At 37.4% G+C, this 144,179-nt stretch overlaps 1 long non-coding RNA gene and 1 pseudogene across 2 annotated transcripts; both read right to left on the bottom strand.

Moving 5' to 3' along the window:
• Positions 1-53,581: 53,581 nt before the first annotated feature.
• On the bottom strand, positions 53,582-54,340 carry LOC119544580 (annotated as a pseudogene).
• Positions 54,341-59,247: 4,907 nt separating this feature from the next.
• LOC119544821 lies at positions 59,248-104,728 on the bottom strand. 2 transcript variants are annotated; one of them, XR_005218927.1, is made up of 4 exons: positions 103,898-104,728; positions 80,134-80,252; positions 76,452-76,495; positions 59,285-59,371 (listed from the first exon to the last, which is right to left on the bottom strand). It is a non-coding gene; the product is annotated as an uncharacterized LOC119544821 (long non-coding RNA). The 2 variants fall into 2 exon arrangements; XR_005218926.1 differs by lacking the exon at positions 76,452-76,495 and having other exon boundaries at positions 59,248-59,371.
• Positions 104,729-144,179: the final 39,451 nt, after the last annotated feature.

Below are 144,179 nucleotides of genomic sequence, written 5' to 3'. Positions count from 1 at the left end.
AACACAGTGTAAAGTCCTAGACGTTTCAATTCCGTCATTTCCCCATTATTTCTTGGTTGATCAACCATTTTTCCCCAAGCAAACCCTCCCTTACCTGTTTTTCTCTTGCCTCTGCCTGTGTAAATTGCAACCTGCTTTTAATTATACCAGGGCTACTCTTTCCACCTGATGATATTGGAGTGAAATATAAAGTGCATTAAGGAGCTTCAGTGGGATTTTATATGCACTGTAATGACCTTTCCATATGAATTCTTAGTAAGGAAAGAAGGATTTATATTTTTCATATTCTATAGGAAGTTGTTCTTTGCCATAAGATGTCACTTGCATTCCTCAGTGACATTTGACTAGAGGTGTAAAAATGTCATATTTTACCGTTGACAGATCCAGTCTGTTCTTTCTTGTTTTCTCATGTCATGGGATAAGAGGTTCTTTCATGCATATAGATGACAGCTTGAAACGTTCTTTCAGTTGGGTTTTCTTTCCTTCAGTTATTAAATATTCAGAATGTTCATTATGCACCAGAGCCTGAATAATATAAGATTAGTGGGAAACCTTTGCGGGAGCTTTTATTATCATTATTAATATTAATCATGTATGCTGCACTCATTTTTCTACTTTGCAAACTCAAATGTCAATAGAATAAGTAAACCACACCTTTTCCCCCTCCCATTAGGTAAGGGCAAAAAGCTTCCGAGTGAAAAACAAGAACTTTTTTTTTTCTTAGTTTTTCAAAACTTTAGTAAAAGAGAGGGTTTTAGAACCCATCTTCCCAGTCTGTGATGCTAAAGAGAACAGTTTGACAGATGGGAAAGTTAAAGCACAGAGACGTGAAGCAATTTCCCTGAAGAAACACAGGACAGACAAGGAAGAGACTGGAAACCTCCCACTACTTTGGACGGCCTTGAGAGAGTTGAACAAATGGCCTAGATGTCTCCACTGCTGCATTACAGTTTAGTTCTGCAGTGCCAGTAACCACATTCAGACTTTATTTTACTCAGGGTCCACATCATGAGAATGCCGTATAATTGAAAATAATAGTCCTCCCCCTTGTATAGATGGAATCACGATCGTATCTCACCTAAGCAGTGCACTCGTTAGCTTGTCAGTGCTCTCAAATATATTTTTGCTACAGTATCTGCTGATTGCATACCTGAATAAATGAATGAAAACAATAATTTCATTTGCAAACTATTTTGTGAGAAACCTGTTAAAAGTGTAGTAGCACAGCTTGCAGGGATGGGGGCTCCTTGGCACAGCATGGGAGGCTGTTCTCGAGATGGACGCCCCTTCTTTCTCTGCTCTCGTTGCTCAATAGCCCCTTTCCACACCTCTTCCACCGAGTACACAGACGCATGGCACTATGTTCTCACCTATAGCACCACGTGTTTGCTGATCCTGCTTTATTTTTTAAAAGCATTTTTCTCAGAAGTGTTCATGAAGAATTTGCTTTCTTTGTTCCCTTCATAATTTAGTTTGCAGCATAGATTTCAGTTCCTTCAAGGAGGCGACTTTGATATTCCTCAAATATGTTTTGCGACCCACCAGAGAGCTCCTACCACCTTGTTTTGTAGCCATCTGTATACCACCTTCTGTAAGCTACCTGAAGACAGGAACTTTATTTAATTATTATTTAATCCAGAGCACCTAGCAGATTCTCCAGTCTGTATGGGTGTAAATAAAGATTTTTTTTTAAATAAATGGAAGCTAAATGACTTGCTCAAATATAATAAATGAAAAAGGTCATAAAACTAATCAAATGTGTTGACTGTTAAGTCTCCACCCTTTGGAGTAGTGCTGTGTAGTGAAACAGGCATGTTTGGGGTAGCATACTGTCGTTGGTATTCGTTAGCATTATGCCATAATCATGCTACCTAATCAACAGAGTCTTTATAATCCAGATTATAAAACAACCTGATGAAGTGAATGGAAAGATAGAATAGAATAATGTATGCAAGTTTCCTGGCACAGAAAATGCTACATACATGTTAGCTATGATGATTCTATTTCTTTTGCCAATTCTTTATTACATGTTAGCCCCCTCTGTGTGCCTATATTGACCCTCCTTGGGGTCACAGTTCTCTTACCCATTTCTGAAGTTCATAGCTGCATATTTCACCCCTTATTTGATGTTTCTCCTTGGATGTCCCAAATGGCATTCGAACCTTTTATGTTCGTATAACCTGGAGGCTAAGAGTCTCTGTAAATCACTAAGTGCAAATTTTTATACATGTTCCTGCAAAAATATATTGAATTTATCAATGGGGCAAGGTATCAGGCCCTGAGGGGTTGTGTTTTTGTACACAATACATGCACTGTGTGAACCATTGTGCTCCAGGGATTTGGGGGAAGGTATTATGGACATCACACCTTTTTATTAAGTTGTTATGCAGATTAAATTGAGTTAATACATATGAAGTAATTAGAACCATGCCTGGCACATCACATGGAATGAGTAAATTTTAGCTTTTATTAGGAAATTGAAAATTGAACTAATTCTCTGCTTTCCCAAACTGACTCTTTCTTATGTGTTTGCTGACTCACATTTTGTCACTGCCATCTTCTCTGTTCCCTTGTCCATATATCTGTAAGTCATAATAAATTCTTCACTTCCCCTACACCCTGCCACCACTGTCCAGTCCATCGTAGAACCAGGCGAGCTCTACCTTATAAATGTATTTTGACTCATTACTTACAAATGTTTAACTTCCATGTCTATTCTTTCTCCATTGCCACACCCAGCTCTAAATTCAGGCCACATCATAGTTGTGTGTGTGTACACACACACACACACACACACACACACATACACACATAAATCTCAATTAAAATGAAATACGGGGATCTGTTAAGAAATTCAAAGACAGAAGAGTGAAAAACCATGCTCCTTCCATACCACGTTTCCACCATATTCTTTGAAAATTATTCTATAGGTTGTCACACACTCACACACACATCCCTTCACCCTCACACACGCTCCTTTTCACACATGCACCCCTTCACACTTCACACACATTGACACACAGCCCCTTCACACACACACACAAGCGCACCCCTTCTCAAACACACATGCACATACTCACACATGGTATAATCCTTTTGTTTTATTTCACACAGAGGATGCACATTCCTTTTTGCATTTAAAATAGAGATTTTTTTCATATCAGTACCTTTGAATCCCCCACTCTTTATGTCTATGGAATAGTCCCATATAGTGAATTCCAAATTTCTTTAGCCCACCCCTATTTCTGGGTGATTAGGTTGATTCACTCTTTTGCTTTTACAACCAAATATTTCATTGAACATCCTTGCATAGAATCTTTGTGTACAAATCTTTATGCTGCAAATATAAATGTAAGATAATTTTCTAGAGATAGAGGTTTAGTATCAAAGGATATAGACAGCAAAATTTTTGATAAACATTGCCAAATTATCCTCTAAGAATAATGCAACATTTTATTATGCTGAAGTAGATCAAGTGCTTTTTGTCCAACACATCAAAATTTTGTATTTTAAAATATTTATTTTTTGCCAATCTAGTGGGCTAAAATGATGTCCTTGCATTGTAAGATTATTTTATTTTTATTTTCGTTTTTATGCAGATAGCTGTGCATCTGGTCATAGGTTTGTAGGACATTTTAATGAATTGCTTTTATAAAATGAGTTGACTTCCATCAATGATTATAATTTTTTTAATATTTTAAATGAATTTGCCCTTTTCTCTTTTTGTCATGTGTAATGCTATTTTCCACTAGTTTCAAAATTGTCTTTCAACTTGTTTTTGTAATTTTTTCAAGTGGAAATTTTACATTTTTATATAGTCAAATTTATCCAAATTTCTCTTTTATTTTGTGGCTTCTGTATTTTGTGTCTTGGAAAGGCCTCCCTAGTCTAATAAATATTAATATAAAATTTTCCCATTAAATTTTATTGATTTAATAGTTACTATTTTAAAATTTCAAACCATTGATCTACCTATAACTCCTTTTGACATAAGAACAGTATATATATTTCAAAATATTGTCTGATATGTTGAGTTTCCCTTGAATTATTATTCTTTTTCCAAAAAATCCTGGCTGTTGCCACATATTTATGTCTCATATGAACTTTCGAATGAGCTTATCCATATTCCCCTTCTTCTCCCTGTAAATCTTGTTAATGTATTTAATCAAATCTCATGGAATTCCTAAAATGCTTTTGGGATAATTGGGATCTTTCTAATATTTAGTCTTTCTATTAAAGAAAGTAAATGTCTTTCACAACCAAGACTTATGTAACATGCGCAATTGTTTTTGTATTTTACAACTATAGAAAATGGAAGGTTTTATTATAATTTCTGGTTGCTCTTATTTGTATCTAATGACACAGTCAGAATGTCAGATAAAATATTTTGTAACTAGATGAATTACAAATTATCTTATAACTAAAAATAATCATTTGATTGTCTCAGTTCTATTACCTCATCGTCTTTTGTCAGTCTCAATTCTAATAGCCTGCAGTAAGAGCAGGGGATAAATCTAAACTTCAGACTGCTACAATAGCTAAAATTGTTTCACAGGTGGGGGAGTGTTACTGTTTTCAGTCAAAAGTGTCTAATGGGTAGAAAGCGTAAGAGAATATGGATCTACAACTATACATTTATTTTCATTCGTGGCCGAATAACATACATCCATTGTACCCGAGACACAATCAATCCTTTTGCACAATTCAGTTTCTTCCTTGCCTGTGACACAAATCCTTTCCAAACTCCTCCCCAAATTTTCCTCCAATACAGCCTTTGCTATAGGGCATCTTGCTCTGCTTCAAATCAATATCTAATTAATTGACATGTTTCTTTTTCTTACTGTAAAATCATTATCATAAAGGGAGTTGCAATATGGAGGAGAGCCTGAACCATTTGCCTTAATTTCAATATAAAATATACTTTGTGAAGATGTTCCTGGATTATTTTAATCCTGAAGCTGAAGGAGTGTAAATTTTCTATACCTCCCCTGGCATCTTCTCCTTATATTGTCTTTCTGGCTGCATTTTTGATATTGCACTTGTCCTTAATTTATTAGCATTTCTCCGTTTATTATTTTAATTGCCATGGCAAGCAACCTCACCACCAATGCATGCTTCCTTTAATCATGTTTGTTCAATCAACAGTTTCAGTTGATAGACTTCTGAATTCTTAGAATCTAATTATATTGACTTCACTATAATTTTTTGAATAAGGGAATCTTTTTCTTTCATTTTATTTTTAGACACACAAAATTCAAACTTGTTGCCTGTTATCATTCCTTTTCTTTTTATTAGCATCTGCTTAATGTATATTTTCTCATCTTTTTTACTTCATTCCAGCAAATTCCTCAGGATAGATCAAAGTTTTTGTTGAAATTTAATTTAGTATTCCCCCCGAGACCTAGTACTCTCTTTCCACCTCTTGATTTATATTTTCCTTTATTTAGAAAAAAGCATCCTCATTACATATCTGAATGCCTTTTCTTCTGGACTCTATATTATTTTTTTCTTCTGGAATACCTCATTTAAGGATGTTATATGTCTCCCACCTCCTTCCCTGCCACCATTTAAGCCATGCTTCACCCTGAATCAAGAAAAGTCTTTCTGAGATATAAATATAATTCAGTCAGACTGGGCCCAGGGCCAGCTCAGTTTGAACGAAGGAAACTGAGTTTCTCGGAGGTTGAGAAAGAAGAGGTAATCAAATGACTCTAACAACCCTCAGATTCTGGACCAAGGTGTTCAGAACTCATGTGTTGTCCATGGAATCAATGGGGAGGTTTTGATTAGGGAGTGTGGTTCAAGCAGGATGGTAGGAAGAAGGACCTGGGGCATAGAGGAGGACAGGGCTGGGCAGAGACCCAAAGAGAGAGAGAAGGGGTCAGATTATGCAAAGACTCGGGGACATCAGTGGTGCTGGGGAGAGCCAAATCAGTAACTAAAGCCTGTCTTCGTGGATTTTTGTTGGAAAATGTAGAACAAGACTTCCAATGTAACAACCAACGTAATGCTAACCCAACTTTAATAAATGCCTCATTGTTTATTTACCTAATTTACGTAACACCAAACCTTCATTTTATGTGGAAAGGTAAACCAACAACAACAAAACATAATTTTACACTTTGATTAATTCCTTAGAAACTGGTACCTAAGAAGGATTTCCCTAATGAATTATATACTACTTGCAACCTTGACTGTTGGGACTCAAAGCTGCTTGGGATGAACAGCTGAAAAGAGAATGTGGTTTAATTGAAGAGAATGTTCCTTTTCATTATTATGGGAGTCCTAGAAATACACTCTAAACTATCAAACTTCGTTTTCTAAAGTGTATATTCCTCCTCTTCCTTTTAGTTGTATTATGGTATTTAAACGTCTTTCTGATATTCAGTAAGACATTTAAATGAGGACAAAACAGTGATTTTGGAATTGAAAACCCTGTGTTTGAGTCCTGGCTCTCTTACCTCTAGCTCTGTGACTTTGCTCAATTCCTTTAGAAATTTTCTTAAACAAAACTTCTAAAATAAAGGTTAATACTGTGTGCCGTAATTATAATTGTATGAGCCAATATGCATAAATTAAATTAGCATATTTAATGCAATGCAGTGTAATGCAATAAACAAACATCTATTGACAGTCTAAGATTTGTAAGGGGTGTGAATACAAATAAAAATATCCCCCGTTATCATAAATACCACCAAGTCTCCCACCTTCTTATCCAGGTGAACAAGGCAAGTCTAGTTGACTGGTTTCCAGGGTCAGCTTACCACTTTTTCTGATCCTGGATCTCTTAGCAGAATTCAACTAACAGTACCCACAAGGAAATGAAATATGGATGTACATATAAATTAATTAATTTACCCTTAGTAATACACCTCTCAAGAGAGCCAGAGTCTTCTGTCAACTTTATCAGAGATTTTTCTTCCTATAGGCAAACTACTTGGGAAACCAAATCATGTGAAGTTACCATGTAAAAATGAAATCAGAGGAGATTGCTAATATGTCATAGATTTAAAAGCATTAAAATGTAAAATGTCAAGAAAACCAGGATGCCTATAGAATTTCAACTGTTTACATTCATTCCGAAGATTTCCAGTATGCACTGACTGAACTTTTTTTCTGAGCCTTGAGATTGCATCTCTTGCACTCTCAAATAGATAACTCTTGGATAATGACTTAATAGCATCGTATAGTCACATAGTGGATAAATGTATATGCTTTGATGTCAGCTAGACTTTAATTTGAATCCTAGATCTAGAATTTGCTAACTGAAAAAGTTTAGATGTTTCATAACCTCTGAGTTTTCTCATTTATCACAATGGGAAAAATAACAAAGCTCTACTTTAGTTTATTGTGAAATTTCAATAATGTACATTTTCGCATAGTGTTGGGCACATAGTCCATGTTTAACATAGTGGCTGACTCCATGGTTCTCTGTGATGTCAGAACTAATAGTGAACATAATGTCAGGTAGGATGAATGAGCTGAGAGAATATGGAGAGTTCATCTCTATTCTGGTTTGCTAAAGCTGCCAGAATGCAAAATAACAGAAATGGATTGGCTTATGTAAAGGGTATTTATTAGGTTACAAATTTACAGTTCTAAGGCCATAGAAGTGTCCAAACTAAGACGTCAACAAGAGGATACTTCACTGAGGAAAGGCCGATGGCATCGGGGTTCCTCTGTCACATGGCAAGGCACATGGCTGTCTCTGATAAACCCTCTTTCCTGGGTTTTGCCTCTGGTTTCAGTGGCTTTCTCGAAAATGTCTCTGGGCTTCTGTCTCAGCTTCTCTCTTAGCTTCTTCAGGGGCAAAATCTGGATCACATATTTTAGCTTCTCTCCAAAACATCTCTCTCAGCTTCTCCAAGCAACTGGATCTGTGTCAGCTCTGAGCTCTCTCTCTCTTCCTGAGCTCTCTTAAGGACTCCCGTAAACTAATTAAGACCCAGCCTGAATGGGTGGGATCACTTCTCCATTGAAATAATCTAATCAAAAGGTCCCACCCACAATAGGTCTTCCCCAACAAGATTGGATTTAAAGAACATGGCTTTTCCTGGGGTACATAATAGATTTAAACTAGTACAATCTCATATTAATAAGGTGCAGCCCTCTGTTTGAGGGACTCACACTCATGGGCTCATAGGTTCTGGAAATTGGAAATGACTTGTGTCCTTATCTAAGGCATCTAAGAAATGAGCTGTGGGTTGTGGGATTTTGTGGGGTTTTTTTGTTTTGTTTTGTTTTGTTTTTGTAATTACACCTATATAGTATGTATTGAATTTGTAAATCTAACCTTTCACATGTCCCTTAAAAGAAATATGAAGTGAATCAGTGCAACTCAGTAAGCATCAGGCATCCTGCTATCTCCCATGACTGTTACAAATGTGAGCAAGGCAACATCCCTGCCTTAAATGAAGACCTTAAATCAGAAATGATAATAATAAACTGATATTGCAATAATGAATAAGCAGTTGGATTTGTGCAAACACAAAGGGAAGATGGAAAAACCTTTGGAGAGGAAGTATTACAAATTTATTATCCAATGAGTTGAACTGAGCTGAAAGAATAATCAGGCAGCAAAAGCTAGGAGACAGCTATATGTGAGAAGGTGAGGATTCATGCTTGATACTCAATTTGATATGCAGAACGTATTGTAAAGAGGCCATGTCCTGCAAGGCATTTGGTATCAAATTAGAGTGTTTAGTAATTATAATAAAGGCAATGAAGCTCTGAAAAAATATTAGCAGGAGGATGATACAGTTAGAGTACCAGTGTACAAAAAAAAATACTAGTTTATTTTGAAAAACATCACGGGGAACATCATGCTGAAGGCTGGGAGGACAGTTGGGACAGTCGAGAGATGATAAGTAGAGTCTGGGTTTTATAATAGATGGAACATACCAACAGAGCAGGTTCTAAAATCACGAAATGTGTCATTTTATGAAGAAATTTTTCATCAGGACCATGGAGACATTTTTCCTCCAGTGATCCCTGTAGTATAATGTTTATATTTAACCGAATGAAATAGGAATTAGGAAATATGCACTCCTGATACCCTCAGATAAGTCACTATGACAGTCAAATGGAAAAGATAATCATATTCCACCTACATGCATGAAAGATCATACCCCTGTCTGAAAGAGATGGAAGAAATACATTTTTTTCTATCCATTGCACATGGCAGCAAATGAATGCAAGGGGTAATTAAGACATCAAAAACTTTTATGAATCACCTAAAGGTTTTACCTTCTTGGAGCCCAACATCAAGGCACTTGGAATTATATTGGTAAATAAAGATCAACAGCTCTAAAAGCACAGGTTAGTCCAAGTGAGTATCATGAACAAATAGTTCTATTTCCAAAATGAGAAGCGGAAAGGCAAAGAACATTTCCAAATAGGCTATTTCTAACCCTCCTGAAGTAGCAATAATTTGCATATGCAAAATCATTTCCATGCATCTTTATATATGTATGCAGTTTGATTGACATCACAAACTCTGGAATCAGACAAATACCACTGAAGACTGACCTGATCCTTTGAGACCACCTAAAAGAGCTAAGATCCTAAGTAAGTTCTATGACTTCTCTGAACCAATGGAAACCGAATTTTCTCATCTGCAAAAGAATATATTGAAACTTATTAACTTGCAGATTTGGGAGGATTAAGTGAGATAGTGCATATGTAATGTTTAACCCAGGGTCTGGCATATGGCTGGTAAGCAACAGCATAGATGAAATTGTTACCATAATTAGTTTCATTTAAATTAATTATCAGATATCAAGTTGGGAATGCTTTGTTTTCTCATGTTTTGGAAAAGGGGATATTTCATTGCCACATGTATTTATAAGAGAACTGAGGCTCAGAAAGGCCAAATGTTTGTTCAAGGTTGCACAGCAGAGCTAGGGCTCAGAAACCATTGCTCTGCTTCCACCTAGAGCTGTCCCTGCTCTCAGGTAGAATAAGGCAGGCCGTCTGCCTCCTAATATATCAAAAGCACTGCTCTGGGGCACACACAGCCTTTCATGAAATATGCCAAGCCCTAGCATCCCATGGGTCAGAATTGCACTGCATATTTTACTAATACCAAAACACCTTGGTCTTTCTTATTTAACTGACTTTAAAACCCAAACCTATATTTCAAAATTAATTTTCTTTAGCCCTACATAGAGAATGTACCCTGTGAATTAAAATACACACACACGCACATGCAAATATGAAAAACAAATTACCGTGCCCCGAATTATAGAAATAGGTTTTGGATTATTTGTGGCAACAATTACTCTAAATTCCAAGATTAATAGGAAAAAAAATGAAACCATTTTTCCCTCCCTCCCTCCTCTCTCTCTCTCTCTCCATACATATATATATAAATCTTTTCGCATATTCCTTGAGCAGAAATAAAATGTGCAGGGCAATTCTCCGTTTTGCTTTCCCTATGTAATCTGGGCACTGTTTGGGAATCTGCGCTGGAAATGATACAGAAAGTAAGATAACAACAAACCCTATTCATCATTCTGACGGCTGTTCACTTTATCTGTGTGTAAATTTCCAGTGATAGAGTAGGCAGTCTCTCTCTCTTTACAGCCATATATCTAGTGCTTCAACTGAACTAAAGTTCCTGTTTCTTATAATCAAGTTTCAGGGAGTTGCATTGTTATTCATGTATTCTAGAAAAGGACAGGTAGCCAAGAGAAAGTGGGCGAAAGTAACAGAGTGGACTAGTTACTTATGCATTTTGTTGTCAGCCATCTAGCACCTACTCATTAACATATGAAGTATGTTAAAACATAGGATGTATGTGAATACATATATATATGTATCTATATATATGAATATTTTAACAGCATTGAATATTTGATACTCTAGAACAGAATTATCCAATAGAACTTTCAGCTATAATGAAAATGTTTTATATCTGCTAACATATGAAGTATGTTAATACATAGGATGTATGTGAATACATATATATATGTATCTGTATATATGAATATTTTAACAGCATTGAATATTTGATACTCTAGAACAGAATTGTCCAATAGAACTTTCAGCTATAATGAAAATGTTTTATATCTGCACTGTCCAACATAGTAGCCACAAGTGGCTATAGAACATTAAAATATGGCTAATGCAACTGTAATTAAATTAATTAATTTTAAGCACATGTAATTAAATTAATTATAATGTAGATATGCAAATATGACTAGTAGCTACAATATTGCTTATTGTGTTTCTAAAGAAACCACCAAGTCACTCAATCTCAAATTACACATCTTCATCATATAGTGCTGGACACGCCCTCCGATATTCTTACAAATACTTCACTTGAATGCTAAAACCAATAGACACATTGCATACTTAGCAGTGAGGATGCTTATGTATAGGGAGGTCCTTTAAAATTGAGAACAATGTTTGCGGTGTTAATTGCTGTTCTTTTTCTTTGCTGATCCCCAACTTTTCATAAAGAAATAGCCCAAGGGAAAGAGAACTAAAAAACTGCTTGACCACTGTTTTAGTTTTCCTGGACTGCTCAGGCAAATACCATGCAGTGGGTTGGTTTAAACATGGGAATTTATTAGCTCACAGTTTTGAGGCTAAAAGAAAGTCCAAATCAAGGTGTCATCAAGGCGATGCTTTCTGGGGCTAGCCACAGGAATCCTTGGTTCTTGTCTCCTCTGTCACATGGCAAGTCACATGCTCTCTTGGCTTCTCCTTTCTCTTCCAGGTTCCATTGAATTTCAGCTTCTAGCTCTCCCTGTGGCTTTCGATCTCTCTGTCTGAATTTCATTCTGTTTATAAAGGCCTCCAGTAACAGGATTAAGACCTAACCTGAATGAGGTGGACCACATCTTCACTGAAGTAACCTCATAAAAAAGTCCTACTTACAGTTGTTTCACACCCACAGGAATAGACTAAGTTTAAGAACATGTTTTCTGGACTACATTCAGCCCCACCCCACCACCCTGCATTTCCTGGACCACAAAAAAATATGTTCTTTCCACATGCAAAATATGTCCATTCCATCAAAACATCCCCAAAACCTTAAGTCATGTCGGAAACAATGGTAAGTACAAAGACTCGTCTAAATTTGCTATGAGTATGTTATGTCCTGGGGCACAGTTCCCCTCTGCCTGTGAACCTGTGAAAACTAGAGAACAAGTTATCTGCTTCCAATATACAAAAGGGGGACAGACATAGGATAGACATTCCTATTCCAATATGGAGAAATTGGAAGGGAAACAGGGGTCATGGGTCCCAACCAATTCTGAAATACAGAAAGGCAAACTTCATTAGATTTCAAGGCCTGAGAGTTATCTATGGACTGATGATTTGTCTTCCAGGCCTGATGGAGTGGCAGCTCTACCCATTCCAAGTGCTTGTGCAGAAACCATGCTCTCCTTAAAAAGTGGTATGAATGCTACACCCTCTCCAAGCATTGGGATGGTGGCCAGACTCTCCTGGAGCCCTGGGGCACAGGCTCCACCCTTTCTAAGCATGAGGGTGGTGACCAGGCCTTCTGTGAACCCTGGGCCACAGGCCCTACCTCCGCAAGCACTGGGGTGGCGGCACACTTCTTGAACAATGGGGCAGAATTTCCACCTCCTCTGAGCGCAGGGGCAGACCAGGGCTTTCCACACACATATATGGGTGGGTTCTCTCTCTTGGTCAGAGGAGAGCTCCTTGGTCCACACCTCAGCTTCCATGGTTCTGCCCTTGAAGTTCTTCTACCTCAATTTGTCCCTTCTCTGCTCCTTTTAGTCTAGGCTGGAAGTGGTTCCACACGTACAAATTTTGCAAAAGAAAAAAACTTGTCTGTTTTACATGTAATCCACAGGGGTCCAAACCATGAGACAGGAGGACTTTCCACAAATACTTCCTAGAAACCTGCTTCTCCATTCCTGACTGAAATGGCTGGCTGGATCCATGTTCACCTAAACCCTCAAATGGACCTTATTCTCTGACAACTTGCTATCTGGAAGCTCAGGGACTTCCCCAGTGGAACTACTTCTGGCCCTAGTCTCAGAGCACAATATTTGAATAGTATCAGAAGTTTCCAAACCATCAGTATCTATTTTCTTTGTTCCCAGATTTCAGTTCTCAGCATATCCCTTTCATCTCACATTTTACTGCAAGGAGAGCTATGAGTTGCACCTTCCACACTTAGCTTGGAAATCTCCTGAGCTAAATATCCCAGTTCATTGCTTTCAAGTTCTGCCTTCCATCCCACTTCAGAGCTCAATTTCACCAAGTTCTCTGCTAGTCTACAACGAGGATTGCATTTTCTCCAATTTCCAATAACACATCCATCATTTCCTTGTAAGGCCTGATTGGAAGGAACTTTAGCATCCATATTTTTACCAACAGACTCTTCAGAGCAGTCTAGGCCATTTACATCAAGCACCGCACAGTTCCTCCAGCCTCTACCTATTACCCAATTCCAAAGCCGTTTCCATATGTTTGGTGTTTGCAATAGCAGCACCGCACTCTCCTTTGTACCAAGATCTGTTTTAGTTCACCTAGGTGCTCAAACAAAAGCCATGCAATGGGTCAGCTTCAACACGGGAATTTATTACCATTTTGAGACTAAAACAAAGTCCAAATCAAGGCATCATCAAGGCAGTGTTGTTTTCCTGAAGACCAGCGTTCTGGGGCTGGTTTCCAGCAATCCTTGGTCCTCGGCTCTCCTGTCTCATGGCACGGCACATGGCAGGCTCTCCTGACCTCCCTGTTCTCTTCCAGATTCCACTGAATTTCAGCTTCTGGCTGCTGCCTGTGGCTTTCTCTCTGTCTGAATTTCATTCTGCTTATAAAGGACTCCAGTAATAGGATTTAGACCCACCCTGATTGAGGCAGGCTATACCTTCACTGAAGTAACCTCATCAAAAAGGTCCTCCTTAGATGGGTTCACATCCACCAGAATAGATTGAATTTAAGAACATGTTATTCTGGGTTCATACAGCTCCAAACTAACACAACTGCCATGGAGAACTCATAATTTTTTTAAAAAAATTGGACTCCTTATGAAATGAGGGTCTTAATTAGTGATATTTTATAATGCATATAGTTAAGCCTATTAACTGATATGCAGTAATTATAACTGGTCTGGGATCTTCAGGTAATTTCTAATTCAAACCCATATCATGACTCTGAGGTGTTTTAGGCTAAAATTTGCCATATTGTTTTTTTCTTTGGCTTTAAATCTAGGGAAGACTGCCTTATACCTGCTTACTGCTGATATTCTTTCTATAATTATGTAGGTTACCATTATATTTAATCAGTGAAACAATATCAATGACCATATATATATATACATATATGTAATTATTGCAAAAGTGAAATCTGCTGCAATAAAAGCTGCTAATTTCAAACAAAGAAATTTATTAATACATTTCTTAAAGTTTAGCGGTTGAATAATGCCCCCCCAAGTTCATGTACAGCTGGCACGTTAGAATGTGACTGGATTTGGAAAGACTGTCTTTGCAGAAGAAATTAAAGAAAGGATTGGGATGAGATCCTCTTGGATTATGGTGGTCCTCAAATGTGATAAGACTGTCCTTATAGGAGACAGAAAAGGATACATGGTGACACAGAGAAGGACCTGAAAACCAAGGAGGATGGATCCCAGAGTGCAGCTCTGTGCCGGTTTGAATGTTTTATGACCCCCAAAATGCCATGTTCTTTGATGCAATCTTGTGGGGTCAATTGTATTAGTGTTGATTAGATTTTGGAACCTATTGATTGAGTGATTCCATGGAGATGTGACTCAATCAACTGTGGACAAAACCTTGATTGGATAATTTCCATGGAGGTGTTACCCTATACATTCAGCATGGACCAGAATTAAATCACTGGAATCATACAAAAAGCTCAGACAGAAGGAAGTCACTGCTTGCTACAGCCACAAGGGACACTTTGAAGAATGCACAGAGCTGAGAGCAGCTGTAGGTAACATTTTGGAGAGCAACTATGAGTGACATTTTGAAGAGGAGCTGCAGCTAAAAGAGGACAAAACACCCCAAGAGCAACATTTTGGAGAACAAGTGAATGCCAGCCACATGCCTTCTGAGCTAACAGAGGTTTCCTGGACACCATCGGCCATCCTCCAGTGAAGGTATCCTGTTGTTGATGGCTTACTTTGGACACTTTATGACCTTAAGACTGTAACTGTGTAACCAAATAAACCCCCTTTATAAAATCCAATCCATTTCTGGTGTTTTGCAAAACAGCAGCATTAGCAAACTAGAACAAGCTCTGAGGCTACCAGCCAAGGAGCGCCAAGGCTGGCCAGAACCACGAGATGCCTGAAAAGACAGGGATGTGCCCTGCCCTGGAGCTTTGCAGGGAGCCTGGTCCTGAAGGTACCTTGACTTTGGACTTCTAGACTCCAGAACTATGAGATAATAAATCTACCTTGCTTTAAGCCATGACGTTTGTGGGAATTTGTTGCTGTAGCCATGAGAAACAAATACATACAGCAAATAAGAAAACAGATTGATAATTAAATTATATATTACAGATGTATGCATTATTGAACTCACATTAGGACAAACTTCATACAATACTGAGAAAAAGAACACTTAAAATCTTAAATACTAATCCAAGACAGAGAAATGGAAATTTGGATATATTATACTTGCAATTAGCATAGAATTGATCTGTGTATTAGACTGCAGTCTTAAGATTAAAGAAAATAAAAATGCAAACTGTGTATAACTGTTAGGGATTTAATTCTACGTAGTAGATGAGTCTTTCCAGTACATAGTCCTACTTGAAATTCTTTGCATCTTATAATGAAGAATGAAAAGCCAACTGTATCTTTTATGCATCAAAGGTTCATGCAAATGAAAGATTTAGGTCAAAAATATCCTTGATTAATTATGTTAATATAATAAAAACATAAAGATTACAAGGAAAGGAAAAACTATTAGACAATAGTGTAGTTTCCCAAAATTATCTCCTCCATGCACTTCAGGTGAAACTGCATAGCGGAAGCTACCTGGCCGTGGAGAGCACTGAGAAAGTGGTATTCCTAGACATTAATGATAACTTTAGAAATGGGCTACAACATTTATAAAATGCAATAACAATTACTGTTTGGCCTAAAACTTCAGATTTATTCTCCTAGCTCACTGGTTCAATTCATGACATTAATACTTAGCTTCCAACTTGATTTTCTATTATTGAGCAGTTATCTATTTGCTAAATTCTAGTATATGTGATATTTTCCAAAGAACTTAAGTTTAAACTGTCCAACAGTTGATTTGTGTTCCTTTTAAAGGAAAGTATGTATTTCTCTAACATCTTAAACCTAATAGTTTCTATCAGTCTTTCTTTACTTGTTATACATTTTCTGCCATCATTAGCAAAGAATCATAGATATTAAATAACAAAGCATATTGAATAATATTTAATTTTCACTTGCCGATTATTTAAATTGCATTTGTGTTTTCATGATGAAATGCAGTGATTGTTGTACTGTATCAGAGATATTAATCAGGATACAGGAGTAAAGGAGTAGTTATCCCAATAGGCAGGAACATATCTTAAGAAATAAAGAAATAATACCCCCTAACGTTAGCTGGAACTTTGCTCATTTGAATCTTTCCACTAAAGGTAAAGTGAAAGATACAGTGTCTCTATATATGTGTGTGCATATTTGTATATGTGTATATATATATGTGTATATACATCTATAGAATATATATATCTAAATATACTATTTTGGTTTGCAATACCTATATTCATTTTTAAGTTGACAGTAATTTTTCTCTAAGAACAATGGTGGGAGTGAATTTTTCCTCAACATTTGCAAAACTCCAATCCATTTTTGTGCCATTTCCACTAGTATTAAAAAAAAAAAAATGCCTCTAGAAACAGAATACAAGTGGCAACTTTTAAATTCATTATCCCATTTAAGAACATTTTTAAAAGTCCCAACACTTCAACATAACCAGTTTCATATATAAGGAACTAATAAAATAGACTTAGAAAATTGATCAATAAGGAAGTCAAGAAATGCTACTTACGGCTGAGAGAATATCTGTGGAGAGTCGACTCTACAACTGGTATTGTGGCAATTCCCTTTGTAGCCCATGTGTGTTGGAGTTGAAGGAATAAAACAGTGGTGCCTAGAGGGAGGGCTTTTTGATGGAGTTTCTCAGAAATGTTCAGGTCATCCAAGCTTTTGCCCAATAGGGATGCCATTTTCAATTTAAGCTCAAGAAAGAAGAGCCGCTTCCTTTCAAAGCTCCCCTTTAAACATCCCTGTAATTGCCACAGCAGGCAGAGCATGCTGAGTTGTGGATAACAGAGGCCTAAGTTTTCATATTAGAGGGAAAGAGGATTAGTGGGGTAGAGACACAAATAACAGTTGAGAACATGTCAAAGGAAAGCCAAGCTTTTTTACAGATCATTTGACCTAGTTTTGGGGTTGAAATCTGCACATAGAGTAAGCAAGCAATCCATTGCAGGTCCTCTTATCCCCCATAAGAGGGACCTGTATTTAAAATTACACATATGGTATGTATATTTGCCTTAAATATTTTACTTTTCCCAAAAACGTTAAAGAAGAATTCGCTAAACTTTAGCCATGGATCCAACACTATTTCTTTAATATAAGTCCTTGATTCAGGTTCCAAATATCTTTTCTTGCATAAATTGAATCCATGCCATGCTGTAGCTTCTGCTATTTCCAATTCTGTTTTATCTGAAGTGAAAGACTAAATATGAGACAGAAAATGCAGAATTTTCCTTACTTTTTCAATGATCCCCTTATTCTCATCTCATCCACACTGTATTTGACAGATTTATGTTTTTACATGCTCATATTCATTAATTCTTTTCAAAACATATAACTTATGTTTCATGGGAAAAAAATCCCATTTCATACTTCTGTTAATTGTTTCACATAATAATTAAATTATGCCATTGCATTCACATATAAAATAAGTATGATTGCAACAAGATAAACTCTTCACAAACACACAACTCAAATAGAGAAAGCCTTGGTGTGAAAGTGCTCAATGTCTCATGCCACAGGCATAAAGCATTGCATTTTGCAGAAATAACAGACCTGCCTTCTTCTGGCCAATGGGTGGAATGGATATTATTCAAGAGCATTTATTTGACACTGATGATTGCAAATGAAAGATGTGAGTATTGACAACTCTGTAGGTCCCTCTGGACTATTGCAGGGGTGTTTACAGCTCTGTGGAGCCACAACTTTCTCAGTTTATCAGCTCAAGAGGATCTTCCTCCCTGGAAAGGAATCTTCTAGGCTCACGAAACTTTTGGGCTTTCCCCTCTACTTTATGAGCATTATCCCTTTGATGGGTTTAGATTTTCTTAAAGGGAATAGGGACTCAAATTTGCTCTTTAACTACTGGTTAAATTTTACTTTGACAGTTATCACTCTTCTGAGTATGTATTTCACAATAAAACATGTAAAAAAAAAAGTCTTCTCAGAAAAAAACAATTGCCAACCCGTCTCCCATAAATGACCTGCGTACTGGCTTAAAATGGGAGCATACAGAGACAACAAAACTGCAATACTAAAAGGCTTACAAAGAACATACAATGGAATGTATTTCTTATTATCAATAACACAAAAAAATGTCCATTCCAGCCAAAATAATTTAGAAATTTCATTCATTTCCTATGAAAATACAAAGAGAACATTTTGTTCTTGGGACTTGAAAAGTTGACCTTAAAATAATACAAAAGAACTAAAGCTAACAGTAGCCAAAATGAGTTTAAAGAATTGAGAGATGTTTGCCTACCAGGCATCAAGACTTCTTACATAGCTATATGAATTAAAACAGCCTGGTATTAAAATTGGTTTTGATGAATAGTCCAATAGAATAAAATAAATTGGAATAAATCTCATATCTGGAAACCACATATAGGAATTAAAATGGAACTTCTAATCAGGGCAAAAAGAGCCCCAAAAATCATGGTGGGACAAGTGGAAATACATACAGAAGAAAGATGGAAAAAAATATATAAAGGAGGTGTGTCTTGGCCTTTGTGTGTACACACACACACACACACACACACACACACACACACAGACACAGACACACAAACATACACATACAGGCACAAACAAAATCCAAAGTGAATAAAAAACCTAAATGAACAAAATAGAACTTCTAAATTTTCCAAGGAAATATAGGAGCCTATGTTTATAACTTCATAGAGAAAAACAGCAAAAAAATAAGATAAGCTTGACTCTATTAAAATTCAAAACTTTGGATCTATAAAAGTCACTTGAAAGAAACTTGAAATGACAAGTCATACACTGAGAGAAGACATTTGCAATGCATATGCTAAGTTCCTTATCCAAAGTATCTGAAGAAACCATAAAAATTAAGAAAGATAATCTAATAGAAAAATTGGCAATGGTTTTAAAAGGGCGATTCAGAGAGGAGGAAACCAAAGTAGTCAATAAGCATTTGAAAAGATGTTCCAACTCAATAGTAATCAGGTAAATACCTAATAAAACCATAATGAAGAGTCATTCCATAACGATGATATTGGCAAAATTTAAGAGATCTCACAATACGTCCGATTAGGAAGATAGAGCAACAGGCACAATTAGGGAATGTGAATTTGTGAAACCACTTTGGAGAGAAATTTGGCGGTGAGAAGTAAACATGAATATGCAGAACCCGTTTGAATCAACAATTTCTATTTCAGGAATAAACCATAGAGACCTTCTGGCTCACAAGCCCAGAGAACTATGTAAAGAATGCTCCTAGTAGCTTGAGTGTCATAGAGAAAAGCTGAAAAGCTTAAGTGCTCATCCAGAAAAAGGATGGATAAATGCAGAATGGTATGTTTCTGTTGTGGAACACTGTAGTGCAATTATGACTAATGAAATAGAACATCATTTATTAAATGGAGAATCATCTTAAAACTAAAATTCCAAGAAAAATAAAAGCAAGCAAACTGATGATAGATTATACCATTTATTTAAAGTTTAAAAACATACAAAACAATATATTGTTTAGATACAAAGAAATGTAGCAAAATATTTTTTAAACGCAGAGGAGTAATAATCACCCAATCTGATGTATGGGCTACTCTGAAGAAAATGAAGGTGAATGGAGCCAGAAGGGGTATGTTGGAGGCTTCAGTAAAATCTCTAGAGTTTATTTTTTTTTAATAAAAATTTTAAATTTGAGAAGGGGAGGGGGAAACAGGAGTAAACCCTCCTCCCACTCTAAGACTCCAATTTTTCAATGCAGATGTAGCCATATAATAATTTCTTGGCTATCCTTTAAAAATATATATTTAGAGACAGATGTGTATTATGATTCTAAAACGGAAGCTTCACCAGCACTTCAGCTATACTGCACTTCAGCTCCTTTTGGCATCATTTGTCTCATTCTAGAACCACTGGGGACTGGGCCTACCCATTTCACACAAATTACCACTTTCAACTCCTCTCTTACGCCATTAGGGCACCGTCTGCCCTCTTCCTTCAGGCTTTTCTGTAGATGCCTTTGTTTAGGATGCCAAATAAATGCCCTTACAAGAGGAACCCAGAAAAAGGAAGGAATTAAAGCCCTTTTTTTGGAAACTTTGACCAACTGTGCCCCAGCAAGTCCTGAAAAGCATCTCAAATGACTTTTCATCCATTCTTGGGGATGGAGCAACCGGACACTGGCATGGCGGAAAACTCAACAATGCACCTCTGTATTTATTTCCCTCTCTTTTCCTCCTTTTCTCCTTTTTTGTCTCAACTCCTGCTCCCTGGGACACTTTCCAATAAACATTTGTGCATAAGCTTATCTTTCAGGTTCACCTTTCTGGGGAACTCAGGCTAAGACAGAAAAATTAGATAAAGGGGCGTGAAATTTCACAGGCAAATAGCCATATGCAGACATTTACAAAGGAAATAGCTCCTAGAAACAGATCTTTGACTCTTGTCCCATCAGTCAGATTAGAAATATGAGACATACTCAACATGTGGCGAGGATCTGTAAAGAGGTTTCTTTGGCGAAAACTGCTGTCTTATGATCTCAACTGGAGAGAGTTTGAGGGTGATTCTACTTTCTAACATTGGGTCTGGAGACTTTGGACCCCTTGGGCAGCTTGTGATGTGGTTCCCTCCAGTTTTGTATCATCTTGGCCCAGGTCTGACTCTTCCCCAGAGAAATTTAGAAGTCAAGAAGGCTACTGAGTAGATACTCAGCTTTTGTAATGGAGCTGGAAGAGATCCTTGGCATTGGAATCTGCCTAAATTCCAGGGAATTCTGTTGAGCTAAAGGAAGTAGGAGTCCATCCAGTGGACCAAAGGGGTGCTATGGTGGAGGAACAACAAACACAGAGACCTAGGGGGATTACCAGGAATTGATATCTAGTCTTCTTGGGCCCTCTCTAAATGTGACCACCTACATCATGGACAGAGGAATCGCAGCAGTGAAAAGTGCCAAGTTCAAGAGTCATAACAAGGGCGGATGTCAAATGCAACCAACTGGAGGGAAAAGAATGCAACAGGGCAGAGGAGAGCAGCACAGCTGTAAACCTTTTCAATAAAGTCCCTAGGAGGAGAGTTAGTTTTAAAACTCTCCCAGATCCAGAGAGTACGAAGCTATGGTACCAGTGCAAGGATCAGTCTTTCACATTCCACCCCCCCACCCCCACCAACCTGGAAACTTGAGTGATGGTGGTACTGGGGTTGTGTGGACATTTACAAATGTAAAGTTCATATTAAAATCATATCCTGGACAGTCTAAACTCTGAAATGAGGCTTTATTTGCAATGTCAAGTGGACATTTAACTGAGAATGAGAAAACAACACCAAACAAAACAGAAAATTGTGAGACCCATGGGATTTTTTTAAACTAAAGACAGTGAAAGAGGGTGCAGTCCCTGGGTAAATTATGAAAGGAAAAGTGGAAAAATTAAAGCTATAACTAATATAAAATATACGTATAATTACATATGCATTAGCTATAACTAATATAAAATATACGTATAAGTACATATGCATTTATGTCTATATATGCACAGTTACTTACACAAATGAATGTACATGGTGCAAACTGTTTTGCTCCTTATTTGTTTTCTTTGTTTTCTGACTGCTAAAACAAATACCATATAGTGAGTTAGAATTTATTGGCTCATATTTTTGAAGCTAGGAGAAGTCCCAAATCAAAGCATTAGGAAGACAATGCTTTCTTCCCAAAGACTCACATGTTCTGGGATCGCTGCCTGTGATACTTGGGTGCTTGGCTTTTTTTGTCACGTGGGAATGCACATGGAGTTGTCCTCTCCTTTCTCTTCCTAGTCAAGTTCCTTGACTTCCACTCCTTCCCCATGACTTTCTTTGATAAAGCCTCCAGTAATAAGATTAAGGCCCAACCTCATTCAACTGGTATACCTTAACTTAAACTAACTGTCATACCTTAACTAAAAGTAGCATCTTCAAAAGGTCTTATCTGCAATGGATTCATAAACACAGGAATGGATTAAGATTGAGAACATGTTTTGTTTTTAAATTTTATTTTTCTCTTGAGAAATGTATTTCAACCCCTCACAATGCTTTCATTTAAAAATATATATTGAGGATTATTTTCACCATATTGGCACATACAGTTCTATTTCTTTTTTAGTTTTTGTATAAGTACTCAATAAATATACTAATTCATGATCATTGTACAAACTGTTTCAAACAGAACAGATTAAGAATAAAGACAGCCTTTACTTCCTTTAATTGTGTTCTCATCCTCAGAAGGATGTGTATCCTTATAGTAAAGAAAAATATTTTGTTCCATGCCCCCCCATAATGTTATCACAATTAGTTTACTAGTTGAAACTTTTAAATAAAATGTATATAATGTGGATCATTCTAAGTCAGCAGTTCTAAGTCAGATTTGGTGCACACTTTGGGCCAAAGCCTGTTTTAATATGATGCTATGTTCCAGCTTTCAATTTTTGTGATATTTTGGTCTCACAAACTATGCTTTTCTTTGCACCTCAACTTCCAACCAACAGACAGCAATTTTGAGAGCTCTGTTCTCCTTGTCATCAAACATTTAATATAAGATGGCTTTAGTGAAGGCTCACGTTCCTAAGAATTCATTATGAGAAAATGTATTGAGTGATACAGTCACAAATAATGAATATCAAAAGATGATCAGATTATATGAGCAAGGTATTTTGGGAGGAGCAGAACTTTTTGCATTTAATTAAACTAAAGAACGAGTGTAGTCATCCAGAACCTACTGTGTGTTCTTACTGGCGGATTCTTGACAAAGCAGGCTGGATTTTTTCCCTTCCATTCCACATATAAGTACATTATTTGTGAACTTTTTCCTGCTAAACTACCACCTAGAGCATTTGTAGTTCACGAGAATTCAAATATACATTTGACAGCTTGTGACTTACATCACATCAATGAATTCAGGGAAAAAAAGTCTACTCTTAATAATGAAAGAATTAAAAAGTTTACTATTAGAGAAAACTCTTGCAAATTGCCAAGTATAAACTTATCATTCAGTTAAAATGATAGGGAAACTGAGATCTATACAAAATGGCATGAATTGAGTTAAGCAAACTTAGATGTCAAAGAACCTATGCGTCACATTTAATGAATTCACCTACTGAGCTTTTCTCTGATTACTTCCCACTCACTATGTCGAAAATTCCAGCCCCATTGTAGAGAGCTTTCCCTACATCAGATGTTTGGCACAAATATTTTTTCAACGTTCTTGCCTCTGTTGAAAGCTGCTTCCCCTGCAGCCTGCTCCAGTGGTGACTGCTCATTTTCCTAAGACTTATATGCTACAAGGAGTTGGTTCATTTCCACAATCTCCACATCTCAGTTTTAAAACCATTGTTCTTTCCTCTTTCAAAAACCTCTTCCTCTTTATGAAATGCAAACCATGAGATTCCACCACCATCCACTCCTTCTCTTTCCATTTATTGACCTTACATAGGTCATTAATCCACCTTCATCAGTGAGAGAAGAAGAGGACCATGGTTTTCCTCTCCACCCATGCACCTGCTGTTGGAAATGTGCATATCCTTCTTGCCAATCCAGTCTAAAGCAATGAAAGCCTAACTTTCATCTCTTAATACATTATCTACCCATTCTTGAACCATCTTGTCCATCTAGCCATCTTTCAGAACTGTTGCACCTCAGGAATTTTAAACACTAACTCAACGCTAGCTGCCTTCATGACTAACTCACTTCTCATAGAGGCATTGAGATCTGGAAAGTCCGATAATACCCCAGCCTATACAGCTATTACATGCTCACTCCTTTTGTTACTCAGCCTCAACCTCATAGTTGATCTAACATCTGAACCATTTTCTTACCAGCACTCTTAACCAACTGTGTTTTGGCCTTTTGTCACTTATCCTATAACATATAACCCTGGGTCAGTACTAAAATCACGCTTCTCCAGTACTATTTTAGATCAGTGTAACACATATGGATAAAATCCCATAATTCTGAGCTGCTCCATGATCAACACAAGTAGACATTCAACATTGCCCAGCAATCTTTCTACATGTTCTAAATTAGCTGCATCTTCCATGCAGGATATGAGCTACCACAAGCTGTCCCCTTAGATCACATATACTGTCCTCAAAGCAAGCAGAGACATCACTTTTTGTATCTGGTGGTAAGCTTTGCTTGGAGCAGCTTATACATTGTAATATGCAAATTGTCTTAGGAAAAGAAACCAGAATATTGAAACTCTCTCAGGGTTTTGGAAATAAAGTCCATAGTGGTGACGTGGCATGTCTAAAGTCACCCAGCCTTATTGCGCCAGGAACATAACTCGGGTACCATTATGCCTAAATGTGAAGCATGAATATATCTACAGTGTATTTAGCTATGATGTTACACTCTATATGAGCATATTCTTTGTATTAGTTGGGGTAAGGTAACTGCTGAACCAACCAACAAAGACTTAAAAAGCTCAATGAATTATCAAAGTTATTTCTCCCTCAAATTTATTCCAAAGCAGATGTTCCTTGCCAAGACCATTTCACTGGCAGATCAGAGATAAGAGAATATAGAGAATCCCAAGCCTGATGCTTCCATGCTCCCATCTATATACAATGTCCACTGAATCAATTGATAAGGGTTTGACACATAGCCCCACCTCAATGTACAGAGGCTGGTATACACAGTCTGTGATTTAGCAGCCATGTCCCATCAACAGCTCTGCACTGGAAGGACAACATGTGTCTGGTTTAGTCAGCTCCCCATCTCTGTCAAATTTTCGTTTGATCCCAACTACAAGCCCGTGTGGTAATACCATCATTGTCCTCATTTTACAAATGAGAAACTTTAGGCTAGGTAGGTTAATTCATCAGTGCATGCATGCGATTATAGGAGAAAGCATTAGACAAGAGGCTAGATGAGTTCAAATTCTAAGGTCTTTACTGCTATATGCCTTTCAAAATCTGTGTCTTCTTGGATCCTCTTGATAGATCCTGATGTGGATTTCTCCATGTAATCATTTGTATTTTTTTTAGTAACATAGACCTAGACAAGCCATCATAGTTTGGTATGTTTTTCATGACTTTAAAGACAGGCTCCCTGAAAACTCCCTCCCATTTGAGGCACTAATCTGTCTTATTTACACCTCTTAATTTTCTCAACAAATGGGAGAGTCAGAAAGATAAACCTACATAATTAAACAGAATTGTCTTTAGTTCTGGAATGCATGTTGTGATATTACCTATAAATGTCTTCTGCCGTTCATCCTGTAGGTCATTATTAAAACCTACAAGCAGTCTATTCAATTCCACAAACACAGATTTGGCCTACCAAGTGCCAAGCATGTACTTGGTACCAAGAATAGAAAGATAAAAGATGCAAAAGACATAGTCCCCAACTTAAAAGAGGCAAATGCAGGAACGGAAAAAAAAAAAAAAAATGTAGCATCCTCATCAAATGTGAGTGACAGGAATTAGCCCAGGGGACTATGTTAGCATAGAGAAGGGTCTTTTATCCTTGCTGGGGTAGATGACATCTGAGTTTAGGCATAAAGTATGAGGTTGCCAGGTTAAAAAAAAAAAAAAAATGTGTTGTTACATTGCCATGGGGAGTCAGTCACCAAGCTTATTGTTCTCAGAATTAAAATCTCTTTAATCTCCTCTTCCTGTAAAAGCAGCAGAGAATTTGGAGGCAGAGATAACTCAAGTCCTTGACCTTTTATTCTTAAGCTTTTGGGCTGTAGGGGTACATGCCTTGGACTCCCTGCTCCTTAGGTTTCTTCATTTGTAAAATGAGATACCACCTCATAGGAGATTTGTGATGTTTTGACATATGAATTAAAAGCTAACTGTGTATATCCCTTTTGTCCAACATACAGCAACAGAGACTTCATTTACCCTCCCACTTGAAACAACTGGATGGAAATATATGTATATTTACATACATACACACACACACACACACACACACACATATATATATATATATATATAATGGCTTTTATGGCACTGGATATAAGCAACAAAAGACAGTGATTTCTGAGAAACGGAAAATGCAGGACGTGAGCACTATGATTGGTCCAATTTACTCCTACCTGGAGAGAATTTTCCAGACCACTACAGAGGGTGAACTCCTAGACTAGAGGAGATGGGGCTGAGGGTCCAGGGAGACCAAGGCAGCTGGCGTTTCTGAGGTCAGAGGAGACAGCTGCACGAAGAGAGAAGCCCAGTGCTAATCAGAGTTTCCCCCTTGAAAGCTCAGCAGAGAACTGATCAATATATGCCTGTGAAAAAACTGCCTGAGGCAAGGGAATGAGCCACTCCAAAGTATTAGAAATAAGTGTCCCCACTGCTTACTCAGATGTAGATATAATTCATTCCTGTCTGCACCAGGTAGAAAGGATAACCTCATGATTCATGGGCCAGCAGGTAGAATAAAAGGGTGCTCCTTCCTTAGGACAGGGGTTGTGGAAAGATAATTAGTCCTAGATTGAACACTGCTCTCATATTTCCTAGCAAAGCTTGAAAGCAAGGCATGGAAGGATCAAAGTTTTTCCTAGTAACTTAAATGCATGCTAGAACAAAGCTCAAGAACAATTACAGGAACACAAAACCACCTAGCACCTAACAAGGTAAAATTCACAATGTCTGGCATCCAACCAAAAATTACCAAGCATGCAAAGTAGGAAAATACAACCCATAATTAGGACAAAACTAATCAGTTGGACTGATACAAATGTTCATTGATACAAATGTTCATTGATATAAATCAGTTCATTGAAAGTTATTATAACCACTTTCCATAAGTTCAAAAAGTCAAGTAAAGCCATAAAAGATGCAAAACAGATCAAACTCATAAAATGAAATCAACAAAAAGTGAAATGTAGACGATATTAGGTGGGTTTGATGGCAGTTTACACATTGCAGAAGAAAGCTTGAAGACAACCTGAAGACAATAATTGAAACTATCCCAAGTAAAACATGGAAAGAAAAGATAATCTTAAAAATGAATAGAGTTATCATTGAGCAGTGAGAAAGATTCAAGCACCCTAATACATATGTAACTGTAGTCAAAAAAGGAGTGAAGTGCAGAGGATTGCAAACAGAAGGTAAAAATTTGATAAAAGACTGTGAAAATTAGTAATCTGATTTAAAAAAAAAAAAAACTATCAACCCACATTCTCAGGACTCAATAACACCCAAGTACGTGAGAAATGAAGAAAATTAGATGTAGGTACAAAATAATCAAATTGCTCAAAACCAGTGATAATGAGACATTCCAAAAGCATCCAGATAGGGGAAAAAGGATGTTAATGGATGGAGTAATATAATGTATTTAGTTTTGCACAATTTTAACACATGTATAGCTTCTTCTATCCATCATCACAGTCAAGATACTGAACCATACCATTACCATAAGGCTCCTACCTGTTGGACTTTTATTTTTATACCTGCCTCACTGCCTCATCTGCCCCTAACCCCTTGAAACAATAATTTGTCCTCAGTTTATAAAAGACTGTCATTTCAGAAAAGGTATGTACATGTTACATACAGCATGCAAATTTATGATATTGCCTTTTATAAATCAGCAGAATTCCCTGGAGATTCATCCAAGTTGTTGTGTGTAACAATAGTTTCTTCCTTTTTATTATTTTTTTTCCCTAAGCATTTTATAATTCTACATTCTACAGTTAAGTCTGTGATCCATTTTTTGTTAATTTCTGTATAATTTGTGAGATTGAGGTCTAGGTATCTGAATGCCCAATCTCTCCACTCCCATTTGTTGAAAGGGTATCCTTCCTCCATTGAATTGCAATAGCATTTTGCAAAAAATCAGTTAAGTATGTTTATCTGGATCGATTTCTAGGTAATATATTCTGTTGCCTTATGTGTTTATCTCTCTGCCAACCCCTTGCTGTCATGATAACTGTATCTAGGGTGTAGGTCTTCATGCTGGGTGATTCCTCTCACTCTATTCTTGTCAAGATTTAGATTTGGATTTCCATATAAATTTTAGAAAAATCCTGCCATGTCTACAAAAACTTTGTTGGAATTTTTATAGGGCTTTCGGTAAGCCTATGTATCAATTTGGGAATAATTGACATCTTTACTCTGTTGATGCCACTAATCCATGAACATGGTCACCCTCTCCACTTATTTAGATTTTATTTTACTTCTTTTATCAGCCTTTTGTTATTGTCAGTGCACAGATCCTGTACACGTTTTGTTAAATGTCTAGCTATATTCTTTGGAGCTGTTTTAAATGGTATTTTGTTTTTATTTAAATTTTCACATGTTCTTTTTTGATATATAAAATGAGATTGACTTTTGTGTGTTGAGCTTATGTCTCATAACTTTGCTGAACTCACCCATTATCTGCAAGCACAGTTTTCTTTATTTCCAATCACTATGTCTTTTATTTCTTTTTCTTGCTTACTGCAATCACTGCAGTTTCTAGTACTATATTGACTAAAAGTGGTGAGTATGGATATTCTTACCCTGCTTCTAATCTTAGGGAAAAACATTTATTCTTTCACCATTAAGCGTGTTGTTATCAGTAGGATTTTATAAATGTTATTTATTAAATTGAGGCAGTGTTCCCTCTAATAAAAATTGCTGAGAGTTTTGACCTTGAATATGTGCTGGATTTTGTTGATTTTTTTCCTGCATCAATTAATAGGCTCATATGATTTTTTTTAGCTTTTTGATATTGAAAATTACAGTTGAATTTTGAACATTGTAGCTACTTTGTATACCTTAAATAAATTCTTGATCATGGCATGCAATTTTTTTTACACTTTGTTGGATCAGATTTGATATTATTTTGTTGAGGATATTTGCATCTATGAGAGATATTGGTCTCCAGTTTTCTTTTTTATAAATATTAGTCTTCGTCTGACACTGGTATCAGGGTAATACTAGCCTCATAAAACAAGTTGGAAAGTGTTCATTCTTCTTCAATTTTCTGGAACAGATTGTGTAAAAGTGGTGTTAATTCCTCTTTAAATGTTTGGTAGAATTGTCAGTGAAATCATCTGCTTCTAGAGGTTTCTTTCATGGAGAGTTTCTAAGTTGTCAAATTTATCAGCATAAATTGTTTACAGTATTCCCTTGTTATCTGGTTATGACTTCAGTATGTGTAGTAATACCTCCTATTTAATTCCAGATATAATGAATTGTGTCATCTCCCTTTTTAGTTTTGTAAGTCTTGCTAGAGTTTTATCAATTTCCTTGATATTTTGTTGAAGAACCAGCTTTTTGTTGCTTTGGTTTTCTCTACTGTTTACCAATATTAGGAATATAATAGTATTCTTAATTTCTTCTCATTTTTATCATAGCCTTTCTTCTGTTTGCTTTTGGTGTATTATGGTTTTCTTTATCTAGAATTTTTTTAAAGTACTTAGGCTGTTGAAGCAAGGTGTTTCCTCTTCTAATGTAATCATTTAATTTTGTAAATTTTCCTCTCAGCACTGCCTTAGCTGTATTCCACACATTTTGAAGTGTTGCATTTTTCTTTCTCATACAGTTGTATGTATTTTTTAGTTTCCTTTGTGTCTTCCTCTTTGATCCATGGATTATTTAGAAATGTATTGTTTAGTCTTCAAGTGTTTGGTAAATTCCCTGTTATTTTTTGCTTTATATATCTAGTTTTACTCCATTCTTGCCAGAGAACCCCCACTGTATGATTTCAATTCTTTTATGTGTTGATATTTGTTTCATGGCCCAGGATATTGTATATCTTGGTGAATATTCCGTTGGTGCTTGGAACAAATGTGTATAGTGCTGCTATTGGGTGGAATATTCTATAAACAACTTCATTTTTTGAGTTGATTGTTTTGTTCATCTCTTCTACATCCTTGCTTATTTTCTGTCAAGTAAGTAGTTCTATCATTTTCCAAGAAGGGGGTGCTGACATTTCCAACAATTATTATGGATTTTCCCATTTTTCCTTTCAGCACTCTCTGTTTTTACCGTATACATTTGAGGTTTTGTTGTTTGGGGTGTACACATTTAGGGTTATGTACACCTAGTGAATTTAATTTTTATCATTATGTAATGAACCATTTTATATCTAATAATTGTCTTTGTTATGAAGTCTTCATTATTTGATATTGATATAGCCACTACTGCTTTCATATTTTTATTGATCTTTGTAAGATATATCTTTTTTCTATCTTTTTACTTTTTACCTACCTGTGTTACTAAATTTCAAATGAGTTTTTTGTAAAAAAACATATTTTGGGGTCATATGGTCATGTTTGTAACCCACCCATCCAATCTCTGTTTTTAAATATTATATATAGTACATCTATATCTGATAGTAATTATCAATTTTTTGAAAATTAAGTTTATTTTATTATTTGTTTTATTTTTGTTTCTTTGGTTCTTATTCCTGTGTTTCTCTTTTCTTACCTTCTGGTGTGTTACTTGAATGTGTTTTAGGATTCTATCTCAATTTAATTACAGTTTTTGAATGTAACTCTGTGAATAGTTTTCATAGTGGCTTCCCTGGATATTAGAATAGAAACAAGATTTGTAACAGTCTACTGGTATTTTACCACTTCCCATAATATGCAGAAAGCTCACTTCCATTTAGTTTCCTTTACCTTGACCTTCTTTGATTATTATTGACTTCTGTAGCAGATGGTGTTGTAATTTTTATCTCAATCATCAAACGTGTTTTATGAAATTCATGTGGAGAATAGTCTATTGTATATACCCATGTTTCTGTTCTTTTCTTTGATCTACCTTCATTCATTATATGCCAAGATTCTTTCTTTTAATCATTTCCTTTCTGATTAAGAAAGTCCTTTAGCTAATCCTTAAGGGTTAGTTGGCTAGAGAAAATTTAATTTATTTTTCCTTGCTCTGATGATGTCTTTGTATCCCCTTCCTTCCTGTTTTTGTTGGATATAGATTTTACTATTGACAGTTATTTTCTCTCAGCTCTTAAAAATTGCCATGCTTTCTTTTCTCTATGGTTTCAGATGAGAAATCTGTTGAAATTCAAATTTGTGTTCTCCTATTAGTAATATGTTGTCTTTGTCTACTTTGAAAATTATTTACTTGTATTTACTTTTTGTTAGTTTCATTATAATATTTCCTGATGTGCCGGTTTCAATATATTATGTCCCCCAAAAGCCATGTTTTAATCCCATCTTGTTGGATATTTGCATTAGGTTGTTTCCATGGACATGTGACTCACCCAACTGTATTTCTGATTAGATTATTCCCGTGGAGGTGTGACCCCACCCATTCAACAATGAGTCTTGAATAGTTTACTTGACTCCTTTAAAAGGAACCAACCCAGATGCTTGCTGACACTTTGAAATGCTGGCCCAGAATTTGCTCCGGAGAAGCTAAGAGAGGACATAACACCCCAAGAGCAGCTGAGAGAGACTTTTGGAGAGATGCTTGGGAGCTGACAGAGATGCTCAGAGATCCTTGGAGTTGTGGACAGAATGACATTTGGAGATGCTAAACTAAAGACGCATGGGAGCTGAGAAGAGCTGAAACACAACCCGGGACCAACAGACACCAGCTGTGTGCCTTCACAGCTTACAGAGGTTTTCTGAACGTCATTGGCCGTTCTTTGGTGAAGGTATCCTCTTATTGAGGGCTCAGTTTGGATATTTTCACAGCCTTAGGACTGTAAATTTGTAACCAAATAAACCTTCCTTATAAAAGCCAATACATTCCTGGTATGTTGCATAATGGCAGCTCTAGCAAACTGGAACAGATTTTGGTATTGATTTATTTGTGTATTTTATTTGGAGTACACTCAGATTTTTAAATTTGTTGATTTGTGCATCCTGTTAAATTTGGGAGGTTTTTAGTCATCATTTCTTTGAATACTCTTTCAGCCCCACATTCTTTCTACACTCATTCGGGGGCTCTGACGAAGTGAATATTGGATCTTTTGTTATTTTCCCATAGGTCCCTGGGGCTCTGTTAATTTGGGTTTCCACTCTTACTTTCTCTCACTTTTTCAGATAGGATGAATTCTATTAATCTGTCTTCACATTCACTGATCTTATGTCATTTTCAATCTACTCTTGAACAATTAAAAAAATCTGTTTTATTTTTCATTTCTATCATTCTCATTTGATTTTTTAAATAATTTCTATTTCTTTGCTGAGATTTTATATGTTTTTCTTTTTTTTTTTTTTTCATCTGTCTCTAGATTATTTACCACTGATTCTTGAAATGTTTATGTGCTTTCAAATCCTGGTCAGATAATTCCAGTATCTGATTCACCTCAATGTTGGTGTCTTTTTTTTTTCATTCAAATTGTACTTCTATTGCTTCTTGGTATGACAGGATTTTCAGTCTTTCCTTACACATTTTCTCAAAATGAGTCTTATTTAAATATTTTATTTTAGCAGGCAGCCAATATGTTTAGGTTTAGCATGCAGGTTGAAGTCTGCTTTGTTGTCTAGGGTTCCAATGGCAGTCTACTTTTAGAGCTTTTTCCATGTTATTTTGTTTTGTTTGGTTTATCTGATGTGTCTGAAGAGCCTGCTATTTGTACCCCTGACTGGGCAGGAAATGTTTCCCCTTTTTATGCTGCTGTAAATCTCTCAGTAGGGAAGGGAGTCACAGGTCAAAGGTGTATTGTGGTTCCTTGGCCAGAATCTTATTGTGGTGGGATCCTCCACTGGTGACACCCACTGCCCAGGTGTCTCTGGAAAGAGGAGTGTATCAGGCCCATGATAACAATGAGACTTTCTGGCTCAACCATCCCATGGATGGAGCTTTCTTGTGGATTCTGCCTGTCCCTGCTGTCCTGCTCACTCACCCAGGTATCTCTGGCAGGGGAATGCAGTCTCAGGCTCACAGGACTTCCCTGGCTATGTGGTTGTCATGTTATCCCTCTGTCTATGGGGATGGAGAGTACATTCCTGTCCCCTGCTTGTCATGATTAAGTTCCTCTGACCTGCTCCTCCTACCCTCTCTTGTGTCGCCAAGCTTCTCATTTATTTATGGTGGTCCTGATACTTTAGTTTCCTAGCTGAAAAACCAAATACCAACCAATGAGTTGGCTTATTGCAGGAATTTATTGGATCACAGTTTCAGAGGCTAGAAGGCTTGCTTCCTCCCGGGGTCAGTACCTTCTGGCTGGCTGGCAATCTTTGGGGTTCCTTGGCTTTTCCATCACCTGGCCAGGCACATGGCAGCATCCTCTCCTTCCTTTTCTGGGTTCTGCTGACTTCCACCTTTAGCTTCTTACTGTGACTTTCTCTATAAGGTCTCCAGTAATAGGATGAAGACTCATCCTCATTCAGTTGGCCACTCCTTAACTAAAAAATAACCTAACCCAAAAGTCTTTTGCAAAATATGCTCATTACCACAAGAATGAATTAAGATTAAGAATATGTTTTTTCTGGATCAAGTAACTCCAAGCCACTACAGTCCCCTTTTCTAGTTCTTCTGGGCTAGCCTGGTATTTTCAGCCATCTGGTTCAGGGGAAGAATGGCCTTTACTTGGGTGCCTTCTGATGATATGTTGGGGGTCAGGAAATGCCCAGCTGGGTCACCTTCTTCTGCTGGGCAGGTAAACCTAAGACACCCTTCCGCTGTGCTTTTCATTCCATCCTGGAGTCCCAAACCAGTATGCCTTCTTTTAACCCTCTTTCAGAGGTACCCTTTGATTGCTGCTTGTATTATTTCCAAGGATTATAGCTTTAGTTAACAGGAAGGAGAAAGGAGAAAGAGTTCTACAGCATGCTATCTGTATCAGAAGTCTATTTGTATATGTTTAAGCAAATAATTAAAAAATAAAAACACCTGGATTTGTGCATAGGTTTATGCTAACAATGTGTTTATGTTTATTCACCTATTGAATATATTTCTTTACTTATTAAGAAAGAAGTAGATATGAATCCTTCCAATATATATTGCTGACATTGAGCCAGTATCTGTTGACCAGACATTGAGAAAGAAGGATACGTGTATGCCTGATGTGTCAGATTCTTTCTCTAAATGCATATCCATATCTGTAAATATCTGAATCTATCATCTAACTATCTATATCTATATATAGCTACACCCCCATCCATATCTGCCTCTATCTATAAGTCTACATATACCTGTATCGGTATCTATACATCTGTATCTATCTATATCTACATCTATCTATATCTGTATCTATACCTATACCCATATCCCTATGCATATCTATATCTATATATCTATATCTGCATCTATATAACCATCATCTGTATCTTTATCTAGCATCTATATCTAGATAGAAAATTTCATTTCTACTTTATCACACTGCTCAAGAGACTTGAACCTCTTTTATGCTCTCTTGCTAAAGTGGTACAGTTTTGGCCAAAGTAATTTCCTTCCCTGGTCCTCATTGTCCCCAGTTATAAAATGAAGCACTTCAGTTTGATTGATAGTTCCCCAAACTGGCTAAACATTAGAATTGCCCATATAATACTTCAGAACAATTTTTTTTGGCCCAGTGGCAAATCTGTGGAATCAGAATTTCAAAAGGATGGAGACCTGAATTCTATACTTTTAAAATGTCCTCACTGTGAATCTGACAACCACCCAGATACACTTGAGTGGAAATTGAAGATCCCTCTGGTTCGATAATTCAATGATTTGATGAAACATTTAGGGTTGAAAAATAACCTCTTGGAAAAAAATGAGAGAAAATCTCATTGCAGGAAAAAAAGCCAAATTGGAGGCCATTCCCATTTTCAGGGGAAAACTAGCATAATAAAGAATCTCCAACCAATCTTTAAATACATAATCCATCCCTGGAAAATTGATTGGTAAGAAGCAATAAGAGTACTAAATTAATTGTGCTTTTAAGCATTGTGCCAAACAAGATAACGTGCCAGGACCTCATCCCACTTCCCACAGCCGTTCCCGTACACTTGCTGTGCAGCATCTTTTGTACTGTTGACATGGCCGGCCATTGGAAGGATGAAGTGGCCAATTCCATTTCCCATATGGTCTGCTTTTTGTATTCTCTACTCCCCTATCCCCATAATGTGGCTAGTTTCTGTATACACCTGTTTGTGAATTTAGAGAATATATTATTTAAAGATCTGAGAGGCAGCTTTCAGGAAATGTGACATCATATTTGTAAAAAATAAACTCAGTACCAAATGTCAGCCACTAATGTATTAAGAAATTAAACGTCAAGAGCAAAAATCTAGGCATGTCTTTCTGTCTTCTGAGTTAAATAAAATATAAAGAGTGTTAGCCGTTAAGAAATGCTGATACTTTTGAATATGATAAAAATAATTTACAATCATCCTAATGTAAATTAATTAAGTGAAAAGACAAACTGCAAATCTCAAGAATAAATTTACAATGCAGATAATCAGTACATGTTAACATCAGGAATATGTCCAAAAACTGATACCAAAAAAGCAAACAACCCTGTAGAAAAGGAGCATTTTAGAGAAGAGAAAATAAAGTTGATCAATCAATAAATTAATGACAAGATACTCAACATCAGTACTATTTTATAAAATTAAAATTTGGACCATAGTGATATATTATTTTGCTAACCATTCAATTGGCAAAAATTAGGACATCTTAAAATCCCAAATGTCGGAAAGGGTATGAATTTTATCAGATACCTTAAAAATAGCTATTAGGGCAATACATTTTTTAACCCATTTGAGGAATTTGGCATTATTTTATGAAGTTAAATATCCACATACCCCAGACTTGTCAGTTCCATTCCCAGATATATACTTAAGGGTAGTCAATATTTTCCAGAAGATGTGTGCAAGAAAAACTAGGGACATCCCAAATGTCCATGATCAGGTAATAGATAAATGCTTTGTGGTATATTCATAAAATAGGTTCATATTACAGCAATAAAAATGAATAAGCTACAAAACAATATGCATAAATCTCATTAAAATAATTCTGAGTAAAGAAAGGAGGTCCCGAAAAACTACTTATAATATAAAACCTTTTTTAAATGTCAAGTGTGAAAACAAGCAACACTAAACTACATGACTTTTCATGGCCCAATGACCAAGGAACAAAAGATAATTTATTCCCTGCTCCTAAAATTACACCCATTATACAACAGTGGAGCTAGAAGTGAATATCCCTAATAAAACTCCCATTTAGAACTAAGAGAAATGGGAGGGAGGTAGCTGTAGCAGTCCATGAAGATGATGAAATCCTGCCAGGAAAGTTTTGGGAGATATCTCTGACCTTACAATGGAGAAAGATTTTTGGTTAAACCCAAGGTCTTGTTTGCTTTGCATTATTTTCCATGGCTCTTGGCCCCACTTCCTGGGAATATTCCTTATTTGTTTATACACATGACCACATCTGAAGTGAATGTTGAGGAGTGTGAAGTTGAGAGTTCACAGCTTTTGTTGCCCCCTTCATGTTTATCTCTGCAAGGTTTTCTTGTTTTTATAATTTATTATTATTATTGTTATATCATCATTATTATTATCTTTTTCTTTGGCCCCAATTCTTTGTTTAATTGGCAGTGCACTTACCTAAACTTAATAAGAAGCTACTCATTTATTTGCTTCCAGTCAGACCACATGCCATCAGCCATTTCCAAAGTTGTTTCCCCTAGCATAATTCATATATATATGTATATATAAGCATACATATACATATATATGCATACATATATATAAGCATGTATATATGCTTCTTTTGTTTTCTCTTCCCTGTCTCCACTATCTCCCGGTTTAATGAAAACTATCTTTAGACCAGATGGCTTGGTTAATATGATCAAAACATAATTCTCATCCACTTGGCTAAGTCCTTCTAAAGAGACGTTGTTGCTCCAAGGTGTTTTAGGTCAAATTTCATTTTGTTTTATATCTAGAAATAGATGGCTTTTCCAGATAGTTGTGACCTGAGATTTATATTTCTTCTCTTGGAGAAGACAATTCTTTCCTCAGCTTTCCTCTTCCTTCTGATACCTTACTAAGTCTGACCAGCTAAATCCACATACACAACTAAAAGTCTTTTTTTCCAAATTCTTCTTCTAGAGCCTTGCACTCAATAGGCAGTTGCTTGCTTTCTCCTAATTTAAGTTTTCTGCAACCTCATATGATGGATCTGCATTTTCTCAGTCTCAAATATCGATTGTCTTGTCACTCAACCATAGAGTTACATACTTGAAGATGTGTTTTCATGCCTCCACACCACTTCAAGTTGATCATTTATAAAATATTTGATAATGCTAGCTCCCATAATGTATAAACCCCAGCCACCTATGACTTATTAACATATGGGTTTATTTCTCACTAAATAAAGTCCAAATGAACTTTCCTGCTAGGTAGTTGGCTCTCTTTTAAGCAGTGATTCAGGAAACCAGCCTCCAACAATTTTTGTTTCTATGGTATTCAACATCTTCCTTCCATGTTTGAAGGAGAAGTTAAAAAAAACATTAAGGGCTTTATGTGAGGGTTTTTTGGCCCATTTATGGAAGTGAGATGAGATTATGGATTGAGTGAGATTTTAGGGAGTAGTGAGGTTTGGGGATGAGAAGTGTTTTGGGGGTCACTGAGTTCCATTCAATGTGAGTAAACATTCAACTCTGCTCACATTCAATTGACTAGAACTGAGTCTATGACCTCAACCATCTGAAGGGGAAGCTGGGAAAGGTAGCCTGGTTGGTTGTTTGGGTCATAGAGGAAGACATTAGTTGGACAGCCAACTCGTCTTTGACACACATCTTCGTGGTAGATTTATTTTTCACATTCTCCTCCATGACAATGAGCAACTTGGGAGAAGATCTATATCTTTTCCACCTTTGCATCCCCTCATCTAGCACACGACTGGAGCATGGCAGTGCTCAGTAAATGCTTAATCAATAACCTTCATTTTCTTTGCAAACACAATTGCAGAAATGATAGGAACAAAAGATTTGTAGCCGTAAGTGCTCAGCACACAAGTTAGTGAGAAATTTCCACAGACTAAAACTTGCCATAGCCATATTCTGCATGGCTTTCTTTCTTATCCACACAGTGGTATGGTACAATTAAGTGGAAAACACCCTGAAACTTTTAAAACTTTTTATCAGAAAATTAAACACAAATACAGAAAAGTTTAGTGAGTATATATATAAGATGACTGCCCTTGTATCCTCCATCTAGATGAAGAAATAGGACTTTCACAGCTACCCTCTGAGCTTCTCCATGTGTTCCCATCTGGATTTCCAATGCCTCCCCACAAAACAACAACTCTCCGAATTCTGTAACAATGTCTTGCATTTCTTTATGGTTTCAGAACCTGTCTTAGTTTTCCAGAACTGCTATGACAAATACCATATAATGGGTGGCTTAAACCACTAAAATTTATTGACTTAATGGTTTTAGAGGCCAGAAATCCCAAATCAAGCCATCAGCAAGATCATGCTTTCCTTTGGAGTCTGTAGATTCTTGTGAGGACTTACCACAACCTTTGATTTCCTTGGTTTGCTTCTCTGCCTCTATCACAGGATTATGTCTTTGGTCTCCAACCGTGGCTTTCTCTTGCTTCTGGCTTCTACATCTTTTGGCTTCCTTGGCTCCATCCAAATTTCCTCTCATAAGGTCTCCAGCAATATGGATTAAAATGCAATCTGATTATGCTGAGCCCTCTGTCTTGGGGCTGGCCCCTGTGAACCTTGTTGCCGCAAAGGAGAGGCTAAACCTGCTTATAATTGTGCCTAAGAGTCTCTTCCTGAGTGCCTCTTTGTTGCTCAGATGTGGCCCTCTCTCTCTCTCTCTCTCTCTCTCTCTAACTAAGCCACCTTGGTAGGTGATCTTGCTGCCCTTCCCCCTACATAGGACCTGACTCCCAGGGTTGTAAATCTCCCTGGCAATGCAGGATATGACTCCTGGGGATGAATCTGGACCTGACATTGTGGGATTGAGAACATCTTCTTGATCAAAAGGGGGATGCGAAATGAAACGAAATAAAGCTTAAGTGGCTGAGAGATTTCAAATGGAGTTGAGAGGTCACTCTGGTGGACATTCTTATGCACTATGTAGATAACACTTTTTAGATTTTAATATATTGGAACAGCTAGAAGTAAATACCTGAAACTACCAAACTCCAACCCAGTAGCCTTGACTCTTGAAGATGATTGTATAACAATGTAGATTACAAGGGGTGACTGTGATTGTGAAGACCCTGTGGATCACATTCCCTTTGTCCAGTGCATGAATGGATGAGTAGAAAAATGGAGATAAAGCCTAGATGAGAAATAGGGTGGGATGGGGGGGGGCATGATTTGGGTGTTCTTTTTTTATTTTTTATTTTTTATTCTGATTCTGATTATTTCTGGTGTAAGGAAAATGTTCAAAAACAGATTAGGGTGATGAATGCACAACTATAATATGGTACTGTGAACAGTTGATTGTGCACCATGGATGATTGTGTGATATGTGAATATATCTCAATAAAACTGAATTTTAAAAAACTGCAATCTGATTCAGTTTGGCCAAATCTTGACTTCAACATCTTAACTTTAGCATCTTCAAAAGGTCTTACCTAACAAAGGATTCCCATCCACTGGGACATGGATTAAGACCAACAACATTTTTTGTGGGATACATTATTTAATACTCTATAGCCCAACAGTTTAGTCATGTCCATTTTTTATTTGATACGTGTGTGTGTGTGTGTGTGTGTGTGTGTGCATTTAATCTATGGGTTCCTTTCTCATTACTTTTTTTTTTTAATGTGTTACTAATTGAAGAATCCATGTCATTTGATCTGTAGAGTTTCTTACCTTTGGGATTTTTCTGATTATGTATGCATGATGCAGTTCAGCTGTTTCCCTGTCTTGTATACTTCCTATACAGCTCTGTCCAGGGATTTTAGCTGTCTTAAGTTTGATCCCTTTGGCAACACTATGGGGTTTTGTGCATTTCAATCAGGAGGCACACAATATCTGACAGTCTCTCTTTATGTGAAGTTAGCAACTGGTTATTTTGACTGTCTACACCCATTAATTCATCAAGGGTTATAAACTAAAGATATTCTAAATCTACCATTTTTTCCCATTTATTAGTAGGAATACTTTTAGAAAGAGACACTTTTCTCAGTTCCACTTTGGTTACCCTGTAGGACAGTAGAAATGTCAGAATAAATGCTTGATTAGTTTTAAGGATAGTTAATTGGGTCTCTATCATCCTCTGAAAGTAAGTGATTATTTTTAAGATATAATTATGAACACATGGATTTAAACATATTAAAGAGTTTCAATTCATTGCAGTTATCCTCATTGAACCTCAAATTTTCCTATCTTTGGATAATAGGAGCTCAATAAAATTGTCTCTTTGATACTTTTGACATGATCCCAGTACTTTTTGATAGTTATCTTTGCATCTGGTCTGAGAAAGTGTTCCAAGATCATCTTGTATGTAAATTCATCCTAGACATTCGTCTATTATCAATTTTTCTAAGAAATTTTGCCTTTCTGTGGTGAGACTGTTATTTCTGGGAATTAGGAATACTCATTGCTAGGAGATTGGTAGTTTTCTGAAGGGCTTTTTGGTTGTCAGAGCTACAATACACACACACATACACACACACACACACACACACACACACACATTTGAAGATACTGATAATTCTGTTTAAATATAAGACCAAAGGGTGGTTGTTGTTTTGTTGTTGTGTTGTTTTACTTCACTTCTTCTATATTTTATCTGTATTTCCTTTGTTTCTCAAGAATGTGGAATATCATGGAATACTAGCTAATTTGTCTTATCCTACAATAAACACACACCGCAGTCTCAGAGGAAGAGTTTTAATACTACCACTATAGTAAAACTACTGAATAGAAGTGTTTTCTTTGTTATGTGCTCTCCCTACCTCTCATCCCATTTTTATGGCTATACTATATCTACACTGTTTGATCATAAGCCATTGCATACTAAACTATCTCCCTTATAACTCGCACTTAATCTTACGTCTACCGGGACTGATATAATTGATTCTCAGTACAAGTCCTTATGTCACTGTTTCTTCAGATGTTTGGTTATATGAAGCACTTTATTGAGTAGATTCCTAAGGAAAAATTCATGAAACAATATTCCCTAAGTTCTTGTTGATTATAGTTTGTCACTCCATTTTTGACTTTGTCAGTTTTTCCGAATCTAAAATCTTGGCTCACATTTTCTTTCATTGTATATCTTAAATATGTAACAGCATTTTCTTCTGGCATAAATCAATGCTGTAAAAAATTGATGATCATATTATTATAAATCTCTTATATTTTACTTGCTCTTTTTCTGGATTAGGTGTTGGCAAACTGTAGCACACAAACCAAATATGGTTTGCTACTTATTTTTATACAACTTGCAATGTATGATTTAAAAAAAATAAACAACTTAAAAATGGTTATATTTTAAATGGTTATACAGAAAAAAATAAAAAATAATTGTGTCCACCATCTCTAGTCTAGATGATCAAAGGATTTTTTACCTTTTTCTTTAAAGCAGACAAATTTTATCATTAATATGTCTTCATATTGTAATTTTGTGTTAATATTATCAAGAATGAGGTGTTCTTTTCTTTTAATGTGTAGTTATGAATATATATATTTTTAATTTCAAGAACTTTTTGTAAGGATGATTTTTTAAATATTCTTCTATCCCCTTGCTTTGGTTTTATTTTTCACAGAAACCTGTTATTCGTTTGTTGAATCTTTTTTTTTTTTTGCTTATCTTCAGTAATTACCACTTTGTCTCAAAACTTGCTTAGTATTTCTTCATGTGTTTTTAGTTTTAATTTTTGGTCCTTTGCTTTGTTTATCTTATTTTCTATTGTATTCATTGATTCTCTGGGCTCTTTCAATTTTATCTTTATATCAGAAGCACTTTTCTTTCATTTCTAATGTTTCCTCAGCTGTGTCACATTATTTCTGAGATTTTATTACTCTAATTTATGTTGTACATTTATGTCTTAAAAGACATGCTATAATTTCTTTTTATCTTTTAGCTTATGTTGAAATAGCATGTTAACATTTTTATCTGTTTTATGCACATGTCTCTCCGGCAGCTGTCATTGCTTGTAGGAAAGTTATTCTACTCCTTATTGTCTTTTTAACATAGCAAATATGTAGAGGATTTAATCCTATGTTCTTCATGGGATTTCCATGTTTTGAAGTATGCAACTTTAATATTAGTTTATTTGTGTCAAATCGCCCCACCCCAAACCCCAAAAAAGGGCTTTACAAATTTAAAAACCTCTCACCTATATATATTCCCTATAGGTACTCCAATATTTGATATTATTGCTGAAAACACATCTATCCCATGAGTAAATGAATATTATAATCTTATAGTTTTAATTTGCATTTTCAAAATCGCTAGTGAGATTTAGTATCTTTTCACGGGTTTTTTAACTATTTGTGTTTTCTCTCAAAATTGCTTGTTTTATAATATGTCTATTTTGTTTATTTTTCTTATTGATTTTTAGGCATCTTACGTTCTCCAGATATTACAGATTTATAGAAAATATGCTTCATTTTTTCCTCATTTCCTTGATTCAGAGTTTTATGTTATTATTTTGCTTTTTACATGGAAGTTTGACAGTTTGATGTTGGTAAATTCTTATCTTTTTCAACATTTTTACATTTTATTATAAAGGCCTGCCCCATCCCAACATTAAAACACATTATCCTATATTTTCCTTAAATATTTTAAAGGCTCATTTTTATAAATGTAATCTACCTGGACTAAATGTGTATGTATGTGTGAATGTGTGGGTTTGTGGATTATGAAGTAGGTATCTAACTTTTTAAAATTGCTTGTCTTTCCCTCACTGATTAAAGATACCACAGATAATGCAAATTAAATCATCATATAGGCATGGATTTATTTCTGGATTCTATTTCCTAAATCCCACACTGCATTCACCACCAGGGTTTTGTAATATGTTTAGCTTTCTAATAGGGCTCATGACTTCACTTTGTTGTCTTTTTTCTTTTAACAAAAAATATCCTTTCCTTGCATTGTGCATTTTCTCTTCCATATGATTCTCAGCTGTCAAGCATCATTTTGACTGGAATCCCCCTGATTTGGAGAGAAGTAGCACTGTTGCATTATTGAGTCTTCTCATCCAGGAATGTTATATTTCTTTGTTTATCAAGATTTTTCAGGCTTTTCATTAAAGTTTTATATTTTTTTTTCAAATATAGAATTTTACTATTAATAAGAATTCTCAGGATATACTGATTTGTGGTGGGTGAGTATGAAATGCCTTGTCTTAATGCACTGTTTATGTCTTTCCTCCTCTTTTAGCTAAATATTGATCCCTTTGTTGGATAATATGAGGAAGGAAAATAATATAATGTACTTAAAGCCCTTATTATAAGTTGTACAATGTGTTTAGAAATTGAAAAAAATAGAGAAGAGACTCAGCCCTTGACCTAAATAGCTATCAACCTATTAGGGGAGAAACACAACAAACAGCCAGTTGCAGCACAACATCACAGTTTGTTACCAGTGGGCAGAGAGAGGAGGCACCTAGAAAAAGCGACAAATTTAGATTTTAAGGTGACTGGAAAGGGTTCTTGGTGGAGATAATACCTGCTCTTTAAGGGACATGTAAGTGAATTAAATGAGATTGGAAATATTATGCAACTAGCTCCAGAACATTTCCAGAAGGCACATAGAGGGTTCACACACAGAACGAGAGAGTTTACAAATCTGTGCCACTTCCTTAGCCCTCTCATATTTTTATTATATTTGAAAACATTGAGACTTGCTATTTAAGTAGCCAGTGAGGGTACGTGTAGTTTGATTGCTATTCTAATGCCCTTTTTTTTTTTTTTTGTTAGACTGGTAAAAGTAAAATAGTTATCTCTTTAAATATTTGGAGCCATTTAAGGATATTTCTCACCTTTAAATATTGCCAGACCCACAAAAGAGTGTGACATTGCTTCCTCCTTGGCTTAGGAGTGAAATTAATTTAATCCGCAAGGAAGACATTTACAGAAACGGAATGAAAATTCCACTTGTCACCAGCCCCAACACATAATTAAGGAGAAGTCAGGAAGCAGAATCGGACGTTATAACGATACTGACAATTAGGATTGTAAGAAAAAAATTGAAATCCCCAACATCAGCCTGTGATAAGACTTTGTCAGAGAGCATTAATTAGCAATACATAGGAAAGGTCTGTCTCTTTTTTGTGTTTAACACCAAAACAATTGATGAAAACTCCAAATGTCAGCCACGTGATTCTACAGCCAAATATGAACAGCTGAGGCTGTCCTAGGGGCTTAGTTCAGAGTTTAATCAAAAGAGACTGGTCCATTCAGATGGGAACTCTGTTACTTGGCAAGAATATTGAGTATAGCAAATGGAGGAAAACCAAGAGAATACTGTCTATCTTTCTTTTTCCTAACATCTCCCAATGCTAGTGTGCTGAGACACTTAAATCCAACACAACTTTGCTCATCTTGCACTCTCCTGGCCAAAAGAAAGCCCCTACTAGATAGAAGAAAATATATAGCCATTTAAATAGGGATTGGCTCATTCATAGCAGAACATTATAAAAACTGGCTATAGTTAAACCTGGAATTGGTTTTCCCAGAATTATGATTCTCCATAGTAAAGACTTCCAGTGGTTTGAGCCTATGGAACCGATATTGACTAACTAGTTTTAAGTTTGTCTCATATAAAACATTACAAACACATAGGGAAAGATGGAAAAAAAATAAGTAGTCACTTCATATTTTCACTCCTGGGTGTATCATGAATATTCATGATGAGTGGTTATTTAAAGATTTTTAAAATAAATAGAATGAAATTATTAAGATGTGGTGAATTGAAGCAGCTGCTCAGACCTAATGATTATAACTCTCAACTATTTACTCGATGCCGTGCTATGTCTTCAGAAGTGAGTGGGCAGATGCTTACTCTAAAAAACCCAGAACTCGTAAGCTAGAGTGTAAGGAGATATTTAATATTGAACAATAGTAACAAGATGCTGAAATTTTTGAGATAGCGGTAGTGAGATGCTGCCTTGAATGGAATCCTCCAGGCAAAAAAATTCAACGGCCATGCAACACTATCTTAGATCTCATTTCCATCCTACTGATGAAATATAGAAAGACAGATCTTAGAATTCTAGTAAATGGAAATAATCCTTGAGTTTAAATAGGCATGCAGTATTTTCCAAATTTCACTGTGGGAAAATAACTTCTATTTTGCCAAATTTACTTGATTTTAAGATGCAAGAACCATTGTAAGTTGAAATATTGCTTTTATGAAAGATTTTTTTGAGTGTTTGTGAGGGGGGCATAACCCAAATGTCTTGTTAGATGAAAATACCAATGGTATAAAGCATCCCAGTTTCACAAATGTAAAAATGTGAAATAATGAAATAATGTGACTATAATCAAATAAATAAAGTAGACTGAAATTCTAGGGTGGAAATGGATAGCATGAGCATTTGAAAACAGAAACCAAGATTCTGTGCAATTGATATGATCTTCCTTGAACCAAGAACGTGGCCTTATTAGTACAAACAAGGGATCTAAAGGGACATTGGATATATTGATATTACAAAGGACAACGAAAGGACATGAGCAGGGACAATGTTGCAAGAATAACTAAACTTCTTAACAAAAAAGATTAGAAGTTAACATCAAATTCATATTTGATGGTATTGTACTTTATTTTAAATATAGTAGCTGACTTCCAATCTTCCTCGGGCAGATCATTACTACTGATGACACTTATGCTAAAATGTAGGCTTGCCTAGGCAAGAAGCAGCTCAAATCCACAATTATGGCTGCCATCAGTATCTGTCATTGTGGTTTTCAGTTTGGGGCTCCAAAGGAAAATCACTCTCTGTATTCTCTGCCCAAGGTGTTCTACTACATACAACATATTTTTACCTTCAACGTGTGCAATTGTATGTGTCTCAACTGCTTTCCAGGGGTCTCTGTATCTCTTTGAGGTACCCCTCATGTTTTCCCAGAGTAAATCTGACAAATACCATATGACTTGTACTTTAAGTCAGATGTCTCTAAAACACTCTCCAATTTAGAGAATATCAAATAAATAATTTTGAAAGATGTAGGGACAGAGACACAAAAATGTGATTTTATTTAAGTAAATTCTTGTGTTCATAATATATCGTACTTGTATTCTCTACTAGTCCATTTATGCTTTCATAAGAAGCCAAATTAAAGAAGCTTACTGTTCCGGTTTGCTTATGCTGCCATCATGCAAAATATCAGAAATGGATTGACTTTTACAAAGGGGGTTTATTTGGTTACAAAGTTACAGTCTGAAGGCCATGCAAATGTCCAAATGAAGGCATCAACACAAGTATACCTTCACCAAAGGAAGGCCAATGTCACTTGGAAAACTTCTGTTAGCTGGAAAGGCATGTAGCTGATGTCTGCTTGCTCCCAGGTTGCTTTTCAAAATGGCGTTCTCCAAAATATCAGCATCAGCTTCCAATGGTGATCTTAAAAATGTCTCTCAGCTGCAGCACTGAGTTCCTTCTGTTTGTCAGCTCTTTTGTATGTCTCCAGTGATTTAATTAAGACCCATCCTGAATGGGTGGGGTAACACCTCCATAGAAATGATCAAATCAAAGGTCTTGTCCACATTGATTCAGTCATACCTCCATGGAAACAATCAATAGGTTCCAAGCTAATCAACACTAATACACCCACCCCCACAAGATTGCATTAAAGAACATGGCGTTTTGAGGGACACAAGACATTCAAACTGGCACACTCTCCAAGAGCTAACATGCATATTTTTGAATGAATTGGTGCTAACCACAAAATTTGCAGGAAAACCTCGGACCCTATGGTGATCAGACAGACTTATTTATACATCTATATTGCACTTTCATGTATATGTTGATAATGCTAGCTGTTAAAAAAAAAAAGAGTATGCAAAATATATATTTACAAAAGACATGGTGACTCAATGTGGTAGCTGATTGAAGAGGAGGACTTGTTTATGCTGTTTATCACTGAAAGTATTGGACATTATGTACTATCAGCTTATATGCCCCAAACCTATCAAATTCTTTCCACACAATTTCAGATATAAGGGTATATTTTATAACGATTGATTAACACCACTCACAGACTTAACCTTAAAACATAAAATCTGTGTCCCCTCCCCCTCAATCAATTCATGGTATAATATTATCAGGTTTCCAACTGGAGACAGTATTGCTCTATTACCTTTCATCAAATTTAAAGATTAGGTTTATTTTCATATTATTCTGTTATTATCAAATTTGAATCCATGAAGTCACAACTTTTCAGGCAAAAAGTTTTCCCTCCTATTAATCCATTACAGAGAATAATATATCTAAGTTTAAAATAATTGGAAACTACTAAGAAAGTTTAGCCTAACTTACAATTCTTTAAAAATTATCTAAAATGTTAAAATATGAAATTATCACACCTGCTTTCTGTGATTTCTTAGACAAGTTGCTTCCTTTTAGGGCTGCTTCTGGAAAACTTCACAGAAATACGTCAGGGATAAAAATACCTCGTAAACCTGAACAAAAACTAAACAGAATAATTGGCATAAAATAGGTTTAAGTCAATAGCAATTTTAATTAAGAAGTTAGTTAAGCCCAATTCATTAATGCCAAATGGTCCATAAATGCATTTCCTGAACAGCGCTGAAATATATGGTGAAGCTTGTCTTTTCAAAGAATGGGTGCATTAGTTTGTTTTGCTAAAGAAAAGGTGTGCTAACCAATTGGTTGACTAATTGGATAACGTGTGTTCTGTTTTTTCAATGTTTATTTTGGTTTCATGGTAGATATAAGTTTACAGTTTTTACTTAGAAGCTCTTTATATAAAAATAATAAACTATCATTCATTCATTCATTCACTCATTCAATAAGCCAGTATTTTGTGAGCCCCTACTATATGCGTGCCTCTTTGCCAGGGCTGCTAAAACAGATACCACAGACAGGTTGGTTTAAGCAACAGGAATTTACTGACTCACAAATCTTAGAGGCTAGAAGTCCCAAATCAAGGTATTTGCAGGCCATGCCTTCTCTGAAGTCTGTAGCCTTCTGGTGATGGCTTGCCGGCAGTCCATAATTCAATCTCTGCCTCCGTTATATGGCCAGCTACTTCCCCATCTTTCTCCTCCTACTGTTTCAAAATTTCCTCTGTTCATACTGGATAAAGGACCACCCTGAATCAGTCTGTCCTCTTCCTAACTGATAGGTTCTTTGAAGATCCTATTTACAAATGGGAACTCATCCAGAGGGGTTAGGGATTGAACATATCTCTGTGGGGACGTGATTAAATCCATAACAGTGCTAAACACTGCACTGCATATTGGGGCAGAGAAGACAGTAAAAAGTCACTGTTTTCACGGAGATTCTATTCTATAGAAGAAAGCAGAAAATAAAATTGATAACTAAAATTTAAGTGATGTGCTAAGACAAAAAACAGGGAAGGGAGATGCAAGTGCAGGGAAAGAGGTTTGAAATGTCAGAGACATCAGTCAGGATTTGTCTCCCTGAGAAGCAGACATTTGAGAAAAGGTCCCAGGGACATGAGGAAGTGAGCCACGGTGGTATCAGGGGTGGAATATGAGCATCTCAGGCAAAGAGAATAGCAAGTGGAAGGTCATGAAGTATTAGTAAGCCTGGGATCCTTGAAGAGAAGTGAGGAGACCAGTGAAGCCAGAGTGGAATAAATGAAGAAGAGAGAAGTAAGTGACTATCTCAGAGCAATAAATCATAGGTGTCATGTTCATCCCACTCAGGATGTTACTGGGAACTTGGTTTTAGGCGTGCTAAGTAGAATGATGGTTATGTTCATGTGTTGCCTTGGCTAGGATATGGTGCCCAGTTGTTTGGTCAAGCAAGCACTGGCCTGTTTGTTACTGTGAGGATATTTCAAAGACAGATGTGAATCATTAGTCAGCTGATTGCATCTATAATCAACCAAAAAGACTACATTCAGCAATGAGCAGATTTCCTCTTCCAAAGAGTTGGAGGCCTTGAAAGGAGAGCTGAGGCTTTCAGAAGTCAGTAAAAAGAATTTCTATCTCTGCTTTAGCCAACTAGCTTCCCCTGGGGAATTCACCATCATTTCCTTCAGAGTTTCCAACTTGCTGCCTGCCCTGTGGATTGAAATTCACCAATCCCCATGGTCATGTGAACCAATTCCTGTAATAAATCTTTTAATATTTATGTACACATATATATTCTGTTGTTTCTGTTTCTCTGAATTAGGTGAGAACTCTACCTAATTCAAGTAATTCAAGTACATAATGTTGAGTGTGCATTTATATTTAGGATCCAGATGTCAGGGGGCAACCCTGAATTGGAGATATACATCTGGGAGATATGGGCGTGTAGATTGTATTTAAAGCAGTGAGATACAGAATAGGAAAAAATGTATTCCAACATTTAATGGTCAGAGATGAGCAAGAAACTGCAAAGATGAATGAGAAGGAATAACTAGAAAAGGGGTGGGATGGGGGAAACCAGGTCATTATGGGATCCTGGAAACCAAATGAAAAACATCCTTCAAGAAAGGAGAAAATGCTCCACATTGTAAAGTAATGTTGGCAGAAGTCAGCACTGGGTTTAGCAACATGGAAGTCATGGGCATGTGCTGAAAGAAGACTGTCAAAATGGGATGGGTTCAATAGAGAATGCAAGACCACAACTGGTGGCCCAGTCTTTGAAGAAACTTGACTGAAAGGGAAGGAGTGAAGTGGAGTGTGGTTGAGTTTCCTAATCTGCTCAAGCAAATAACATGAAATGGATCAGGTGAATCAATGGAAATTTATTAGCATACTGTTTTGAGGCTAAAAGAAAATGTAAAGCAAGGAGGCATCAAAGCGATGCTTTCTCTCTGAAGACTGTGGTGTTCTAAGGCTGGATGCTGGTGATCCTTAGTCCTTAGCTTGTCTCATGTCAAGGCACACGGTGGATTCTCCTTGTCTCTCCCTGTTTTTCTGGGTTCTGTTGATTTCAGCTTCTGGCTGTTCCTTCTGTGTCTTCCTCTGTCCGTCTGAATTTCACTCCACTTAGAAAGGGCACCTTTAATAGGATTAAGACCTATCCTGGTTGAGGTGAGCCACACCTTCTTAATTAAAGTCATCTCATCAAAGGGTCCCACAGGAATGGATGAGATTTAAGAACTTGTTTTTCCAGGTATGTACAGTTTCAAAAACACCACAGAGTGTTAGCTGGAATGAATGAGTTTGAGAAATGGTTATTTTTAAAAGATATGAGCAATAAAAACATGTCTCTGTACTACTGTTATTGTTTTGATATATGTAAATGAAAGCAACAGTCCTGATTTTCTTGTTACCTATTTAACAATCCCCATGATTAGTTGTGACAGTGATAAATCATGTCTGACCCTCGTTCCATTTCAGCATTTATGTCAAATCATTTACATATCATCGGACCTCTTGAATTTCAGGTTCCCAAGATATATGCAAGGGAAATTTCAATTAACAATTAAATTTTTGCATACTAAAAATACAAAAAAGGCTTTTTGCAATGAATAGGCATTAAACATTAATATGAATCTGCCACTTGGCTACAAGTACAAAGCTGGAACTTCCTCAAGTGTGATAATCAAATATTCTTCTTCTAAAATAATCTTGCTGAGGTTATTTTTAAAGAGTGGTGCACATATATTCACATAAAATTGGGCATGACTGGGCATAATGGAAGAAATTAATGAAAGGAAAATTTAAGATGGGACTAAGGAAGGAAAAGATTTTAATGAGAAGCATTGAATGGTGCAATGATCTCCCAAGGGAAAGTTCGGAGGCTCCATATTTCATGCATATTATGCAGACTCTGCATAAAGAAGAATTTTCTGGAGGGACAAATCTCATTGCTGGCCCCAGAAAGCAGTGCATACTAATTTGATATATGAATTTAGATAAGTTCCTTTCCAAATGCCCCTGTTTTGCAATGTATAAAAAAGAGATAATAGGGCTTTGTGTTCTGGCTATGTTTTGAGGAAAAAATAGTGCATTCCTGAATCTGTTTCATAGTCTCTTTCATAATGTGGGTTGAATCGTATGACATTGCCAATGTGGAAAGTCAAAAATGGTTGAATATTCAGAATGTCATATTATTTAGCATAAATGAGCAGCATAGAAGAGCAATGCCAATATATAAGGAACCTACAGGCTGAACAGGTGCTTGAATCACCTTACCTAGTACAGATTTCTTTCCAACCCTTGGTTTAGTCTCTAGGTTCCTTCATGCCCATTCATTTTAATAGACCCTTTGATCGTCTTGCTTAGTGTCTTAACTGATGTCATGTCTTAAGATCTCTCTGACTCTGTTTTAAGACATGTTGCTGACACTATCACTTTCTGTCTCAGGGAAAAAAAAAAAAAAAAACATAGGAAGATAGGCAGTTTATGGAAAGTCATTTTAATGCCCATGATATCAAATTTTAAAAGCTGGGGCCTATATATAATATCCTTGGCCTCCTCTAATAAGGCTTTATGTACCCAGCATCTATTAATTTTTTCTTATACCTTTTAAACATATAAGTGCATCTAAATATATCAGCCTCTTTTGGAAATAATAAGTTTCAAATGTAAAAATGTGCTTAAATGGCCTATTTAATTCTGCATTTTGGGTCAATTCATTCTTCAGAATGCAAATGGATTGAATTGGGATAGACTGATGGGTTTCTCTTTCAAAACATTGTAAAATCTTTTTTGCCTTTCAATTTTCTCTCCTTTTTGTAAGTGTATACTGAATTCCTTTACTTTTGAAGTTAAACACTTAATGCTTTTTTTCCCTTTATGCATGTATTTGGTCACATATTTTTATATATTACTTTCAGAAGTGTTTGAATATATCCCAATCCTATTTCTCTTCTTTCTTTTCTCTCCTCTCCTCTCCTCTCCCCTCCCCTCTCCTCCCCTCCTCTCCTCTCTTTTTCTTTTCTTTTCTTTTCTCTCTCCTTTCCTTTAAGCCAGAATTTGGTTTTCTTTAATTATACTGAACCTCGTTGTATCACACATGTCAGCACAATGTTTGTGATTCAGACTTTACAGGCATCTTTCCTTAATTCAAATCAGTTCTGTTCCAAGATAAAACAGGAAGTGATTCAATAACAATAATAAAAAATCCCTGGTTGGCACTATGATACAATTGGGGAAAATAATCCAGGGAAGCTTCCTCTGGCCTCTGAACCCTAGAATTTTCCCTCTTAAATAACTACTCTCATTAAAAAAACAGGAACATGATGGGGAGTGGGTACTAACTCTACTAAAACGTTAAAAGGCAGATGATTATGAGCTGCCTTTCCCCCCACCTGCCTCCCCATCACAGAGCACCTTCACATAGCATCAAACTCCTTGATTCCCCGATTCCCAGCTTCCCGCTGCCCTTCCGGATCTGCCCCAGCGTCGCGTACTTGTCTCCTATTTCTCTAGGGCCTCCTCTTCTACTATGGACGACGTCACTGTGGGTTCTTTCGTTCTTGTCTCTGGCCTGGGACAGCACGTTGCCCAGGATCATCTGCTGTCGCTGCCCGCGCAGGTCCTTCTCGGCCTGGGTGATGCGCGGCTCCTCCTGAGGTCCGGGATGCTCCACCCGGAGCGCTGGGCGCTGCAGCCCGTGGTGACCGCTCAGCCTCCTGCGGGCTCTCCTGCGCCGGCCAAGCCACCGGCTCCCACCCGGGCGGAGGCGCGCTCATCCCGCCCACGTGGGCCTGGGCTTCTTGGCGGCGTCCTCTGCAAGCCCCGCAGCCCGCTGCTGCTCCCGGCTTTGGATCTGATCTGTGGCCTGTCTCTCAGGTCCCCACCGGCTTGGTCCCCAAGCACTCAGCCTCCTCCTGGTCATCTCTCCTCCCCTCTTTCAGGTGCAGCACTCTGAGAACCGGATCAGAGATCTTTCTCAGGTTTTGTTTTTTTTCCCAATAACCTTGAAGCTGCAGCGTTAGGTCCTCCCTCTCTCTCATCATGTTCTTTGTCTTTCTCAACAGTTTCTATTCTTTCTTTCCAGAGGCCAGATGCCCTGCTTCTTTTGCAGCACCTCGGAGGTCTCAGGCTCCCTTAGGGCTCTTATGTCCCTCAGCTCCCCAGGCAGAACTGTAGGATCTCCTTTTTGATTCGTCAGTGGGGGTGGGAGTGGGGACAGAGGGGTTGGGGGGAGCAGAAGCTTATTGACAAACTGTTTTGTCACTGAAAGAGATGTTTCTGATTTTATTCCTAGGGAAGCCAATCTTTGTGGGCAACTTATCTTTCTCATTAGTATGTAGCCCAAGGACATGGTTCCAAGCAAAAGGTCTGTTCTTTTCTCTTTTTTTTTTTTTTTTTTTTGTTAAACTCAAAATGGTTGACTCCCTGCATTCCAGGTCCTGGGCAATCAGCAGATGCTCCAACACAGCCTTATCTTAGAGTCTTCCACGATACTTGGCCTGTCACAACTGGATCCTCTCCTCCCACTGGTCCCTGGTGCATTTGTGCTGGTTCATTACTGTTTGAGGGATCAAATGCTCAGATCTGAGGTCCCCAGACTTGTGCATTTACTTTTCACAGCCTCCAAACTTTAGCCTGTATAGCATAGGACCTAAGAAGAGCTGCAGTCTCAGGCGGGAAGTAAATCAGATCGCAAATTCTTTCCCGTGCTTGAATGAAGAAAAGTTTCTGGTTGATGCCTTGAATAAGCTCTGCAGACACATCTTCAGGGTAGAACTTAGCCTGGAATTTGAACTGGAGGGAATTCTACTTTCTGACATTCTGGGCAGACACCTTGTTATCAAGGTTGAGCCAGGTAGGAAAGCCTCTATTATTCACATACTGGCTGCAAAGCACCACACTTCTCCAGGGCCAATAGTCTTAACTACCTGATCCAGAAGCTATTTTTCAGTAGTATTTGGCCAGATGGCAAACTCCAGTTCTGCACCCATGGTAGAAACTTGTACTAATTGCATTTTTGGTTCCTGGGTGGTTTTCCTCAATCCTTTGTAAACAAAAGTCTGTGGTAGCACCCCATCCCATTCTTCCAGCCAGCAGCAACTAAAAAATTCATAGCTGCACTCTCTCGCTATCTGTGCCTTTACCCTCCATGGCCAGTGCCTGAACTTGGGGACAGGGACAAAGACAGGGCAGGGTGTGCCCCTCCATGGCCTCTGTCAGGTTTTTGATTGAAGGCAATGCTAAGCTAAAATCTTTTGTGCTTAGGTGACATTGACTCATCAACCATGAATTTATTCCACATCACTCAATAAGCACCTGCTTTATGCTAGGCGGGCTTTTGACACTTGTTAAGACTACAGAGGAGGACAAAATCTAACCCCTGACCTGTGGATACTTACTTGTCTTCACTGGGAAAAAATACCTGAGAAGCATAATGAAAGTCACAGGAGATGACTTTTTGGTGAATGAAAATTGCTTCTATCAATTAATGAGAATAGTATAAAATAAAATCCTTAATAGAATTTCTAACAAGACCTTTGGAGGTTTCAGGAAATTTATGAGGATTTTTTTTTTTAAATCATGAATTAATGAATACAAAGGATATTCCCAAGTAGTTGGAAATTTAAATGAATAAATGCAATTGTCTAATATCTGGCCAACTTATTTTTATCTAAGCCCAACTCTGCAAGAAGTTCATGGCAGACCAATGAACTGCCCATAAATATTTTGGTTTGTCCCATCTCTACTATGGGAGGGTACAGGAGCAAAATTATCTGTATAGTTACAAAAAGCCCTGGCATTGTAAGTAGTATCTACATTTTCTCTTATTGCTCTAAATCATTCTTTGGTTTTCTCTACCGTTCTCTTGACCAGCAATAACTTGTCAAAGGAGATTCTTCTGCCCATTACCTTGGGTTCAAGGTAAATTTGTGATCTGAGACAAGTTATTTCACTTCTCTGACATTTATATTTCTTGACTGTAATTTGAAAATATTGGAAATCACCTCTGATCCTTGGTGGGAGGATTAAATTAAGTGACATAATTGAAACACTTCAGAAAGCTCTTAAAGTAGTGGTGGTGTCCATGGAGATAATCTCTTGTTGTAGGGTATAGCCTCTGAGATGGATCAGCTTTGGGACCCATCTTCAAAGATTCACCAAAGGATTAACATGCCTACATTGTAGTGCACTGTTTCTTTTTTCTTTTATTTCTTTTTTATTACTCTTGAAATGACTATAGACTCTTGGGAAGTTGCAAAATTAGTATCATTTACCCTTCACCAAGCTTCTCCCAATAGAGAAATCTTTATTATAACTGCAGTACAACATGAAAACCAGGAAATTGACTCTGGTTAACTAGACTACAGTTAGTCTATTAAAAAACTGGCAGTCTATTCTGTTAACTAGGCTACAGACCTTATTGATTTTTCACCTGCTTTTACATGAATTCCTTTCTGTGTATCTGTGTGTGGGGTTGGGGGTGGTGGTGGTGAGAGGGTATAGCTCTGTGAAATTTTACTCCATGTATAGGTTCACAATAAAAATACAGAAAGAAATTCATGCTACTCCTTCCTATGTGCGTCACTGCCCCCTCTCTGCCCCTGCCCCTTGGAAATCACTACATATTCTCCATGTCCTTTTGTTGTCATTATGAGAATGTTATTTGTATGGACACCTTATCCCACATTTATCCCTTTTCTTCTCTATTTTTCACTCATTCTATAATTCTCCACCTCCCTTACCACCACAGGTCTACTTTCTTCTAGAGTCTATATGAAAAAAATTAATGTGTTTGTTTTATTTAAACTCCCAAATCATCTTTTGGGCACCCTTTTCTTGGAATTGCACATATAAACAGGGAGGATAGGGTTTTACTGGCAATATGTTAGGAATAAGGGTGGAATTCTGCTGCTACCCTGTTGTTACTACCAGGGACCCTGAATCCCTTAATCCATTCCTAACAATCACCTGTATCAAGAATTACAATCAGTTGCAGGATTCTGTAGAAAATTTTACACCAGAAACAAGAGTCAAAAATAAAAAAAAAGAGAGAAAAGATTATAGTTGTGCTGAGCTCTGGTGAGGTTTGAAGTGTAGCTTCTGTTCCCTGCTCCCCAATTCACCTCCAATCTCAATCTTACAGTCATGAATAATGGGGAACAGCTTAGAGGAAGAAGTTGGAAAATAGATGGGAAATAAAATGGCTGCATCCATGAAGAACCCTGTCCTGACTTAATATTGGCTTAATCTTAAGAAACCTGTAGGTGGAGAGGAGAGAGTAGATGGATCCATTTCTAGGGCTCTGGCCGCTCAGAGCAGTCACTCTTCCCAGAGAAGCTGGAGGTGGGTTCAGCATCAGGCTTTGTTGGGGAGAGAAGACAAGTTCTCCTGCTGTTGGTTTTCTTGCTGCTCCCATATCTTTCTTGGTCCATAAATGATATTCTGTTTGTCTGTTTCCCTACCACTGATCTCTACCCAATCTCCTGCCATCTATGATATAAAAGAGTTTGTATTTGAAAAACTTATATCCCTTAAAACATGCACATCCATGCTATGTTAAGGAATCTGTTAAAAGACTATAGATTATAATGGAGGAAAAGTGTACACAAGTTGACTCTAAATGCCTCTACATTTGAAGCTGACAGCTACGTTAGAGTTTCCATCAATATCCCTTTATGTTTTGCATGTATAGATTCGATACTTCATTTTCCCAAGGGTAAAATTGGTCCATCTTTTCACACACACACACACACACACACAGCCCTTTCCTAAAGGCAAACAACAAATATAAGAGAACACATTGTGTGCAACTGTAACTTTATTAAGAATGAGTAGTTTTATTAACTACCACAAAATCTACCCAGATTCTGCAGTTCACAGTTTGAAAGTATTTGATATCCATATACCTCCACCTACCACTTTATTACAAATCAGACTCATTGTAAAGATTTGAGAAACGAAATACATTATGGCCATCTTCAGTTACAAAACCACCCTGAAATGAGCTTGAAATAGAATTCCATTTATTTATTTAGTCTGGGTGATATTCTTGACAAGGGCTTTCAGAATCTCTCATGACTGATTTATATAAACTAAAGGCATTTGGTAGCATCCAAAGAAAAGCCAAAATAAGAACTGGTTGGTTGATGGAGAGATTTGTTCTTCCACTTATACATAATTCATTTATTCAACAAATATTTGCAGAGACTATATTATAAGCTTGGCACTCTGGTGGTTGTTGGAAATATGATGACAGGGATATATCTGCCTTAACGGAAGTTAGAGCTTATAATGGAGATGGGAATTTGGCAGGTGTCTTAATTTCTTGGGGCTGCTGTTCACAAACTGGGTGGATTCAAACAACATACATATGTTGTCTCACAGTTCTGGAGGTTAGAAGTTCAAAATCAAGGTTTTGGCAGAGCCAGGACCCCTCCAAGCCTCTGGTGGGGAGAGGTGAGACTTCCCTGCCTTTTCCTCACCTCTGATGGCTTATTGGCAATCCTTGTTGTCTTTGGCTTATGGCCACAGCAATTAAATTTCTGCCTCTCTTTTCAGGTGGCCTTCCCTTCTCTGTGTTCCATTTTTTTTTTTTTTTTTAATTTTATACCTAAAAGTAAAAGCTATACCCATAAGAGTTCTAAAATGTAACATAAAAGAATATCTCCTTGAACTTACTGAAGGCAAATATTTCTTTAAAAGACACAAATGCACTAACTTTAAAAACAGCCAATAGAAATTCATTAAAATTAAAACTTCTTATCAAATTCACTGTGAAAATGGAAAGAAACGTCAAAAACTTAGAGAAAATATTTTCAAAAACATAAATTTGAAAAATTATTTTCCCTGAATTTTTAAAGAACTCATACAAAAGAATAATATACAATAAAGTAACCAATGGCAAAGAGCAAGTTACTTGAGTAAGCACTTCCCCCAAAATATAGGCATGACCCATAAGGAAATGGAATTGTACTCTATTGTACTCTTCTCTGTGTTTCTGTCCTCTCCCCGTCTCATAAGACATTGGTCACATGGATGAAGACACACCCTACTCCACTTTGGCCCCATCTTAGCTCATCACATTCTCAAAGATCCTGTTTCCAAATAAAGTCACATTCTCAAGTACTATGGGTTAGGGCTTTAACGTATCATTTTGGGGAGAGGCACAATTCAATCTATAAGTGCAGGTATTCGTAATAAAGTGTAGGGAATGTTCTTATTGTGCAAATATCAGTTACTGCAAGAAAATATATCTTACCCTAAGTTTATCAGGACAAAGTCCATGGAAGTGTTGCTCTTTTAGCGGATGCTTTCAAGATAGTAATTTGGCAGATAACAGCATGGAAGAAAAGTCTCCCAGGCAGAGGAAGCAGCATATTAGTCCTAGAGGACCAGAGTGGGGTCTGTGCATTTCAGGGAATATAGACCATGCAGGATGCTTAGGGGAGAACAACTGCAGAGAAAAAGGCTGCAGATGGAGCAGAGGTCAGATCGTGGAAGGCTGCATCAGACAGGATCAGGTGCAAAGGGAAGCTGCTGGTCAGAAATAACCTCCCAGAATGACATTTCTCACTTTCGTTTTGAAGACAAGATGGCCTTCTATCCATTAGATAGTCACGTGCTTCCTGTATTACTTTCCTATTGCTGTGTAGCAAATTCACAAAACCAGTGGCTTAAAGCAGCAAACGTTTATCACTTCATAGCCTCTGTAGGTCAGAAGTCCATGCACAGTGGAGCTCAGCTCAGCTCTGTAAAAGTCTCACAAGGCTGATGTCAAAGTTTAGTCCTGAGCTCTTATCTGGAGACTCTGGAGGAAAATCTACCTCTAGGCTCTTTCAGGTTGTTTGCAGAATCCATTTCCTTGCAGCTATAGGATGGAGGCCCCATTTCTCAGCCAGCTGGTGAACTGGAGTTCAGTCTAAGCTTCTAGAAGAGGCATATTCCTTGGCTCGTGGCTCCCTCCATCTTCAAAGCCAGGATGGCGTGTCGATCTCTTTGATTTCCTCTTTAGCCTCCACTCTTAAGGGCTCCTATAATAAGATTAGGCCCACCTGTATAAAATCATTTGCATATAACATAGCATAATCACAGGAATATCATCAGGGGGTGGAGTTTATGGGAACCAGTATTCTGCCTACCACATCTCCATTTTGTTATTTGTTTGTGTGTTGATTGCTTTTTGTGTAGGTGGAATGCAGGAAGGTCCTTTAGTTCCAGGTGTTCTAATTTGAAACCACAAATCCTTAACCCTAAATTTCCATCTCAGACATAACGAAAGACATATAGCAGCAATTTGTTCATTTGTTATTATTTTAGTGGAATCTTTTGTGTTCTTTCCATGTTATACTAAGGGAGTATGTTTTAAAAAACATGCAGTGATTTGTCACTAGCCAGTGTGGTATATAGATTAGGGAGAAATATGTCCTTCTACTAATAATGGAACCAATATTTGAATTTTCTCCGGCTCTTTTCAGATAGTATTAATTTACTTTCTGTGATTTTTTTGGGAGAAATTATAACATATGTAAAATTGGAATAGAAGTTCTTTGAGTTTTCTTAAAAATATTTTTGTTGCTGTTGCTGTTGTTAAAAATAAAATTCATACAGGTTATGTAGGTTAGACAATTTTTGTTGCAGCAGAATTGAATACCAAACCATGATCCAAATCCTGTCTCCCAAATACCAGAGAAGGGGAAAGCGGTGCCTTTCTTGTGCCTTCTATTAGTTCTAAAGTAAGAGAGCCTAAATATCTACTAGATAAGAATGATTATTTTGCAAATGAGTTTTTTTTAAACTGGAGAAGTTTTGAAAGCCAAAAACAGCAGCTGTTTGATGCAAGTGAATATTCAGAACCTCCCCAAGAAGCAGCATGCAAACAAATATTACAGATGGACAATAATTTCCCTCAAGTAGGTAGTTTTTCTAAGGCAAAGAGATTTGCAAAATATACTGTATTGTTTCTGATGACCGTATATTTGGAATAGCACTTCACAAGAAAATATATTTCATACAGGCGTTCTCCGTATTCATGAGCAGCTCTGTGGAAGACTCTCTGTGGGTGGAAGTCAAAATTACATTTTCTGGAGTTAAATAGAAACATTCTTCTCTCTGATCAAATTTTAATGAAACCATTCAAAGCAAAACCATCATCTTACTTCAAAAATTGTTTCCACTGAAAATTTAATAAATTCCAGCCTTCAGGCGCAATCATAGCTCCTCTGACTCTTCACTGCCTGCTGAATCAAACTGATGAAGACCTGCACTCTGATATTGGCCCAGATTCCAAGGTCAATTAAATGATCACTGAGCACTGATTAAAGTGCGATTCATGTGTTCTCTTTTAATCAATATAATAATATCAATTTTGGAATAAGGCCAGAAATAATTTATAAAAGACCCCTCCACACACACTCAATTTCCAAAATGCATTTTCTCTTTGTTATTTCAACAACAATTTAATTTTCCAAGTCACTAAGAATCTAGTTAGACCACAGAATACAGAGCCCTAAGATACTTCAAAAACCACCTATTCCAAGTCAAGTCTTAAGCAGATGAAGGATGTGAGGTCCAGAGTGGTCCTCTGATGAATCAGTGCTGGCTGGAAAGCCATGGAGACAGGGAACCCAGTCAGCACAAAGTCCCAGCTGTGTCCAGCACCCTGCTACTACAGATAGCTTAGCCATCCATCCACCCTAAAACTGTAAGTTAATTTTAAAATTGTGCCTGTTCATAATACAAAGTAGAAACAAAAGCAAAAATCACAGGATACAGAAAAGTAAAGGAGGAAAATAAACATCATCTAAATTACTCCTTTAGAAACAACCATTGCTACCAAGGAAAAAAGAGAGTGGACCCAAATAACTAAAATGAGAAATAAAAAGGGAGGACATTACTACTGACCCCACAGAAATAAAAAGGACTATAAGAGGATATGATGAATAACTGCATACCAACAAATTAGATAACAAATAAATAGTAAAGAGATTTAATCAATCATTCAAAACTCCTGACATAGAAAAGCCCAGGACTAGATGGCTTCACAGGTAAATTTTACCATACATTCCAAGAATTAATACCAGTCTTGACCAAACACTTCTAAAAAATTGAAGAAGAGGGAACACTTCCTATTTCTTTGAGACCTCCATCACTTTAATACCAAAGCCAGATAAAGATACCACCAAGAAAGAAAACTATAGACCAATATCACTTATGAATGAAGATACAAAAATCTTCAAAAAAATCACTAGCAAACTGAATCCAGCAGCACATTCAAAGGATTATACATCATGATCAAGTAGGATTTATCCCAAGTGTGCAAGCATGGTTCAACATAAGAAAATCAATGTAATGCACTACAATAACAGAACAAAGGGAGGAGCACACAATCATGACAATTGAGGCCAAAAAAGGATTTGCAAAGTCTAGCACCCTTCTTGATAAAAACACTTACAAAACTAGGTATAGAAAGAAACTCCCTCAACACAATAACGGGTGTATGTATATATATTTAAAACAAAGCATTGATGACTTCATACTCAATGGTGAAAGACTAGATGCTTTCCCTCTAAGATCAGGAAGAAGACAAGGATGCCCAGTGTCAACGCCATTATTCATCACTGCACTAGAAGTTATAGCCACAGCAATTAGGCAAGAAGAAGAAATAAAAGACATCCAAATTGGAAAGGAAAAAGTAAAATTTCATCTGTTTGCAGATGATGTGATCTCATCTAGAGAAAACACTAAAAAATCTACAACAAAGCTACTAGAGCTAATAAATGAATACAGCAAAGTGCAAGGGACAAGACCAACATGCGAAAAACAATAGTGTTCTATATGTTAGTAATGAACAATCTGAACAGGAAATCAAGAAAAAAAAATTCCACTTACAATAACAACCTAAAGAATCAAATATCTGGGAATATATTTACACAAAGATGTTAAGGACTTGTACATGAAAAATTACAAACTGTAGCTAAAAGAAATCAAAGAAGATCCATAAAGTAGAAGAAAATTCCATATTCATGCATGGCAAGGCTAAATATTGTTAACCTGCCAACTCTATCCAGAGCAGTTTACAGATTCAACTCAAACCCATTGAAAATTCCAACAGCCTTCTTTGAAGAAAAGGAAAAGCCATGATCTAAAATTATCTGGAAGGATAAGGGCCCCCCAATACCTAAAATTGTCTTGAAAAAGAAGAGTGAAGTTGGAGGACTCATGATTCCCAACTTTTAAACTTATTACAAAGCCACAGTAATCAAAATAGGATGTTACTGGCACAAGGGGATATATATAGACCAATGGAATTTATTTAAAACATAATTTTATTGAGATATATTCTCACACTATACAATCCATCCAAAGTACATAATTGATGGTTCATGGTATCATCACATATTTGTGTATTCATCACCATGATCATTTTTAGAACAGTTGCATTACTCCAGCAAAAGAAATAAAAAGAAAAAAGAAGACCCCAAATATCCCATACCTCTTACCCCTCCCTCTTATTGATCACTAGTATTGCACTCTACTCAATTTTAAAACTTACAGTAGAGGTTGTAGGCCAATGGAATTGAATTGAGGATTCAGAAAAAAACCCTCACGTCTATGGTCAATTGATTTTTGGCAAAGATGCCAAGTCCACTCAATCAGGTAAGAATAGTATGATCAATAGTTAGTGCTGGAAAGACTGGATAGTCATATGCAAAAGAATGAAGGTGGACCTATAATCACACAATCTACAAAAATGAACTAAAATGTATCAAAGACCACAAAAAGGAATGGAAGTTCTGATACATGTGACAACCTGGCTGAACCTTGAAGACATCATGTTGAGTGAAATAAGCCAGACACAAAAAGACAGATATTGTTTGAGCTTACTGATATGAAATTCTTAGGCTAGAGTAAGAAACTGCAATACAATTTGGCAGGGGCCTTGATGGGAGTACGGAATGGGGAGTTAATGGTAAATTGGTACAGGATTTCTGGGATGATGGAAATGTTTGATAATGGATGGTGGCCATGGCAGTACAACCTTTAGAAGGTAATTAAATGCACTGAATTATATATTTGAATGTTGTTAAAAGGGGAAATTTAAGTTGTATATACATTACTAGAATAATTTGTTTAAGAAAATGAAACAAATATTTCTTATGTTTGTTGAACATTATCCCAGGTTTAAGAAATAAACAGACAGGGAGGAAGAGTGAGAGAGAGACAGAAAGAGAGCTTGAAGTTTTTAAGAGAGAAAATGGATATTTAACAATCAGTATAATAGTATACGTTATTAAAATAAAGCATAAATTTAATTTTGTATGTATTTAACACAAGGTAAAACAAAGAAAATTGAATTACTAACTTTAAATAAATATTTATTTTCTCCAAGATATATTTGTACAAAAAAAATGTTCTTCCAAAATTAAAAAAAAGATTATAAATATTTTAGGGTTGATGCCAATTTTAAAGATCATCTTTTATCCTCATGGACCGTCTACTGAACTTTTGCTATTAATGTAAAGGAATTAGCACACAAGTTAACCACTCCTTTTTCCCTCATCTTGTATCCAGAATTTTGGTATATAGACTATTACTATTTATATTGCTAAACTGTATCTACTTTTATATTTGGTTCTTTAATCCTACATTTTATAATCCATGGTGTTGTTTTAGCTCTTCATTCAATGGAAGTAAACACTAGCAAATATTTCTTTATTATCAAATTAATAAGCTTTACTCACCAAAAGGTTGAATTTATTTTTTGCTTCATTATTTTTCCCCAAGTAAAGCTGTTTTTGGCATAGATCCTTGAAATCGTTGTGACTGAAAAAGTCTCTCTGTAACCTTGGTAGTGAAATAGCAACTTGCCTGGATGTAATATTAGAGAATCACTTGTTTAGTTTTCCCCAGGACTTTGTAGAGATTGCTCCCTCATATTCTTACACTGAGTGCTGCTTGTGGATATCCAAGGGCAGCCTGAATTTTCCCTCTGACATCCTTTAACTACTAAAATGCCTATTTGATTTTCACCTATGTCTACAGAAGTCAGTGACTTCACTAGCATATGGTACTCATTCTCAATCCATTTTCCCCAATGGTGCTCATGTTTTCAATCCATTTCTCCCCTGATATATGGTATGTTCCTGAGGTAGCAAATTGAAGCCCTAATTCAGAAATGTTTTATTTTCATTTAATAGTTATATGTATTCTTCAATTACCTTTGTTATCTCTGTCATTTGTACTGGTAATGAATGTTTTAATCTCCTTTTTGTTCTTTGATGTAACTTTCACATCTTTGTGTTCATTTCCCATTCATTCTCTCTCTCTCTTCTCTGCCCTCTCTCTCTCTTTCCTTATCTCTCTCTAGCTCTCTATCTCTCTCTCCACCCCTCCACACTTTTTCTCCCTTTCTCTCTCTCTCTCTCTCTACCATCCACTGTATATATTCTCTTGTTGCTTTGCTCCCTGTGATATTGAACCCTAGACTCTCTGTGCTGCACCCTCACAAAGAGTATCCCATTCTTCCAACCTGGGTGTCCTCTGGCATTCTCCATTAACTAAGAAGGTACATCATAGACAGTCAAATATGACATTACTTTCTGATTTCTCCTTCAGCTCCATGTCTCCTAAGATATTCTACCACATCCAGCTAGGCTGTTCCCATGTATCCTGGCTTACAGACATGCTCAGATTTAGCCTATCAGTCAAATTGAGTTGGGTTTTGAAATGCGGCACTTACTTGTGCTGGTTTCTATATATTATGTCCCCCAGAAAAAGCCATGTTCTTTAATGCAGTCTTGTAGGGGCAGACATATTAGTGTTGATTAGATTATAATTCTTTAATTGTTTTCTTGGAGATGTGACCCACCCAGATGTAGGTGATAACTATGATTAGATAAATTCCATGGAGGTGTGGCCCTGACCATTCAGCATGGGCCTTGATTAGTTTACTAGAGGACTATATAAGCTCAGACAGAAGGAGTGAGCTTGCTACAGCCAAGAGGGACACGTTGAAGAATGCACAGGAGCTGAGAGAGGAGCTGCAGCTTATGGAGACATTTTGGAGATGGTCTTTGAAAGCAGACTTTTGCTCTGGAGAAGCTAAGAGAGGACAAATGCCCCAAAAGCAACCAAGAGTGACATCTTCAAGAGGAGTTGCAACTAAGAGGGTATAAAATGCCCCAAGAGCAATATTTTGGAGAACGCCATTTTGAAATGCAACCTAGGAGCAAGCAGACGCCAGCCACATGCCTTCCAAGCTAACAGAGGTTTTCCAGATACCAATGGCCATCCTTCAGTGAAGGTACTCTATTGATGCATTACCTTGGACACTTTATGGCTTTAAGACTATAACTGTGTAACCAAATAAACCCCTTTTATAAAAGCCGATCCATTTCTGGTATTTTGCTTAATGGCAGCATTAGCAAACCAGAACACCTATCGTTTGAGGTTGTAGCCATTTAATTGTTTCAATATTTTTGATATTTCATTAATTTACATTTTCTTTGCATATTTCAAGAGAGAAGATGGAATTAAAAATGCCTCATCTCAGCCTGGCCCCAGCATTGTGGGATTGAGAAAGCCATCTTGACCAAAAGGGAAGAAAGAAATGAAACAAAATAAAGTTTCAGTGGCTGAGAGATAGCAAATAGAGTTGAGAGGTCAATCTGGAGGTTATTCTTAGGCATTACATAGATCTTCCTTTTAAGTTTCTAGTGTATTAGAATAGTTAGAAGGAAATATCTGAATCTGTTGAATGGTAATCCAGTAGACTTGATTCTTGATGATAACTGTATAACTAGTTAGCTTTTATCATGTGACTATGTGACAGTGAAAACCTGGTGACTCATACACCCTTTAACCAGTGTATGGGCAGATGAGTAATAAAATAATGGCAATAAATAAATAAATAATAGGGGGTATATGGGATATGGATGGTTTGGTTGTTCTTTTTTTATTTTTTAATATTTTTGTCTTTATTTTGGAACAATAAAAATGCTTAAAAATTGATTGCGGGGATGGATGCACAACTATATGATAGTACTGTGTGCCACTGATTGTATACTTTGAATGGATTACGTGGCATGTGGGTATACCTCAATAAAATTGCATTAAAAATGCCTCATTTCAAACATCTTTGTGTAGGTATCACAAAGATATTTTCTAAGATACATTTTTCCAGGATGAGTCAAATAAGTTAGAACTGATAAGTTTCAATACTGGTCAGTTTTCACATTATTATGTTTTTAGTTACCAGGAATCCCAAATTTAATTGGATTTAAAAAAACACAATTGTTATTCCCTTCTCATGGTTCCATCATAATTTTTTTTTTATATGAAACCTAGGTGAATAAAACAGCCTCTCTCTGGAATTGACTATTATGTTGGCACCAGGTACCATGGACTGGCTCTTAAAGCTACTGCTTTCAGGTGGAATGTGTCCCCAGGATCATAATCCATGGGCCCAAAGAAAGCCACATGACCACCACTTGTGCTACAGAGTCAGAAGTTAAAATCCACCTTTAGAACAGAGCAGAGAATGCTGAATATTTGTAATACAATCAAACATGGTGCATCTTCTTGATTGTTTGTAGTCAGTTTCCACTGGCACCTCCCAACCCCTCTTACAAAGGGAAAAAAAAAATATTCAGCAGTTTCCTCCAAAAATAGTGTCAGACACAAAGTCCAGAGTTTCATGATCTTGTTCCAGTGTGATTCCTCTTGTTCTATAAAACTATACATTAAGAAACAACCTAGCTAGACACTGCCACTCATCCAGCATAGAACTGTGAAATAGGGGCAGTTCAACTCTATTCACCACCCCCACAATAAAAATAAACAAGGTAGAATCACATGAAAATCACTGGACCCCAGTAACTATGAAATCCTAATAAGAAGAGGCTGAGAGGTCACTAGGGACATGTTTTTTTTCTTGATTAATATTCAGTTCTCCCCTGGTGTACCCCCCCCACACACACACACACCATTGTACTTCATAGCTCTTGTCTCTGTCCTCAGCAAGGCCTTTCCTTTCTTATTATCCTTCATGATCATATCAGAGGAGAGCATTTTAAGAAAATATCCCCCTAGGTGGATAAGAAGCTTCCTCAAACTACTTCTTCCTCATAAGAAAGTTGGTGATCTAAGAGTTGATCTGTGTGTTGAACAATTACTGCATTTTTTGATTCAACTTGAGGTTCATAGGGCAGAATAAGTCTCTCCAAAGTTAGTGAGATTTGTTCCCTCCATCAGTTCCATATGATAATTCTTTTACTTAAAATTCCTTTCTGGACATGCCTTTCACTTCAGGTTTAATTATAAGTACATTTTGCTTATCAGAATTCTGTTGGGAGAGCCCCATTTTCATTGTTGTCTCTCAGTAATATTTTTCACAACCATTTTTAATCAATTCAGGTGTTTTGACAAAGGATGATATGACAATATCCATGATTTGGTCCATGACATAAAGCTTGATTTTAATAAGGTTTTTTTGCTTAAAGTATTTCTTGGATGTACCTTTTGCCAGTTGGAAATGAGAACCAGTTGCATATTCCAACTCTGCAAGCCCAGAGACTGTGTTACCTTTAATTTCCACTGAAATATGTGCCTTTATCTGAGTTATTCTGCTCCTTGAAAACTAATATCAGATGCACCCAATAGCATCCAAGTCATGTCAATGACATTCTGTTTACCCAACTCTTAACCAAAAGTCACAAAATTATTTGGTACATTATATGGTTTCTATGACAACCAATTTTTTTTGTCATTGCATAGTATGAGTCACCTGCTTTGCAGCCTTCCAAAACAGTTTCGTTGACATGCATCACCTGGTCTTGAAGCAAGAGCCACATATTTTATTTTTTGTTGTTTTTATTATAGTCATACCTCACTTCTGGTACCAGTTTCTGCACTGGCTTCACTAGTTTTTGCGAAAGTTAAAAAAAAAATCCAATGGCTTATAACAATAAGTTTATTTATTTCTCATATCAAATGTCCATTATTGTTTAGCTGTATATGTTCTTCATTCTGAGATGTAAGCCAATAGAATTGTCTAATATGATACAGATTGCTATGATAACAGCAGAAATAAGCAAAGCTGTCTGTGTGCAATGAAATTAAAACTTCTGCTTTACTCATATTTATTGACCAAAGCAAGGTTCATGCCCAAGTATAATGTAATCAGGGGAGGAAATTTAATTTTCTCATGGGAAATTCCAATAGTATGTATACCAAGGATATCAAGAAAGTTGAAACACACTTTATCTGTGATCAGAGCTGAAGTAAATTCAAAATACCTTATATGGAAAGGAGGGCGCTAGTCATATAGTCAGAGTGGACTTCCATTATCAAGTTATGATTATTATGTCCCTTCTGGAAAGATTCTCCCAACCATAAATGAGAATAATCCATGCATGGATGGAATTCAAAGATTCCCTCATTTGAGGGATATGGTGATCATGTAAACATTGCAACTACTTTTCTAAGAATATTTAACTTTTTGAGGGGAGTGTTATATTTTATTGTCTTATAATGTTCTTTTCTAAAATGTCAATCACTATTTTGGATTTGTAGTGATACTTGGCATGATGATCACTTATTTCTAGGTGGGACTCTACAGTAGAATTATTTTATAGCCCAGGTACTTATGGGCATGGGCTCTAAACATTTCTAGGCTTCATGTTTTATAGTCTGGAAAGCATGTCTGGGGAACATTTTAAACAAGGTAATTCTATATGCATCTTGCCAAGGCTATACCTAAAATAAAAAATGCTAAAACTAAAGGATGGGGAAATATATCAGATGAAGTTGAACAACAAAATCCTCAAAACAGAAATGAAAATGTTCATTGTAGATAGTAGACTTTTTTGAGCATCGAAAGAGTTTCATTTTTTATTGATACAAGCTAGAAACCACAAAGCAAATACAACTCATAAATCTTTTTGCGTCAAGTAACCTCGTTTACAAATTCATAAAGAAAAATAATGGTAGAAATGCAAGGGGAAAGCAACAGGAATGCACGTAGTGGAGTGTTTTGCATAAAACTTTCGGTTTATGACAAAGCAGAGACATTTTAAATACAGACACAGAGGATTTGTATATTATAAATAATGAAATAAGAGAAATATTTGAGTGTTTTATCAATGAAAATTCACATTTTTCAGTGTCTACAGAACTTTTAATGTAATATATCCCTAAGCAACCACTTTTTATTTTTTAAAATCAGATATAATAATACAGGACATACTTTGTGGCCAATTCTACCCTTGAAATATATCCAGATTCCAGCCTCTTCTGTCCACCTCCAATACTACTGCCTTGGTCTGAGTTATTGTCATCTGTCACCAGGATTACAGTATAAATCTATTAACACACCCCCTTGCTTCTACCTAGACTCCTGACAATGTATTCCCACCAACACAGCCAGCACAATCCTTTAAAATGGAAGTCAGGCCATCTTACCCTATGTGCGAGACCCTGATACTTCTCCCATTTCACTAAGAGTAAAAGCCACTGTTGTTACACTGGCTTCCAAGACCTCACAAAAGCTAGCTCCTGTCTTCTCCAATCTTTTCTCCTAAGAGTCTCCCAGTGGCTCATTTTGTTCCTTCTGGCTCTTCCTTGAAACTCCTAGGCTTAAAGCCTCTGCTCCACTTTATATCTACCTGCCACATTCTTGCCCATATAACAGCTCAGATAACTCCCTCACCAACTTTAATTGTTTTTTACTTAAATTTCACCTTTTCGATGAGACCTACCACAACTACTCTAATTAATACTGCAAGCAATCTCTCCCCACCCACATCCCTAATCCTGCTTTACTTTTTCTTTTGCACAGTGCTTACGACTATCTTACCATGCTCTATCACTTATTTATTATTTTTTGTATCCCTTCATAGGAGACATTATTTAAGCAAGCTCATCCTTCACAGTGTTACATGTCAACCCTTCACTCCTGGTGTGTAGCCTTTTAATTATACCAAATGGTCATTATTGAAATGCATGCACTCATCAGTCATTTTTGGTATATTAATAACCCTCCAACAATTAAATTTGTCACAGTCATAAATGCTTTCTCCTTATCCTAACCTAAGGTACTCAGAAAAAAGAAATGGAGTGTGAGAATTACCATGGTAGCCCAGTTTTTAGAAAGCTATTTAATCATTCTTCGGTTCTCTCATTCTTTCTTGGGGCTATCACCCTTGACGTCAAAGTCTGAAGTTGCCAGAAACTACTTTATTCTCAATAAATATCCTATTATGTATCTGTCAGGATTAACTCAGAAGTTATGAGTACACCGTTTTTAATGATTTATTTTTTTTTAACTGTGCCACCTATTTTAATGAAAAGAATCCCTATATTTATAAATCTCTGCATCAGTATAATGTGATTTTATTGTTATTTTTTTATATTGGAGAATTTGTGGGTTGACAGAACAATAATGCATAAATGTGTTTTAAAATTTGGCTCGTGGGCAAGTTAGCATGGGAGGGTCCATTAATTACCATTTATTAATAGAATTTATTATTCTGATGAAACGAATTCCTAAACTGGTAATACTGATGATACGTATTCATATTTACTTCAGGTAGATTTCTGTGTCAAACTGCTAAAACAACTTGCAGGGTTGTAGCTGCTGCAAACTCTGGGCTTAGCTTTTCATCAGTAGTTGTGAGTCTTGTAGGTTAGCACATGATTGGGGTAACCAGTAGAAGTAACCAATGTTATGTGATTGGCATCCAGCTTTCAAAAATTAAGGGTGGAGGAACTAAGATGGTGACTAGGTGAGACAAAGAAAAAAACACCTCCATGGAAAACACTAGATAAAAAACCAGAAAGGACCCAGAACACCACTTCCAAAGTAGCACCAGCTGGACAAGTTCTGCTAAAGCCACAGGGAACGTGCTTTTGGCAAAACCAGGAGTCTGCATTCTGAAACGAGTGAGTGAGTAGGCTGAATCCCTTGGCCATGCTGCATTGGGGGGAAATGGTGGGCTGGACTTCAAAAAAAGAAAAAAAAAAAAAAATATATATATATATATGTATATATAAAGATATACATATAAATATATATATAAGAAGCCCAGGAACAGCTGCAGATAAGACGGGAGTGGTCTGGACTAACGCCTCGGTGTCTGGGGTGGAGGATACCCCTTTCTACACCCACTGCTGATCATTTCAGGTCCAGGGAAACAAAGGGGGTACGCGCGGCTTGCAGCAGTCTCCCCAGCGGGCGGGGCTGCTCCTGCCCGGGGTGAGCGCATGGTGGAGAGCCCAGCCGAGAAACCCAGCCTCACGGCTATCACCCCAGCAAGCAGGGCTGCTCCTGCCCGGGGTGAGCACACGGCGCAGTGCCCAGCTGAGAAGCCCAGCCTTGCGGCCGTAACCCCGGTGGGTGGGGCTGCTCCTGCCCGGGGCCAAGCACACAGCGCGGAGCCCAGCCGAAAAACCCAGCCTGACAGGGAGTCTTTCCCGCAGCATCGCTCACACAACACAGTATCAACCATGGACGGTGGCCTTGAATACACCCACGGCTGATTGTCCCGGAGCTGGGAGAGCGGAGCTGTGTGGAAAGGGGGAAGTTAACGAGTCCCATTCAACCTTCTTTGAAGTGGGCTGGGACCGCCCCTGCACAGCCCAGTGGCCCAGGGCTTCCCTGGAGGCCGGCACTCACTTGTGACGTGGCACGGCCCGCCAACCCCCCCAACAGAGGTCCTGGAAAAACACAGCAGGGAGGGGGGAACAGCTTGGAAATCCCAGGGGACCTACACCAATAACAAGGACTTTTGTGTCAGCGGCAGAGAACAGCCTTAAATCTCCGGGAACACCTGGGAGATTTGATTGTTAAACCTGTCCTTCCTCCCTAACCACTCAGGCACATGCCCCTCATTGGGAGCAGACAGCACCGACAACACACCCAAATTAAGTGCACCAATTGGACCCCAAAAGAATCAGATCCCCACATACCACAAAGTTGGGGAGAACTGACTTGAGGGGAATAAGTGACTCACAGATGCCATCTGCTGGTTAGTTAGAGAAAGTGTATGCCACCAAGCTGCAATTCTAACAAATTAAAGACTCACAGATGCCATCTGCTGGTTAGTAAGAAAAAGTGCACGTCACCAAACTGTGTCTCTGAAAAATTAGATCGATACCCCCCCTTTTTTTTTGATACAACTTGAAAGAACCCCATCAAGCAAAACAAATGCTAAGAGGCCAAAAACAACAGAAAATCTTAACACATATGAGAAAACCAGACGATATGGAGAATCCAGCTCCAAACACACAAATCAAGATATCGGAAGAAACGTTAAACCTCACAAAATTAATTAAAGAACTACAATCAAAGAACGAAAACTTGGCAAAGGATTTAAAGGACATCAAGAGGCCTATGGTCCAGGATATAAGTGCCATAAAGAAGACCCTAGAAGAGCATAAAGAAGACATTGCAAGAGGAAATAAAAAAAATAGAAGATCTTATGGAAATAAAAGAAACTGTTGGCCAAATTAAAAAGACTCTGGATGTTCACAATACAAGACTAGAGGAAGCTGAAAAACATCTCAATGTCCTAGAAATCCACAGAACAGAAAATGAAAGAACAAAAGAAAGAATGGAAAAAAAATTGAAAAAATTGCAATTGATCTCAGGGATACGATAGATAAAATAAAACATCCAAACTTAAGACTCATTGGTGTCCCAGAAGGGGAAGAGAAGGGTAAAGGTCTAGAAAGAGTATTCAAAGAAATTATTGGGGAAAACTTCCCAAACCTTCTACACAATATAAACACACAAAGCATAAATGCCCAGCAAACTCCAAATAGAATAAATCCAAATAAACCCACCCCAAGACATATTCGGATCAGACTCTCAAACACTGAAGAGAAGGAGCAAGTTCTGAAAGCAGCAAGAGAAAAGCAATTCACCACATACAAAGGAAACAATATAAGACTAATTAGTGACTACTCAGTGGCCACTATGGAGGCGAGAAGGCAGAGGCATGACATATTTAAAATTCTGAGAGAGAAAAATTTCCAGCCAAGAATACTTTATCCAGCAAAAGTCTCCTTCAAATTTGAGGGAGAGCTTAAATTTTTCACAGACAAACAAATGCTGAGAGACTTTGCCAATAAAAGACCTGCCCTACTTCAGATTCTAAAGGAAGCCCTACCAACAGAGAGACAAAGAAAGGAGAAAGAGATATAGAGAATTTTAACAGACATATATAGTACCTTACATCCCAAATCACCAGGACACTCATTTTTCTCTAGTGATCACAGATCTTTCTCCAGAAGGGCCCATAAACTGGGACATAAAACAAGCCTCAAGAAATTAAAAAAAAAAAAATTGAATATACTCAAAGGACATTCTTCAAACACAATGGAATACAGATAGAAGTTAATAACTTTTGAACTATAACTCCACTATTTACTTCCTACATGATAAAAAAATACACAAATTTTAAGGACAAATCAGTGGTTTTGAACTCAATGTAAAATATGTAATTTTAGACAACTATATAAAGGTGGGAGAATGAAGGAGTATAGAAACATAGTTTATGTGCCCTATTGAAGTGAAGGTGGTATCAAAGAAAAACAAGATTGATAGGGATTTAAGAGGTTAATTTTAAGCCCCACAGTAAACACAAAGAAATTATCAGAGAATATAACCATAGAGATGAAAAGTTGAGTTTGGGCTAAGAGAAATGGGGGAAGGGGCAATGGGGAGTTAAGAAAGGAGTGTAGGGTTGCTGTTTGAGGTGAAGGAAAATTTCTAGAAATGGATGGTGGGAAAGAGCATAACATCATTCTAAATGTGATTAATCCCACTAATGGAAGTCTAGGGAGCGGGGGTAATGGGAAGATTAGGCTGTATATATGTTTCCACAATTGAGAAAAGAAAAAAAAGAAAAGAAAAAGACAGTCTAAGTAGATGACAATTGAATGCTAAGGATGAACTTGTATGGGATTGGAGGGTGGAGGACAGGTGGCTCAAAGGGACACAGTTGAGACATAAGGAAAAGGAAATATAGAAGGTAAGCTTTGTATCATTGTTGAATCTCATACTTAGCTGTGCTTAATGGAATTACATAAAAGAATGTTCTTGTTCATGGGAAGTACATATGTGAACTATAGTGGTATGTTCAAGGATGTGTGCAGCTAGCTCTCATATGTTCAGAAGACAGCAATAGATGATGGATGATAGGGAGGGAGGGAGGGAAAGAAATAGCGATGTGACAGCATGTTAAAAGGTGGATTGAGCTATCGGGGGAGGGGGGTCAGGGTATGATGGAATTCTGTGTATGGGGCTAGTATTGTTTTTGCAACTATTCATGTAACTTTGAATTTATCTCAAAATAAAAAAAAAAAAATTAAGGCTGATGTTTTTAAAAGATGAAATACCATACTGTAAAGCAGGAGTCCAAAATACAAGAACACAGAAAATAAAGGCCTCTGTGATCTCTTAAAATAATAGTATGACGTGAGCAGACTTCAAGTGCTTCTGAGCAGAAAGTGATCAGATATGAACAGTTATTTAAGAAAAGAAGAAATTGTATACACACATTTCAAAAAAAAAAAAAAAAAAAGGAGCACTCAGAATGTCCATATGGAGGGATAAGTTAAGTTGGGTATTTGAAATGTCTTCACTTTCAGCACTCACTCCCTCACCTGTCTGACTCCCTTACCTGTCAGGCTGTGCTCTCTGACCCCTCCCTCCTTTGCAAATTCAAGTTCCCTGGAATTTTGGCTTTGCTCAGAAAGTCTTCTTGTAGTACGTGCAGCTGCTTTTGACTTTTTATTTTTTTAAACTGTTTTACTGAGATATAGTCACATACCATGCAGTCATCCACAATGTACAATCAGTTGTGCATCACAACACAGTACCATCATATAGTTGTGCATTCTTAACACAATCAATTATTGAACATTTTCATTACTCCAAAAAATAAAAATAAGTAAAGAAATAGAAGTAAAAAAGAACACCTAAAACATCCCACCCCACTCATCTCCCCTATTTTTCATTTAATTTTTGTCCCCATTTTTCTACTCATCTCTCCATACACTTGATAAAGGAAGTATGAGCCACAAAGTTTTTGCAATCCCACAGTCACACCATGTAAGCTACATAGTTACACAATCATCTACAAGAATCAAGGCTACTGGGTTGCAGTTTGACAGTTTCAAATATTTCCTTCTAGCTATTCCAGTACACTAAAAACTAAAAAGGGATATCTATACAGTGCATAAGAATACCTTCCAGAGTGACCTCTTGATTCCATATGAAATCTCTCAGCCACTGAAATTTTATTTTGTTTCCCCCTTTTGGTCAAGTAGACTTTCTCAATCCCATGATACCAGGACCAAGTTCATCCCTGGGATTCATGTCCCATGCTGCCAGGGAGATTTACACTCCTGGGAGTCATGTCCCACATGTGGGGAGGGCAGTGAGTTTACCCGCTTAGTGGGCTTAGAGAGAGAGGCCACATCTGAGCAACAAAAGAGGTTCTCTGGGGGAGAGTCTTAGGCACAATTAGAAGTAGGCTTAGCCTCTCCTTTGTGCATCTGCTTTTGATCACCACAACTATCTGCTCTTCTTAAACACATTTGTATGTGATTGCATGCTTTAGTTTCTTTCTTCCCATCCAAGTTGTAGGCTGTGATAGGTTTCACTGCAAGAGCTATGTTTCATGAGTCCATACATTGACTTAAATAAGCACTAATTGGAAACCTACTTTGTAGCTGTAATTGTGCTAGGTGCTGGAAGTTATGTATGGGCAAGGCAGATCTTGCTCCCATTCTCCAGCTCATGCCCATTGGCTCACCTATTTTATCTTTTCAATAATGAATGAATGGATGAATGACATCATATTGTTTATTTAACTGTGATTATCATTTATGGATCCCATGAGGGGACACTCAATAAATAATGACCATTTGTAGATCTCAGGTGCTTTTTATAAGTCTTGCCACTTAATTATCAAAAATACTGAGCTAGATATTGATATACCCATGGTGTAGATGAGAAAACCAAGACACAGAATAAATCCTTAGCAGGAGTTAGTAAGGAGCCAGAAGCATGGTTGGAATGCAGGTGGTTCCTCAACTCATACTCACCTTCTTTGATGACAATCGCTATGGACAGGAAGGATGGAATCATCCTACAAAATGCCAGGAAACAACAACAGGAAGGAGATTTCAGAGGGTGAACAAATACGGAAGAATATCCAATATTGAATTAGAATGAGTGGGTGTGACTAATCTAGGAAAGATAACATAGTGGTCTCCCTCCAGACAGAGGGTTCTGGGAGATGACTCATGAGTTATCTTGAATATCAGGGGATGGTAGACTGGAATGGTGGTGATGATGAAAAGTGATGGAGTGGGGACAACACAATTTGTGACTATATGTTATGAGTGAGAGTAAATACCAGGGTTAACTCATGTATTTATTGTGCCTCAGAGACAGGAAAAAGGATGATAAAATCAACCTTTAAAATAGGGATCCAACCCTTACTGTAAGAAAGTAGTAGTGTGTTCTGGTAAATGTATTGAGTTTGAGGATTTCTACAGATAGTGACATAAAACATTACAATTTGTTAAGAGAACAACTTTTGTTCTTGAAGTTGAAACTTCATTTACATTATGCTTCTTATAACCATTTCTTTCTTTGAGAAATGAGAGAAAACTCTTACATTAAGTCTTTTGAAGTAATGCGTAACTTCTCTGCTCATCAATTGAACATGGCCAGGACATGAAAGGTTCATTTCCGTAACACAGTCAAATCATATCACCTCCTCCTTTACTCTGTAAATACCTCACAAAATTGCAGAGGTGCGTGATAAACTGATATTGAAAATGCTTTTCCACGTTAGTTATTGTAATTGCCAAGAAAGCACAAGAGAAGCAACTATAATCCATGTTATGTGTATGTCAGATGGCATGTCTAAAAAAGATTTTCATAATAGCAATACAATTTATTAGAAATAGTTCTCTGTGTTACATAATATACTTAAACTCCAGTGACGCACATTTGGCTCTTCCTTTCCCCACTTTCAGGCTTTCCTTTTTATCTTTCAGCATCTATGGCTTCCATGACTCTCTCCTGCATTCCCCCAGTCCAGTATAATCCAGATGCTCCCATCTTTTAAGATCACCCTCTGTGGCTGGCTGAATAATGGTACCACAAAGATGTTTACAGCCAAGCCCTGGAACCTGTATATATATTACCTCACATGCAAAGGGGACTTTACAGATGTGATTAACTTAGGGATCTTGAGAGGGGAAAATTATCCTGGATCCTCCTGGTGGGCCTGATATAATCAGGAGGCAGAAGGGTCAGAGCCAAAAAAGGCAATGCAGTGGTGAAAGCTGAGGCTGGAGTGATGCCCTTTGAAGGTGGAGAAAAGTTCACACCCCCAAAAAGCTGGAAAAACCAAGGAAGCAGTTTGTTCTCAGGCACCCCTAGAATGAACTCAACCCTGTCTACACATTGACTTCTAACCCTGTAAAACCCATTTGAGCCCTCTGACCTTCAGAAATGTCAGGTAATAAATCTGTGTCATTTTAAGCCACTCAGTGTGTGGGGAGGGTTATTACAGCAACATAAGAAACTAATATACCCTTTTGTGTTAGGTTGAATTATGTACCCAAGAAGACTAAAAAAAAAAAAAAAATTAAAGCATATTCTTATTCTTAATCTTTATCCCATTCCTGTGACTATGAACCTATTTTAAATAGGACCTTTTGAAGATACTATTTTTGTGGTTAAAATGTGGCCAACTGTAATGAGGTGGGTATTAATCCTATCACTGGTTGATCTCTGGAAAGAAACCACAAGGAAGAGCTGGAGGTTAGTGGAAACCCAGGAGAGAAAGGAGAGGACATTGCCCTGTGATGGGAGAGCCAAGGAACCCATGAATGTCCAGCTAGCCAGAACATTACTGACCCCAGGAGGAAGCCAGCCTTCCACTCTCCCAAACTGAGCCAATAAATCCCTACCATTTAAGTCAACAGACTGTGCGGTATTTGTCACAGAAGCTAGAAAACTAAGACACTTCCTCTCTCCCCTCCTTCTTTATCACCAACCCCATGTCATTTTCCAAGGAAAGGAATAAGGATGTTGTTACGTAAAGCAATCCACTATATAAATCCATTAGCAAGGTTTAGATAAGGCCTGTTTTAGGATGCAAAGTTCAAATTTATTTTTTTGAAATATACTATGAAACAATGCCTTAACAAAAACAAAAATACTATTTCATTATAAAAATTTAAACAAGTGGATGGTGGTAGGTTCATTTATTTTTTCAAGATGGGAATGCCTTTCCCAGTACCCATCAATTCATATAATTGCATCTATTTTACCCGAATCGTATTAAATTTTGGAGAAGTGTCTTGATTCTGGTGATCCTAAAACTGAAATACAGCATGTGGATTCATAATTTGATCCAGGAACCACGTTTTATAAGCCAATAACTGAGCAGTTAAGTGCAGGATCTAAAAGGCAAGAAGATGCTCAAAAGAGGATAGTTTGCAGAACTCTGAAAGAACTCTGGAAAGCACAGGCACACACAACTCTCAAGCTAGAGTGTGATGATGTGACTGTAGTTTAGATTTGGGATCATATGAATTGGGATGCATTAGGCAGATAAATGGGTTGGTTTGTGTTGACTCCTCTATGTAAATACAGTAAATTTTAAAATTGACTCATATATTAATATTGTATTCCTCTTCCTTTGCTTTGTTCCTGTTTTTTTTTTTTTACTTCTATTTCACTTATACACAACAAATTGTTTTGCTCACCATACAAGTCCATGTAAGATGCTACACCAAACTTTCCTTTTCTCTTAACATTTCTGAAATGTTCTTCTTCCAAAGATGATTCCTTGTTTAGTCATTGCTGCGGAGACAGCATAGTCTTTCTGGTTACTATATCTCTTCTCATGCAGTTTTCCCAAGGGGAATGACTCTCCGCTTCTCTCCATTATGCAAATTCTAGCCTTCCCCAAGCTCCTGCTCAAATCCCATCAGCTTTGACCATTCTCTGCCATACCAGATCTCTTTCTTTTCTGGATTCCTACAGCAAGCATTGTGTCTTTGCCATTGATCTAACATTTAATCATCAACTATCTTGGGCCACCTCTGGTTCCATCATCTGGATTTGCTAGTCATTTTTATTATGTATATGTTCTGGGTATATTAAACATCATGAAAACAAGGGTATTTTTCTCAAATCTTCACTGGGCCAAACAGAGAGCAGTCAATCAATCAATATGTATGTGATTAGTAATAATAACTGAAAAAAATGTCTTATTTCTTTCTGCTTCAGTTCTGCTTTCTTGGTGCCGAGTGGTAGGACAGCATTCCTATTTTCACTGAAGAAATAGTAATTGCATGGAGTACTTTAAGGCAGCAGATATGAGCAAGAGAGAGGCATGTTTAGAGGAGAAATTATGATAAACATGAGAATAATGTGAAGAAGATAGAGCAGGTTGGGGGCTGGCTATCAGTTACCCTCAGTATTGAAGTTAAAGACACCCATGGTTGGTGTGGCTTGGAGGAGTGAGAAAAGGGTGTCAAAGGGGAACTGACACAGACAGTGGAGAATGTCAGCCCTCCAGACTACAGATCCTGATGTTTCTTTTGCTTCATGCTTTCTTCACTTATTCACTCATTCATCCCTGCCATACCCACTGCATATTTTCTATGTGTTGGTTTAATTGCCCTATTCCTAAAGATTGTGTGAGTGTTGATGCAATTGGTATTGTGAGCCTAAAGGTCTCCTAAAAGAAAGACTTACCCTCATGTTTCAGTAGTCATTTCCACAGTCAGATTCCAAATGGAAAGATCCATTTGCAAGTGGCTCTCTCTCCTACGTGGGCACACACATTCTCTGTGGGCACACCCCGTGGTCTCACCCTGCAATGGCAGGAAAGAGTTACCTGTGGCCCTGAGGTGGCCATCTCCAGACATCCTTCAGTCTCCCTCTGATAGAACACTCATTCTGGGAATGGTACCAGTTAGATGGGGAATTAGAGGGAGAAAGGACAGGAGAGTAGTAATGAAAAGAACACCCACAATGGACCATATATACCCTGTGGTCTTAACTAAGTCATTCAGTGCTCAGAACAACCCTATGTGATCCATTATATCTACTTTTTTTTTGCTTTACAACAGAGGCCCACAGGAGTTATATGAATGGCCCAAATCACTGGTGAACCTGACTTTACATCCCGGTCTATCCCAATACAAAGTTTATGCTCTTTCCCTCTGTTCTATATTAAATATGGTAGTGGCAGAGTGAGAAAAAGGAATCCTATTTAATATGCTCAAGGTCTGTCAGCTATAAAGTGGTGGAATCTGTATTGAAAACCAGTTTCATGTGACACCAAAGTCCATACAGCTCTTCCTTAAAAGAGGTTAATTATTTAGGTTTTCTTTTCCACCCAGGAAAGTGTTTTGAAAGTTAATGAAAATTACTTCAAAACACAACCCTCTTATTTCCCTACTGACCTACAGTCCTATGAAGGAAGGAAATTTAAAAAATAATAAAATAATAAAATAATAAGTGGGTTCTCAGCACTGAAGCTCATTAGTGGGTATTTTCATAAGCTCTTTAAGTCTGAGAATGTTGCTCCCCTTGTTTACTTAGATACCCCGACACTCTTGATGTCATGTGGCCTCATATTTTGCCTGCCTTATTCAACTCTTAAATCTAAGAAGAAGAAAGTTGATGCTTGCATACTCCATTTTCATTAGCAGGATAACCAGTTATTTGATATTTCTTCTATTTCTGCTTTAACCTTAGTACAAAATAGGGCCATGTCAGTATTGTTCTCCTAGCTAATGGTTGCCATCTGCATACTCTGTCAGAAGGCTATTTGAGTTTTAGGTTTGTTAAAGAGCTCAGAACTTTAACAGATGTTCACATATATCTGAACTACAGCCGTGCATAGAATAGGTGTGATGACTGGATCCATTTGTGTGCATGTCATAACCTGGAATTAATGTGTCAGGGATCCATAGAATTTATCTCATAGACTCTCAGTGGTCTGTCTTTTCCTTCCCCACCCCAGCTGTAGAAGGACCAATTGCAGATTTTATTTGTTTTTTTCCCTTAATAAATATGTGTGGAGTTGCTGTTTATGTGAATGTCATTCTGTTAAGTGCTGTGAATTTGAAGAATAATTTATACATTTCTGTCTGGTGATACAAAATCTGCAAATGGATAACTGAATTTTTTAAAAAATGAGTACAACCTTGAATTTAAAAAAAGAAAAAAGTGCTCTCTAGGAGCTGTGCAATATTCATTCTAGGGTAAAGAGAAGGTTGAGTGCTGACTCCCAAGAAGGTATGTCTGTGCTCTCACCCAGAATCTTTGAATGTGACTCTGTTTGGAAAACAGGTCTTTGTAGCTATAATGAAGTGAAGGATCTCCAGATGAGATTATCCTGGATTATCCAGGACTCTAAATGCAAAAGAAGTGTCCTTAGATGAAAAAGGTAGAGGGAGAATTAAGACAGGCAGAGGAGAAGACACTGGCTTGGAGGAGACGACCCTATGAAGTCAGAGGCAGAGAATGGAGAGATGTGACCTCAAGCCAAGGAACCTGGAGCCACCAGAGCTGGAAGAGACAAGGAAGGATTCTCCATTAGAGCCCTTGGAAAGAGAATGGCCCTGACAATATCTTGATTTTGGAGTTCTGGACTCCAACACTCTGAAAGAATAAATTTATGTGGTTTCAGGCCGCCAAGTTTTTGGGAATTTTGCAGTCCTGGGAAAGTTACACAGGGCATTAAGCAAGCTGAGCATTTGTCATTTTGTTCTTCAGAGGGTTAAGTTACTTAAGCAATAAACACAACCTATTCTTAGAAGAAACAGAATCAATAATAATTGATAATAACAATAGATTTGTATTGGGGGATGCAGGGAGAGAGAGAATGAGAATTCTGAACAGTTCTTTCAGAAGTACTTAAGCTTAACTAGGGAACCTCAAACTGAGTCTTACTATGAAAATATGATGCTCCAGTAGAACTCTATATATCCTCCTCATCTACTCTCATGATGTAAGATAAATGGGTTTGTGGGTCTTCATTGTGGTTGCATGTCATGGGGTTAGGCACACTTTGGCTGCCATTTTTATCCCAACACAATGCAACAACTTTTCCAATGCCACAGAAATGATAAATAGAGAATTTTGGATTCAAGTTCATCTCCAAAGCATTCTTTCCACTCTGCTATGATTCAGGGTGTTGTAGAAAATACAAGCAATCAGTAAGTCCAAAACTTACTCATTGTTTTCCTTTTGATTAATACCTTATTATAGACAGACACTGGAACCATTTAAGTGGAACAATATGATAACATTTGAGTCTGAATGTGGCAATCAGCTGTCCTAATGCAAGAAAAATAATATTAAAATAAAAACATACAAGAATAACAATAAACAACATTTATTCCATGCAATTTTCCAGGCAAAACAACACTAGGGGATGCATGCTCTGCTTAATACGTAAGGAAATAGTCACAGAAAATTTAACAAACTTCAAGGTATGATTTGAGCTACCTGGTATGGTTCCCAAACTCATACTCTTCACCACAATGCAATTCTCTACAAACATTTTCATAAGTGCCTACCATGTAAGCATTTTTATGATCCATACAGCAGCTGTGTTTTAAAAATGCTCACTTAAAAATAAGATGTTCATCTGAATATGAAATGCTCCATTACTTCCTCAAAATGTTTATTTCTGTCCATAGGGTCATTTTAGACCTAGTTTTTGCTTTTTCTAATTTTCATTGCAGATCTCCATATTATTTGGTTAACAAATTGATCTCCTAAAAGACTTAAAATTTTTGAGAACAGAGAAAATTGGACGGCTTTGCCTGTGTTCTCTTGGGGTAATATCAACTACCTCCAGTCACATATCTACAAGTCACAAGAAACCCTATCCGTAGAAAATGTTTCCATGGTAACAAAAAAAAAAATCAGTCTCCCTTTAGGTACTCATAACAAGACAATTCAAGTTTGAAACATAATCCAGAGTCTTGAAGAAAACTTCTTTCCCACCAGAATAAGTTCATTAGGAATAAGGAGAAGAATGTTCAGCGACAAGAGAAAAATATGATATGACTTGGATTGGGAAGAGTTGCATTACAACAGGGTTCGGGACTGTCAGAGTTTATGGTTCAGAGTATTCTTTTGTCTTCCTGATGTATTATTAATGCCTTGTACATAAGGACTCACAGTGTACCAGCCTACATGAATTTTCACCAGTCGGCCCTGCCCTGGGGAGCTGTACTTATAATAAAAGGAATGAAATCAGCACACTTCTCGTGTCATTCGTTGTAAGTCAGGCCTCACTCTATAGGCAAAGGAAGAGTTTGGAATTACAATTATGAATGTACATGTTTATTTTATTCTGTTTTAAGACACTTAACTCCCAACTGGATCCGTCATAACATTTCAATTTAGGTTGTACGGCAGAACCCTGGAAATACTGCCTCCTGATCCAACACTGGGCTTCAGTACATATTTTATTACTATATCCAGAACTTTCCCATTTGCCAGGATAATTCATTTTTTTTAGTTGCTTTTTAGCACCCCATTGATTTCCAGTTTAGTCTCTATCTGGTTCTTTATGTTAATTTGCCATTTCTTCCATGCCCTTGGGATTTTTTGCTTCAGCTGAACCATAATAAATGTAAGCTTAATAGTTTTATCACATAGAGGAGGGCTTGGATTTTTCATGGCTCGGTCTGAAAAGGCACCTCGTAGTACACAGTTTCATTGAATGATGTGACTATTGAACTTGATTTTTCATTTTTAGGAAAATGTTAATTCATATATGACAAGTGGTAGATGTGTGTGGTTTAGGGCTGAAGACATACGATACATAGGTTCAAGGAAATTGAGCAACGTCTTCAAAATCAACCACTTTGCTTGGAAGCCATAGACTAATCTTTCCAAGTCATCACACTACATCTTATTTATTAAAGCCTTTTGCATTTTGGCACCTTCACCCCAGAAAAGTGGCTGAAGTCAGTCTATAGCATAGCTGAAAATCATCTTGCAAAAATGCAAAAAGCATCTGAAAATATTAAAATGAAGTCAGATAAACTCCCTCCACAAGCACATTTTATTTAAGTGAGACAAGTACCTGTCCTGTCAACTTGTTTGGCATCTGTCTCTAGAGCCTAGAGGCTAATGATCTGAAAGCTTTGACTTTCTGAGATGTTCTTAAAGATCTAGTGTGATATGTGGTATCCACAGGAATAAATTGGTTATGACAAAGTTCTCTAAAGGAGATAGAGGTTGGAACTACTTATCCATTTGGGGCATCAAAATCATTAACTATAATAATAACGCAATTTATTGAACATTTAGTCTGTGCCAGACACTGTTTCAAGGGCTTTCTGTATATTGCCTTATAGAATACTTGCAACTACCCTAAAAAGTAGATGCCATTGCACCCTGATTCACCCTTATTTTACAGATGAGAAAAATGGGACACAGAGAGTTTAACTGATTTGTCTCAAAGCATACAACAAACACCCTGTCTATTGTTTCCAGAATCCTTGCTCTGAACCACCGGTGATATCTTCTCCCTTTAATATTGTGGTTGGGTTCCAGGTATCTGCACTGGAATGTCTGCTCCTTCCCTGGTCTAAAGAGGCCTCCACCCTCCTGCTCATGCTACCACCTCAGGACCAACGAAGTAAAGTCCTTACCCTGGGCCCTGAGGAGTCACCAGCTTGCCCAAAATGTGGCTGCAAGACTTTGTAGTGTTCTTGTTACAAGTCCAGTTGCATAATAATTTACGTAAGCTCCCAAAGCCTGTTTCATCATCTGTCTAATGGTAAGAATAACTATGATGACTTCCTTATGTAATTTTGTGAAAATTAAAGGAGTTAAGCACATAACTCATTTTATAACTGTGTAACAGTGTTAGTTATTAGAGTTGATACAGATATACTGCTATCACCTTGAGAAGGGGAAATGGGGTAGACATGCAGATTGGAAGGGTCATTTTTATGAGCTAAAAAGAACTCCTCCCTCTTTGGTTTCCATGGGTCCCCCATGTTGAACTAGGCACTGCTGGTCCCCAGCAGGAAGAGGAATAGCTCAGGGTGGCTCCTTTATGATTATTTCACACCCTGTTTTGTCTGGACCATAGCATAAATAATCATGAATAATGTTTAGCAACAGCTAATTACTATTAATTTAGTAATAATTAATTCTATCGGTGACACTCATTAATATTGACTGTATAAAGGGAGCTGAGATCCCTATTCCATGGATACTGAGCCCATACATACACCCTCTTCATCTTCCTTTGTTAGGTTTCTTGGCATATTATTAGAGCAGGAGGGGTGGAAGACAGAAACAATTGCTAACCCCAGTTCCCAGGTTCCCAAAGAAAGAGAAAGGGCAAACAAGGCATTTACTATTTCAAAAGAACCCCCTAGAAAAATATCATTTGGGAAATGTTCACAAGTTTTCATTTGAAGGCTACTCATGTCAAATATTTTCACCACAATTTCCAGTTAATGTATATCATCCCCTCAAAAACAGTTTGTCATCTTACTTCTCTACCAGGGACATGTGTGCAGGGGTTATTTGCATGGGTGACTCTCTTTATAAGCAGTTTGGGTGTCAGTCCTGAGTCCTCATCTTTTCTCCCAACTAGCTGAGCTGGGGCTGGGCCTGTGGAAATATCCAGTTCCAGATGAGTCCTCACATATTACTACAAGCAGTTTCTCCCCTGAGCCCACCCTTTCCACGTAGGCATTCCTAAGTGGGAAACACACTCTAGCCTCATTTGTCCCCTGCCAGCCTGAGTTGGAAGGACCATGCATTACCAAGGCATGGCCTTAGATTCCTCAAAATACCCATCAGTCTCCAACAAAGGTTTCCTAGGTCAAAATACTATCTATTTAACATCCAGTGTTTTCAGTGCAATGTAGGTTCGATAAAAACTGGAAAATACATTTGCTACTAATTTGCTCATAACTTGACATCTACCACACCAGAAATGGTCACTAAACTGCTAATAGAATTGACTCCCCAGGGGTGTATCATCAGAAGACAGCACAATCGCTAACAGAACACAGACTACAGGACCCCCAGAGGCAGACATGGACTTTTAAAACAGAGGATTGGAGAATCTGAACAGCAGCCACATGCATTTTTTTTTTTTTCCTAAAAACAACGCAAATTTATTAGTTCACAATTCTGTAGGTCAGAAGTCTGGTAGCCTCGGCTGGTTTCTCCACTCTGTGTCCCACCAGGCCAAAATCAAGGTGTTGGCTAGTCTGGGTTTTTATCTGCAGGTTCTACAGGGAGAACCTGCTCCCCAGCTCATTCAGGTTGCTGTCAGAACCCACTTCCGTGTGTTTGTGGGACTGGGTCCTGTTTCCTTGTTGGCTGTTGGTTGTGGGTTCTTCTCAGCTTCAAGAGACTGACTGCATTTCCGGGCTTACGGCCCCTTCACGTCCAAAGCCAGCAAAGGCAGGCCGGACCCTCTCACATTATCACATTATGGCACCACTTCTGCCTTCCTCTTCTTCTTTTTTTTTTTTTTTTAATTAATCTTCATTTTATTGAGATATATTCACATACCACGCAGTCATACAAAACAAATCGTACTTTCGATTGTTCACAGTACCATTACATAGCTGTGCATTCATCACCCAAATCAATCCCTGGCACCTTCATTAGCACACACACAAAAATAACAAGAATAATAATTAGAGTGAAAAAGAGCAATTGAAGTAAAAAAGAACACTGGGTACCTTTCTCTGTTTGTTTCCTTCCCCTATTTTTCTACTCATCCATCCATAAACTAGACAAAGTGGAGTGTGGTCCTTATGGCTTTCCCAATCCCATTGTAACCCCTCATAAGCTACATTTTTATACAACTGTCTGAGATTCATGGGTTCTGGGTTGTAGTTTGATAGTTTCAGGTATCCACCACCAGCTACCCCAATTCTTTAGAACCTAAAAAGGGTTGTCTATATTGTGTGTAAGAGTGCCCAACAGAGTGACCTCTCGGCTCCTTTTGGAATCTCTCTGCCACTGAAGCTTATTTCATTTCCTTTCACATCCCCCTTTTGGTCAAGATGTTCTCCATCCCACGATGCCGGGTCCACATTCCTCCTCGGGAGTCATATTCCTCGTTGCCAGGGAGATTCACTCCCCTGGGTGTCTGATCCCACGTAGGGGGGAGGGCAGTGATTTCACCTTTCAAGTTGGCTTAGCCAGAGAGAGAGGGCCACATCTGAGCAACAAAGAGGCATTCGGGAGGAGGCTCTTAGGCACAACCATAGGGAGGCCCAGCCTCTCCTTTGCAGCAACCATCTTCCCAAGGGTAAAACCTATGGTAGAGAGCTCAACCCATCAAACCACCAGTCCCCTATGTCTGTGGTCATGTTAGCAACCATGGAGGTGGGGTAGGCAAATACCCCTGCATTCTCCACAGGCTCCTCAAGGGGGCACTACATCTTTTTTTCCTTGTTTTTCTTCTTTTTTTTTTTAACTTTCCCTTCTTTTTTAAATCAACTGTATAAAAAAAAAGTTAAAAAGAAAACAAACATACAATAAAAGAACATTTCAAAGAGACCATAACAAGGGACTAAGAAAAAGACAACTAACCTAAGATAACTGCTTAACTTCCAACATGTTCCTACTTTACCCCAAGAAAGTTACCTAATATAGCAACATTTCTGTGAACTTGTTCCTACTATATCCATCAGAAATTAACAGACCATAGTCATTCCTGGGCATTCCCAGAATGTTAAATAGCTTATCTGTTCTTCTTTGATTATTGTTCCCCCTTCCTTAATTGCTCTCTATTGCTAGTTCCCCTACATTCTACATTATAAACCATTTGTTTTACATTTTTCAAAGTTCACATTAGTGGCAGCATATAATATTTGTCTTTTTGTGTCTGGCTTATTTCGCTCAGCATTATGTCTTCAAGGTTCATCCATGTTGTCATATGTTTCACGAGATCGTTCCTTCTTACTGCCGTGTAGTATTCCATCATGTGTATATACCACATTTTATTTATCCACTCATCTGTTGAAGGACATTTGGGTTGTTTCCATCTCTTGGCAATTGTGAATAATGCTGCTATGAACATTGGCGTGCAGATATCTGTTCTTGTCACTGCTTTCCGATCTTCTGGGTATATACCGAGAAGTGCAATCGCTGGATCGAATGGTAACTCTATATCTAGTTTTCTAAGGAACTGCCAGACTGACTTCCAGAGTGGCTGAACCATTATACATTCCCACCAACAGTGAATAAGAGTTCCAATTTCTCCACATCCCCTCCAGCATTTGTAGTTTCCTGTTTGTTTAATGGCAGCCATTGTAATCAGTGTGAGATGGTATCTCATTGTGGTCTTAATTTGCATCTCTCTAATAGCTAGTGAAGCTGAACATTTTTTCATGTGTTTCTTGGCCATTTGTATTTCCTCTTCAGAGAACTGTCTTTTCATATCTTTTGCCCATTTTATAATTGGGCTGTCTACTATCGTCATTGAGTTGTAGGATTTCTTTACATATGCAAGATATCAGTCTTTTGTCAGATACATGGTTTCCAAAAATTTTTTCCCATTGAGTTGGCTGCCTCTTTACCTTTTTGAGAAATTCCTTTGAGGTGCAGAAACTTCTAAGCTTGAGGAGTTCCCATTTATCTATTTTCTCTTTTGTTGCTTGTGCTTTGGGTGTAAAGTCTAGGAAGTGGCCGCCTAATACAATGTCTTGAAGATGTTTTCCTACATTATCTTCTAGGAGTTTTATGGTACTTTCTTTTCTATTGAGATCTTTGGTCCATTTTGAGTTAATTTTTGTGTAGGGGGTGAGGTAGGGGTCCTCTTTCATTCTTTTGGATATGGATATCCAACTCTCCCAGCCCCATTTGTTGAAAAGACCATTATGACTCAGTTCAGTGACTTTGGGGGCCTTATCGAAGATCAGTCGGCCATAGATCTGAGGGTCTATCTCTGAATTCTCAATTCGATTCCATTGATCTATATGTCTATCTTTGTGCCAGTACCATGCTGTTTTGGCAACTGTGGCTTTATAATAAGCTTCAAAGTCAGGGAGTGTAAGTCCTCCCACTTCGTTTTTCTTTTTTAGAGTGTCTTTAGCAATTCGAGGCATCTTCCCTTTCCAAATAAATTTGATAACTAGCTTTTCCAAGTCTGCAAAGTAGGTTGTTGGAATTTTGATTGGGATTGCATTGAATCTGTAGATGAGTTTGGGTAGAATTGACATCTTAATGACATTTAGCCTTCCTATCCATGAACATGGAATATTTTTCCATCTTTTAAGGTCCCCTTCTATTTCTTTTAGTAGAGTTATGTAGTTTTCTTTGTATAGGTCTTTTACATCTTTGGTTAAGTTTATTCCTAGGTACTTGATTTTTTTAGTTGCTATTGAAAATGGTATCTTTTTCTTGGGTGTCTCTTCAGTTTGTTCATTTCTAGCATATAGAAACATTACTGACTTATGTGCATTGATCTTGTATCCCACTACTTTGCTAAATTTGTTTATTAGCTCTAGTAGCTGTATCGTCGATTTCTCAGGGTTTTCTAGATATAAGATCATATCATCTGCAAACAATGACAGTTTTACTTCTTCTTTTCCAATTTGGATGCCTTTTATTTCTTTGTCTTGCCGGATTGCCCTGGCTAGCACTTCCAGCACAATGTTGAATAACAGTGGTGACAGCGGGCATCCTTGTCTTGTTCCTGATCTTAGAGGGAAGGCTTTCAGTCTCTCACCATTGAGTACTATGCTGGCTGTGGGTTTTTCATATATGCTCTTTATCATGTTGAGGAAGCTTCCTTCAATTCCTACCTTTTGAAGTGTTTTTATCAAAAAGGGATGTTGGATTTTGTCAAATGCTTTTTCAGCATCTATTGAGATGATCAATTGATTTTTCCCTTTTGACTTGTTAATGTGTTGTAATACATTGATTGATTTTCTTATGTTGAACCATCCTTGCATGCCTGGAATGAACCCCACTTGGTCATGGTGTATGATTTTTTTAATGTGTCTTTGGATTCGATTTGCAAGTATTTTGTTGAGGATTTTTGCATCTATATTCATTAGGGAGATTGGCCGGTAGTTTTCCTTTTTTGTAGCATCTTTGCCTGGTTTTGGTATTAGATTGATGTTAGCTTCATAAAATGAGTTAGGTAGTGTTCCATTTTCTTCAATGTTTTGAAAGAGTTTGAGTAAGATTGGTGTCAGATCTTTCTGGAAAGTTTGGTAGAATTCCCCTGTGAAGCCATCTGGCCCTGGGCATTTATTTGTGGGAAGATTTTTGATGACTGATTGGATCTCTTTGCTTGTGATGGGTTGGTTGAGGTCTTCTATTTTCTCTGGTCAGTCTAGGTTGTTCATATGTTTCCAGGAAATTGTCCATTTCTTCTACATTATCCAGTTTGTTGCCATACAGTTGTTCATAATATCCTATTATAATTTTTTTAATTTCTTCAGGATCTGCAGTTATGTCACCTTTTTCATTCATTATTTTGTTTATATGGGTCTTCTCTCTTTTTGATTTTGTCAGTCTAGCTAGGGGCTTGTCAATCTTGTTGATCTTCTCAAAGAACCAACTTTTGGTGATATTTATCCTTTCTATTGTTTTTTTGTTCTCTATGTCATTTATTTCTGCTTTAATCCTTGTTATTTCTTTTCTTGTACTTGGTTTAAGATTGGTTTGCTGTTCATTTTCTAGCTTCTTCAATTGATCCATTAGTTCTTTGATTTTGGCTCTTTCTTCGTTTTTAATATATGCGTTTAGGGCTATAAATTTCCCCCTTAGCACTGCTTTTGCTGCATCCCATAGGTTTTGGTGTGTTGTGTTCTCATTTTCATTCATCTCTATATATTTAGCAATTTCTCTTGCTATTTCTTCTTTAACCCACTGATTGTTTAGGATTGTGTTGTTTAACCTCCAGGTATTTGTGAATTTTCTAAGTCTCTGATGGTTATTGACTTGTAATTGTATTCTATTGTGGTCAGAGAATGTGCTTTGAATAATTTCAATCTTTTTAAATTTATTGAGGCTTGTTTTATGTCCCAGCATATGATCTATTCTGGAGAAGGTTCCGTGAGCACTAGAAAATTATGTGTATCCTGGTGATTTGGGATGTAATGTCCTGTATATGTCTGTTAAATCTAATTCATTTATCAGATTGTTTAGGTTTTCAATTTCCTTATTGGTCTTCTGTCTGGTTGATCTATCTATAGGAGAGAGTGATGTGTTGAAGTCTCCCACAATTATTGTGGAAACATCAATTGCTTCCTTTAGTTTTGCCAGTGTTTCTCTCATGTATTTTGTGGCACCTTGATTGGGTGCATAGACATTTATGATTGTTATTTCTTCTTGATGAATTGCCCCTTTTATTAGTATGTAGTGGCCTTCTTTGTCTCTAAAAACATCCCTGCATTTGAAGTCTATTTTATCTGAGATTAATATTGCTACACCTGCTTTCTTTTGGCTGTAGCTTGCATGAAATATTTTTTTCCATCCTTTCACTTTCAGTTTCTTTGTGTCCCTGTGTCTAAGATGAGTCTCTTGTATGCAACATATTGATGGTTCATTTTTTTTGATCCATTCTGTGAATCTATATCTTTTAATTGGGGAGGTTAATCCATTTACATTCAACGTTATAACCGTGAAGGCATTTCTTGAATCAGCCATCTTATCCTTTGGTTTATGTTTGTCATTTTTTCCCCTCTCTCTATTAATATCCTTTACTGTACCCATACCGAATCTCTTTAGTACTGAACCTTTCTCCAAGTCTCTCTGTCCTTTCTTTGTTTCTCTGTCTGTAGGGCTCCCTTTAGTATCTCCAGTAGGGCAGGTCTCTTGTTAGCAAATTCTCTCAGCATTTGTTTGTCTGTGAAAAATTTAAGCTCTCCCTCAAATTTGAAGGAGAGCTTTGCTGGATAAAGTATTCTTGGCTGGAAATTTTTCTCACTCAGAATTTTAAATATATCGTGCCACTCTCTTCTCACCTCCATGGTGGTTGCTGAGTAGTCACTACTTAGTCTTATGCTGTTTCCTTTGTATGTGGTGAATTGCTTTTCTCTTGCTGCTTTCAGAACTTGCTCCTTCTCTTCCATGTTTGACAGTGTGATCAGAATATGTCTCAGAGTGGGTTTATTTGGATTTATTGTAGTTGGAGTTCACTGAGCATTTATGATTTGTGTATTTATGTTGTTTAGAAGATTTGGGAAGTTTTCCCCAACAATTTCTTTGAATACTCTTCCCAGACCTTTACCATTTTCTTCCCCTTCTGGAACACCAATGAGTCTTATATTCGGACGTTTCATATTATCTATCATATCCCTGAGGTCCATTTCGATTTTTTCAATTTTTTTCCCCATTCTTTCTTGTATGCTTTCATTTTCCATTCTGTCATCTTCTAGGTCACTGATTCATTGTTCAGCTTCCTCTAGTCTTGTACTATGAGTGTCCAGAATCTTTTTAATTTGGTCAACAGTTTGTTTAATTTCCATAAGATCATCCATTTTTTAATTTAGTCTTGCAATGTCTTCTTTATGCTCTTCTAGGGTCTTCTTGATATCCTTTGTATCCCATACTATGGTCTTATTGTTCATCTTTAGTTCTTTGATTCGCTGCTCTAGGTGCTGTGTCTCTTCTGATCTTTTGATTTGGGTGCTTGGGCTTGGGTTATCCATATCGTCTGTTTTTTTCATATGCTTTATAATTTTCTGTTGTTTTTGGCCTCTTGGCATTTGCTGAACTTGATAGGGTTCTTTTAGGATTTGTAGACCAATTGAAGTCCTTATCTCTAATTTATCAGATCTACAGCTTCGTGGAGTACACTTTCTCTAACTAACCAGCAGGTGGCGTCCACGAGCCACCTGTTCTCCACAAGCCAGTTCTCCCCTGCTTAGCCTTTTTGGTGAGTGGGGGAGTGAGTCTTGTGGAGTCCAATTGGTGTACCAAGCTTGCGTGTGTAGTTGGTGTTGCCCGCCCTGTATATGGGGCGTGTTTCTGGGCAGTCAGGGAGGGGGGGTGGTGATCCTAGAGTTTTAAAGCTGCTGCAATAGTCTAATCCTTCAGTTCAGTCCTGCCACAGTTTATCTCTGCCACTGACCCACAAGTCCTTGGTATTGGCGTATGGCTCCTGAGACTTGCAAGTGGGCCCCTCTTCCAGGCTGTGCACCCCGGGTCCTCTGTTAAGGGATGACTGTGCTATGTCACAGGTGAGTGCCGTACCCCCAGGGCAGTTCTGGGCTGGTGGGCTGTGTAGGGAGGCTCCCAGTCTGCTGAAATGATGACTGAATGGGGCTTTGTTAATTTACACTGCTCCACCTTCCCAACTCTGGGACAATCAGGTGAGGTTGCAGGGAAGGCTAATGTCCATGCCCAGTTTTGTGGTGTGTGCCTGTTATTTGAAGCGCTTCTGTCACACTGGGTTGTCTGGGGCAGCTCTGGGCTATGGGGCTGGCGATGGGCAGGAGTGTTTCCTGTCCACCAGGATGATGGCTGTGAGTGGACACCCCCCTTTTCTTGGGAAGTTGTGGTGTTTAGTGAATTTTCTCAGCCACTGGATTATTGCCTTTTGTCTCAGAGCTCTCTTAGTTCTGCTCTTGTCTTGACCTGCCCAAATTGCAAGTCTTTGAAGCTTTCTGTATTGGGCTTCTTAGAGTAATTGTTTTAGAAAAAGAAAAAAGGATTAAAAAAAAGGGCCCTCCTCAGAGATCTAATGGGCTATTGAAATGCTAAGAGACAAAGCAATTAGGGCCATTAAGGAAAGGTCCACAGGGCAGAGAGATCAGCTTTTCTTCGGGATTTTCATATGAGCCTCAGGGCCTGAGCTCTGCCCTTCCCCTTTCTATGTTCACCAGAACTCCAAAAATCCTCCGCTTTTATTTTGGAGTTTTTCGTGTTGTTTTTTCTCTATGCCTGTCTCCTCTCTGCTGGGCTGGCTGCTCTCAGATTCTCTGGTGTCTGGTCTCAGTCTATCTATGGTTGGAGTTTGGATCAGTAGAATGAGTTTCTGATAAGGGCTGCCATTGCAGTTCTCCCTTCTCCTTCCCGGAGCTGACAGCCCCTCCTCCCACGGGACTGAGCATGGCAGGGAGGGGTGCAGGTCCCCTGGCCGCAAAAACTTACAGATTTCGCTGATCTCAGCAGTTCCACATTTTCATGAGTGTTGTATGAAGTATGACCAAAGTCAGATTGCTCTGTGGTGTCCAGTCCACGCAGTTCCTGGCTTTCTACCTACTTTCCTGGAGGAGTAACTAAAACATACAGCTCACCAGTCCGCCATCTTGCTCCGCCTCCCACATGCATTTTGAGGAATCAGAGACCCAGCCCCTGGAGGGACATTTGTTCCCTTCACACCTGGAGAGAAATATCCTTCAAAATGATTTGCTACCTGTTGCCAAATTTCTCAAGATCCTCAGTCCTCAAGTTTCTCCCTATGAAATCAACTTCAGAGGCATCCAAAGCCTGATCAGGACAAGGAATTTTGGAGACAGAGTACCAATGGGGCATTCCCTGGAAAAAAAGCACATCCATTTAAAATTTCCAAAGGAGTATTCTGGTTTACACAATAAGGGTCTCATATATACCTGGACATTGGGCATGTTTTGGCAAGTCTCAACTTTTCTAGATGAATCATCTTGGTTTTAAACCTCAGATTTTAGTATAGCCATTTAAGAATTGCTGCCCCAGAGGACCATGAACAAGTCTGTTTTATCTCTTAGTCTTCTCCCACAGAACACACAGGAGATAACTTCTGAGCCACCAGGAAATTTCTGCTGCTCAGAATATACTTCACCACTGCCTGTCACACTCCCTGAAATTTTACCATTATTAATTACAATTTGGGACAATTCAATCTTGTCAAGAGTATTGACAGGGAAAATGTGACATGCCTTCTTCAAGTCAGCTTGTACGACGACTGGTAAAAGTGTCCAATGTGTACTTTGTCTCCATTCAATGAAGTTCATTTGGCAATTGCCATTTTGGTGAAGCCTAGCTGGTTTCTTGCACAAAATGATTCATAACCAAACAGACTGGTTAGACTGGCCAGTGCAGTTCCTAAAGTGAAGCTCAAAATGGGCTGAAATTAGAATTTTAGCTCAAGTGCTTAATTATCATAGTTTGAAGTCAAAGAAATGGCAATTATTAAAAGTCCATGTCTATTTAATGCTCTGATGGTCAGGCAGCCCTGTTTGGAGATGGACTACACTGATGAAGGATTATTCTGTGCCAAGGGCGATGCTAGTGCCTGTCTTCGAGCACCTCATTTAAACTTTATCCCCAGTTTGGGGAGTACATCCTATCTCCAACTGAGAAATGGAGAGGATCTGGTCCAAACATGTTAAATGGATCACTGATGAATTCACCCAGCCAGGAACCACACTCATGTACCTGCCTGATGTTTGAGCTGTGGCACCAAATAATTTCACTCAGGAGAGAACACACATTTTTCAGACTTGCATGTGCCCTTTGGGTGGGGATCAAACTTGTTAACTTCTTTGCTGTGCAAACTATACTTTTGGGATCTCTGTATGTTCTGTAGGGAGGATAACATAGCTAGCTACTTATACTAAGAACTATGTGCTGAAGATTAATAATTATTCATATGCTGTGTTTAATGCTTTGACTTTATCAAATTTAAAAAACTAATGGTATGTCAGCCAGGGACATGATAATACAGCAAAGGAAGTGATCCTACTAACCTTTTTTTTTTTTTTTCTTTCACAGTTGATATTTGTAGTTGGCATGGGGATGAATAAGATCAACATGCATTTAGTGGTGTTTTCCCAAAACTGGTTTAGGCTGTTCTCATTTTTATCCTATTCCTTTTGCAACCAAAGACATGACTTAGAGAAGGGTGGAGGCATAAGAAGGTTTGGGATGGGAACAGGTTACAGGGCTTTAATTCCCTCACTTAATTTTTAAAGTATATATTTTTTCACATTAAAATAATGTTGTGTTCCTATTTTTAATTTATGAAACTGGCTCCATTTACTTTTTGTTTGCTCTACTAATCACTTTTTTTTATTGAGATTGTTCACATACCATACAATTATCCAAAGATCCTAAGTGTACAATCAGTTGCCCATGGTACCATCAAACAGCTGTGCATCCATCACCACAATTATTTTTTTCAATTTTTAGAACATTTTCATTACTCCAGAAAAGAAATAAAGGCAAAAAAAGGAAACACAAATCCTCCCATACCCCTAACCAACCCCCATCAATTATTGATTCATAGTATTGGTATAGTACATTTGTTACAGTTGATGAAAGAATGTTAAAATAATAACCATAGTATATACTTTGCAATAGGTATATTTTTTCCTATATGCCCCTCTATTATTAACATCTACTTACAGTGTCATACATTTTTTCTAGTTTATGAGACAGATTTCTAATATTTGTAAAGTCAATCATGGACATTGTCCACCACAAGATTCACTGTTTTATACATTCCCATCTTTTAACCTTAAACTTTCCTTCTGGTGACATACATGACTCTGAGCTTCCCCTTCCCACCACCTTCACACACCATTCAGCACTGTTAGTTATTCTCACAATGTGCTGCCATCATCTCTGTCCATTTCCAAATGTTTAAGTTTACCCTAGTTGAACATTCTGTTCATACTAAGCAACCACTCCCCATTCTTGTTCTATATCCTGGTAACTTACATTTCATGTCTATGAGTTTACATATTATAATTAGTTCACATCAGTGAGACCCTGCAATATTTGCCTTTATGTGTCTGTCTTATTTCACTCTATATAGTGCCCTCAAGTTTTCTTCATCAACCCATTTTTTTAAGACAGTTTTGTTCACACATCATACATTCCATCCTAAGTAAACAATCGATGGTTCCCTGTATAGTCATGTATTTATGTATTCACCACTGTTGCCACTATCTATATAAGGAATCTACATTTCTTCCACAAAGAAGGAGGAAGAGTCAAAAAAGGTAGAGAGACAAAAAAAAAAAAAAGAAAAAAGAGAAAAAAAAATGACAGCTAGGAAGCAACAAAGGGAAAGGTAGCATTAAACTGAAGTAGAATAAAGAGTTGGACAACATCAACAATGCCAAGAGTCCCATACCCTTCCCCTGTGCACCAGCCTCCGCAATATGCATTTAGCTTTGGTATGTTGCCTTTGTTATATTAAAGGAAGAATAGTACAATGGTTCTGTTAGCTATAGTCCCTAGTTTGGAATGACTGTATTTTCCCCCCAATACCACCCCATTTTTAACACCTTGCAATGTTGACATTCATTTGTTCTACCTCATGTAAATACATATTTGTACCTTTTAACACAATTGTTGAGCACTCTAGGATTCACTGAATTATACAGTCCCAGTCTTTATCTTTCCTCTTTCCTTCTGGTGTCCCACAGGCTCCTAATCTTCCTCTTTCAACCATACTCACAGTCATCTTTGCTCAGTGTACTTATAATGCTGTGCTACTATCTCCCCAAATTATGTTCCAAACCTCTCACTCCTGTCTTTTCCTTTCTGCCTGCAGTGCTCCCTTTAGTGTTTCCTGTAGAGCAGGTATCTTGTTCACAAACTTTGTCATTGTTTGTTTGTCAGAGAATATTTTGAACTCTCCCTCATATTTGAAGGACAGTTTTGCTGGATATAGGATTCTTGGTTGGTGGTTTTTCTCTTTCAATGTCTTAAATATATCACATCATTTCCTTCTTGCCTCCATGGTTTCTATTGAGAAATCCACACATAGTCTTAACAAGTTTCCTTTGCATGTGATGGATCGCTTTTCTCTTGCTGCTTTCAGGATTCTCTCTTTATCTTTGATGTTTGATAATCTGATTATTAAATGTCTTGGCATAAGCCTATTCAGGTCTATTCTGTTTGGGGTATGTTGCGCTTCTTGGATCTGTAATTTTATGTCTTTCATAAGAGATGGGAAATTTTCATTGATTGTTTCCTCTATTATTGTCTCTCCCCCTTTTCCCTTCTCTTCTCCTTTTGGGATACCCATGACATATACATTCCTGCATTTTGTGTTGTCATCCAATTCCCAGAGATGTTGCTCATATTTTTCACTTCTTTTCTCTCTCTGTTCTTTTGTGTGTAAGCTTTCAGGTGTCTTGTTCTCCAGTTCCTGAGTGTTTTCTTCTGCCTCTTGAGATCTGTTGTTGTATGTCTCCATTGTGACTTTCATCTCTTGTGCTGTGCCTTTCATTTCCATAGATTCTGTCAGTTGTTTTCTCAAACTTTTGATTTCTACCTTATGTATGCCCAGTGTTTTCATTATATGCTTCATCTCTTTTGCCCTATCTTCCCTAAACTTTTTGAATTGATTTGGCATTAGTTGTATAATTCCTGTATCTCAGTTGAAATGTAAGTTTGTTCCTTTGACTGGGCCATAACTTCATTTTTCTTAGTGTAGGTTGTAGTTTTCTGCTATCTAGGCAACTGGTTACCTTGGTTACCGCAATCAGGTTTTCCCAGACCAGAACAGGCTTAGGTCTTGGAAGGAGGCAATAGTATCCAGTTTCCTTGAGGGTGTCTTAGAATATTGATACACATTGTGAGGCCTCGGGTCACTGTGCTTTTCTGCCCAGCAGGTGATGCCTGTCAGCCTGTCACTCCAGACTTGTGTAAGGATGTGTGGCCCGTGGCTGTTTTCCCCCAGGCTCTGGGGTCTGGTTCTGAATGGGAGGCAGGTAGTAGAGCTTAGTATCACCTTCTTCCTCTTAGGGAAGATAAACCCCCTAGGAAGAGGTCATTAGCATTTTAATAGTCTCTCTGCCTGTGCTATCTCCACCCTTGTCTGGGTCAGAGCACTGGGAACTGACAATGGCTGAGGCTTTCTCCACTGAACCCAAACAGGAACAGTAAGTCCCCTTTCAGAGCTGGTCTGCAGCCCCCCTCAGTTTCACCCATTAGCCAGGGATAGCTCCAGGTCCTCTGGGCTTCCCCTCCCTCCCAGAGAGGTCCTACAGCTCTCCAAGATCAATTGTCACCAGAAGCCTCTGTTTGCTTGTTGGGGATTCATAGCTTGTATTAAGTAGTCCATGTTTGTTAATTAAAACCCCAGTTGGAGCTGGGCTGAGGTATATTCACTTGCTTGGAGAGTGCTGCTCTCTAGCACAATGAGACTTTGTGGTTTGGGCTGTGTTGGGAGGGTCTCCCGGCTTGGGTCCGCAGTTTTTACTTATAGATTTCATGCCTCAATCTCAGGCATTCCTCCCAATTCAGGTTGGTGTATGATGACTAGACAGTCCCATTTGTCCCCCTCAGTTATTCCAGATTACTTACTAGTTGTTCCTGGTTGTTTATTAGTTGTTCCAGAGGGACTAATTACTTTCCACTCCTCTTTATGCTGCCTTCTTCTTCCTCCCTCTTCATTTACTTTTAAATATAACATTGCATTAATTATATTTCCCCCTATTGAAAAAATGATGAAGGATGCTAAATGTGCATCCCCACTCCTGTAAAACCCCATCAGCTTACCCACAAATTCCCCAAACAAACTTTTTCATAAGGGAGATGTTTTCAACATTAGCAGTGTTTTGTTCTTTAACCATGAAGAGTATTTGCAGTTAAATCTTTGCGACATAGGTCTAAAGTAGAATCCATTAGCAGAAAGCATAAGATTATTCTGGTTTTATCTATATAAACCTATATCTACCTACCTATCTATCTATCTATCTATCTATCTATCTATCTATCTATCTTTCTATCTATCAATCTATCTGCCCATCTATCCATCTACCTTGAAATTACATTTGGCCCTTTTTCTTGGACTTCACATTGTTCCTTGATCTTTAAAACAATTCTCTATTGGTGACATTAGTGATGAAGAACAAGCATTTAAGGAAACCTCACATTTGGATACTCTTTCAGGGGACAACAACTTGGCAGTCAGTTTTGCTTTCAAAAGTCTTCCCCACCCAAGAAACACAGTCACCTTATTCAGCTTCATCTCCCATTGGGAAACATCCAGTAATGTAGGAAGCTCTCCCTCCCATCTTTCTCCTACTTCAGGGTCATATCTATCTCTGTGGCTTTGTATATATCCCATCTCTGTATGGAGAAAAAAATAAACACTTCTCTATCTATTCAGACTAATCCATCCTTCACTGAAAATGGCAGATCCTATTTTTTCCAGAACACAACTTGGAACCATAGTGAAATTTTACTTTTCTTACTGTCTATAGCTTTCCAGCTCAGATATGGGTCTGTAAAGACCACACTAAAAGGATCCAGAACAATGCCACTGCTTGGATTGTAAGTAGATGATGTGCTCTCAACTACACCAATCTACAAATATACCCTGTGAAGCTCGGCATTCAGTCTGAGGAAAAAGGTCCTAGACAAATGAATACCACCACTTGAATTCTCTCTAACAACACACAACTTAACATTGACTTGGCATTTCCATGTCCTGTGTATATAAATGTAATCTCCAAAACTGCAAGCTAAAGAGGGGCAAGTCTTTAATTTTTTAATTAATACCCCCAGTGTCTGATACTTAGCTATAATTAAATATTTGAAATATAATTAAGTAAATTGGATTGCACTTGTTTTGAAGGTAGAGAGCATGATATAAACATATTTCATATTTTATTTGGTGAACAGTAGAAATAAAACACATTTAATAGTTATTGAGTCAAAATTAATTTCTACATGTAGATACTTATATATTAATATCCAATTTTATTTATATTATTGGTGCAAAGTTGGGTCAATACTCCCATGCAGATGTATCTTCCATCGTTTACTACCAAGCTTGCCTTTAATCTACATATGTCCAGGGCTCTGGGTTGCATTATTTCCATTTAGGAAGACAATTGTAATTATAGACAAAAATCTAGAAATCTTACAAGTTAAATAACAGAAATTTTCATTAAACTACCATCCTAGTGTTATCAACTCAGTTATCTTTTTGCCTCTGCCTCTGAATTTGTATAGCTATCATGAACAATTACTTATGGCTCTGTGCATAAATATACCTCACTAACATTGGGAAATCAGTGATGCAAAGGAAAATAAAGATACCATGAAATTTTGCAGAAGAGAGATGCAGTGTGTAGTAATGCCCTTTATCCAGCCTCTTCCCGAATCTCTAAACCAATACGCTCACTCATCATATTAACATCTCCAAAAGAAAGGGTAGGACCAGATGTGTACACCTTCATTAACCTCACCACTCCTCCTCTCGGAGGTGTAAGGTGTGAGCAAGACTGTCCAATATGTCCTGTTGAATTAGGCTTTGAAACAGGTTGAGTGGTAACGATGACAATAAGAACACATCAATCAGAGTCTACAAGTAGCACTGCCAAAAGCATCTGACAGCTTTCTCTTGAAATGCAGAAGTACATATAACAAGGCTTGTCAGAATTAATGGCAGTGCCCCTTAGATATTTGTTCAAAACCTGAGCTCAAATTCTAAAGGCAACTCTTTTGCTACCCCCAGAGTTCTAGTTAGTGATGTGTTATTTACTGTCAGATTGTGTTTTACTTCTCTGCCTTATAGTCTCCATCCTGACCAACCACTTGCTCTCTTCTCCCGCAGGTATGTGTCGTATATCCTTCAAGACCACCCTCCACACTCCAACTTGGCTTCCACAGTGCCTTCCCTCTTCACACTGCCAAGAAATGAATGCAATCACTGGTATCAATAGTTTGAACAAGTAACTCACAAACCCAGCTATGATGGATTTACTGCACTAGTGTGTTTATATGCTGTAGACAAACAAGAAGACCAAATGGAGTAGAGAGGCTGAGAAATGGATTGTATTTCTTCATCCTCAAAAAATGTTTTTCCCTTCTATAAATCTCCTGTGTCTTTATGATGCTTTTGTTTGAACAACCTTTTTGACCCTCAATGACAGAAAGCACTGAAGTTTAGCTATGATACCTGAGATACAGCATTGGACAGAAAACTCTATAAATTTAGGCAATTGGCAGGTGGGCATATTTACTAGACATCATCTCAAGAGCTTGAGTCTTCACAGCCTCTGAAGCTCAAATATATTTTGCTTCTCCTATATAATTTAATTCTTCTCTCTTTACCTCCCCCTTTTTTTGATCATCATTAGTTTACCTCACTCATCAGCTTGCCAGGGTCTGGGTTAAGTGTTCTCACTCTTTCTTATGCTCTTCTCTTATGCACTGTGATTGGTATAATATTTTGGCACCATATTTTACAAGAGGGTGTCTTCCTGAAGGTCATTGTCTCCCAAGAAATGAGAACAGTGATTTCTGCATGCTTGACTTGCAGTAAATATTTTTGAATGACTAAATGAAAACTAACTTCACAAATCTTATGCAATATTGTAAATGAAAGCTTATTTTTATTTTTTTCTTCTCCAGATCCTTTTTTCTTTATCTCACTTTACTTAAGCCAATGTCATGAATAGTCTTTCTTCAAGTCACCTCCCATGTGAAATGAACCCTCCTCAGTTTGTCTCTATGTCCTTATTTCTTTAAGTTCAAATCCCATTTTTTACTGGTAGAAGGAGGGGTGGAGTAAAGATTGGGCTGACCTAATCTTAAAGATTCAATTCAGGCTTCATTCCTTGATGAACAGGTGGCAAGCTGAGCCTTGAGAAGGAAATGAAAATGGATTCATATGCAAGTCAGATATTGTATATCTTCAGAGCACTTAATGAAAAGTGATATTGATTTAATTTGGCTAATAAATTTTGGATAAGGAGAATTGTCAATTAAAATATTACAGCTCAAAGGAGAGATGCATATGTGCAATAGGCAAATTGTCAAAGGTTGAAGGCTAGGGCTGACCTGAGTATCACTCAACCCACCCTAGAGTTAATTACCTGTGTCAAATAGCATCTCAGCATAGCAATAATTTGAATTTTCAGTTAAGCATGTGATCCAGTCCAATAAAATATTTACCAGTAAATCGCTTCATGCTGGAAGGAAACTTGAAGGTTATTTCATCCATGACTAGTTATCCAACATAAAACTCTCTTCCTCAACGTTCACCAGATTGGGTTATACTGCCTCGGCTCATTGTCACGAAGATGTCGTATCTCATGGCCAGACAGCACCAAGTGTTTCTAAATTGCTTATACTAACCTCAAACCCACCTTTCTTTTCAGTGATGCTGTTCTACCCCCTAAAGTTTAGAGCAAAAGCTTGTCATACATTTCTTTAAACTATTATACTCCTCCCAATATATGACATGGTTGCCATGTACCCTGTGCAGTCTCTCTTTCTTTCTAGCTATATCCAGGCAAAATGTTCACAGTATAGTCTCTTTGGACAATCTACATATTGACAGTGCTTCCTTCAAAAGATCACATTCAGAAGTGATCACAATTATCCCAGATTGTTCTAGATCAGACATATTTCAATGGAGATTTAAATAGAAATATTTATAAAAACAGAAATTTCCTCTCCTCCAACTCAACAATAAAACATGAGCTGACTTTCAAATAATTTATTCTATTAATTTTCCTAAACTTTTATCTTTTCTCTGGCCAAAACCCCTCCCCTTGTGTTTCTTGTAGAAAATAGAAATGGCACATACCTTTCGCAGGATTAGGTTTTCTTTTTTCTCCATTCAGTGACTTCCAAATGTCATTCTGAAGTCATTATAGATTTGGATTGTTTCCATGATTGTTGTGGGTGGGGCAGGGAATGGGAAAAGGCATCAGATTAGGAGGCTCTCCAAAATCCCTAACAAAATGGGAATGTTTGATGCCTTTTTAATTAAATTTCCTGCTTAGTTAAGGTGACATATTTTGATACAGATTTCTTTTCAGTCAGTTGGCCAGCTGTTTTACAAAATGTGCCAATCTAATTGTCATCTTGTCCTGAGACAAACCAGAAAGATTCATAAATGTATAGGCAAGGATTTCAACAGAGCAACTCAATAGTTCTGTACCTGAGACAAGGAATCAATTTCTACCATGCTCAGTTTTCATATATGGAAAGGGGACTGATTTATCACTGTTTTGTAAATTATTTGTGTGAGTAAAAAGCAGTAGAGGATGCATGTACATGATCTGATGCAGTTTGCATCTATCTAGTTTTAAGAACACATTAGCTATTCTTATATTTATAGACAGTACATAAAGTAAAATTAGCAAGATTTCTTATATTGAACAGTTTTGCTTACGGCTTTCCTAAGGAGCAGGTATTTCAAAAGAAGTCCCTTACTTTGGGGAAAACTCAACTTCTTCATTTTGAATTGTGATGTATATGAAGAGAGAGATCCTGTATGTGTATCACGGGGAGGGTGGTATTAAAGCATCATTAGAGCAATGATGCAGGTTAGGAGAAAGAATACAACATTTGGCACTTGGGAGTAGTCGTTTTGAAGAATGTCTACTGTATGAACTATATGAAAGTTTTAAACACTATGAAAGTTTTATGCTATTTATTACTCTGTGGTATGAGCAACAGGCATCCTCACTATATCTAATCTCTCATCACATTCCTGACACTACCCACAGCCTTTGAACCATCTTCAAGTTGAATAGGGTGAGGGAAATGCTCAAGGGTAGCACCAGATTGAATGCACTGCATGGTAATGTCCTTGAGGAGGAAGGCTCACCAGCCAGCCAGCCAAAGCACCTGAAAAAGATATCAAAGCCTCTTTAGATGTCTCTACCAGCTCCTCCTCCCTTCTTACATCTCCTGTCTGGCATGATGCTATAGTCACCAGAAAGCTGTCCTATAAATGCTGTAGAGGAAGATTACAATATGAACTGCTTTGAAAGACATTGACATAACAGAAAGGGCAAACATGAACCACCGTTAATCTGATGCTCTCCCAGGGATCCAGGATTGGTCTTACAGTAATGATCTGATTTAATAAAGGCAAGTTTCTGAAATTGGAGATGATACCTAGCACCAGAACCATGAACTCTACTCTAATAGAATCTCTCAGGGTTGAAATTGCTTCTGAAACTAGACTGCTCATGTGCACCAGCCAAGAGGACAACCTTTTCTTAGACTTCATGTTCACAACACATGCATGAGTCATTGAGTGGGTTAGAAAGGCAACACATTTTTAAGGGGGGGTGGGGACACAAAATGTAGGTTAAACAATATTTACTGAGCATCTACTATGAGTGAGACAGCACACTAGTCCCTTTACATTTCATATCTTATTTAATTCCCACAACATTGTTGAAAGTCGTCATTAATCCTTTTAGCGTATGAAAAAACTAAGGTGCTGAAGAGGTTGAACAACTTACCAAATCCATGAAGTCTGTAAATGGAGGCATCCGGATCCAAATCCATGGCTAATTGACTTCTAAATCTTTAGGCTTTTCATAATCTTTTATTGCCTTTCTGGAAAAAAAATACACTGCTTATTTTAGCAGGGAGTCATGCAATGCATTTATAAAGATTTTCACGAAATAATTAAAATATCTAGAGTTATGTTTCCTAAATGATGAAGCTTCAGTTATCTGAAAAAATTAACTTCTGTGGAACACTTCGTTCCCTAACATTGCTGGATAGATGAGGCATTGTGAAGACTGATGAAAAGAATAAAATGATTGATGAATCACCAAATATCACATGCAAACTTGTTTGTGAAACAAAGGAATACTCTGTTTGATAAAGATTCACATCAGCTGGATTTTCTGACTGAAAACAGTCATTTCAGATGATTCTAGTTAAAAAGGATTAATTCAATGCCAACAGCATTGAGGGACTAAATTTTTATCCATATATTTCTACACTGAATTCTTTGCTTACTTAGATTCAGTTAAAGCAAATTGAAATGAAGGATGTCACATTACTGCAGGCTAAAATGCTACTTGTACCTGGGAGATAGGTGCAGCCTTCCTTGAGATGTGTTAAAATAGAAAATAAACTTCTGAAGCACAAATTGTGACACAACAAAGATATTTGGAGATGAATTCCCTAAATATAAAAGGAGAAAGGCAGTGTGAAGATGGTCAGGTAGGAAGGAAGCAATGGGGAAAGAGAGTGAAAGAGCAACTATCATATAACAATCCTGATGTATTTGCAACTCTCTCTCTCTCACTCCTTCTCTCTCTCTCTCTCTCTCTCTCTCTCTCTCTCTCTCAGTATCTCTCCCTCATCCTCCCTCCATTTTTATGTCCTTAGAAATGTACATACAAGATAATGTTTTATTTTTCACATATGAAATGCACACTTAAAAAATCTGAATGTGGTTATTGTGAAAGTGAAGAGTTCATGAGCTGCTGCTGATAGTGTAAATTGGTACAAATACCGTTAACAGAAGTTTTATATATATATACAAATACATACAATAGTATAAGATTCACAAGATATATAAATATTATACATATCTTTGAAATGTGTATGCCCCAAAGTTCAATTTCTGAGAATCTATTCAAAGATAAAAAAAATCTATATATCTAATTATTATTATAACAGTTACAATAATAAAAATTTAATTCATTCTAAATGTTGTACCTTTGTTGTTTTTTAAAACACTCAACCACTGGGGTATTATGCAACTATTGAAAGATTTCCACGTAGTTCTTAATGACACAAGAGAGCATATAAGTAGGAAAGTTAAGTAAAACATGTAGAGACAATGTTAATTATAGATGTGCTCATGCATACACACACATACAACTAGATTAGGTAAACTAGACTAAAATAAGTATAGAAAATATCTATAAAATATAAACTTATGTTAACATTGTAATTTAGGGTAATACTTTCTTGCTTTCTTTAAATTTTCAGGAAATGCAAATTTGCTCTTACTATCTCTAGTCCTCTGAGAAGCATCCATTTATCCATCCACTTACCTATGTGAGGAGAATTTACAATGGGTGTTATTACACTGTGGACAGTAAAGGATAAATGGAAAATGCAGACAGTTAATATCCTTTGTGATGTAGTGTCGTACCTTCTAATCATGGCTGTATCTACAGAATGAAAGAACATGGTTTCAATCAAACATAAAAAAATAAGTTAACTTTTTTTTGGATATAATGCTGATTGTGGCTTCGAGAAATTTGGATTTAATGAATGAATAAAACAGAAAAAAAATATTAAGATGGTCAACATGGAGTTGCCAAGTTTTATTTTGGAATGTAATTGCATTAAATATATTATTTATGTAATTACTTTTAGTGCCAGAGCATTAAAATATAACGTTTCCTTTGCTGATATATAATTGAATAAAATGGTATTCTTTTCATGAATTTGCCAAATTGGAGAGTTATATTTAACATGTAAAACAGAAAAGAAGTCAGATGAGTTACTTTTTCTGGAACTTTATTTTGATCACATTTGTTAACAAAAATCTGGTTTCCTGGGGGAAATGTGAAGCGAAGTTCTTAATGCTGCTTCCTTCAGTTTAGTGTATTCTGAGCACATTGTTTTGAGGCCACTCATATCTGAGACCATATGCTTTGGAGACCTAATTTCTCAACTAAAAGTCATTTGTTCCTCAAGAGATTCTGTGGATTTTTTTATCATATTCAGGCAATAGCTTTCAGCCCTTGGGAACCACACTGGCAGATTATTATCACTATTGACCATCAGTGTCATCATATTCTTTTATCATTATCATCAGCATCACCACCCACCATCACCATTATCATCACCATCATCATCACCATCAGTGTTATCACCATCATCGTCACTATTGTCAATATCATTCTCATCATATTTGTTTATTACACTTTTTGTGTTATGAATTATGCTAAAGTCATTCAAATGGAGTTTTCTCAACTAATGTTACTCTAACCTTTTGAGATTTCTATGCACTATCACCACTAACGTAGACTTAGAGGAGTTGTCTAGGCTATCTAAGATCACAGAGCAAATAAACGTCAGAAGGTTCCAGAAGTCTGACCCTAGAGCCTGCTTTATTAATTATACATTAAAGCAAGTGGAGCATATTTGGTTCAATATATTTTCTGCTTTACCTCCCTCAGGTATCTGTGGTGACCCTAAAGCAAAATAGCACTTAGGAAGCAGAAACATGTAGAATAATGTAAAATAAAAGAACATCTAAAAATCTAAAATATCCTCATTAATTAAACTTCCTCAGGTGTAAACAGTTGAAGGTGAGGTTGTAGAGGAATAAATGATTAATGCATGTGGAGGGAAGGGGTAGAATAGTCCAAATAATAGTATAAGACTTTTTCTTTTGAATACATGCATGTGTCATAGGCTGTATTTTAATCACAACACTCTACTCTTCCATCTGAAATATAAACTCTTCTTGTTTCCTGCAACTTCCCAGTATCTGAACTCCACCTGGGAATTTGAAAGAACAGAAGGAAACCTTTCTGGCACATCCATTCTTCAGCAATTCATGGATCCATGAGCACATTTTTTATAAGTCCTCGTAAATTTTATATTATCGATCTGTGAATATACTCATATGAGCTGAACTTCAAAAAAGGGCTCTCTATGATCAAGTAAAGCATTAGTACAAGTGTTTTAGGTTTAATTAGTAAATATAAATCTATTTAAATTCAGTTTCAAATAATAAAATTACACATTATGGTGTGATTTTTTACATTAACAATATAAAAACTCTTGTGCTGTAACTTTTGTTTTATCATGTGGGTGGAAGGATGCCAAATGCTCTTTCTTTGATAGACATGTCCCCTCTTTTGGATGCTGCCTGCAACATTCTCTCCTTTATACAGAAGTCATTTTTAAAAAATGTGTGCTCCTTGTTAATCTTTACAAAGTTTTTCACCTGAGAAACTGCCACTTGCCCATTAGGCTAATATAACATAGTTTTGCAATTTATCTGACAATAATAACAATAGTCTTTTTGTCACAAACATGAGTTTTTAGAGAGCAGACTTCATTCTCTTGGGTGTGTATGAATGCTAGAACTCTTCCCATGGTACTTTGAAGGTGTATCACAAGTTATTGTTCAATTAAAATTGTGCAAGACTTTCAATCAGACATTTTGCTATGGTGGAGTGATCGTTGTACATAAGAGAGGCAGAAAGAAGCCGTAAATATTTGTGTTGAAGTAAATATATAGGTTTTAATATTGCATCATTATCACGATTTGGATCCATTTTGTATATTCCTTTTAAATTTATCTCAAGATGAGATGAAACACTTAAAAAATGTAAAAACTAAAGAATAAGATGGGCAAATCGCTAGACCCTTTTAGAATCCCTTGGCAAACTATATATACACGCCACCCAGTGCCCAATAACTTTCTAGTAGTTTAAATCTCTAGAAGAAAGCATTTTACTTAAGAATCTTCACATAGTCTCTCATTTGACCCTTCTCATCAAGTAAGACACTGGTAGAGCAGGTTCTATTCCCTCTTTGATAGATGAGAAATCTTTTATGCAAGGAATTTATTTGCCCAGAGTCACAGAGCTAATATATTTTAATGCACAATTCCAATTCCCTTTTGCTTACTTCTTATTGACAAAACTTACATAGCCTCTGGGTTCTATTAATATATGTATCAGCTGCCACTAGTCATCAACTCTTAATACAGTTGCTACGTTCATTAGGCCACTTCTTAGTGGTAGGCTCCAGGCAATACCTCATTTAAATATCACATGGAGTTGATACTATGATCTGTGAATTACCCATGAGGTAATGATATGACTCATTGGAAAGTTCACCTCTATTTCCCCATCAGTAGAGATCACTATGGGCAGACAGTGTAGCTTTTGCTTTGACTTTGTACATACCACTTGGTATTAAGACATTCGTCCATGGAAGGAAATTAATATTTTATGCTGTGAAAATCACAGTGGTTAGTCCAATTCACAGCCTTTGTTAACCTGCTTAATATAATTCTGAATTATAGGATGGGCACTGTTAAATAGTGGCAATATATTCTATAGAATACAGTCATCGGAAGTGATCCATGGTTCATGAAACCCTGGTGTTTCCCTCTGGCCAACATGCTTCATTTACAACTAAGCAAAACACAAAATGTTGTTTTTTTTTTTTTTTTTCCTCTCCCTGGAATAGGGAAATTTGCTTGGAAGGAGAGTGCCAGTTAATTATCTGGTAGGGTACAATTCATTAATATTCCCTTAGGGATTGCTGCTGTTTGTGGGCTCAGTGTTCATTGTGACAGAGACACCACCCAGATAATTGCACAGGAAAGAAGACGAACTTTCTGAGTATCGCTCTTATTTATTTCAAGTAGACATGCAACATTCTCTCAGACATGGCCCTGGAGCTAACCCTTACACTATGTATTTTCTCGTAAAGAGATGAAACAATTCCAGAGAATGGCTAGGAGGGAACTTCCAGCAAATCTGATCTCTGAATCTTTCAGCAGAAAGTTGTTGAAGCCTGTTAAGTTGAGCATATTTTGCAAAAGTTAGGAAGAGAACAAATGGCATCGATTATAATGTGGGAAACTTTTCTTACAATTTGCTTCTCTTCCTGACTTTTTTATCTCTTAATTAATTCCCCTCTTGTAGCAGTATTATAGAACTGAGTTACAAATGCTGCCTCTAATATCCGATCTCCCTAAGGGTACATAGTTTTTCTGTTCTGAATAGCAAAACGCTTACCGATTTACCTTCTCCTGGGAGTCTGGGATAATGTGGTAGTTTACAAACTTCAGCATATGTAAAAATTACCTGGAAACTTTGATTAAAATGCAGCTTCCTAGACCTTACCCTCATGGATTCTGAATGAGGATTCAGGATAATGCCTAGTGATAATTTTCCCCAGGTGATTAAAAAACAAAAAAAAAAACAAAACTTTTATCACAGTAATTTGATGCACTTTTGTACGAAACACACTGTCTAAACATACAATCAAAGCTGGAGTTGAAAATCGTTGTACTGCCTATAGGCCAAATCTAGCCTGGGGCTTGTTTTGATAAACAGAGTTTACTGGAACATGGCTCAACTCACTTGTACACATATTGTCTATGGCTGCATTCAAGACACAGTGGCAGAGTTGAGCAGTTATGACAGAGAATGTACAGCCTTCAGTGCCCAAAATATTTATTTCCCGGGCCTTTATAGAAAAATTTTGCTGACTCCTTGTCTAAATTCCTGACATATACTTCTATTATGTGTTCAGACTCTTGTACTAAATATCATCAAGTTTTACCACTGTAAAAATGATACAATGCAATACCAAGATATTTAAGTCCACTTGGGCCATTAAATTCCTCTAGGAAACCTCTCTTGATGTGAAAACTGATCTAAATGGACTGGCAAGACTGTAGAACAGCTTCCCCTCATGTCAGGTGGGAAAGGTAGTTGACCTGGTGGGTCTACAAATATATATATTCTCTGCCACCTCTTGCACCCCAACCATAATGTAAAAATTGGTTTGTCTCTAAAGGAATCTAATTGCTCCAGGTCCTATCCTGAAAGAAGAGAGAAGAGTTCAGAGTGAAGTGGGCAAGCTCTAGGCTCATTTCCTGAAGTAACCTCGATACCTAGAGATAATGAATTTTGATACTGAAGGTGTCACAGCTTTTAGCCATGAGCTGTGGCCATATAATGATACAAATAACCTTTCTTTGTTAACTACTAAATAATTACTTAGAAGTCTTGAAGCTTCTAGGGATGATCCCAACCTTCAGAAATGTTTTAATCATCCAGGTGAAGGAGATTACAGCGTTTATCTATTTTACATCTTTTCCATCGTCTCCAAACTCACCAACTTTTAAGTCAACATTTTAGATGCCATCTGTTCCACACTTCCTACCACACAACCATCTTAAATGTCTATTGTAATCATGCCTGCCATATGAAATATAATTATCTAATTCTGCCTAACATTTTATAATACCTTGACAAGAAAATAGATCCTCATTATCATTAAAATATATTTTGACCCAACAAGATATTTTATAGCTTGATGCAGGAGTCATATTTCATACTTTCTCCTGTTATTCTCCGTAACACTTAGTACAGTGAATGTAGCTAGCATTAGCTAGGTGTTATAGATTTTATTTGATCCAGGTCAGTTCACTAAAATCTGCTACCTGAAACAAAAAGAGATTCATGGAAGACCTAGAGAACTCAAGCAATAACAACCTTATCTTCTTCTAGGTTTTAGTTTAATAAAGGGAAGTATTTTATTAATAAAAAATAGAAATCAAAAGAAGAGTCTGGTCTATGTAAAGTTCTAATACCACTGTAATTGAAGACTTCCAGGGGTGAATGAAGATGGTGTTTGCAAATTCTTACAGTACCAGTACTGTAGTTCTGTGGCTTTCATTGTACATATTCAGAAAAATAAGTAACTATATTTTGCAAAACTGAAAAAAAAGCACTGAACCAATTGGCAATCCAGAACTGACATAATATCATTAGTTTCCAAAATAACTAAAGTAAGCAAGAAACCCTTAACAGAATAATAGTGGTGAATAGTTTGCCAGTACCTCCCAGAGCTGAAAAATGTATAGAACATGCTGATGATATTTTAAAGTTAGGCTTTATTTTAACTCAGGTGCAATTGCCCAAATTCTTATTGAAGAAAAACCATTTCTAATATTTGCATCTAATTCCTGGAACAGTTTAGCTTTTTATTGCCTTGTGTACATGAAATGTACTGTAATATAAATGGCTTTCATAAGAGTTGCCAATTTCCAACCACCTGCTGTGTGCTGACAGCAGTGGCAACAGTTCTGCTGCTGCAAAATAATATTCAATTGCAATATCGACTGTCAGATCCACAAATTGTTCTCTTTGGCTATGTGGTTTGTTGAAATAGGACCATATTTACTAATATTCCATTGCTATCTCTCAGCCTTGCTAGCGTTATTCATTTTGATTGATTCTACAGTTGCATGGGACAAGCAGAAATGAGATCCTTTTGGGAAACCACATTTTCCTGCAGTTCATATAGGGGGTGGCCACTGAAAAGTATGAAATTTGGAGAATTTTCAGATAGAAATAAGTTGACAGAATGACAGAAAGTTCAGAGTACAATGGAAATGCTCTCCTGCCAGTTTGACCATTCCCATGCCATGTTGCCAGGGCAGAGGTTGAAATTGTGCCAGAGTTGACAAACTAGGATGTCAGAAAGAAAGAGCTCAGGAAGCCAGTAAATTAATCCAGTAGGAGGAAATAGCTGCATGGATAACAGATATTTTCTCCTGGTACTGAGATAAGACTACTATTATTTGGAGGAAATGATGAGGGCAGGGCGGGGAGGGGGTAGAGAAGGAGGAAGGTTAGGTTTATTCAGTGAAAGTTCTAAAGCACAAATCCTTTATCAGTGCCTCAACACAAAGCAACAGTTAAAATTGCGTGTATGTAATAAAAAATATATTTACAGCCTCCCCCTCCCCAGCCCCAAGGATCTGGGGGAAGGTGCGGATGTGTTGGACATCCTCACCTGGACTAGTGTTGATGTTGTCACGAGCATCGGGACTGGCGGTTTGATGTGCTGAGCCCTCGAGCATGGGACTTGCCCTTATGAGGCTCATTACCACAAAGGAGAGTCTAAAGTTGTATGTAATGGTGCCTAAGAGTCTCCCCCTGAGTGCCTCTTTGTTGCTCAGATGTGGCCCTCTCTCTCTCTAACTGAGCCACCTCAGCGGGTGAACACACTGCCCTCCCCACTACGTGGGACCCGACTCCCAGGGGTGTAAATCTCCCTGGCAATGCAGAATATGACTCCCGGGGATGAATCTGGACCCAGCATCGTGGGACTGAGAGTATCTTCTTGACCAAAAAGGGGATGCAAAATGAGATGAAATAGTTTCAGTGGCTGAGAGATTTCAAATGGAGTTGAGAGGTCACTCTGGTGGACATTCTTACGCACTATATAGATAACACCTCTTAGGTTTTAATGTATTGGAATAGCTAGAAGTAAATACCTGAAACTACCAAACTCCAACCCAGCAGCCTGGACTCCTGAAGACAATTATAGAATAATGTAGATTACAAGGGGTGACAGTGTGATTGTGAAAATCTTGTGGATCACACCCCCTTTATCTAGTGTATGGATGGATGAGTAGAAAAATGGGGATAAAAACTAAATGACAAATAGGGTGGGATGGGGGGATGGTTTGGGTGTTCTTTTTTCACTTTTATTTTTTATTCTTATTCTGATTCTTTCTGATGTAAGGAAAATGTTCAGAAATAGATTGTGGTGATGAACGCATAACTATATGATCATACTGTGAACAGTTGATTGTATGCCATGGATGATTGTATGGTATGTGAACATATTTCAATGAAACTGAACTGAAAAAAAAAAAAAATGCATCTATGCCCAAAGGTCCAAGAAACCAATATAACTGGGTTATGCGATCCTAGTATATGTGCCCAGGTGTCTAGTATGGAGTCTTTAGGCACATGGACAGAATTTTCCCCATCTAAAAGATGCAGCTGATTCTCAGCTCCTCCCCAAGAGTGCTACACTAGAATGAGAGCCCACATTGCCAGATCCTCATGTTTTGGGTTGTTTTTTTCTTTTCTTATGTGGTATGGTTTGCTAAAGCTGCCTTTAGGCAAAATACCAGAAATGAATTGGCTTTTATAAAAGGGATGTTTTAAGTTACAAATTTGCAGCTCTAAGGCATCAACAAGAAATACCTTCACTGAATAAAGACCAGTGGCATCCGGAACACCTGTCAGCTGGGAAGGCACGTGGCTGGTGTCTGCTGGTCCGTTGCTCCCAGGTTCTTGTTTTAAATGGCTTCCTCCAAAATGACTCCAGGCTTCTGTCTTCACTCCTCTCTCTGAGCTTCTGTGCGTCCTTGCTTCTTTCCCCCAGGGCATTTCTCTCTAAGCATCTGGGGGTCCTCTGTTAGCTTCTCTGGGGCAAATTCAGGCCTTCATCTCTTAGCTTAGCATCTCCAAACGTCCTTCTGCCTGCATCTCCAAGCATCTCCAAGTGTCAGCATCTATGTCGGCTCTTGAGCTCTCTTAAGTACTACAGTGAACTAATCAAGACCTACCCTGAATGGGCGGGGTCCACACCTCCATGGAAATAATATAATCAGAGTTCTTACCCACAGTTGAGTAGGTCGCATCTCCATGTAAACATTCATCAAAAGGTTCTGCTCCACAAGATTGGATTAAAAGATCATGGCTCTTCTGGGGTCCATAACAGTTGTATGTATATGCCTGTATTCCCAGATGTATAACTCCATTTGCCTCAAACACTAGACTGTTAATCAGTTACTTACTCTCATTAACCTTGCTGTTTATCACCAGTAGTCATCTCAAACATAAGATGCCCCAAACCCTGAAACTAAACTTTTAATTTTCACCTTAAGCTGCTCTACTGTAGACTTAATCATATTCTTAAATGATATTGTTTTTTGCATACTTTTGCAGGCATTTTTTTAGTTTTCTTTGACTCATTTCCTTGTTCCATACTCCACACTTAATTCATGAACAAATCCTGTAGATATCTTTTCTCTATTGCCTATTTCATACAGAGAATAGTCAAAACATTATGGCCTTCTTTGAACTACATGCTCAAGCTAACTGGTAGTTTGGCCTCACTTCCCACCTCTGTTGGCCCCTTTACTTATTGCAACCATAGTAGACATCTCCTCACTCTTTGCAGAATAAGCAAATTCTCACAAAGTCCTTGTACTTCTGTTCCCACAGCCTGGAACATTCTTGTCCTGGATATTCACCACTTCATTCTGGTCTCTGATTAAAAAAAAAAAAATCGCTTTGTTAAAAAGTCTGTTCCTGACCATCCTCTCTAAAATAAACTTCCCCCTTGTCCCTACAACCTCTACCCCCTTTCCCAGCTTTACTTGTCTTTTATTAAACATCTGTTTATTCACTTGCTTTCTGTCTTCTGCACTAGAACATAAGCTACATAGAAGCAGGTAGTTTTGCAAATCCATATCCCCAGACCACAGAACGTAACAGATGCTCAATAAATAATCGTGAATGAATAAATTAGTCATCCAACTCCCTCAACAGTATCTCACACCAAATTACTACCTTCTCTTGTCTTTCTAATTGCTTCTCTTCAATGCTAAAATTCAGCTAAACTTCTCCTTCATTGGCGTCTATAACCTTTTCTTTAAGAGACAAATGAGCATACTTTCTTTGTTCCTTACTAAATACATCTCTATCATTGAATGCCAGACTTCGCATTTCTTTGTATGTTCCTCTTTGTCCCAGTATGAGAAGCTTCTCATCTTCAGGAACTGTTAGTCTCTCAGTGCCCTGTGCATGGCACAGGCAGGGCCCACATTAGGCAACCAATAAATCCTTGTTGAATGAGTGAATTAGCCAGGTATATGGCTGACACATCTGCTGGTATGGCATACGATTATTCGAGGAAGTAGAGATGAAAGACCACACCCAAGTAAAGACGAAGCAGTGCATGAGTACAGTTAAAATCAAAGGACAACCCTGAAAGATGGAGGTAGCCTGATTTGTGTAATCCACTGTGGACCTGGGAGCGTGGATCAAACACATGCATGGCTCTCCTTTCTCTCCCTGCACTTGCATCTCCCTCTTGAGTCCTATTGTAGGGAAGGTTACTATTTGAGGCAATTGCCACTTAGAGTCTGTTCTTTGTCATCATCAGACTACTGAAGGCTCCTCAGTATTAATTATTCCTCATTTAAATCCTAGCCATATGCCATATGCCCAGCAGAGGGCCTGTCCACTTTAATGCTCCAGAATCAGCAAGTGATCATTAGAGTAGTGCAGTAGAAAAAGCATGGGCTTCAACCAATAAACTGTGGTACAAAATGCCAGTTCAGCTACTTCCTAATTGTATAACTTTGGTCAAGTTGATTACAAACTTTGTACTCCAGTGTCCGTTTGATGAAAATAGGAACAATCATGTTACTAACAGTTCTGCTATGAGGATTAGCTAAAATCATGTATACAGATCGCCTAGTTTATAGAAGGCACTACATGATTTAACAAACCGAACCAAAATTTACTGCTCAATTTGTTTCATAATCAAGTAGATATTCACCTGGCTTGGCCCTGCTCATAGGGGTAGCGGGTATCTACTCTCACAAATGATAGTGTAAAGCTTCTAGTCCACCAATATTTACCTACTCTCTGCCAGGCACATGATGCAGGCTTTTAGGGACATGGGAAGAATCACCAATTCTAAAGTTCTCAGAGACTTGTGGACAGCACACGTACAAACATATGCAAAAAAAACTTTATATGTAAGATGATGTGCTCTCTAAATATTGGCTGTGTCATATGAAATGAATACTATAATATTTACATGTGTCATAAAATTAATAATATAATGTTATTTATTTTATCAGTATTTTCTGTGCATTGGCGTTATATGCAAGTCATGGACATTGGTTGAAAATAACTGGTTTAACTTTTCCTTATTAAAGATGGCAGCATCAGGGTGTTATCTTCTCATGTATCTCAGGATCAATTATGATAAAATAAAGAAATTAATTTAGGAGTGACCTGTGACAACACTGGCAGTGTGGTAGGCTAATTGTTGCTCTCCCCTAAGATAGCCACGTCATAATCCCTGGAAGCTGTGAATATGTTACTCACGTGGTAAAGGACTTTGTAGATATGATTAAGTTAAGACTCATGATATCAGAAGATTATTCTGGATTGTTTGGATGAGCCCGATGAAATCATAAGGATCTTTATAAGAGAGAGGCTGGAAGGTCAAAGGCAAAGAAGGTAATGTGATAATGGAAGCAAAGAGAAAGAAAGGGATGGGATGACAAAAGCAGGGGTATGCATGGTGTGTGCGTGTGTGTGTGTGTGTGTGTGTGTATGAGAGAGAGAGAGAGTGAGATTCATAAATACTATGCTGCAGCTGGCTTTGAGGATGGAGAAAAGAACCAAGAGCTAAGGAATGTAGCCGTGTCTCCAAGTTAGAAAAGGAATGAAAATCGATTCTCCCCTAGAGCCTCCAGAAAGCACAGATCCCTGCTTCAGACCCTTTGATTATAACTTAGTAAAATCCTCTTTGCACTTTTGATTCCTAGAACTGTAAGATACATTACTGTTTCAAATCACTAGGTTTGTGGTAATTTGTGACAGAAGCACTAAGAAACTACTTTGGACAGATTTGGAAGTTTCTCAAATATTTTAGCATGTATTGAAATATTAAAAGTTATTAGAAACATGCTAATGGATGAAACACAGAGAAGACAACAACAGTCCCATATATTATCAGGATGGGGCTGTAGTTTCAGAAGGAAACAGGGTTAGCTTCCAGTTGGCAAGTATAAGAACAAAATGAAATGGAAACTAAAATTAATTGAAACCTGATCAGCAGTTTGAAAAAGAGGGAATCCCGTCTTCTTGGCCACACTACCCCAGAGACGAGCTTCATTCAAGCTGGGGAATAGGTTCATAGACCTCCTCTGGGTGTCATCCCAGAAGTTTAACTCAACCATATATTTTATATGTATATATTGAGATTGTTCACATACCATACAACTATCCAAAGATACTAAGTGTACAATCAGTTGCCCATGATACCATCATACAGCTGTGCATCCATCACCACAATTTTTTTTTCAATTTTTAGAACATTTTCATTACTCTAAAAAAGAAATAAAGACAAAAAAAGGAAACTCAAATCCTCTCATACCCCAACCACCCCCCTCCATTATTGATTCATAGTTTTGATATAGTACATTTGTTACTGTTGATGAAAGAATGTTAAAATATTACTAACTGTAGTACATAGTTTGCAGTAGGTATATTTTTTTCCTATATGCCTTTCTATTATTAACTTCTAGTTATACTGCCATATATTTGTTCTAGTTCATGAGAGAGATTTCTAATATTTGTATAGTTAATCATGGACATTGTCTACCGCAAGATTCACCATCTTTTAACCTCCAACTTTCCTTCTGGTGACATACGTGACTCTGAGCTTACCCTTTCCACCAACTTCACACACCTTTCAGCACTGTTGGTTATTCTCACAATGTGCTACCATCACCCCTGATGATTTCCAAACATTTAAGTTCACCCTAGTTGAACATTCTGCTCATAATAAGCAACTGCTCCCCATTCTTTAGCCTCATTCTATATCCTGGTAACTTATATTTCATGTCTATGAGTTTGCATATTATAATTAGTTCATATCAGTGAGACCCTGCAATATTTGCCTTTATGTGTCTGTCTTATTTCACTCAATATAATGCCCTTAAGCTTTCTCAATCAACCCTTTTCTTTTAAGATGGTTTTGCTTACACACCATACATTCTGTCCTAAATAAATAATCATTAGTTCCCTGTATAGTCATCTATTTATGTATTCAGCACCATTGCCACTATCTATTTAAGGACATCTCCATTTCTTCCACAAAGAAGGAGGAAGAGTCAAAGAAGGTAGAGAGACAAAAGAAAAAGAAAAAAGAGAGAGAGAGAAAAAAAACCATGACAGCTAGGAAGCAACAAAAGGAAAGATAGCATTAAACTAACGTAGAATAAAGAGTCAAGACAACATCACCAATGCCAGGGGGCCCATATCCTTCCCCTACCCCCCCCATATGCATTTAGCTTTGGTATATTGCCTTTGTTATGTTAAAGGAAGCATAATACAATGTTTCAGTTTATTACAGTCTCTAGTTTGCATTGATTGTATTTTCCCCCCAATCAAATTCTATTTTTAACCCCTTGCAATGTTGACATTCATTTGTTCTACCTCATGTAAAAACATATTTGTACCTTTTATTACAATCGTCAAGCACCCTAGCTTTCCCTGAGTTACACAATCCCAGTCTTTATCTTTCATCTTTTGTTCTGGTGTCCCACATGGTCCCAACCTTCCTCTTTCAACCATACTCACAGTCATCTTTGCTCAGTGTGCTTACATTGCTGTGCTTCTATCTCCCAAAATTGTTTTCCAAACCTCTCACTCTTGTCTTTTCCTTTCTGTTTGCAGTGCTCCCTTTAGTGTTTCCTGTAGAGCAGGTATTTTGTTCATAAACTCTGTCATTGTCTGTTTGTCTGAGAATATTTTAAGCTCTCCCTCATATTTGAAGGACAGTTTGCGTGGATATAGGATTCTTGGTTGGTGGTTCTTCTCTTTCAGTATCTTAAATATATCACCCTACTTCCTTCTTGCCTCCATGGTTTTTATTGAGAAATCCGCACGTAGTCCTATCAAGCTTCCTCTGTATGTGATGAATCTCTTTTTTCTTGCTGCTTTCAGGATTCTCTCTTTATCTTTGATGTTTGATAATCTGATTATTAAGTGTCTTAGGTAGGCCTATTCAGATCTATTCTGTTTGCGGTACGCTGTGCTTCTTGGATCTGTAATTTTATGTCTTTCATAAGACACGGGAAATTTTTATTGATTATTTCCTCTGTTATTGCTTCTGCCCCTTTTCCCTTCCTTCTCCTTCTGGGACACCAATGACATGTACATTCCTGATTTTCACTTTGTCCTTAAGTTCCCAGAGACGTTGCTCATATTTTTCCATTTTTTTCTCTATCTGTTCTTTTGTGTGTAGACTTTCAGGTGCCTTGCTCTCCAGTTCCAGTGTTTTCTTCTGCCTCTTGAAATCTGTTGTTGTATGTTTCCACTGTGTCTTTCATCTCTTGTGCTGTGCCTTTCATTGCCATAGATTCTGCCAGTTGGTTTTTCGAACTTTCAATTTCTACCTTATGTATACCCAGTGTTTTCATTATATGGTTCATCTTTTTTGCCGAATCTTCCCTAAACTTTTTTAATTGACTTAGTATTAGTTGTTTAAATTCTTGTATCTCAGTTGAAGTGTAAGTTTGTTCCTTTGACTGGGCCGTAACTTCATTTCTCTTAGTGTACATTGTAATTTTCTGTTGTCTATGCATGGTTCCATTGGTTACCCCAATCAGGTTTTCCCAGACCAAAACAGGCTCTGGTCCCAGATAGAAGAACTATTCGGTATCTGGTTCCCCTGAGGGTGTGTCTTAGAAAATTGATACACCCTGTGAGGCCTCAGGTCACTGTGATTTTCTGGCCAGCAGGTGGCACCTATCAGCCTGTAACTCCAGACTGGTGTAAGGAGGTGTAGCCTGTGGCTCTTTTCCCCCAGACTTGGGGTCTGGCTCTGAATGAAAGGCAAGTAGAAGAGCTGGACCACACCCCTTTCCTCTTAGGGAAGATAGACCCCTTAAGGAGAGGTCATTAGCATTTCAGTGGTTTCTCTCTGCCTGTGCCATCTCCACCCTTGTCTGGGTCAGAGTGCTGGGAACTGAAAATGTCTGAGGTGTTCTCAACTGAGCCAAATCAGGGATAGAAAGCCCCCTTCAGGGCCAGTCCACGGCCACCCTCTGGCTCTCCAAGGTCAGTCTTCACCCAGAGCCTCTGTCTGCTTGTTGGGGATTCATATCAAGCAGTCCACACTTGTTAATTAAAACCCCAATTGGAGCTCAGCTGAGCTATATTCACTTGCTGAGAGAGAGCTTCTTTCTAGCTCCATGAAGCTTTGCAGTTTGGGCCATGGGGTGAGGAGGCTACCGGCTTGGATCTGCAGTTTTTACTTACAGATTTTATGGTGCGATCCTGGGCTTTCCTCCCAATTCAGGTTGGTGTATGATGAGTGGATGGTCACATTTGTCCCCCCACAATTACTCTGGATTATTTACTACTTGTTCCTGGTCATGTACTAGTTGTTCCAGGGGAAGTAACAAGCTTCCACTCCTCTCTATGCCACTATCTTAGCTCTCCCCAGCCATATGTTTTAAATGATAAAGCATGAACAACATTTCCAATGCTGTTTTCCCTATAGGGAGAATAAAAGGAAGTCATTTATTATGACATTCACCCAGTATTTGTGGAAGAAGATATTATAAGCACAGTGAACACCATATCTAAAGTTGAGAACTTAAATACCACAGCAAGTTTGAAGAAATGTAATTACTTCAGTGTGGCTGGAAAAGAGGCAGGGTTTATGGAAGATAGCAGAGAATAGATCCTGCCTAGGATCTTGGATTCTATCCTGAAAAAGAGTCACAGCAGTCAATTTAGGTTTTAGAGAATAGCTGAGCTAAATATGCACCATTATATAAATTGTTCAGTATATCAAAGAGAAAATATTAATGGAGACAACCTCATTTAGATCTGCAAAGCATGAGACCTGCAACAATTTTAAAAGATGCAAGAATCAGTCTGTTCTCCACCCTCTTTTTCCTCATTTCCCATGTCAGTAAGACAAATATCATGCTAATTCCATCAGTCTGTTCACATGAATTCTCTCAATATGTTCCAGTTCTGTGTGAGTCCTTTAATAGCAAGCCAAATCTTTATCCTCTTAAAAGTTGACTTTCTTTCTAAATATATAATACAACTGAAAGTATGTGTATGTGTGTATAATTTTTTTTAAGGTTAAGCAAATAGCATGTGGTATAGGTGAGAAGAGAGAGAGGTAGACTGTGATGGCAAAATAATTATTTTCAGAAGAGTTCAGAGCAAGGCAGAAATTGAAGCATAAGAAAAATTTGAAAAAAATTGAAGCATATGAAAAATTTGTATCATTAGTTGTGGTAGGGGGAAGTTTAAGAGGAAAAGTGGTGGAAGTAGACTTGAGTTTCCACAGGAAGGAAGTATGCAAGTTTCTTAAGATAGTGTCCCAAGAGAATGTTGAAAGTGTTCCATAAATGTTATCCCCAAAGTCAAGGTCTGCTCTGTTGAGATTTTTCTGTGATAAAATGGTATGGACCCTACTGACCAGTGTCAAGTAGAGAATTTTTTAAAAGGCTGATTTGGGCATTTGATCCTAAATCATTAGCATCTCTTGAGATGGAGTCTAGACATTTAATTTTTAAGTAGCTACACAAGTTTATCTTTTACATGCTGAATTTTAAATCATTAGAATTATTTGATGGGCTATTTTTAATGCTGCTCTCTCATCCATACTATTCAGTTTTGTTCCCAGTTCAAACAATGCAAAATGGTTAATTTTGATATTAAAGTTCTAAATTTTCTCAATTGACATCAGTGGAAATGAGTTATTTCATTTCTTTTCCAGTAGAATTGTGATGGTGGGAGTATTTGATATGCTCTCATTTTCATGAGTTAATGCAGCCATTTAGTGTTATAGATCATATTTTATCCAGCAAACTCAAAAGTCCACCTCAAACCTAGAGTACCAGGCTTTTTTGGATTGAGTCCCAGAAATAAAAAATGATAAGAGAAAGGCTCTACAAAAACAATCAATACAAAAGAAAGTCATACTAAATTTCCATTGCCATCCTAGAACTGTCAGAATATTTTCCATCCCTGTCTTCACCAAGTGTGTGTACATTTGCTGTTGCCCTCAGCAAACTTGTTGAGGCTGTCTCTACAAGGCCAAACAGCTGATCAAGTCTGTTCAAAAACACACTGAAAAGTAAAATTCTGTTCAAAAACACTGAGAGAACTAGTGCTGACTGTGTTTAAAGATAGAATTCAGTAAACAGTTTAGTTATTTCAGCATTAGTGACTGATTACCCATAAGACATTAACTAACTAATTTATTTACTGAACTGACTAGGATCACAAGGTTATGTTTACTAATTTTTATTAATAGAGATAATGTACTTATCTTAAAAAAATAAATTTTGAACAAAGGGGAAAATGAGGCAATAATGTATGCTTTCTTAATGTCCACCGAGAATGAACAGGACCAACGAAAGAACTGAATGGCATTTCAAGCTGTGTGACCACTATCTAGTTCTAGTAATTTCCTGAGTACTCTAAGCCATAGGTTCCAGGGGAACTTTGGGGTGTGTATTAGTTAGGGTTCTCTAGGGAAACAGAATCAATGAGAGGTGTCTCTGACTATAAAATTTGTAAAAGTGACTCATGCAACTGTGGGTATGCACGAGTCCAAATTCTGCAGAGCAGTCAGCAAACTATCCACTCCAAGGAATATGTCCAATGAACTCCTCAGGAAACAAACCGGCGACTTCGATGAACTCCTCAGGAAACACTTTGCTGGGCAGCCGAAGAAGAAGTGAAGGTCCTCTATCCGTCTCACTTATAAGTCTTCAACTGATTAATTGGATTAAATCCAGCCAATTGCATTCACTCATTGTGGAAGGCATGCCCTTTGGTGAGTCATCAGTCACAGCTGCAGTCAACTGACTGATGATTTAATAAACCAGCCTGTTGGTTTATTAACCAGCCACAAACATCCTCACAGCAATTGTTAGGCCAGTGTTTGCTTGACCAGACAGCTGGGTACTATCATCTGGCCAAGCTGACAAATGAACCTAACCATGGTGGTCAAACCAGGTGCTTTGAGTCTTCACTGAAGTCCTGGAGGATTAATCCCTGTCGAATACACTTGTCAGCACCATGAACATGACCCAGAATCAAGACCACAGTCAACTGATATGACCCTATGGACTCCAACGGGAGAGGATAGAGATTTTGCTTCAATGAAGGGAAAGCATTACTTGAAATAAAACATTGAATTCCTCTATAGCACGGATTTTTATGGTCTTTTTGGGTCAACAAGCTAAAAACTGTGAAAAGTAATGATCGTTATTAATAACATTGATGGTGATAATAGCCTACAGAGGAAAACCATGTAGACTTTTCAAAAGCTTTGAAATTATACTATTTAAATCTTAGGGCAAACTAGACTTTTAATAGCTGCTGTTTCAGGGGAAAGGTGAATCATTAACGTCCAGTGTACAATGGGTTAATGACAGGGATGGGAGAAATTGCAAAGAAGTTTCAGACCATGTTTCAGGATATTTTAGCCTTCTGGTTCCTCAACTCAAAATTGGCAAGTGTCTTTGCATCTTCAACACCAGTATCCTCATTTACAAAAACACTCCAGTTCTGCTTCCAGGAGTTACATTAAGAATAACAAGTTAAAGTGCCTAGAAGAACAGCCTGTTCAGAATAGATGAATAATTTTAATTTCCTATTCTCCTCCATCTCTTCTGTTTACATATCTACAGATATCTCATTGTTTCTTTTTTTTTTTTTGCTTTTCTTAAATTCAGTTTTGTTGAGATATATTCACATACCCTGCAGTCATCCACAGTGTACATTCAGTTGTTCACAGTGACATCATATAGTTGTGCATTCATTACCAAAATAAATTTTTGAACATTTTCATTAATCAAAAAAAGTAATAAAAATAAGAATGAAAGTACAAGTAAAGAAGAACACCCAAAACATCCCATCCCCCTATGTCCCTTATTATTCATTTAATTTTTGTTCCCATTTTTCTACTCATCTTCCCATATACTGGATAAAGGGAGTGTGAGCCACAAAGTTTTGACAATTATTCTCTCTTGATCTCTTTTCTTTAGTCAGGGAGTCCTCAGGGCATTCTATCATTGGAATGTTATTTAATACTTATTGGAGTCGCAAACCTCATGTTCAAATCTCAGCTCAGCCACACAATTAGCTTCAAGACCCTGAACAAGCTATAAAACCTGAGACCCTTGTTTTCACTGTCAATGAAATGGGGGGAAATGTGATAACATGAACTACAACTACTGGGGAAGCAGAATCTCAGTAAATGTTTATACTCAACCTCACCCTGCAATATCCACAGCCCTAACAACCCGCAGATCGGAGCCTACCTCCATATCCAGAGGAATTGACTATTAATTTGTTAATTCAATGATTAGTTTCCTCCTGAATCATAGCTAACACCTCATATATTTCAGAACATTTTTTATTATTAGTCAACCTAGTGTGATGGCTTGAAGCTATTGTGTGCCCCAGAAAAGGCCATGTTCTTTTAATTCATTCCTGTGGGTGCAGACCTGTTGTGGGTGGGACATTTTGATTTGATTATTTCAATTGTGATGTGACCCAGCCCATTCAAGGTGGGTATTGCTCTTTTAACTGGAGTGGCTAAGGGCCAGGAAAAGATGAGTTCAGAAAGTAAAGCCCCAGAGATGCTAAGAGAGGACACACAGATGCTCAGAGAGGAAGCTACTGGAACCAGGACCCACCGACACCAGCCATGTGCCTTGCTATCTGACAGAGGAACCCTGGGTGCCAGCACCCTTTCTTCACTGTAGGTGTCTCCCTCCTGATGCTTTAATTTGGGCATTTTCATGGCCTTAGAACTGTAAGTTTGTAAGCTAATAAACCCCCATAATAAAAACCAACTCATTTCCAGTATATTGCATTTTGGCAGCTTTAGCAGACCAAAACACAGGGCATACAATAATATCTAGTAATCAAAAATAATTTCTTGGATAGAAATGAAAAGGGAGGTCTCCAGTCTGTTCAAATCGCCACTCTCAGGACCTAAAACAGCTCATGTATTTTGTAGAAAAGGGAGCTAACATGGTAAATGCATTTTCTGTGCTGAATTCTCTGTTGAATGCTTTACAAATATTATGTCTTTTAGTTCTCATAACAAACCCATGGGATAGCTATTAAATTCTTCCATCTTCTAAGGAACATTCAGAAAATGTATGGTAATTGCTCGATTTCACCTAAAATTCATTTTATTGCATTATATATTTTAGTCTCATATTCAGTCTCAGATCACAGTTTAAGTGTGACTATGTTATCAAAAATCTGTTTCCAATGTTAGGAAAATAATTAGAAACACATGATTTATTCACGGTGACTATTCTCTCCTTGATTTTTGCCACTTCCATATTCTCAAATTCATTTAGTCAACTCTTCTTGGGAATTTTCTTTCTAAAGATTTCACAAATATTTTCTTCTGTTTCACTACCACTAAGCTGTTTTAAGTTCTGTCATCTTTCTTCCACACTTCTTAGAGAAAACCGACTCCTAAAATACTTATGTGTAGCTTCATTCTTTCTAATTCATTCCCTACACATTTCCCAGGGTGATTCTTATAATACAAATGTGACATCAGTAACGTCTCTAAATGATCTTCACCCTTTAGGACTACTCTTGCCCTTAGAAATCACTTTCTCTAGATAGGCTGATAACCCTTTGAGGGAAGGTACTTTTTTTTCCCCCATTGGAGAGGTTGTAGTGAAGGCTATATGTGGAATTTGGAAATGATAAAATAAATGTGTGCCTGACTTTAACTATTCAACCCCAACTAGCTGCATGAGCTCTTCAACAAGTTACTAAAACTTCTTTTGTTTTAACTTTCCCTCATTAAAAAGATGGGTGATAATGGAACTTAGCTAATAAGATTGTAGGACCAATTGAGATAACCCACAAATGGCCATAACAGGTTGTCTGACACATGATAATTTGCACTGTTATACTGTTTCCTAGATAGTAAAATAGTGACTGACAATACAATAGTGAGTTGCACAAGTTTGGGATATAGTTGATAATTGAAATGATGAATAAATAATAGAGTTACAATGGATTTCAATTTGAAAAACAAAGTAAAAATGTCTACTCCTTCAAAGTTCCTGAGTATCCAACCATATAATTATTTTAAGACCGTAGAAGAGTTGTACCCAATTACTCCATCTTTTCCATGCATCTTTCCTCTACGGGATTAAGTACAAATGGCGCGTAATTAAGACTATAATATATGGATCCATGGGAGTATTGAGATACTACTTACTATCTGAGAATCTTATTTAAAAAGTGCAAGATATGTTCTCTTAAAGATTAAATATTTCTTGTTTACGAAACTTAATGACAACACATTCTTGATTTTCTCCAGGGAAAATAAAAACTATATATATATATAAAAACTAAAGCAAGAAAGTTTAGAATTGTAGATTACCTACGGCATGGATGGTAGAAATACATCGCAGTAGGAGATAGCTACATAAATCATCAGGGTTGTGTGCTGACTTCCATTAAGTCTTCAAAAATATGATAATTACTAGGCACTTAAAAAAATCCTGCCGTTCTCATTGCATAATTGTTTTTGTTCCTGTTCCACAACTATTATCTCTCTGTTCTTTAGCAAGTAAGCCAAACCTTTGAGGTCTGACTTTGTAATCATCCCCTCTAGAGCTTTGTTAGATACATTTTTTTTTCGCCTATCCTGGAAACGGTACGTTTTAAAAGTGATGCCTCCCACCTACTGAAGATCAAATGCAACGAAACTGACCTTTGAAAATGTGGGAATAATAACCAGATCGAAGGACAGAAATTAAACAGGAGATGGATAAAATAAGGTGTTTTTTTGTTTTGTTTTTTTGTTTTGTTTTGTTTTTTGATGATGAGTTGCTCTTTTTCTATAGCTTCAAATTCCCAGGAAAGTTTTTCTTGGTTTTCAAGGTCATCAAGCAGCAGAACAGCAAGAAAGTCAGACTCACTCTGTCAGCCATTCTGGGTGATGATTCTCCAGGAGCCTGGTGGCTCAGCTAAATGCCAGGTAAGTGGCTTTGGGTGAGTCTGTTTCCTCACCAGGAAGGGTGACTGTTGATAAATTCTAATGTTTTCTCAAGGGAGTCTCTCTTTCTAGGATTGCATTCCAGGAGGTATTGGATGGCAAAGGTCCCTGGAGTAAACTGCATCCTTTGGGATACCCAATCCTTGTTGAAGGAAAGGAAAGGATGACATGGAGTGGGCAGAAGGAGGCTGGTTAATAAGCATACCAAGATTTCACTGTGTCTCCCATCCCTCCTTCCAATCTTATAAATTGATTTTAAGGCTTGTGCATGGAGCTTTTACAAAGCCTTTCTAACTGCCTTGTGTGAGCAGAACCGTGTGAAGGATATTCAGGGGTTCAGACTATAAATAACTCCCGGCCATTCCCAAATCCTCTCCCCTAAGGATAAGTCTTCTTGTGGCAACCCCTTGCAGCCTGACTTGTGGGACGTTGAAGGCATGATAGGGACCCGGGTTACTGGTGTGTGGGAGTGTGTGTATGCATGAGTGTTGAGGTCAAACCAAGAGAGTGAGCTAAAGGGAAATGTATGTGGGCTTTATAAATTTAGCTGCAGAGTCAATTGGATATTGGACACCCAGAAAATATGAAACCCAAGGAGACTGGGGTCTGAAACTAGAGGCACTTAGCTGTACGATTGCCTGAGTGGGGAAAAAAGCTGTAGGAGCATAAGCTGTCATTTTATTGATGTAAGACTATCCTGTACTTAGTGTAAAGTATCTCTCTACCTCCATAAAACAGTGGCTGAGAGGTACCCTTGATTTTCCAGAGGAAAATGTAAATGCTCTAGCCTCTCCAATCATTTCTGTTATTCTTCGTGAGAAGAAAATGCAGAGAAGCTATTCTTGGAAAAGCACCAGACTTGGGTTCAAAAGGGGTGAAATAGAAAATGGTACTATCAATCACTACTTCTTTGACCTTGGGAACATTGATTCCCCTCTATTAATTTATATTATATGTGAATTATAAGTTCTTCCTCAGAAGAATATTTTAGAAGCTACTATTATGATTATTAATACATAATTGGTGATCAATATGTTAGGTGAACTTTTGAAGGAAAATAACTATGATTGTGCAGGACAGGGCAGTAGTTGGGAGATAAGAAGAGGGTGCAATACTGTACCCAAAATTAAAAGAATATAGAATGTTCAAAGAAGGACAAAGGGTAGTGTGGTTTACTGGGGAAGATTGTCTCAGGAGGAATATATTGGAACTTCCAACGTCTTATACATTCTGCCACATATTTCTTTCAGTTAAACCTTGGACCACATCTGTCTTACAGTGTGAGGCTAAAAAAATGAGTTGTATAAGCAGCTGGTTAATGTGGAATTCCAGTCTTTGACATTATGATGATAAATTTCCTGTGTCGTGGTCTAGTAGTATGACGTGAAAACAGAACTTGGAATTCAGTTTCTGTCTTTCTATTGACCTTCAGGATGCCCGTTAAGAATTAAGCTATAGCCTGTTTTGGAGATTTGGCAATAAATTAAGAGATAAGAGTAAAGTACAGTAGTTAAAAAGAAAGTAGTGAGTGAGCAATAAAATAATTTCATTCTCTACTTCACTCCCCCATGTATCCTTCAAACACTAATTACAAAGGCCATAGATTTACCTTGCCTGATGAAACAGTTCAACTGAAGTTCAGCCACAGTTATACTGAATGGTTTAAGACTGGAAAGTTTTGTGACATGACACCATCTTAATATTAGAGTGAGAAGAAATAAAGTACAGCAAATTTTCTACCATAATTGTCTGATTTATAATAAACCCTTAAGGAACCTCATTTCAGTTTACTTCTATTAATTAATTAAGAACAGGCATATTTTAAGGAATGTTTCATAATCACTCACTTTCTTCCAAAGATTTCGGGTATTTCAAGAAGGCTGAACTTGAAATGTTCACAGGAAACAGTGAAGGTAATAATTCAAGAAACTAGTAAAATTTTCTAGTACTCAATAATTCTGTTCCTGATATTGTGGAAGCAGAGAAAAGGACCCTCTCTTCTCAAGAGTTCAAGAGGAAAGGCAGAATGATTAAGTACATAAATAACAATGGAAAAATTGTATAAACAGAACATTGTCAGATGGAAGACAGGATGGTGGTAGGAAAGGAAATTTTAGAAATGTGAGAGTGTATTGGAAATAACAGCACAGAGCATGACAGCAGTCTCAATTAATTTTTGTTTATGGATGAATTGACTGCTTATACGTTATTTCTGTACTTGGTAATTTTCTCAATGCTTTGCAAGTCCTATGTGGTGTATTTATAACAAGCATTTCTGGATTGTGTTATGTGTATCAGTGATTCATGAAATGACATCATGAAAGCAAATCTAAATGATCAAATATTTCAAAATTGACTGGAAATTGAACAACTCCAATAATTGGCATTATGTACATAATTATTACAATCAAGAGTCATTAGAAAATCTCCCTGAAATGAAAGGGTCTGTCTAAGTATAAATAGAAAAGCTGGTGAGTGCTCAGAATAGACCTTTCCTGAATTGTACACCCTATTAGGATCAGTGTGTGAAACTAAATGCCAATATTTTAACAATACATGAGAATTTATCTAGACATTTCAATAGTATTTTCTCCAATAAAGTACCCCCAAGGTGACATAATCAAAAGATTCTGGAAAGAGTGGTTATAACCACTGAATCTGCTCTGGATCCAAACTTCTGTTGTTGCCATTGGGAAAAGTGGATGTAAATCAGATTTTTGCTCTGTTGAATTCTTAGAAGAGGAAACAAATATAGAGCATCAGTCCACATGGGTTTGGCAAGAATACTCAAAAACAGTGTTGTATTTGAAAGAGGACAAGATTAGGCCTATTCTAGAAGAGCATGGGACACTGAGAGACTTCTAGATTCAGAGGGAGAATGTCAACACCAGTCTCATGTCTGATGTGGAAAGATACACATATCCTGGTAAGATCCTGAGTGTAATGGATTAAAGGAAAAAAGTCTTAAATCTTCCAGGCAGAAAACAAAAATATTAGAGTAGAACTCTAAGCTTGAAAATAATAGAATTGTAGCAGTAGACTAATGAGAGAAAATGGCTTCAATTGGAGAATAAAATTCCCATTTGAACTATAATGTGCCTGTGGGAATGAAAGAACGACATTACAAGATACATAAGAATTCAATAGAACATATCTTAGGAAAATGCCTGATGTGCTTAAGAAGACTCCAATAATTAAACAAAGAATGAAACAAATAATATTCCCCAAGATAGGAGAACATAGAAGAAGAAGGGGAGCAAGGAAACTGTCATATTTGAATTAGATAGATATGGATATTACCCCCCAAAATAGACTCTTTCATTTTTCTGTTTTATACGTGGTGTATTTTTTTCCCAGCTGCTAAAACAAATACTGTATAATGGGTTAGCTGAAATATTGGGAATTTTTTGGTTCATGGTTTTGATGCTAGGAGAAGTCCAAAATTGAAACATCAGTGAGGTGATGCTTTCTCCTTGAAGTCTGTGGCATTTTGTGTCTGGCTGCTAGTGAACCTTGGGTTTCCTTGGCTTTTTGTCACATAGCAATGTACATGGTGACATCTTCAACTTAATCTTTCCAGGTTCTGTTGAGTTCCAGCTTCTTGCTGCTCCCCATGGCTTCCCCTTTCCATGTCCAATCTTCCTTGCTTACAAGAACTTCAGCTATACTGAATTAAGGATCAGCCTCATCAAGCTTGGGCATATTCTAACCAATAACATTGTCAGGAAGATGCTGCTTATTTAGTTTGCTTGTCCCTAAACATAGCGATGAGCTTACTTAAATTTGATCAAATTAGCAAGTTCTAATTTTGTAAAAAAAAAAAAAAAAAGTGCTGCAATAAATAAATAAACCAGTTTTAATTGTAATCCAACCTATAATGAAATGAAATTGATGCAGAACCTGGGTATCATATTGTTCCTTCCCATTTAGTTAGAGAGAGAGAGAGAGTTTTGGAATAGAAATTCTCAGCAGCTGGCAGAATTCCCACATTGGTTCCCTGACCTGTAAAGTTATGGCTTTTGCAGTTGGAAAGGCCAAGTGGTAGCTACTAGAACAGTCTCTACCTAGGAATATAGTAAAACAAAAGCAATACCATATTCCAGGAAGAATTGCAGAGATTAGTGCAATCTTCAAGGGATTGAAGGATGCAGTATTTGGCCTCTGCAGACAAAAAACAATTGAATCATGGAGGATGACAGTGGGTTATTATAAATTTAAATAGTCTGTGGTATTTATCTCAGCCATGGCAAATTAAGATACCTGGTTATGGATTGGGGAATCTGTTCATTCTTTGCAAATTGATAATAAATTTAACACAGTTGCAGTCAAAATCTATGCAGAATATGTTTTCTGTAAAAATTGAATAACAGATTCTGAAATTTATATGGAAATGCAAGAGACTTGGAATGGCCAAAATAATTTTGAAAAAGGGAACAAAACAGATAAATTTTGCTACCTGATTTAAATACTTACTATGAATTTCAGTAATCAAGATAATGTGTTACTGGTATTGAACACTTAGATCAATGAAACAAAATGGAGAATACAAGTCCACATAGATTCAATTAATTTTCAACAAATGTGTCTGGTGAAAGGAAAAAGTTGTTAAAAAATGGTGTTGGCACAACTTTAGATATGTGAGTGGGAAAAAAAGGTGACTCTTGACCTGTACTTCTCACTATACACAAAAATCAATTCAGGATGAATCATTATCTAAACATCAAAGCTGTCACTAGAAAACTTTCAGATGAAAACATAGAATACATTCATAACCTTGGAGTGGGCAAAAATATCTTAAACAGGACACAAAATACACAAATGATAAAATGAAAAAAAAAGATAAATTGTAACTCATCAAAATTAGAATCATCTTCTCATCAAAAGAACATTTTGGAAATGAAAACGCAAGCCACAGACTGGGAGAAAATATTTGCAGTATGTTTATGTGACAAAAGACATACAAAAATAGTTATAGAAAAATTGTTAATTAGTAAATAAGGGAAAATGAGTCCAATATTTAAAATGGGAACAGTTGAACAGACATTTCACAACAGAAGAAATATGAATGATCCATAAGTACTTGAAAAGTGCTCAATATCATTAGCCATTAGGGCCATTCAAATCAAAACCATAATGGCATATAACTTCACCAAAATGGCTACAATTTAAAAGGCTGACAATAATATGAAGTTGTGTCAGTTTGGATATATTATGTTCCCCAACAAAAAGCAATGATCTTTTAATCCAATCTCATGGAATAGTTGGATTAGTTTGTTTCTATAGAGATGTGACTCACCCAACTATAGGTGATAATTTTGATTAGATTATTTCCATGGAGGTGTGGCCCTGCCCATTCAGCCTGGGCCCAAATGTTTGCTGTCTTAGCTCAGAGATGCTTGGAGTTGTGGACCCCTGATGTTGACTGACGCTTAGACATTTTGGAGAACACCATTTTGAAACGTAACCTGGGAGCAAGCACCTTCCCAGCTAACAGAGGTTTTCCGGATGCCAATGGCCTGTCCCCAGTGAAGATACACTCGTGTTTATGCCCTGGTTTAGACACTTTTGTGGCTGTAGGACTGTAAATTTGTAACCAAATAAAACCCCTTTATAAAAGCCAATCCATTTCTGGTATTTTGCATAAGTGTTTACAAGAATCTGGAGCAGAAACGCCATCCATGTCTGGTTGGGAAAGTATTGTAATCACTTTGAGAAACTCTTCGGAAACGTCTTATAAAGATAACCACACTCCAACAGCAATTACATTCCTAGGTATATATCCTAGGTAAATGAAAGCATAGGTCTACAAAGTACTTATACAAGAATATGCACAGCAGTTTTATTCGTGTTAGCCAAAAACACTAGCAATCCCAGATGTTCTTCAATAGGTGAGTGGAAAAGCATATTGTGATATATCCATACAACAGAAAAGTACTGAGCTATAGGAAGGAACAAACTACTGATGCAAACGACATGGACAAACCTCAAAAACATAATGCTGAGCAGAAGGCATTAGCTAAAAATAGTTAATGTCGTATAATTTCATTTATATGAAATTCTACAACTGGCAGAAGTAATCTATAAGAGCAGAAATATCTGTGGTTGTCTGGAGTGGGGTGGATTGACTGGAAAGCGGTACACAATAACTTTCTGGAGTGATGGAAATGTTTTATATTTAAAGTAGGTTGGATATTAAACAGTGTATATATATATGTCAAAACTCACAAAATTGTCCAATTTTTGTAGAAAAATTAAACCGGAACAATTAAGCCATTATATGATTTCAATTCAGAAACATGATCTCTTCACAGAATTATCAGGATAATTTAAAATCAAAATATTTAAAATAATCAAAGATTTTTGAGAGCTTGCAGGATACATCTGTATAAAAATTAAGTGTTCCAGAAATAATAATTTTTTATAGTGTAACAATAATTAAAAGAAAAATTTTCTGTAACCAAACTATCTTAATGATATATAAAAATTAAAATAAAGAGCAAATTATGGAATTATATTTTGAAACATAAGATAAGGCCAGGATAGATATAGCACACTCATGCATACTAAATATTTAATAAAAATATCAATTTTCCTAAATTATTCATTGAAATCAGTAAAATGCCTATTAAAACTTCAATAGGTCATTAGTAGAGTTGATGAGAGATTGATCTTGAAAATTATTGAAGAAATAGAATTGCAAGGAATAGCGTGGACGGTTTGGAAGAAAAAAATCTAAGTGGAAATTCATTCCGCGACATTCTAGATATATATGTGTTCATTAAGATGGGGTAGAACTGGTGCATAGAAAAAAAGATAGAGCCCAAAATTACATCCTCCCATGAGTGAATACATTGCAAGTGACAGAAGAGACATTGAGAAATCACGGGGAAAGGGAAAATGACGGACTATTCAACCAACAAAACTATGTACGTGGAAATGGTTTAAAATAGATTTTCACCTCCTACACTGCACAAAAATAAAATCCATGTTGATGAAAGAATGAAATGTGAGGGCACATTTAAAATAGTTGGAAGAAAACATGAGGGGGCGTATCTTTATGACATAAGAGACACAAAAGATTTCTCTAACAAGATGCAACAAGCACTACATGAGTCAATTTCATTTGCATTAAGTTGGACCAAGATGGTCCACTCTTCCAGAATCCTGTTCCCTTTCTAGGAGTTGTCCCCAAAGAAGGTGACACCTGACTCTGTAGAAACTGGGGCTTTCCGAATGACCTCTGGACTTCTAGAAACTTAGATAAAAGTAGCATTGACCACAAAAATTCGAGGGAGGGATAGGAATGAAAATTTTAATTACAGGAAGAAGAGTAGTGCAATGCAAAACTGGATTACATACTAGCACTGACATCTCCAAATCTTTCATTATGAGGCCTCCACAAAACGGGTTGTGTGATCAGACTCCCTCCTCTTTGCTCCATCCTCTCTCCAGGTCAGGTGGTAACATTCAGTGTATCTGCTTGTCAATTTAAATGTGACAGTTTTTTGTTGAATTTGCTGGCATGTATCCCACTATGTGCTTAATTTCGTTGAAAATTAAAAGAAAAAAAAAGCTTAAGGGAATACCTCATCATGTTGAAAATAAATTGAGAAGGAAAAATGGATGAGAGGAAGAAGGTTAAGATTGGCATTGAGCTGCATGCTTTATTTTGGTAGCTGTGGATAAATTGATAACTGGCCATCTTTGATGTAGAGTAATATACTAATGGACCCACACTGCAAATGTGTTTTGTTTGGTTATTTTGGACAGGTAAATACCACCTCCCCCCAAAAAAAATATCTACCACCTCTATTTGATATGGTAACTTCTAGGCAGTAGCTTAAACAATACAGAATATAATTTACCTCTTGAATTGCAGTTCTGAAAATGTTGGATATCTTATGTAAGAAGATGCTCTCATTTTCAACACATGGCTTAAATATTTGTGTCAAAAAAGGTGAATCCATTTATTTCTATGATAACTACATCCTAGCCAGCAGGAGGGAGGAAAGCGGAAATAAATCACCCTTTTAACAGCCTGACACTCGAAGTCATACCCATCACTTATGCTCGTATTCCATTGGTTGAGACCTCATCACGTGGCCACACCCAGCTGCAAGGCGGACTGGGAAATCATTTTTACCTGGGTGAACAACATGCTTCATCAATCACAAAAGCATATTGGTGAGCAGCTAATATTCTCTGCATACCAACATAAATGTTGCTGCATGGACTTACGTACCCTAGAAAAACATGGCCTTGATCTTAATCCATTCCTATTGATGCTATTACTTCAGTTAATGTGTGGCCCAAGTAAATGAGGGTGGGTCTTAATCTTATTCCTGGAGGCATTATAGAGAAGGCTACAGAAAGAATAAGCCACTTGGAAAAGAAGTCAGCGGAACCTGGAAGTGAAAGAAGACTCTGCCATGTGTACCACCATATACATTGCCATGTGATGGAAAAGCCAAGGACCAAGGATAAACCACAACCAATCTCAGAATGCCACAGTCTTCAGAGAATAAGCATCACCATGAAGACACCTCAATTTGTACTTCCCAAGTGTGAGCTAATAAATTCCCATGGTTTAAGCCAATCCATTGTATGGTATTGTTTTAGCAGCCAGGAAACCAATACAATAGATAAATCAGGAGATTCCATAAACAATTCCATATTTCCATTTTAGCTTCACAAACTGCAGCTCTGGCAGCACTGGGTGATGTTTACTCACAGAAGGCAGAGTGGTTTTCCCTTGGCATGCTCTTTGCATGTCTTCCCAGTACCTACAACTCATTGAAATTTTCTGCCTGGCCCCTGCTCATATTTTAATTTGGGATATCAGGCAGCCTCATTTCTTCTGATCTAGTTCCTGGGGTACGAAGAAAAGTGATCAACTTACATTAAGTGTTTGCCATTGAGAGGCAGTGTCAAGTGTCCAGTGGGGATGAAGAGCCTGTCTCCGGAGCAAGACTGCATGATGTGAAATCCAGACTTTACTTCTTCAGAGCTGTGTGACTTAAGGTCAGTGTCCTAGGTAGTCTGTGCCTTAGCTCATTCATCAGAGAAAAGGGCATATGATAGTAACTTCTTCATTGGGTTTTTAAAATCATTAATACACAGATTATTTTAGAATAGAACTTCAATTAGAATAAACATTCAGAAACTGTTAGCTTCCTCTCCAAAAACGTCTGCTCATTCATTATAATTTTCTTTCTTTGACAGTTTTGACCATTTTGCATTTGGTTTGTTCTACACCTCTGTGTTTACTCATTGGTGCAAAATCCTGGAAACTTATGTTCCCTAAAATACTATGCCCCTATACATGTTCTTTTCACTGATTTATAACTAGTTTTACAATAAGCTGTGCAGAGTCTGTCTCCCCCACCATACTTTGCTTTCCTTCAGGGTGCATCCTTCTTTTCTTCAATTCTATAAATTTAGTGACTAGCACAGTGTTTGATGTATTAAATATTCACCAAATGAAGAAAGGATGGGAGTTGGGGACAGAGGTCAAAAGTTTCAAAGCACTTTAGAATGGGTTAATACCTTAAATTAAGGTTGGAACAACCACAAACCACTCTAGACATTGCCAAATGTGCCCTAAGGGTGAATGGTTAGGAGGTGAGAAACCACTGCCTTAGATCTTGTCCCCTTTAACCATGACAACTAACCTAGAGCTTTGCGCTAGTAAAGTCAACAGTGAATTCTTGTGACTTGTATTTAATTGAAACAGTTTGAATTTTCTCACAATCAACTGCACGAACTGACTTATCTCTTTATTGACATTGATTTTTTTTTCCAGATGCTTTCATAATACATGAAAGTCTTAAGTGGTCAGTCTTTGCTAGTAGGTTTCTTGGTTTGAAATCTTAACGTGAAGGAATTAGCATCTAAACAGGAAATTGTTATTTCTGTTTTCACAATCAAGAAATATTTAATGAGTCACTGCTATGACACAGGCCTGGAGGATACAAGAGTGAACAAAAAATGCCTCTTATCTAGTGAAGTAAAAAAAAATTTGAAATACTAAAACTGTGCACATTTTCTTTCCAAAAATCATGTATTTTTTTTAAATGGTGTGACTGTATAATGTGTTACTAAAATATGCAATTACAATATCTGAAAAAACTAAAAATTTTGAGGATTATCTTGAAAAACATTGGGCAAATTGTTTAAATGGTTTTGAAAAGGTCAAACACTCTGTCAAACTTAATCTAATGGTGGGATAATCTGTACTGTTTTTGTGACTTGTAAAGTTAGAAGAGATTCACTTACTTACATGCCTGACCTATACAGATAGTGTCTTAGGTATATATTAGACATCAAATATTACAAAGCAATGAAATCAAATAGCCTGTATTGTGGACTTTTTTTATTTAAATGAATCCTCGATTTCATTGAGAATTTGCTAGTGTGGACAGTGTTTACATATACAGTCTCAGCTGATCTCCATAATACCCATACTGAGCAGTAAGCAAGGTAATGTTTATTCTACTTTATATAAGAGCAAGCAGGATTAGGGAGGTTTATTACTTCTAAATTGCTGAGTTATGTATCCAGTCTAGGTCCTTTGGTCTTGTGCTACAAAAGATGGTAGCTTGGAAGGAAGGAAAGAAGAAAAAGAGGGAGAGAGAGTGGAAGGAGGGCAAGAAGAAAGGAAAAAAATATAGCAACTGAAAAGATAAAACCAAACTTTCCTTACTAAAATTAGCTTTTATTTTCATACTGCATACCACAAAATAATCTGCAGACAAACTGCTAGAAATAAGAGTGATTAGCAACTTTCTGGGGTGTGATATCAAAACACAAAAATCAATTACATTTATATAAAAAGAAAACAATGAGATAAAGCTTAATTTTTAAAGTATAATGTATATAAAAACAAAAATATAAAGTATCTTTTAAGAAAGATATTTGTTCTAAACATTTATTAAAACCTTTATTAACATTTTGCACAGGTTCAACTATCACTGAAGCTGGTCATTTCTAAATTTAAATTGCAGCAATGCAGTAACCATGCAGAGTAATACAAGATTGAAGAATTAACAGCCATCCCCAAGGGACAGAACCAGTGCAGGGTCCACTGTCTCTGGATATTGTACTCAGAGAGAGTGCAACCTTTTTACAGCAGCTCGTCTGCCAAGATGAGCCTCTGCTTTTGAAGTGAGGTCCCTTTCCCTTAATCCCAAAACATCTGCAAAGCAACAGTGTTGTGTAAACAGCATTAGGCCATGAGGAGGCAGGAGTGAGACTGGGCCTGTACCAGTTAAAGAAATCAAAACTTTACCTTTCAGGGGAGGCAAAGCTGCAGTTGCACGCATCAGCCAAGCGTAACCCTTTTAACAATAACTGCTCCAGGTCCAAGTGAAACTTTTTGTAACCCTTTAATAATCAATAGCTGCTCCAGTCCCAAGTGAAACTCTTTGTGTAATTGTTTTTTGTGATCAAGAGCTAAACTGCCAACTCTGCTTCTGTTAGAATAGCTTGCTTGCTTGCGTTTCTAGGATACGGTTTCTGTCTATATAAGGCACCAGCGCACACAGGTGGGGGCTGCTTGCTGAGCTCCCTGCGCCGAGTGAGAGACGGCAGCCGCCTGCTAGCTGGCTAATAAAAGGCTCTTTAAATTCTGTTTGGCTGTCTCGTACTTTAACTCATGGGCACCGTAACACTTTGAAATAAAGCTCACAAAGATATGCTTAAGATGATTAATGTATTCAATTAATACATAAATATTAATTAAAAATTAATAAGTATGCATGAATAAATTCAAAGACATGCTTATGATGTATTAATAAATTCCTCCATGAGGATTTCATTAATATAAAACTGTATTGAAGATATTAAAGGTGGCCCAAATAAATGAAGACACTTACTATGTTTTTCGATAAAAGATTCACCATCATAATCACGTCAATTCTTCCCATCTCAATTCTGTCATATAGCAATTATGTTATTTTTGAAACTTGACAAGCTCACTCTAAAATTTTTCTGGATCAGCAAATATCAAAATTGAGCTAAGATTTCACTCAAGAAAGTAAAGGTTGGGGAATCTGCCCTCGTAGATATCAAAATTGTTCCCTGACATTAACCACATACTCCATGAAGTCCAGGGTTTGCATCTGTTTGCTTCAGTACTAACCACCCACAGTTGTGTCTAGAAGTCTGTTTTCATTCAAGAAATAATTTTTCAAGTAATGATTTATTAAACTATATTAGTTAAGACAATGGAGTGCTGATGCAGGGATAGAAAATATATCACTGCAATAAAATAAGTTTTATAAGAGGCTCAGGTATGTACAGAAACGTGAGCTTTGAGAGCTGGCATGGCAGTGCTGTTAGAAGAAGATGGATTTTTTGGCAAAATAAGTGGAGACATCCAGTTATCCTCAGGAAAAATTAATAAAGAGATCTTTACCACAAGAAGTAAAAATAAATCCAGGTGGATTAACAACTTAAAGGTGAGAGGAAACTCTCTAAAGATTGTTGAAGACAATATAGGGACATATATTTATAGGTTTTGTGTAAACAAGGCACAAAAAGTACAAGTCGAAAGACTGCAAATAAATTTGACTACACACAGGGTCTGAACAAGGTGCTGCTCGTGTGGGTTCCTGGACCCCCAAGGTGGGACATTCACACTCTCAGCTCCTTGGCTGATGAAGAGACTTACCTCTGTGAGCTGGATGAGAGGTTTTCTTGCCCCCCACATCCGGGACCCCAAGGGCTGCTGCTGCAGAGGAAAGCAGGTTTGAGTGCCCCTGATGTTTGTTGGAAATTACAGATATTTAAGGTGGACTTAAGTTACCAATCTCAGCCAGTGAAAATTACATTTAAAGTGTTCTATAATCATGATGTAGCTCAAGGAAAGGATGGAAAGAAAGCTATAACCTATAAAGCTAACTGGAATGCCAATGTCTTGAAAACAGCAGCAAAAGGAGTTTGTGAAAGTTCAAGTTCTGACTGTAGGAGCAGGCCTACAGATTTCATTGAAAGATCCAGGCAAGCCACAACTGTCTAAGGAAGAAGAGCTGTGAAATATCCTCCAAGTCTCCTGAAGTTATCAATGGCACAAAAAGAGAGATGCTACAGAACAAAAGAAGCTCTGAGCTCCATATTGTAGAGGAGGCACACTCAATGGAGACTTTGCTTCATTTTGTTTCCCAATTTACTTGAATTCTGCATTGGATGCTTATTGCTCAGACTGAGAGTGAAAAACCAGAGGAAAATGGTTGATGGCAGAAGTTTGACAATGCAAACACTGGAATCAGTGACCTTCAGTGATGTAGCTATAAACTTTGATGCTGAAGATGGACACAACCCAGAGAAACATGTTCAGAGATGTTATGCTGGAGAGTATCAATCATCTGGTGTCAGTGGTAGGGAATCAGCTCTGCAAATCAGAAGTGGTTTCCCAGTTGGAACAAGGAGAGGAACTGTGGAGGGAAGGATTAGGATTTCTTCAAGGGCAGAGTACAAGCAGACAAAATGAGCACAGAAAAGAAGAACTGATAAACATGCCATGTATCTGTGATAAGGACAAATATGCTATCCAGTTAAAGCAGCAGATTTCTAACATTGGAGAGGATCCCTTTGAAAGTAATGATTTGGGAGAATATTTAATTCACTCCACATTGTCTGACATGGAAACAAAACCCTGTCAAAATGAACAATTTCAGAAAGCTATCAATTACCAGTCATTCTTTAGTGGACATAAGCAAATTCAGTATGGAAGTAACCACATTCTTCCACATGTCTGCCATCTATGTGGAAAATCCTTCCATCGATGTCATTCCCTTAAGGAACATGAGAGAAGTCACACTGGGGAGAAACCATACATCTGCCACCTATGTGGCAAATCCTTCAGTCGATGTCGTAACCTTAAGGAACATGATAGAGGTCACACTGGGGAGAAACCATACATCTGCCATGTATGTGGGAAATCCTTCAGTTATCCTGGTAGCCTTAAGAATCATGAGAAAACTCACATGGTTGAGAAACCATATGTTTGTCTTTTTGTGGTAAATTCTTCACTAGTAAGTTTAACTTCACAGAACATGTGAGAACACACACTGGTGAGAAACCATATGCCTTCCATCTATGTGGGAAATGCTGCAGTCATTGCAGTAGCCTTAGGGAACATAAGAGAACTCACACTGGGGAGAAACCATATGTATGCCATCTATGTGGGAAATCCTTCAGTCATTGTTGTAGCCTTAGGAAACATGAGAGAACTCACACTAAGGAGAAACCTCATGTTTGTCATCTATGTGGGAAAGACTTCACTAGCAGGTTTACCCTCAAACAACACATGAGAATGCACACAGGGAGAAACCATGCATCTACCATCTATGTGGGAAATCCTTCAGTTGTTGGAGTACCCTTGGGAAACATGAGAGAACTCACACTGGGTAGAAACTGCACATCAGCCATCTATGTGGGAAATCCTTCAGTCATCATGATGGCCTTAGGCAACATGAGAAAACTCGCACTGGTGAGAAACCATATGTTTGCTATCTTTGTGGTAAATACTTCATTCATAGTTCTATCCTCAGACAACATATGTGAATGCACAATGGGGAGAAACCGTATGTCTGCAATCTATGTGGGAAATTCTTCAGTCAAAGTGGTAGCCTTAGGCTACATGACAGAACTCACATTGGGGAGAAACCATATGTATTCTATCTACATGGGAAAGACTTCAGTTATAGTTTTACTCTCATCCAACAGGTGAGAAATCACACTGTGGAGAAACCATAGGTCTGCCATTTATGAGGGAATCACTCAGTCAGTGTGGTCCTCTTAGAGAACTTGGAAGAACTCACACTGGGAAGAAATCATATGTCAGCTTTTTTTTGCAGGGAAGCCTTCACTGATAGACTTATCTTCAGACAACATGAGATATTAACACTGGGGAGCTTGTCTACCATCTATGTGTGAAAGCCTTTAGACATAAATCTGCCATTAGGAACATCAGAGAACTCATTAAATATGTTGTGCATATGGAAGAGTTTTCAGACACAGCTACCCCCTTTAAAAAGTAAAAAAAAAAAAAAAACAAAAAACAAAACACAGTAGTGTTAATCTCTGTCAATGTAATCAAGGCCTAAATGCCTTTATTTACAATCTATCCCTAATAAAGTGATTGTTCTATCCTGGGAGGAACACTATGTAATTACTTATAACAGATTTCAGCTCAACTCTAGGAGATAATTATTACTCAATGAAGAAATGTGTGAAATCCTTAAATAACAGAGCCATGTGTGCAATATACGTGAAGTTTCACATTTTATACATTATTCTCTGTATATATATATATGGATTGAAAGAAAGTCTTGGGTAGCTTTGAATTTACCCATCAATTCTTAATTTCCCATACTGAGGAAATGTTTACCCTAAAATCAAATCAAAATGTGTTCAGCTGGAGTTCACCTCAGGAATATCAGACTGGGGAAAACATCTAACAAGAATGCGTCACAGAACAATTCAACCATGATTTCAGAGTTTTGCCTACTAACCAATAAATGAAAACTAAATTAAAATTAGGACTGTGAAGTGCAGAATTTTGTAATGAATTGTAGGCAATGAAATCAAAGTTTTTCTTGATGTACTTGCTAATAATTATGAGGTAAAAGCTGCACCTCAAAATTCTATGATGTTCAGCTTCTATTTTTTCACACAATTCTAAACATAAA

The sequence above is a fragment of the Choloepus didactylus genome, chromosome 9 (genome assembly GCF_015220235.1).
Source record: "Choloepus didactylus isolate mChoDid1 chromosome 9, mChoDid1.pri, whole genome shotgun sequence".
NCBI lineage: Eukaryota > Metazoa > Chordata > Mammalia > Pilosa > Megalonychidae > Choloepus > Choloepus didactylus.
This window is presented reverse-complemented; position numbering and strand designations above follow the sequence as displayed.